Raw genomic sequence first — 121,896 nt, 5'->3', positions numbered from 1 at the left:
GGTGCCCCAAGGGTTTAGGGGTGCCCCAGAGGGACGGGGGTGCCCGGGGGGTGTCCTTGGGTGCAGGTGTTCCCCAAATGCAATAGGGGTGCTCGGGGGAGCAGGGGTGCCCCAAGGCTATGGGAGTGCTGCGGGTGTCCCTTGAGCCTGGGGGGACATGACTTGGCTCAGCATGGCACAGCCAGGGCAGGAGGGACATGGGGCTCTGCTCTAGGGGGGTCCCCTGCAGCACCCCCCAATGGGGAGCAAGCCAGCTCTGTAGTGCCCCTGTGTCCCCCAAAGCCCCGGTGCCAACCCCCACTCTATCAATGGGGAAACTGAGGCACGGAGCCCTGCCCTGCCTTTGCCCAGCGGGCTGCCTGCCAAACCCCCACCATGGCCCCGGGGGGCCTCCGCTCTCCCGGGGTGGGGGGTGGGCACAGCACTCGGGGGGGCCTCCAAGGGGAGCCCCACATCCACTGGGGGCCAGGGGACAAAGAGGGGACCCCTGGTTGGAGCCCCCCAGGGTGCATCATTGCAGAGGGGGTGATATCCCTTGGGTGTGCCCCAGTGTCACCTGCTGCTGGGTGGCCCTCCTGGGATGGGAGGGTGGCAGGGGGCTGCGGGCTCTCCCCAGCCCCGCTGAAGGCGTCCTTGTGGGGCTGGGGAAGGGTCCCTTCTAGCTGACACTTCCCCTTGACGCTGGGAGAAGGTTTTGCAACCTCGCTTCCTCCCTGGGCGGCATAAAGCGGGCGGCGGAGGCAACGGGCACGGGGAGACAGCAGGGCGGTGGGTGCAGGTGAGGGACCCTCCGGCTGGCCTGGCGGGACCCCCCCAGACTGGCACTGCCACACTCCCTCCCAGAGCCCTTTGAGGGTGACGCCTGGATTCATCCCCGTGCCCGGGAGCATCCCAGTGAGAACCGACTTGGGACAGAGAGAAGACCCCAGATTTGGGGGGACAGTGAGGGCAGCGAGCGGTGAGTCCCCAGGGTCCAGGGTGACCAGGGCTTCCCTTGGGCTTTGACAGCCCCCCCAGCACCTGGCTGAGCCCCCTCACATGTAGAGGGGCTGGGCTGGGGGCTGGGGTGGGCTGCTCCAGCTGCCCAAGGGGCTGCCGGGTGTGGGGGGAGCAGGAGGTGGTGGGTAGGGGCACCCACGGCTGTGCTCAGAGCCCGTCTGGGGTTCAAACCCCCCGCAGTGCCAGGGGACATCGGCTGTGGGTGCCCCGGGGGGAAGCGCTCACTCCCATTTCCTCACACAGTGATCACCAGGAGGGTGCTTCCCCATGCTGTGTCCCTCCTTCCTGCCCGCAGGGACCCCCAGGGCCACCCCAGTGTCCCCCAGCCCTTCCAGTGTCAGGAGGGGAAATGGGGTGCTGCTGGTTCCCCCAGCCAAGCTGGCTGCGGGGTACCCGTGGCTGGGGGATACCCGGTCCCAGAGGAACCACTGGGATTTTGGAGTGGGGAGGCAGAAAGAAGCAGCCAAAAATAGATGGAGGGGAAGCGCTGGTGCCTGGCTCTGCTCCATGCCTCTGGTGGCCCTGCTCGGGGTAACGTTTCACTGGCAGTGTCCCCAGCTGTGGTCCTCTGGGGTGCTGGGGCATCACCATCCCAGCACCACCATCCTAGGATCACCATGCCGGGGTCACCGCAGGAGGAGGGCTAGCAGAGCCAGGGAGGGGCACCAGCCCAGCTGCACCTGTGGGGATCCTCACTGGGCAGGAGGGGAAAGTTGGTCCCAGGGAGGGTTTGAGTTCAAATGAGCCAGTTCAGTCCCCCCCAGCACTGCAGGCACTCAGTGCTCATGACCAGCCCCGGCATCACCAAGCCCTGGAGGGGCTCAGAAATGAGGGTCTGGATCCATACTGGGAGAAGGCTGAAACCCAATGGTCTTTGGGGAGGCAGTGACAGAGCAGGGAAGTGGTGTCCTATGTGCGAGGAGACAGGAAGAGCAACTGTCACCTGTGATTTCCCCATCGTGGCTGAGCACAGGGGACACGGGGATGCCCGGCAGCACCCGTCTGACCAACAGGAAGACCAGAAACGTGAAATATTTCCAAAGCTGCCTGTAAAAGGGTGACACGTCTTTCTGTCTCGGGGGTGAAACCGCTCAGACAGGGACAGAACTGGGAGGGTAAAAAGGGCATGAAACCACCTTCAGACCTTCTCAAGTCCCTGCCTGCCCTGGGCACCGTGACTGCAGCCTTATCGTTGGCTGGGGTGGCAGACGTGGCAGCGCCAGCAGTGATGCTCAGTGGGATGGGGAAGCCAGAGGGATCCAGAGATGCTCAAAAGATTTTGCAGGTGCCCAAGGGATCCTGAGATGCCCAAAGAGCTCAGAGGCTTTTGAAGGGCACACACAAACTGGGGGGGGCAGGGATGCTGGAGGGGCCAGGTGTCCCCTGGAGGGAGGTGATGCTGCATTGATGGCTGAACCCCCCCAACCCAAGACAAGGTGGCTGGTCCGTGGGGGAACCCCTTCCTCCATGGGGGACAGGGAAGGGATGGGATTGGGATGAAGTGGAGCTGACTTGGGGGTGTTGTAAAAGAGGACATATGAGGGACAGTGTCTACCTGCAGCACTGCCCCTTACCTGGCACAGCATGAACCTGGGGCACGGTGGACTGATGGAGGGGGGATGTCCACTGGCTGGGAGTGGATCTGCAGGGCAATGGACATGCCAGGGGACCCAGAGATGCTGTCACCCCTGGCCCACACCACCATCCCACCCCACACTCATGCTGCTTTGTGCTCCACAGGCAAAATGGAGTCCTTCTCCTACAGTGGGGATTTCTCCGATCTCTTGTCCCTCTACAACTACACCTATGAATATAGCACGGCCATGCCCGACACCGCTATCTCCTCTGCCCCATGCCGGCCCGATGGCTCCGTCCTCAACAAGTACCTGGTGGTGGTGATCTACTGCCTCGTCTTCATCCTCAGCGTGGTGGGGAATGGGCTGGTGGTGCTGGTGGTGACCTCCAGCCACACCAACCGCTCTGTCACCGATGTCTACCTGCTCAACCTGGCGGTGGCAGACCTGCTCTTCGCCCTTAGCCTGCCACTCTGGGCTGCCTACCGAGCCCATGAGTGGGTCTTTGGCACCGTGATGTGCAAAGCTATCTCCATGCTGCAGGAGGCCAACTTCTACAGCGGCATCCTGCTGCTTGCGTGCATCAGTGTGGACCGCTACCTGGCCATCGTCTATGCCACTCGGGCTGCCACCGAGAAGAGGCACTGGGTGAAGTTTGTCTGCTTGGGCATCTGGGTCTTCTCCGTGCTGCTCTCCCTGCCCGTGCTGCTCTTCCGTGAGGCTTTCCCCTCGCCCAGCAATGGCACTGTGTGCTATGAGCACATTGGTGGTGAGGACACGGCCAAGTGGCGGGTGGTGCTGCGGATCCTGCCGCAGACCTTTGGCTTTGCCCTGCCCCTCCTGGTGATGCTCTTCTGCTATGGTGTCACCATCCACACCCTCCTGCAGACCAAGAACTCCCAGAAGCAGCGGGCCATGAAGGTCATCTTTGCCGTGGTGCTGGTCTTCCTCATCTGCTGGCTGCCTTACAACATCACATTGGTGAGCGACACCCTTATGAGGATACGAGCCATCACTGAGACCTGCGAGAGGAGGAACCGCATAGACACAGCCCTCTCCATCACACAGGTCCTGGGCTTTGCCCACAGCTGCATCAACCCCATTATCTACGCCTTCATCGGGCAGAAGTTTCGCAACAGCTTCCTCAAGATCCTGGCACAGCGTGGGCTCATCAGCAAGGATGCTGTGACCCGCTATGGCCACGCCTCCTACACCTCCACCTCTGGCAACACGTCCACCACCCTCTGAGCCCTGCTGGGACCCGACCCTCGCAGCTCCCAGCAGGTCCCAGCACCCCACATACCCAGCATCCTCACCCAGCCCCCTGGGATGCGGATGGTGATGCCACAGGGATGGGCAGGGCCACCACTGGGTGCTGGACCCCATCTAGAAGGGGGCTTGGGCAGTGAGGGGGTAGGACTCCATTGCCAGGGAAGTGATGCCAAGTGCTGCTCACCCTCCCTGCTCTTTGGGGTAGAGCCTGTGACTTTGGGGACCCCGTGACCCCGCTGTGGGGACAGTGTTGGTGGCTGACGGCCGTCCAGCAATAAAGGAATTGGTGGGTTGGTCACTGTCATGGTTTAACCCCCGCTGGCAACTAGGACCATGAAGCTGTTCACTCATTCTCCCTCCCCCCCAAGTAGGTTAGGGAGAAGAGGGAGAAAAAGGAAAAAAAAATCTCATGGGTTGAGATAAAGACAGTTTAATAGAACAGTAATGTTAGAGAGAAAAAAAATAATGGTAAAAGAATATACAAAATAAGTGATGCGATGCAATTTTCACCACCTAATGATCAATTGCCCAGTCCGTCCCGAGCAGTGATTGTGGATTCCTGCCGCCAGGTCAACCCCCGTTTATATACTGAGCATGATGTTTATGGTATGGAATATTCCTTTGGCCAGCTTCTCCTGCCTGTGCTCCCTCTCAGCTTCTGTGAGAAGCTGAAAAAGTCCTTGACTTAATATAAGCATTACTTAGCAGCAACTAAAACAGTATGTGTTATCTACATTATTCTCATACTAAATCCAAAACACAGCGGCTACTAGGAAGAAAACTAACTTTACCCCAGCTGAAACCAGGACAGTCACCCAGGTCTGTCTCCTCTTTGCCATGGGGAGGGGGATGGCGGAATGGGGCCAGGGCACGTCTCTGGGGACGGTGGGTTCTGGGGTCTCCACCTCGGTGCCAAAGCAGAGGTGCCAGCTGAGCCCGGCAGGGTGTGGGTAAGCCCGCTGCCAGGCCAGGGAAGGGCTGTTACCCAAGAGGCTGTTGCAGAGTGTTCAGCATCGTGTGCATCCCCAGAGAGGACACAAAGGGCTTGGTCCTCACAGCCACCCAACCAGGTCCTGGTACTTCTCCAGTGTGGGGGTCTCCATGTAGCATCTGTCCCACCAGTAGATGAAGTTACTCCCTTCCTGACCCCGATCTGAGCCACATTGGAGCAAACCACTGCAAGGTCCCTGGGAAGCCCCTTGCTGCAACCAAGCAGCCCTGTGACTGCTGCCCTGAAGGGTGCTGTCACCCGGGGCACCTCTTGCCCCCCCTGGTACTGTGGTGCCAGGACATCATTGTGCAAAGGGTTGGGGACCTGTCCCTTACACAACCAGGACATTTCCGCCCCAGCTTGGGCAACTGGGGCTGGCACCAGAGTGGGGCAGAGGTGCTGAAGAGGGGGCTGTGACGCTGCTGGGATCCCCGCTGTGTGCCTGGTACCGGGGTGCCTGTCCCACCATGCCTAAGCAACTCTCCACGGGGGGTGCCGTACCGTTCCTCCACCCCCCCTGCTCCAGGCTCCTCAGGATTCATAACCATGGGGGGCATCAGTGGGTGCCAGCTGTGGGCTGGCTCACGGGTGGCTACGGGGGTCCCTGGCACCCATGTAGGGAGCCCTGGGGACTTGGGGCTGGGCAGGGTCAGCGGGGGGGGCCGGGCAGGGACAGCCCATCACCTTTGCATCTGGGAAACCTCTTGCCCAAGCCGTTCCTCCCAGCCTGGCAGGAAGCCAGGGCTGTTGGCCAAGAACCGTCTCCCCTTCCTGTTGCTGCCTCCCCGCTGCAGGACGGAGCAGACGGCGGGTCAGCGTGGCTGCAGCTGGGACACCCCTTATGGGGATGGTTCCCCCCGGGAGGGCTGACACCCCCATACCAGCATCACCCCACACCCAGCGTGGGGATGAATCCGGCGATGACCGATAGACGACACGGGAGCCACAGGGGTAGCAGGAATAGGTTGTTTTCTTCTCCGTGGACCAGCCACAAGAAAGATACGTCTCAAACCCAAAATGTTGGGCAGCAGGACCTGCCTGAAGGCCCCCAACACCTACATCCCCGGTAAGTCGGAGAGGAGGCAGCCAGGGCAGGGGGTGTCCCAGGTACGGTGCAAGGGCTGTGGTCCCGGCTTATGTACCCTGTGGGTGCCTTTGCTGGTAGCAAAGGAGACAGCAGCGCCCCTGCTTGCCCATGTCCACGGAGCACGCGTGGCACACCTTGCCCTGGCACAGCCTGCCAAGAGAGCAGGCAGTGAGAGCTGTGCCATCCCGGTGCCACCCCCAGTGTCCCCCATAGCCCACCTGCAGTTGTACCGCCGGGAGAGGAGGCGGAAATCCTTGTGGCAGCGGGCGCAGAACCCTGTGTCGTGGGGCGCCGGGCTGGGCATCGGGGTGTCAATGCCCTCTGTCTTCTGCCACAAGGCGTCCTTCTCCCTGTGGGAGGGGACAGGTCAGCCCCAGCAGGAGTATGCCCAGCGGCGTGGGTCTGGAAGCATGCCCTGGCACCCCAGACCCAAGGTGGGCACCCAAGTCTCTCCCCAGGTCTCCCAAGGTGGTGAGCAAAATTCGCCTGGGCTCTGGTGCCCTCCTCTGGGCAAAGGGGTTTGGGTGTTCCCACCTGCACATGGCCCCACACCAGTGGGGTCCCCAGGGCTCTCACCGCAGCAGCTCCAGCAGCCGCCCCTTCATGTCACGGATGAGCTCCTGCTGCCGTGCCTGCTCGGCGCCGCGTGTGGCCTCCCGCTCCAGGGCCTCCCGCTGCGCCCGCTGCAGCGCCGATGCCCAGCGCTCCCCATCCTGCCGGGCCCTGGAGTGGGGCAGCAGGGAGATGGTTCCCTTGTCCCTCAGCTGCCTGTCTCCATCCATCCATCCATCCATCCATCCATCCATCCATCCATCCATCCCTCCCTCCCTCCCTCCCTCCCTCTATCTGCTGCCCATCCATCCCCAAGCTGGCTCCCCATCCTCACAGCCACCTTGCCATCTGCCGGGACAGCCACCCACCCACCTGTTTCCCAGCTGTTCATCTGTCCTTCCCTACACCTACCCCTCTGTCCTTCTGCCCACCCATCCATCTATCTACTCACCCCAAATTCATCCCTCTGTTCCTCCATCCACTTGTCCCAAATTCATCCTTCTATCCCTCTGTGTGCCCACCCATCAGCTTATTCACCCCAAATTCATCCCTCCATCCACCCACCCCTCCATTTATCTCAAATTCACCCCTCCATCCCCCCCTCCATCCCTCCACCCATCTGCTTTCCCCAAGTTCATTCTTCCACCCCTCTGCCCACCCACCCCTCCACCTACCTCTCAGTCCCCAAATTGGTGCCTCCCTCCAGCCCTCCCTCCCCAAACCCTTCCCTCCTTCCCCCTGCCCATCCCCAGGAGCTGCTCCCCTGGATCCAAGCAGGGCACCATGTGGGTCCCATGGGAAACCCTGCATCAGTGGGATGGGGGACAGTGGGAGCGGGGGGTCCCTGCCCAACCTGCTGAGCTGCTCCTGCAGCTGAGCCACCTCCTGCCGCTGGGCCAGGAGCTGCTGCCGGCTCTGCCGGGCTTCCTCCTGTGCTGTGGTGGCCAGGGCGGCCAGGCGCTGTGGGAGAGTGGGAGCTCAGCCCCGGTCCCCTGAACCCCCGGCCCCACCATGGGGTCCCCTTGGGCTTGCCCATACCATGGCCATGCTGGCGGCTGTGCCAGGGTCTCCCTCCACCTGGGGGTCCAGCGGGGGCTCCAGGGGGCCACGGGCAAGCTCCAGTGCCTGCCGCAGCACCTCCTCCACAGTGGCCACCTCCTCGGGGACACTGGCATCCTCCAGTCTGTCCATCGGTCCCACTGCCAGCGCCGCCTGGCATTCCCGCAGGCGTGAGGCCAGGGCTGCTGCCTCCGCCAGCGCCCCGGCCAGCTGGGCACCCCGCTCCTCCGCTGCCTGCCGCCAGCCCTGTGCCTCCTCCTGCGCCTGTGCCAGTGCTCCTGGGCCCCCCGCCGCCACTGCCGCCGCCAGTGCCTGCCCCAGGAAGGTGTTGGTCTCCCGCAGTGCCTCGGCCTCCTGTGCCTGCAGCTGGGCACACCGGGAGCTGGACTCCTCCTGCCGCCGGTGCCGCCGCTGCTCCCGCGCCAGCCGGGAAGCCAGCTCCCGCAACGCCGCCTCCCGCTGCCCCAGCTCGGCCCGCAGCCGGGACACCAGTGCCCACAGGGATGCCTCTGTCCCATCCGGCTGTCCGGGCACTGGCAGTGAGGAGCCCGGCAAGCACCCGGTGCTGGGTGGTGGGGACGTGCCAGGCTCCTCGTCACCATTGGGCTGGGGTGCTTTGCCAACACCATGTGCATCCTCCGTCTCCTTCACATCCACGTTCTCCATCTCCTTCCCATCTTCCTCCAACTCATCTTCACCCTCCTCTTCCATTTTCTTCTCCACCTCCACGTCTTCCTCCACATCTACGTCCACATCCTCCTCCTTCTTCTCCTCTTCCTCCTCCTCCTCCTCATCCTCTTCCTCCTCCTCCTCCATCTCCTCTTCATCCTCTTTTTCCACGTACTTCTTCACTTCCATATCCTCCTTCACCTTCACATCCTCCTCCTCCACCTCTACACTCCCTGTCCGTGGGGCAGTAAAGGTGGGTGGGCACGGGTGGGCTGGCACCCCACGGGGTGATGTGATGGGACGGGCGATTACATCAGGCCATCCATGCGCCTCGATGCTGGTGCCATCTGTCTGCAGGGCCATCTTTGCCGGGCTGCTCCCGGACACAGGGCTGGGCCGTACCAGTGTCCTAGATGGGACACCAGACTCAGGGCCACCAGGTCACCCCCAGGGTGAGCTAGGCACTGCCACCCTCCCCGCAGGGCTCCCTGGGCATGGTCGGCCTTTGAAGATGGAGAGGGCAGCAGGGATGGTGGCACCGGGTGGCACCTGGTGACAGGGGACCAGGGAGGCTAGTACCATCAGCCCAAACACCTGCAGAGCAGGTGGCACCCGGAGACCCCCATGGCGGTGGCAGGGGGGAACTGGGGGCTGCGTGTGTGCTTGTGGCAGTGCGTGCCCAGGAGCGTGCAAGCAGCAGGGCAGGCGTGAGTGCGCGGAGCGTCTGTGTCCACAAGTGCTCCCCGCAAGTGTGCCCAGGGGCAGGGGTGTGCATGCACACGCGCGTGTCCCTGTGTCTCAGATGTCACAGTGGCACGGTGCTGCAGCAGACCTGTGCCTGGGCACGTACTTGTCAGAGGATGGCAGTGTGTGTGTGTCCATGCACATGTGGCACCTTTGCGGGCGCAGGAGGGCCAGGGTGGCAGGGGGACACCCGTGTGATGCTCTGTGACGCTGAGCCCCAGGTGCCCCTGATGCCCCTTGTGTCCCTGGTACCCCTGGCACCCCTGATACCCCAATGCCCCTGATAACCTCCACATCCCCAGGCTCACTCGGAGAACATGGGCCAGGCGATGTCCAGGTCAGCTCTGCGCAGGGCCAGGTGGAAGGTGACACCATCCAGCTCGTAGAGGCTGCCCAGGATCTCTGCCCGGTGCTGGGGGCTCAGGAAGGGGCTGCGGGCGTAGTACCACTCACTGCAACCACAAAACCAGCTCACACACCACTCTGTGCCCCCGGGCAGGCACAAGCACCTGCAGTATCCTTGCCGACCGGGTGCTGCCGGGTGCTGCCCGCCCTGGCTGTGCCTCCCACCGTGGTGAGCATCCCCTCCCTGTGCCCCCCACTCTCACCGCAGGCTCTCGGGGTCGAGGAGGCAGAGCTGCAGGGACTCTGCCAGCTGGCGGTGCACCAGGCAGTACCGCAGGAAGGCTCGGCCCCTGCCCACGGGGGTCTTCAGCTGGGGGGGAGAGGGGGTTATCCAGGCCTGCCACGGAGCCTGCCCCCCCGCCCCCCCTCAGCCCGTGCAGGAGGGAAGGGGGTCCCCAGGGCCAGGGCTGGGAGGCAGTGGGGACCCCGGAGGGGAGAAAGGGCCAGTGGGTGAATCCTCAGTGCCCTGATGAGTGTGTGCCCGTGCCCAAGTGTGTGCGCACCCGCAGACAAGCACAAGCACATGCATGTGTGCCTGCATGAGACCCCAGGTGCCCCACCAGCCCTTGCCCACCTTGTCCAGGGAGGTGACGAAGCGAACACCCTCGTGCTCCTGCCGGCGCCGTGCCAGGCCCTGGCACAAGAAGTCCCAATAGTCCTTGCGCTGCCCAAAGAAGCTCCTCTTCTCCTTGAGGTCGAACTGGCAGAGACAAGGGCTTGGGCTTGCTCATTTGGGGGTGTCCTCTGTCGCCCCAGGCCGTCCCCTTGTGGGGCTGGGATCCAGCCAGCTCCCCCAGCAGGGTGGGTCCTGGTGTCCCCTCCTTGCTGGCTCCATGCCTCAGTTTCCCTTTTGCAGCATGTGCAATTACACATGCGGAAGTGGGTGAGCCTGGTCCCGGGTACTCACATGGCTGGGGATGCTCAGAACTGGGGTCATCCCACCCCCCAAAAGGGCCAGCACGGGGTCCCCTCTGCTCCCAGCTGTGCCCCAGGGGAAACTGAGGCAGGGAGTGGCAGGTATGGAGGAGCAGGGTACCTGGAGGAGGAACTCCAGCTGGGCACAGAGGCTGTGCAGCTCCCGACTCCCATCCGTCACCGGCAAGTTCTGCTCTCGGTAGCCGTGGTTCAGCTCGGCCACAGTCTCTGCGGGATGGCAGGGCTGAGCTGGCACGGGCAGCGGGCACCCTGCCTCATCCCATCCCCCTCCCCACCGCCTCCTGGCTCCCAGCCCTGGGGATTTCTGCTGTCGTGTGAAAGAGGAACCTGCCCCAGGATGGAATGGGGCAGCAGGGGCAGAGAGGGGCACAGGTACCCGCTGGGCACTGCTGGTCCCCTGGGGCTGGCTGGCAGCAAGGACAGGAGCAGGCAGCACTGGTAGGGTTGGCACTGGGATGCTCTGGTGCACCCCTGGCAGTGACACCCCCCTGCTGCCCACGGGCTGGGTGTGAGGAGGGGCCCGGCATGGCCAGGGTGAGATGCGACAGGCTGGCAGGGGACAGGCTGGCACACTTACTCTGCAGATCCTTGATGACGCGGTTGAGCTCCCCGTCCCCTGCCATGGCTGTTCCCAGGGGTCTGCAAAGGCAGGGGCAGCGATGAGAGGTGCCAGGCTGGCACTCACCTGGCATCCCCAAACTCTCTGCCCCGAGGAGATAGTCTGCCCCCCCCCCGCCCCCCAGCTCCAACCCCCAGCTGCCTGCTGTTAAGGTAAGAGGGGGTGGGCTCAGGCACCCCCTTTCCTTACCCACTACATGGAGTAGGAGGTATGGGGTGGGCAAAGGCGCCCCACCCCGTACCCCTTTAGCTGTCCATGTGTCCTATCCTGAAGTGCCCCCAGGCTTTGCCCCTATTCCTCGAGGGGTTCCTGGGCCTGAGCCCCTCCACCCTGGTGTGTCCCTGTCCTTGTCCCTGTCCCCGTCCCCCAGGATTCAGGATGTGGGTTTGGTGCAGGGGAAGCGCTGCCTTTGCTTCTGCTCTCGCTTCCTTTGCTCACAGCACGAACAGTGTGGGGGGCTGCGGGGGGGCGGGGAAAGGGGGCACACAGCCCCCAACACACAGTCCCCCAAACTGAGCTCCCCCCCAAGGCAGAGCCCCCTGGCGCAGCATGCTGCCTGCACGAGGTTTGGGGGTGTTGTGGGCGTGGGGTTGGGGGGCCGGGGGTACAGTGCAGAGGGGTGGTTTTGGGGGGGCAGCGGGTGGCACCCTGGGGACAGGGGGAGGGACAGCACTCATGGAGGTGGCAGGTCGGGGGCTTGTCACTGCAGGTAGTGGCTGGGCACAGGGCTGGGGGAGCACACACTTGGGTGCATGGGGGCACGCACGGCAGGGTGCGTGTGCGCTCACAGGACCGTGTGTGCCCAAGCGTGCCCAAGCGTGCGTGAGCATCCTGTGCCCCTGCCACAGCAGGCAGAGCAGGACACGGGATTGCAGATGACTGGATTTCCGTCACGGTGCCCTTGAGTGACCTTGGACGAGCCATCTTCCTGCCTGCCCATCCTGCCCGTGCCTCAGTTTCCCCCGGGAAGAGGAGCCCCTTACCTGTGGCTGGGAGCTGTGGGGTGCCCCGAGGTGCTCGCTGGGTGCCAGGGGGATGCCGGTGTGTCCCCGCGCCTAAGCTGCTCCCGACCGCTTCTCCTTTTGTACCTTGGCCAGGAGGAAGTGTGGGAGGTCGGGGGGGGCGGCTGCAGGAGCCACCCCCTGCCCGCCCTGCATCACATTGTGAATCATGGTTTGGCCCCTTGGCACCCAGCTCCCTGGTCTGGGGAGTGCCAGTTTTGGGGAGGGGGTCACCGAGGCTGGTCCCCTTGTGCAGCCCCTGGGCGGGGTAAAGACCTGGGGTGGACCCTGATGCCCTCCCATGGGAATGAGGCTTGGGAATGCTTTGAGTTTCCCCCGTCCAGTTTTTGGGGAGGGGGTCCGGGACCCACACACAGACAGCAGCAGCCAACAGCACCCCTGGGGCAGCAGCAGCCCCTGGCACAGAGCCCCCCTTCACATGCACAACAGCCCCCAGAGGCAACAGCCCCTGGGCACAGAGACACCCCGCCGGGAGCTGCAGCCCACCCCAGCAAGGCCCACAGCCCCCCTGGGCATCTGCCCCCACATGGGGTCTATGCCCAGAGCTGGGGGGCAAACTCTTCCCAGGACACCCTGGGCAAGGCTCCCCCCTTGCTCTCTGTGCCTGGGGGGGCTCTCAGCCCCGCAGTGCCCCTCACCCACTGTGCTTCTCCCTGTCCCCCTTTGCTGTGCCAGCCCTGCCCTGCGGGCTCCTTCTAGGGTGGGGACTAAACCCCTGTCGGGGGGCCAGGGGTGACGCCAGCTCAAACCCCCCGGTGCCAGGCATGGGTACCTACTGCCACCCTGCTCCCCGCCACCATCCAGCTTGCTGGATGTCCCCATGGATGCCCAGCTGTCCCCACATCCTTTCCCCCCCTCGCAGCACCCGCTGTCCCTACCTGTGCCACCCCGGGGGGCCTGGGGGGCACCCGCCTCCCCCAGGCCTGGCGTCGGCTCGCACCAAAGTGAAAGTAGGAAGTGATGCTGAGCAGGAGCCTGGGCCTCCCCGCACCCTCCTGGCTCCCGGAGGGGGAGTGTTGGCCCATACACAGGGTGTCCCCAAGCAGCTGGGGGGCATGGGGGAACCGGTGGCAGTGCTTGGGGTAACCCCCTTGCTCTGTGCCACCCTGCAGTGGGTGGCCCTGCGGGCATGGAGACAGCACCCCGCATCGGACGCGGGGGGTGGACAAGGTGTTGGGGGGTGCAGTAGAGCATCACTGCACTGTTTCGGGGGGGGAGGAATGCACATGTGTGTGCACACGTGTGTGTGATTGCATGCGTGTGCAGGCTGCGTGTAGCTGCCAGCCACATACGTGTGGCTGGTGTGGCCGTGGGGCTGAGAGGGCACTCGGGTGTGCGTGCACACACATGCGTGGGTCACACCCCCCCGCCAGCACCGCCTGCCCCCCACCAGGCACCCCACGGGCAGTACACTGACACCCGTGGGGGGGCTGTGCCCCTGCCCACCCCTCACCAGGATGGGTGCCACCCTGGTACCCTGGCTGTGGGGTCCCCTGTCCCTGGCCCAGCCAAGGGCCAGGGAGGGGTTGCTGGGGGCTGGAGGGGGGGTGAGAAGACGCCTGCCTGCCCTTGGCGCGGGTGCAATTCAATTAACGAGGCCTGGCCCTCGTTCAGCGCAGCCAATAAAGCTAATGGCCCTGCACAGGCCTGGCGCTGCCTGGTGGGGGGGGGGTCCGGGGGCCATCTGCTAATTAAATGGAGGTGGGGGACGATGGAGCCAGCGGTGATGTCACCTCCCTGGTGCTTGGGGTGGGGGGGCCATACCCTGGCACCCCCTGCCCGCCAAACCTCTGCCAGCCCAGCAGGGGTGTGGGGGGACAGCTGTGAAGTGTGTGGGACCCCCCCAAAACCCCTGCCCCCTGCACCCCTCCGTGGTGCTGCTGCTCATTAGGAGCCTTCCGGGGGCAAATGCAATTAGTGCCCAGGCCTGGCATGGCTGCTGCCCACGCTTGGCACTGGCAGCTGCCCCATGGGGATGGGTCCTTGCCCCGGCATCACCATGACATTGTGTTGGCATCGGGGGCTGCTGCCACCACCCGCCTTGACACTACCCCGATTGGTGCGGGGGGGTGCGGGGTACCTGGTGCAGCTGCAGGGGGTGCAGCCTGTCCCCCTGCCCTGTGCAAGCCCCATGGTGGGGTGGGGGTGCCCAGGGCCATCTCGGGGTGTCCTGTGGTGAGGGGTTCCCCTGGGTAACACTGTGCCCACAGCATGGGGCATCAGCTGGGCATGGTCTTGAAGAGGGGACCCTGCTGGGGGGGACTGGGGGCAGGGTCCCTGAGTGTGTGCTCAGACTCCTGGGGAGAGGCTCAGTGGGGTGCTGGCGAGGGGCAGAGAGGCAGGGAAGCCCCGCCATGTGCAGTCACTGTCATTTAGGGCTTGGGGTGGGCAGGGGGTGCCGGAGGAAAACTGAGACAGGGTCGGGGGGGGGGCGGGTCGCGGGTTGAGCTGTGATTGAACCCAGGCGTCCGGGTTCCTGCATCCCCAAACCGAAGGGGGCTGGAGGGGGTGGGGGTGGTGGGGCACTGTTAGGGTCCAGCATCCACCCCAGGGGATGCAGTGCCCGGGGGGCAGGCGGGTGAGGCCGGGGGGTGCCGAGCCCCGTGTGCGGGGAGGAGGAGGAGGAGGAGGAGGAGGAGGAGGAGAAGGAGGAGGAGAAGGAGGAGGGGGAGCGTGTCGGAGCTGGCTCCCACCCAAGCACTGCAGGACATGGGCGGGCACGGTGCTCCCTGCCTGGCTGCCAGCGCGCAGGCGACGCTGGGGGGACCGCGGGGGGAAGCGGGGTGGGGGGGACGGGGACAGGACCCGGTGGGACCGCAGCCCCCCGGCCCATCGCCGCACAGCCCCGTGCCCACCGCCGGGCACCTCCTGGGCACTGCCCGGGCACCGGAGCTTGTTGCAGCCGGGGGAGCACGGCTGGGTTTGGCCGCTCCCCCGAGCGTGCTCTGGGCAGGGGTCGGTCCCTGCAGCCCCCCTCCCCGGCCGGGTGACCCCCGGTCGGGGGCACCATGACCCGGTTGAGCTGGTGCTTTGCCACCTTGGTTCGCTGGGGGAAGTCCCTGGTGTCCTGCCTCCTGCCCCTCCGCGCCTGCCGCCACCGGGAGGTAAGCGGGCACCGCCGGGCACGGCGTTAGGGTCAGGGTCTGCGGGGGGTGGGGGGAAGGCACGCAGCTGGGGCGGGCTCCGGGGGTGCCAGGGGGATGGGGGTACGGGCTGGGGCTGGCCCTGCCTGCTGCGGGCAGCGGGGGGTTAAACCGTGCGTATGCATGCCAGGGTGCCGGGCATGTCCTTTGTCCCTCCTTGTGTCCCCCCCAGCGTGGCATTGTGACCCCCCCAGCCTATAACTCGCACCCCCGGGCCCCTGCAGTGCCTGGCTGGAGGGGATCTGCTGTACAGCGTTTCACAGGGAGGGATCTGCTGGGTTCCCTGTGTCCTTACAGAGTCAGTGTAGAGGTGGGGGGTGTCCCAGTGTCCTTACAGCACCCACAACGGGGCGACCCCTGTGTCGAGTGTGAGGGGACCCCTGTGTCCATAAAGCACATGGCAGGAGAGATCCCTGTGCCCATAAAGTGCCCAGCATGGGGGATCCCTGTACCAGTAAGCACCCGGTACTGGGGAGCTCTGTGCCCACAAAGTGCTCAGTCTGTGCGGGATCCCTGTGCCCAAAAAGGTGCCCAGTGTGGGGGACTCCCGTGCCTATAAGCACCCGGCATGGGGCATCCCTGTGCCCATCAGCACCTGGTGTGTGTGGGATCCCTGTGGCAAAGGATTGCCCCGCATGGGGGGGATCCCTGTGCCCATGCAGTGCCCAGTGTGGGGACCCATCCTGTTATGCCGCTCGTGCTGGGGAAACTGAGGCAGGGAGGGGGGAGGCTGGTGGAGGGCATGGGGCTCCACTCACCACCCTCACTTGGTTCCTTAACTTTTGGGAAGCTGCCCCATGCCCGGTGGGGTGGCACAGGCCACTCAGGCTGCACCGTGCCAGCAAAGTGGGTGCCAAAGCCACCACCAGGCAGCGCCTGGGGGAGTGTCACTGCAGGGTGGTGACAGGCCAGTATGTGCCAGGGCAGAGACCCAGTCTGGAGGAGGGAGAGGCCCCTAGCTGCTTGGGGAGCCCAGCGCGTGCCAGGGGCGCAGGACCGTGAGCCGCCGGGGGCACGGGTGGGTGCTCAGGGCTGTGGGTGTGTGGGTGGCACTGGTGAGGTGTGGGGCGGTGGTTGTGCAGTCCCATGTCCATCCCTGTGTCCATGTGACCCTGATGCGGGTGCGAGAACAGGGACTCGTGGGGGTGCGTAACACACGTGTGTGCTTGTGTGTGCGTGTGTTCATGAACGTGCAGATGGGGCTGGGGTGAGAGTGAGCTGCAGCTCGCAGGAGTGTAGGTGCACAGCCGGCCTCGGGGGAGCTGCCATGGGGTGTGTGTCGCTGCGTGGGTGCGTGTCGCTGCGTGGGTGCGTGTACATGCCCCCTAGCACATGCGTGTGCGGTGGGTGCCGTAGCCGTGGGGCTTTACACTGGTGTGAGATGTTAGAGGGGTGTCCCCCAGCCCTTCCTGTGCCCAGACAGGCACCCACACATGCGGGTGCCCACCACCCACGCGTGACGTGGGCTGTATGTGTGGTGTGTGTGAGTGTGCCCCGGCGTGTACGCAGGGGGGGGTGCGTGTGCGACATGTGCGTGTGCCCTGTGCACCCAAGGACAGTGCGGGGACAGCTCTGCTGGAAGCAGGCATGGGGGGCTTGGGGACACCGTGACCCTGGGAGGGGGATGCAGAGGACTCCTGCCAAGGCTGGCCCTGCACTGGGGGTACATGCCTGCACCAGTGGTACCTGGGGAAGGGGTGTCCCTGGGCTAAGTGCCCCCATCTGTGACCCCCTGCTGAGAAAATGAGCCCTAAATGATGCTCACGGGCAGTGTCCCTGCAGCCACCCTGTCCTCATTGCATGACCCTTGTCCCTGCCCTTATGAGGGGCCTGGGCTTGTCTCAGCAGTGAATGGGAGGGGGTGATTTATGGGGGGGTGGGGACACCCCTCTCCATTGGGGCTTTCATTTGTGGGCAGTAACGAGCCTGATTAATGAGGGCTGTAATGCCGGTGTGTGTGTGTGTGTGTGTGTGTGTACACACAGATGGGTGCTCCCCGCCTGTTTGGTGCTGTGAGCAGCATCAGGCCCCCCAGCCTCCCTCTGCCCCTGGCCCTAGCTGGCATGGGGGGTCGGGGGGTGCTGTCCCCATCCTCCCCTGTCCCAGCTGGCACATCCCCAGATATACCTAGAGGTATGTGGTGTACCTCTACCATGGGCCGCGCAGGCACAGCAGAGCAGCGGGGTGGTGGGACACGCATGTTTTGGAGAGAAGGTGCTGCACTTTGCGGGGGTCAGAAGCCACCTCAGCATCTGGGAAGGGCAGACCCCCCTCGATGTCCCACCCTGCCCTTCCTCTCCAGGCTGGTGGCTGCACACAGTGTACAGATGGGAAACTGAGGCACGGGGGGGTGGGGTGGCATTACAGTGCCCGCATCTCCGCCGTGCCCATGTCCCCACGTCCCAGTGCCAGCCGTGGCTCGTCCCGCCAGCGTGTCCTTCCCCCCGGCGCGTCCCCCACCCTGACTCACAGCCTCATGGTCACGGCCAGCTGAGCACAAGTTTCCAGGCCGGAGCCGGAGTCAGCGCTGGCAGGGGCGGGGGGGATGGTGGGAGGGAGCCGGGTGCTGCCCGGCCAGGCACCCCCGGAGGGGCTGGGGCACCCCCTGCCAAATTCATCCCCGCCAGGGCCGCGGGCTGCCAGCCGCTCTCCGTCCCGCCTGGAGGTTGTCCCCCCCTCGCTGAGGCCCCCCAGCTCGGCGCACGGATGTCCGCCGATCCCTCCCCGTCTCCCATCCCGGGACCACCCAGGGGACACGGCTGGGGATGGGGGGGGGACACCCCGCCGCAGGAGCCGCTGGAGGCCGGAGGAGGGATGGGGAAGAGGTGGGTGGCGGGTGCCCCCCGTGTCAGCGGAGGAAATGGATCCCAAATGTTGGGGGGGGGAGGGAGAAGGGGGGGGGTCGGGACGACCCACAGCCTCACTCCGGCCCCTCCAGTCCCGCAGCCCCTCTGCTGGGTGGGGGTCCTGGCCGCCCCCGGAGCCACCGCGGCCGGGTTGTCGGTGGGCGCTGCGGGGTCGGGCCGCCCCCCTTCTCCCCCCGGCTGGGGGGGGCGGTGTGGGCCCGGGGCGGGGCTGGCGGGCGGGCGGAGCGAGGGGGCCGGGGGGGGGGTCGGCCGGCCACGGGGCCGCGCCGCGGGCAGCATGACCGGGCTCTGCCTCTCCTGCCTGCTCTGGGTACGGCCCGCGCCGGGGGGGTACCGGGGGGGCACCGGGGGGAGCGGGACAGCAGCGCGGGGGGGCCCCGCAGCGGGGTCTCCGAGCGGGGCTGGTCCCGGGAGCGGGCGATGGATGGGAGCTGGTGGCGGGGGGGGACCGGACGGAGCGGGGGTTTTTGCATCGGGACAGGGGTACTGGGAGCCGGGGGAGCCGGCGGTGTGGGACCGGCACCGGCTCTAGGGGAACAGAGACACAGCGGAGACCGTCAGGGACGGCTGGACACTGGGGCGGGACTTGGGGGGACCGGACCGGACCGGGAGCGGGGCCGGGAGGAGCCCCGGGGATCGGGGGGCGTGGAGCGGGACCCAGCCCGGGAGAGCTGCGTCGCTGGGCAGCGGGATGGGGGGTGCAGGAAGGGGGGACTGGGATGGGATGCGGGACAGGGACTGAGGGGGGGGATGTGTGTGTACCTATGGAGGGGGTGTGGGGTTGAGGATAGGGAGGGTGGGGACGCCCCCACCATTCCCCACGTCAAGGCTCTGCTGCCCCACTGGAGGGGAGAGAAACTGGGTAGACTGGGGGGGATCTAGTTTATGGGGGGGTTGGGGGCACGGCCTTCCCTCCCGAGTCACCAAGGTGAGCGGTGGGGTGCAAGGCACTGGGTGGCCCTGAGCCCACAGTGCTGGACCCAACTGTCCTGGTCCTGTTGTCGTCGTCCCCCCCCCTCCCCAGCCTAAGCTTTGCAGCCTCAGGGGAACTGGGTGTCCCAGTTCCCCCACCCCCCCGCACCTCTCTGCAGTGCTGGGCAATGAACCCAGGCCTCCCAGCTCCTGATTAATCTGGCATCTCTCCCCGGTGCCTCTTCCAGCCCAGGACACCTGGGTCCCCTTCCAGCCTCCTTTGGTGTGTGTGTTTTGGGGCCCATGGCCAGGGATACCTGTGCCCCCCCCCCCCCGCACTGTGTGTGGGGAGGCCCCTGGAGGTGGGTACCCATGGGTGGGTACCTAGATGGCGTCCCCAAGAGGCCCCCCAGCCCTCCCATGCATCCCCCCAGCAGTTCCCAGCCCTGGGGGCAGGGAGGCTAACTGGGATCCTGCCAGTGTGGAGCTGGGACAGGGTCGTTTCGTGGGAGGGGCTGGTTCCCGGGCTGGCAGGGTGTCACTGTGTGGGCAGGGTGCCCCCCCCCCAGCTAACAGGGAGGTGGGGACATAAAGCCGGGTGCTGCGTTGGCAGCCCCCTGGCATGGGGATGATGTTGGCAACAGCACAAGCAGAGGGGACTCTGTGGGGTGGGAAACAGTGGGGGGGCAGCTCTTACCCTAGTGAGAATAATTGCCGTTAATGAAGCAGGCCCATGCTAACATGTGGGGCCAGGGCAGGGTGGGGGGGGGTGTGTGCGTGGGAGACGTGTCGGCATCCCTGAGCATCCCGGCTGGGTCCCTGGGAGCAGGGGGCAAAGCCTCTTCCCGGGGCACCCCGCAGCAAAGATGCTGCTTTGCATATGCAAACAAGCTCATGGCATCGCTAGGCCTTGCTGTCACCCAGCAACTGCGACGTGGGAGCCCCCAGCCCGGGGGAGCTTTTCCCACGGCTGCCGGATGGGTGACTATATGCCTGTGCACACGCGTGTGCATGTGTGTTTGTACAGCCCCGTCCCTCGAAGGGTGGCACAAACACCGGGGGACCAGCGAGTGGCCTTGTGGGAGCAGGTGCCCAGGGAAGAGGGGCTTGCACACGCGTGTACAGACACACGCGTGCACACAATTGCACATGGACCCGCACGTGGGAACACGGAAATGTGCCCACGCGTCTGCTGCTGCTGTGGCTGGTGGGGATGTGCACGCTCGCAGGCATGCGTGTGCAGGCAGCGACCTGACACACGCGCAGCCTCACGGCCCCGGGGGTGTTTGCACGCACGCAGTGCCCGTGTGCAGCCCTTCTGCCCGTCCATGTGTGCAGCAGGGAAACTGAGGCAGGGAGGGTTTTTTTCGCGGGGGGGGGGGGTACCCGGCACCCCAACACTTTGGCACCCCCCCAGCTCTGTCACAGTGCCGAGGCTGGAGGAGAGCAGGGCGCTCGGGCGAGGCGCAGAGGGGGGGGCCGCCGGGCCTCTGCTTAATCTCATTAGTCTTGGCATGAAAAGGTGGATTTACGGGGGCTCATGTCTTCATCTGGCGGCGGGTGGGTAGGCAGAGCTGGTGCGCTGCCAGGGGTTAGCTTCCCCCCCCACCCCTGCCGAAAACAACCGGGGGGGTGTCAGGAGGGGTGCTGGCTGCCTGCAGCTGTGCCAGGACCCCCCCTCTGCCCTCCACCCCTGTGTGTGAGCACACGCACACGCTTGCACGCTCACACCACGGTGCCTGCATGCGTTTGGATCTGTGGGCTACGCCAGGCAGGGTGGGCATGGCCCCTCATGCTCATGGGGGCACTGCACCCCCGATGCCCCCCACCCCTGCCCTGCCCGCACCCCAAAACACGGTGTGACACTGAGTGACACTCTTCTGGCAGTGCCTGCACGGACCTGGGTGTGTGCATGTGCGTTTGCACACGTATCTGCGTATTCCCACGTGTGCATGCACGCACACGTTCACATATGTGCATTCACGTGTGCTCACATGCACACATGTTTTCACACACATATGGACATACAAGCATGTTGCCCCCCCCCCATGCATGCAGACACACGTGCTTGTGCCTGCGGACACGTGTGCACAGAAACGCTTGTGCATGGGCACGCAGTGACGGGGACACGCGTGCGAATGCACCAGCGCGCCAGGAGGCACAACTGCACACATGTCTGTGCACACACATGCGTGTACATGCACACGTCTGCACACACACGTCTGTGCACGCTCATGCATGTGCATGCACACACATCTGTGCACACACACGTGTACATGCACACACGCATCTGTGCACAGACACGCACGTTGGCGTGCACACACACGCCTCTGTGCACACATACACATCTCTGCACATACACGTGCATGTACACACACACACATTCATCTGTGTGCACACACGTGCATGCGCGCACACGTTTGTGCACATACGCACACGTCTGTGTGCACGCCCCCACACGTCTGTGCACACACACACACACGCGCATGCACACACGCATCTGTGCACAGACACACGCATCTGTGCACACACGCGTCTACGCGCGCACACACACCCCTGTGCGCACATACACGCATATACGTACACACGCATCTGTGCACACACACACACATATACGTACACACGCCTCTGTGCACACACACACACGTACGTGTCCACATGCTCACACCCCTGTGGTCATGTGTGCGCGCACATCGTGTGTATACACACCCCTCCCACATGCCCCCCCGTGCGTCGCACACCGCCAGGGGGCGCCAGAGACTATTTAAAGGGTCCGCCGCGGCGGGGGGTGGGGAGGGGTGGGGGGTGTTGCACCGCCCCCTGCCCAGCCGGGCAGAAGTCGGGGGTCCGTCCCCCCCCACGCCATGCCCGCCTTCCCACGGCCCTGCCACAGAGAGCCACGGCCCCAGCTGATGGGGTGTGTGTGTGGGGGACGCGTGTATCCACGTGGGGAAACTGAGGCAGGGCAGGGCTGGGTGCCCCGCTCTCCCTGCCACCTCGCTCCCGCTGACAAAACCCTGTGTGTGTGTGTCCCCCCTCCCCAGCCCCAGGACCTGGAGGCCCCCCCAGCACACGCTTTCAAGATGACGAGCTTCAAGAAGGTGAAGGCATGCGGGATCTGCCGGCAGGCCATCACGCGCCAGGGCAGCACCTGCCGAGGTGAGCCGGGGGTGTGGGCACACGCGTGTGCCATGGGTTGGGGGGGGGCGGGAGGACGGTGCACGTGCTGGCACGGAGCTGCCCTCCTTGCACCGGTGCTTGTGCAGCAGGCCGCCAGTGAGCGTGCGTGGTCGTGAAGGCGCTTGTGTGTGTACGAGAGGCGTCAAAGCCCGTGAGTGCCCGCGCCTGTGTGTGTGTGTGTGTCAGCGTGTGCAGGCGTGTGTGTCCCTGCGTGCGCACGAGGATGGGGACACGTGCCTGTGCCAGCCTGTGGGTGTGCAGGGGCCTGCGGGGACACCTTTGCGGTGGGGAGGGTGGCTGGGAGGAGGGCGGCACGTGGAGGCAGGCGCCTGTGTGCATGTGGCCGCTTGTCAGCTGCACACGCGTGTGCCACGGTCGCCGCACGCGTGTGCGCAGGCACGCGGGTCTGTGCGCAGGGGCGGGTGCCCACGGTGGCCGGTGGGACACGGGCAATGCCGCGGCCACTCGCACGTGTGCGGCGCTACCCAGCCCCGTGCGAGGGGCGGCGGGCGGAAACGCGGGAACAATGTGGCTTCCTGCACCTCGGGAAACAGCCCCCGGGGCGGGGGGGGGGAAACAGGGCCTGGGGGTGGCCGTGGCCAGGGCCACGCCACATGGGGGACACCCATGTTCCCTGGGGAGGGGACCATGTGGCTTTGCAGGGCTGCCCGGGCAGCATGGCAGTGCCATGTATAAGTGCGTGTTCCCAGCAGCAGCAGACAGTCGGACACATGGATGCGTGTCCTCTGCTGGGGACCGGTGAGCGTGCACCAGGATCGTGTGGGCAGGCGGGGGCATGGGCGCTGGCAGCACCCCAGTGGCACGCTCATGCATGCCAGTGCACGTGCGGGGCCTCATGAGACGTGTCCGTGCGTGGCCTCCCTTCACGCCGAGCAGCCCCGGGCACTGGGGATTGCACGCCTGCACGCTCCCTGGCACGTTGGCACCATTGGGGAACGGCGCGTGTGCGTGGGGCATGTGCCCAAGCCCCGCAGGCGTGTGTACGTGGTGCCGTGCTGTGCCAGTGCCACTCGGTGCGTATGGATGCGCATGTGCCAGGCGTGGACATCCGTGTGCATGTCCCGGCAGCCGAGGTGCTCCATGCTCCGCAGCGCTGGGTGCCACCCTCCATCCTGCCCCCCATGCGGGGTGCTCACGGGCTGCCCCATGCCAATGTCCCCCGTCCTGCCCTCACTAACCCTGTGTCCCCTCTCCCTCCTGCAGGCTGCAAGCTCTCCTGCCACACCAAGTGCCAAGCCAAGGTAAGGCCGGCGCCCTGAGTCGTGCCCATCCCTATCCGGGGGTCACTGGGGACTTGGAGGGTGGATGCCACAGTCTGTGCCAACTGAGCCCACTGGATGGGCACCCAGATGGGCTGTGGGCTGGTCGTGGTGGCACTGCTATCACTGGTGGGTGAGGCTGGCAGTGCCACCCTGCTGCTGGGGTGCACGTGCCTGTCCGGGTACAGGGCTGAGTTTTGGGGGGCAGCCCTGCTCAGAGGGGGCTGGCGGGGGTCAGTGCCCCGCTGCCCAGAGTGGGGTGCCCTTTGCCAGGGTGGGTGCTGCTGCACGTGGGTGCCATGCGCCGCATCCAAGCGCTGCCGGTGGCACACGTGCCAGCTGGGCACCTCTCCCGATACCCAGCACCACCGGGGGCGGATCTGGCTGGCAGGAGGGAGTGGAGCTGAGGATGTCCAGTGGTGATATCCGTCTGTCCGGCTGCCGCGCCAGTGGAGGGGAACCCTACGGCAACCCAGGTTCTCCAGCGAGCTGGAGGTGGGCACGGCGCCCACTGTGGTGCTGCCGGGGCAGGGGAGGTTGCATGTTCCTGAATCCCCGAGGAAGCATGCGTGCCAGCCGGCTCTGGGGCTGGCATCTCCGGTGGGAAGAGGCTGGCACGCCCTAGGCGGGCAGCGTAGGCTGGGACGTGCCCATGCCTGTGCCCGTGCCCATGCCTGGCTGGGCAGGGAGGGAGAGGAAGGGCCTGAGGGGGCCTGTGCCGGGGGCCCGGCACGCGTCGGGCATCGCAGTGTGCCGCAGCGTGGGTGGCATCGTGGGGAAGGCATTGGGAGCAGCCGTGGCATCGGGCCCTGGCCGGAGGGTGGAAGGAGGTGGAGGCTGCAGGGACACCCTGGGGACGTGCCCGGCACCCTGGGCCCTGAGCGGGCAAGGCAGAGGTGGCCGGGGGGCTTGGTGGGGCTGTGCCACCCTGGGAACCCTGTGCCATCCTAGGACCCTGTGCCACCCTGGGAACCCCATGCCGTTGTGGGGACCCTTTGCCATCCCTGTGCCAGCCTCAGGACCCTGTGCCAGCCTCAGAACCCTCTTCCAAAGGCGCCTGGGGGCTGTGGCCAGAGGGGGCGGCTTTGCCTCAATGCCGGGGTGCTGCGGGGAGAGGTGAAGGGGACACGGGGTGAGGGGATGCCCGCAGTACGGCAGGCGGTGGCGGGGAGCATCTGCCAGTGGTTTCCAGGCAGGAGGGAGTGTCGGGAAGCGCGTGTGTTTGGGCGTGTGCCCAGTGGGGATTCTCTGATGTCTGATATGGGGTTGTGCACTAAGGGGGGGTGTGTGTCACACGAGGGTCCCAGCATCTGAGTAGGCTGCGCGCAGGAGCAGCCCGTGGCTCGCTCCCGCAGCCGGCTGCATTTCATTAGCCTCCGTCACCCTTCCCACGCTCGCTGGAAGCTGGAGCCGCCTCAGTGGGGCCGGCTAGCCGAGGGGTGTGCTGCTGGGGGGGTGCGTGCATGGGGCCAGGGCCAGGGGCCTTCTGCAGAGCTCCTTTGGGCCAGCGCCCAGGGAGGGGCTCCTCCGGCCGGGCAAGCGGCCAGCTGACTCACACGCCGGCTTGTTATTGTAGGGTCTACAGGGAGGGCGGCGTGTGGGGAGGGGGCTTGGCACAGAGCAAAAACAGCCTCTTGTTCTACCTGAAGCCCCTCGTGTTTAACCCCTGCACCCCCAGGATACTTTGGAGTGGGAAGATGGGCTCACCCCCAAAATGCTGGCAGCTGCACCCCCCAGCGCTTCCTCCTCCTGCCCTGGAGAGGCTGATGAGGTCCCAGTGTCCCCCCTCTGGTGGCTCCTGTCCCTGGAACCAGTCCCACAGGAGCTATATTGGCAGCATCTTCCCCTTGGTCCCCCTATTTACCCCCTTGGGACCTACTCTGACCCCTTGTTCTGCCCCCCAGGCTGCCTCCCAGCAGAGCCAATTCCTGGCCAGCTGCCTCCTGACCCAGTTGGGGGGGAAAACCCCAGTTAAAACCCCCAAATGGACTGGGTAGGGTGGGAGGGGGGAGAAATAGGGGTGTGGGTAGCGGGGCTGGCAGGGTGTGAAGGGTTGTGCTGAAGGTGATGGATGTGGGGTACCAGGAGATATCATGGATGTGATGGGGATATGGGGGGGGACAACACTGGGGTGTATGTGGGCCTGTCAGGGAGGTGTGGACGTGCTGGGGACTGCCGTGTCCCCAGAGAGGTGGCGAGGTGGTGAGCGGGCAGAGCTGTGCCCTGGCAGTGATCTGCACCCCTCGAGGTCCCCCCCTGCCCTGAGGCACATCGAGGTGCCCCGTGGTGGCAGCGATGCTGGCGGGGTGCCCAGCGCCCGTGGGCGGCTCTGGGGGGGCCGGGGCAGCCGCACACGCATCAGCTAGGAAGCACGACGCCGTTCCCATGCCCATGTAAGGCCCTTCTCGCGCCCGGCCCCTCCGCTCAGGGATTTTTCCTCGCTTAGCAAACCTCCCTCCCTCCCTCCAAGGGGGGATGGACAGATGGATGGACTCTGGTGTGTATCTGACCCCCCCAGCCTCCCCCCTCCCTCCCTCCCTCCTTCCCCACACCAAAACTGATTGCCCAAAGCATGAGGTTGTAGTTTCCTTTGATAAGTGGGGAAACTGAGTCATAGAGCCCTTCACCGGGGGCAGCTGGAGGTGGGGGACATGTCACGGGGTGCAGTGCTTTCTGTGGCAGTGGGGAGCCCGTGTGTTGGCACGTGCCGGTCGTGGCACAGACAGGATCTGGTGGTGACCCTGCCCTCCTCCCCAGGACGGAGGGATGAGCCCGAGGATGCTCTGGGCAGTGGGGCCATGCAGGTGTGTCCCAAATCACGGAGCAAGGGAGATGCTGGGAGCGTCCCCATCCCCGAGATGTGCTCGCTCTGGCTGGGGTTGGATTTTGCCATGATGCTGCTTGGAGAGGCTGAAAAAAGGTGGGAGATGATGCTTCTCCCCATGGCATGAGCCGGCCTGGTGATGGCTGGTTTGGCTGGGGGAAGGAGAGCTCTGCGGCGTTTGGCTGCCGAATCGGCTGGCGATGGCCAGCGGGTGGTTCTGGGAAGTGGCGGCAGCGCCAGCCCCTGGTCCTGGAGAGGCTCCAGCCTGCCCCACTCAACTTGTGCCACACTGGCGCCCACAGGTCCCGGGGGAGTGCGGGGTGCTGGCTTGTGCCAAGAGGGGAAACTGAGGCACGGCACATCACATGGGGCCAAGGTGTCTGGGGGCTGCCTCATTCCCCGCTGACACCCCCTGGGGAGCCGGCAGCGGGCGCTGAAGCCGCGCTGGGCTGTGGGACCCTGTGTGTGAGTACGTGTGTGTCCGTGCATGTGAACACTTGTGTGTGAGTGTGCACCCATGTGCCTGAACACGAGCGTGTTTGCGCGACCATGCGTGTGCCCACGTGTGCGTGATCACGCGTGCACACGGATGCATGCGTGTGCCCGTGAGCCTGCCGGGGAGCGTGCACGCGTGCGAGAACACCCATCCGTGTGCACAAGCGTGCTCGCACACGGGCGGGCGGTCACACGCGTGTGCTCCCAGCTCGGTGCCATCCGTCCCCGCTGGCCTCGCGCCAGGCCCGGCTTGTTTTTCGAGTGCCCCCCTGCGAAGGGACGCCGTGGGGCCGGGGTGGGGGGGGAGTTTGTCCATCATTAAACCAGGGGCTGGAGTGGGGCCAGGGCCGGGCAGCGAGGCGCATCCTGGCCAGAGCAATTGCTCCCAGCACCCGCGGGGCTGACGGGCCTTTGGTGGGGGGGACGCAGTGGGACCTGTGCTGGGGCACACGGTGCTGGTGGAGGGGACGTGCATCTCCTGACCTCAGCTGGTGCTGGGGACCACCCCTGCCGGCAAAGCAAGTCAGGAGGGGAAACTGAGGCAGGGAACCTTCTGGGCAGGCTTGACTCGTGGTGATGGGCACCCCGCAGCTGTACTGTCGCTGGGGGCTCTGAGCAGTGCTGGGGGGCATGGCCAGGCTGTGCATCACGGGCTGCCTGTGGCTGTGCCAGACGTGGTGGCTGCAGGGAGGGGACATCCGTGTCCCAGCTGCTGCAGGCTCATGCTAGGGGACGTGTGGCTCATGCTAGGGGACGTGTGGCTGTCCCGTCCCGGCTCACCGCTCCAGCCACTGCGACCTGCTGCCTCCTCCCTGCGCAGCGGAGGGGATGACGTGCCGGTCACACGGGGAGCTGCCCGTCCCATAACTGTCCCCGATGCCCCATTAAAAGCCACCCCCCACAGTGTTTCGGGACAGCTAATTAACAACACCCCTGTTCTCCACAACAGAGCGGGTGGCGGGGGCTGGGGGGGAAGGAATGCCGCAGGAATGTGTCCTTGGCCCTGGCACGGGCCCAGCCAGGGTGGCGGGACAGGGGGCTGCGGGGGTCAGCCCTGCTCCGGTGCGGTACCAGGTCGTGTTTGTGCAGCATGTTCTGGAGGGGGTTCTGGGTTGTTTTTTTTTCCTCCTCCTTTCCTTTTTCCCCTTCTTTACGTCACCGCCCAAATATTCGTCCTCTCTCAGCTCCTGGGGGGGGGGAGTCGGCTCGGCTGCTTGGAGGAGCTGGGGCCCTTCTCTGCACCCTCCGGGTGCTGCCGCACGCAGGGAGGGTGGGCAGGGCAGCGGGGATGCTGAGACCGCCCACGTTCGCTGCACTGGTGAGGGCTGGCCAGGGGCTGGCCTGGGAGGTGTCAGCCGAGGCAGGGGCGACCACCAGCTTCCCTCCTCGGGGGCTTCCAGGCCTGGATCCAGCCCCCCAGGTCTGCAGAGGGGCTCCTGCGGGGCATCGTTGCCTCATTTCCCATCGATTTTCTCCCTTCCCAGACCACTTTGCATCCCCCATGGCCACCCCTCCTGAGACCTGTCCCAGGAAGGGTGCTGGGTCCTCAGGGACCCCCAGCTCCCTCTGAGGGGTGGCACTGACCCCAAACCAGCTGAACGGTCTGGCTCAAGAGGGGCTCTACAGACCCTACACTGGGGCTTCATCTCCTCCCACATGCTTTGCCCTCTGGAGATGACCCGCCCCAGTGTTTGGTCCCCAGTTCCACTTCTTCCTGTGACATCTGGGGTGGTGATGCTCAAGGGAGCTTGTTTTGGGTCGTGGAGGAGCTGGTTTAGGTGGGGGGTAGTTTCTCAGGGGGGGCTGGGGGGACCCCGCTGTGTGCAGGGGCCACTTGGCCAACGGCTGGGCCCACTCCCACCCACACAGTGACCTGATGGCTCTAGGAGGTATTTGGTGGCTGGAGTTCAGGAGCATTGTCAGGACTTCTGTGTCAATGTCCTGTGAAGGGGACACGTCACCTTCCCAAGGGACAGCTCCCGTCACCTCCCCGGGGACAGGGATGTGGTGTCAGTGCCCTTCCCTCACCCACTCATCCATCCCGCTTGGCTGCTGACGCTTTCCCATCTGGCCCTGGCTCTTCTGCTGCTGGTGTTTCCCAGGATCTGGGAGCCGTCCCACAACCACTTCCTGAGGAGCTGGGGCTGGGGGGTTCGTGTGGGAATCTGTAATGGAGCTGAGCTGGGGTCTGTGCCCAGCTGCCCTGGCACATGGCGTTCATTGCCCCTCCATCCTGGTTTCAGTGCTCCCCTCTTTTTGGGACGCCTGCTTTTTGGGGGCTGTGGTGCTGGGGGTGGTCGTTTGGGGGGGCCAATGGATTCTGGTTGTGGTGGGGTTTGCCCTCTCAGCAGTGGCTGTCGGGGTCCAGCCCTGTGCCCTTGGGTGCCAGGGAGGGCAGTGAGGTTGGCGCTTGCTCATGAGGGGGGCAAGGAGGTGCCCCCAGGGATTTTGGGGCTCCAGTGCTTTGTCCTCGGCAGCGGGCAGGATCTGCCGGTGCCTCTTGATGCTTGGCTGCTGGGGAAACTGAGGCACGGAGGAGCTGGGCAGGATCTGTGGGATCTCAAGTGGGATTGAACTCACAGGGGTGATGCATTTTACAGGGGTCTTGGAGGAATGCAGAGAGAGAGACCCTTGCTGCCACCCCATCCCCGGTGACTTTTGTGGGGGGTGGTGAGGCAGGAGGGGTCCCCGGGGTCCTGCCCTGCGCCGGCAAGAGCCAGCCCCAGCCTTTTGGCTGAGCCCACGGCGTGAGGACGGAAATGCAAACAGGAACGGGGAGGCGTTGGGCGAGAAAATGTCAACAGCACTGGGCCGGGTGCCTGGCTTGCTGCCTCCCCGTCCGGCTTGCCGCTCTGTGGGCCACCACTGGGCAGGCTCCCCCCGTCCCACATTTCTGGGGGCTTCCCCTCTTCATTCCCAGGTCTCCTGGCACTGAGCACTTGCTCAAGCAGCAGGGCCAGGACTGGTCTGTCCCAGGGGTGGCCAGGGAGAGCGGGGCTTCATCCATTGCCACACAGAGCCCCTGAGGAGGAGGAAGGGAGATGGGAGGAAGGTGAGGGAGATGCTGGGCACACCCTGGGTTTGGGACAGGCGGGCGGGGAGGACAGCTGGGGCGTTTCCAGCATTTTGGCTTTGCTTTTTAATTGGGGGGTGGGCTGGTAAATCTTCGCACCCCCCCAACACTGAGGGTGTGGGGCACCCAAGGACCCTTAACGGGGCATCCCGTCCCATGTGTGGCAGGGGGACACCGAGCTGTGCCAGGGGGTGCTGAGGAGATAAAGGCCCCAAGAAGGGCCCCACACCTCGGTCCCTGCCACCCCCCCCCCCCGCCCCCGCCAAGGGCACGGGGACGCCGGTGGCGTCACGCGGGGCGATAAGGCCCCGACCCTGCTGCGCCCCGCCGCCCGCCGCGGCCCCTCGGCACGGGGTGCGAGGTGTTTGCAGGGGGAGGCAGCAGAGGTGGTGGTGGGGGGATTTTTTGGGCGGGGGGGGTGTGTGTCAGCCCACTTGCCAGCACCCCTCGCCCAGGGCCAGCTGCCCGAGCTGGGCTCCTGGTTGCCTTTAAGGGTGTTTTTGGGGGAGGTGAGGGGAGCGGAGCGGGGCTGGACTTGGAGCGCGCAGTGCAGCTGGGGAGAGAGGGAAGAGGAGAAGAAAGAGGGAGAAGGAGCGAGAGGAGGGAGGGGAGCGGTGGAAAAAGCCGCCTGGGACCCCCTTCCTCCCCAGGGCCGGGGCCGGCGCCCCCGGGCTCCCCAGCCCCCGGCCGCCGCGGGGGTGCGGAGGGGAGCGGGGGCCGGCGGGACCCCCCTGCGCCCCGCCATCGCCGGGGTCCCGCTTGCGGGGAGCGAAACCCTTCGGCTCTCCCCCTCCTTCCCTCCCCTCCCTCCTCCCTCCCTCCTTCCTTCCTTCCTTCTCCAGGCTTGGCCCGGGGAGGGAGGGGGGCTCTGCCTGCAGTCTGCCTTCACGCCTGCCCGCCCGGGCGACGCCGGGCTCCCGCCTGCCCCCCTCCCAGCCGCCCCCCAGCCGCTCCCCGGCCGCCCCCCGCGCCCCCCGGGCCAGGTGAGGCTGCGCTGCCGTCCCTTTCGGATGTAGGCAGGCGAGACCCCGGATGGATTTCGGGAGCGTCATGAACCAGGTACGGGCGGGCTGCGAGGGCACGGGGGTCCCCATTCCCCCCACCCACCCTCGAGGAGGGAGTGGGGGGGATGCTGTGGGGGGGTGGCATCTCGTCAGGGGGCCGGGGGCCACGCGTGACATCCGAGCGGTGATGGGGTGGTGCGTGATTGGGGGGGTGTTTCCCCCTGCCCCGTGTTGGGAGGTCCCCAGTCGTCGGTCCCCGTTGGGGGTCTCGGGGTGCAGGAGCGTTTGGAGGGGGCAATGTGGCGCTCACAGGGAGAAGAATTTGGGAAGGGGGTGAAGGCTGGTTTGCTGCCGGCTGGGAGTTGTGAGCAGCTCGAGGGGGGGGGGGCTGTGCCCCCGTGCCCACCTCCCCAAGGCGGTGACCCGCAGGGTGTCCCGGAGGGGGACACAGAGGCGCTGGGGTCTGCGTCCTCTCCGAAGTGCGTAGGGACATGTCCCTGGGGAGCAAGGGCTGCGCGGGAAAGCGGGGTCCTCCCCCGGCACCCCGCTCCCACCCCGCGGCCGGGGGAGGGGGAGATGCCGGGCGGGTGCCTGTCACCCCCGGGGTGGGGGACACGGGAGGGGCAGCCCCTGGGCCCGGGACACCCTGGCAGCCCACGGGTTAACCCCCCCTCCCCGGTCCCGCCGCGGGACCGTCAATGGTTAAACCCCGGGTTAATGAGTGGCGAGGAGCCCGGCAGCCCCGGCGGGTGCCACCCCCACCCCACCAACCCCCCCCTCCCGAGAAGGGACCCCCGGCCCCTCGGAGCCGCCGGGCCCGCAGAGGGTTAAATCCGGCAGGGCAGGTCCCGGCGCAGATGTTTTTGGGCTGTGCTCCTGGGAGAGGAAACGGCCGAGCGAGGCATCAGCCCTCTACGGTTTTAAGGGGAAAACAAGAAAAAAAGAGAACTGCTGCGTTCCCGGGGCACCCGCCGCCGATCGTGCTCGGCATCGGGGTCAGCCCCCGGTGCGGGACCTGTGACCCCGCCCTGGGTGCTGGGGGGTGGCTGGCAGGGACAGGGGGGTGACAGTGGCTGCGCCCCCCTCCAGTCCTTATGGAGGGTGCTGGGGTGGCATCTGCTACACGACGAGTTTGGGCGTGCTGGGGGATGCCCAAGCAGGCACCCCGTGTCCCTACAGCGTGGTGGCAGTGGGAGGGCTGCGTGCGTCCTGCCTGGAGCCTGAAGCCATCCTTCGGGGTGACACCCCCGGGGAGGGTGAGTCAGAAGAAAACGAGCCCCATGCCTGTGCGCTTTTTAACAAAGCTTCTCGATTAGTGATCCCACTGGCCCCTGTTTTGGGAAGGCCAGGGCTGGTGGTACCCAGCAGGGCTGCTGCCCCCTCCTCCCGGGGCAGAGTGCTATGCCTTGGCCCTCCCCACGCCCCCCTTTTGGGGTCCCGAGCAGAGGGGTCTGTTTGCACTCTGGCTTGTTTGTGGGGGGGCTGCCAGAGCAGAGCTGTGCCCTGCCCTGGGCCACCCTCCTGCTTGCTTTGCCACCGTTCTGTGCCTGGCCTCCTGCAGCCCATCCCCGGGGCATCCCGTCACGGTGCTGGCAGCCCCCCATCAGGATGCCGCAGCCCCCCATCAGCACCGGAGCCGCGCCACTGGGTGTTGGGGTGCAGGGAGAAGAGCAGCTCCATGGCACGGCCCTTGGTCATGGAGGAGTGTCTGTGTCCCTGCTCCCCCTCCTGTTCCCCACACCCCCTTGACCTCATAGTTGGGGGACACCAGTTTAGGGGGTGCTGCTTGGTGGTTCAGCTTCACTGCGGTGTCTTCAGCTTCGTCCCATGGGATGATCCTGGTCTCCATCTGCTTGGGGCTTTCCCCCATGAGGGGGTGGGTGCTGGGGGGCACAGACCCCCTGGGGCATCCAGGGTTTATTTTGGCACCTTTACCACCCCTTGAGGTGAGTTATGGCCCCCCTGGGGGCTGATGGTTGCCGCTGATGCCATGGGGCAGCCCAAAGCCGGCAGTGGGATCTCTGTGCTGTGCTGTGCTGGGATGGGGCTTGTTTGGTGGTCCACCAGCATGGGGCAGAGGGTATCTGTGGGGCAGGGTCCCACACAAGGCTTGCTATGGGGCCCAGGCAGCCAAACTGGCGTCTGATGGGCCCCCGTGCTGGCCAGTCCCACAGGAGTACCCATGCTCCAACCGATCCCATGTCACAATCCATTTGTTGACCGGTCCCATGTGAGAATCTGTGCGCTGACCAATCCTGTGCTGGAATCCCTGCTCTGGCCAATCCCATGTGAGAATCACTGCTCTGACCAATCCCATGTCAGAATCCATGTATTGACCAATCCCCTGTGAGAGTCTGTGCACTGACTAATCCCATCTAAGAATCCATGCACTGACCAATCCCAGGTGAGAATCCAGGCACTGACCAATCCCAGGTGGGAATCCAGTTTCTGACCAATCCATGTAAGAATCCATGCACTGACCAATCCCGTGGGAGAACCTGTGCATGGACCAATCCTGGCGAACCCCCCTGCAGCAGACTGTGTCCCAGCCAATCCCAATGTGACTACTCCTGGTGCGGGATCTACTCCCCAGCCAATCCCTGTGGCCGGTTTGGGGCCAGGGGGACCCCCATGCCCTCCCGTGGGGCAGGAGGGCAGTGACTCCATCCCTTTCCTTGGGGCAGGCTGGTTGTGGGGTCCCCGTGGGACTAGGGTATCCCCGCCATGGGGTGGCAGCAGGGCATGGCCGGGACTGTGGGGCTGGTGCCAGGCAGGCGATGGCCCGCAGGGCCGGATCCAGACCCGCTGCCTGCAGATGTTGCCTTTTTAGGCACTGGAGCACTGCATGTCCCTGCCCGTGGCCGGCCCCGTGCCGAGCCAGCGCCTGCTGGCAGAGCGGGGCCAGCCCCTGTCCTGGGCATGTGGAGGCCCTGTCCCCCTCCTGACTCCCAAACCTCCTCTTTTTCCCCCAAACAGGCCTGGAGACCCTACTTTCTCCCCCTTCCCCTAGTCGGCACTTGGTAACCCTGGGGTGATTGCTCAAACCGCCCTGGAGCTAGGACCTGCCCTTATTTGGGTTGAAACCAGGGCTATTTTGGTGCCGCTGCCTCCATCGCAACCCCTTGCAACTTCCCTGTGTGTTGCCTTCTCCATCCCATCCCGTCTCCCCTTGCTGGGGCTGCTGGCCTTGCCAGCCATGGGCTGCTGGGGGCTGTCACCCTCCCGGCCGTGTCGTGGGTCCTGGGGTGTGCTGGGGTGCTGGTGGTGGCCCCCGGGGCTACTGCGGGGTGGAGCGGCTGGTGTCCCCCACGTATCTCAGTCTCAATCTGCAGGGCTGGGCGCACCAGGTGACCTCTGTCCTGGCTCTGCTGCCGCCTTCCTGGCGGGGATGGGTCATAAGGTGGCTCCCTGGGGACAGACCGGTGAGGGAGACAGAGGGGATGGTGTCCATCCTAGCTGGGCGTCATGCCCAGGACAGTGGTAGCTCTTTGTCGTGTGGCACCCTCCCCGGGTACCACCAGCATCTCTTGGGCAATGCAGGGGCAGGATGGCACGCAGCCCGGTGGCCTCTGCCCTGGCACAGGCACTGCCAGGCGTCCCAGCATGGAGGGGACGGCGCAGTGCCGGTCCCCAGCCCAGCTGCAGGGCGGGATGGGGATGCTCAGAGGAAAGCCTGGGAGCGGCGAGACCTCCGTGCCCCGGTGTCAGCCCAGCCTGACTCACCCCGAGCTGCCGGCCAAACCGCTCCCTGGCCCTTCAGCACAGCCCGAGGGGAGAAACCCCAAAAGCAGGAGAGCCCCTGAGCGCTAGCAGGGGCAGAGAGGGGTTGTGTGGTGCCAGGGTGCTGCACCCTCCCAAGGACCCCTGTGCCGGGGCTCCGAGGGGCTGCCCCGTGCCGCTCACACCGGGGCTGTGCCGGGCAGGGTGGAGCTGGGGCGAGGGGGGAGCGGGCGCGGATGGAAACATGCCGTCCTCCTGCCGCGGACTTGTTGCATAAACAGGAGATTTGCCAGAGCTGCGAGAAATGTGAGGGCAGGAGCAGGCAGCACGTGGTGTGGGCAAGGGGGACCTCACCCCCGAGCGGGGCAGGGGGGTGGCCAGAGGAGCACTCTCTGACCTTGGACCCTATAGTCTCTTACAGCTGGCAGGGGGGACGATGCTGTGGCTGATCCCACTGGGAAGGGGGAAACAGGGGTGCTTGGAGAGGGGAAAACCTTCCCCGACATCCCCGGCTTGGTGGCCCCAACTTGTCCCCTTAAAATGCCTTCTGTTGTGGGGTGCCAGAGCAGGGTTTCCTCTCTGTCCCGCACTGTGGCTATGTGGAGGTTTGGCAGGGCTTGGTGGCTGCGGCAGGGCTGGAGGGGCTGGCGAGTAGGGGAAGGGCTCTGGGGCCAGCTGGGGGGTTGCTGTGGCGCGTGGCTGTCCCTGCCCCTCCCTGTGCCTGGGGCTCAGGGCCGTGGGGTGCGTGGGGACGTGATGTGCAGCCCAGCTGGGATGTGGGTGGCACAAAGCTCAGACAGAAGAGGTTCCCCAAGGGGTGACGTGGGACCCCGTGAGGTCCCCCGTGACGTGTGCTGAGCTGGCGTCTCTTCACGTGGCCTCTGTCAGTGCCACCCCAGCGTTGTCCTGTGGGACACCAATCTGGCCACTGAGTCATCATCCTCTTTGGCAACCGCGTTTCCAGCCCACAGGGTGGTTTGGGCAGGGGACCCCCTTCCTGGAGGCTGGAGGGAGTAGAGTTCCTCGCTCCCCTTTTTTTGGGTCTGCATCCTTTTCGGGTGGAAGGGGCTGCGCCTGCCTGATGCTAGTTTGCTGTGGGAGAGGTCCGAGATGCTGAGGGGTCCGTTTTGGCAGTACATCTCCATCTCTGACCACACCAGCCAGGCTGGCTTGCCGGCATCTCAGTGCCTGACTGTGGGAAGCAGCTCCGGCATGCCGGGGTCTGTGTGAGGGTCGGGGTGGCTGGTGCTCCAGCTACTCCCGGCATCGCAAGGGTCAGCACCGGCCCGGATATCAGCCAGCTCGGGAATGTTTATCGGAGCTCCTGGGGAAGGGAAAAACAAAAACCGCCACCCAAAGGAAGGGATATGCGTCAGAGATGGGCCTGCATCGCCCACCGGCAGCCAGGCAGGCTGTGCTGTGGGCTGTGGGCCAGCGCTTGCCTGGCTTCGGCAGCCTGGACAGGGGGGACCCTCCCGCTCCCCGAGCCCACCCTGTTCCCGGTGCTGCACCGACCCAGCCCGCTTCCGAATCACAGGGCCCCTTCATGGAGGTTTGTTTCCCGTCAGCCCTGCTGGGATCCCGTGGGCTCGGGCTACAATCTGTGGGGATGCTCCAGCTGGAGCAGGACCCGGTGATGTTCCTGGGCACCTCCATGGCTGCAGGGGTTATTTTGCTGAGGGAGGAGGAGGAGGGAGAGGAAGGATTTGGGAGGGAGGGAGGTGCAGGTGGTGGCTGCAGCAAAGAGAAGGCTCCAGGGTGTCTTGTCACTGGGTTCGTGGTGGGTGTCCGCATCCCTCCAGCCTCACTCAGTGCTTGTGAACTGGTGTCGAAGTCCTGGCGGGGATCTGGGGTGTGGAGGCCAGTCCCTGAGCTGCAGCCGGTGGGGTTTGGTGGAGGAGGGCTCCCGTGGGCTGTTCTGCCCTGGGGTGATGTGGCCAGGGGCTGCCAGGGGTTTGCCGGCCAGGTGTTTGCTTCTGGGCTTGGACATCTCGAGGGTATTGAGTTTCTCTAGGTATGGTGACAGCTGGTGATGAGCGGGCAAGCCCATCACTGCTGTCCAGAGGAAGGCTACAGGGTGTGCCCAACCCTTTACGAGACATCAGAGAGTCCATGCCGCTCATGGCCGTGGGGCCTCGTTTGCTCGGAAAGTGATTTTGCTGCTTGGCAAAACCTGGGTCTCGAGGCGGTGGCTCGCGGGATGTGGCTGCTGGGAGGGACAGGGCTGCGACCTGTGGGGCCGGGCGGGCAAGTGGGGGGCTGTGGGGGGCTGTCGGGGTGGGCAGCAGCCCCACTGCGCCTCGTTCCTCGCATTCCTGGGCAGGGCTGCCGGGTGGTGGGGTCGCGGCAGCAGGGGCCGGGCGGCAGGAATGCAAACACCGGTGGGGGGGGAGAAGAAAGGCTGCTGTGTCTGCCGTGGCGAGGCGAAGCCTGGACCGGGGGCGTGCAGGTCTCGCCGCCTTTCCCACCCCTCCCTGCACCGGGGGATATGGGGGTCCCTGGGGATGGAGGTGGCGGTGGTCCTAGGGATTGGTGTGGTCCTGTGTGGGGTGATGCTCTCACCGGTCCTGTGGGGCAGGAGGGATGCTCTCACACCCCTGGGCCAGGAGCTGGGCTTCCCTAGGAAGGGATTTGTTGCCCAGGGCAGGATCTTCCCTCTTCTCCTTGAACCTGGGGCATGTTTGAGCCAAACTTGAGAGGGGATGGAAGCTGAAAACAGCTTTACGTTCCTGCAGTCCTCATAAAACTGCCTTTCTGGGGTGAGAGAGTGCCATACAGCCTGGGTTAGTGTCTCCTGTGTATGGGAGGAGTGATGTTGGGTGGGCACAACCCCATATTGGACATCAGAGAATCCACTAGAGCAGGGAAATACAACCACAGGCACCCCAGTTTTCTCCCTTCTCCAGCCAAAGGAGCATTCGTAGCCTGCAAACCTCCTGGTGCCAACAGGAGAGGAAGGGTGGGCATGGACCCTACCTGTCCATGGGACCACTGTGTCCCATGGAGGGGGGGAGCTGCACATCTGCCCCCATCACCGGCCTCGGGAGCTGGGGCTGCGTGGGAGCTGGGGGACCTTGGTTGAGCATCCCTGGGGGAAGAACGTGGTGGTGTGCGGGGTATGGTGCGGGATACGGCGCGGCCCTCGCCGGCCCCGTCCACAGCGGCTTGCTGCCGGAGAACATTCCAGGGAGGCTGGCGCGGGGCCAGCGCCGCGGGGCAGGGAAAGGGGCCTTTTATGGAAGCGTTTCTGCATTAGAATAAAATCATAATAATAATGCGCAGGGGAAGGGAGCTGGGAGGAGGAGGAGGAGGAGGAACTCCTGAAGAAAACAGGGAGGCGGGATGGGAACAGGCCGGTGGCTGGGGAGGGGGAGGCACTGGGTATCACCCTGCAGGGACCGGGATGGGGTGGGATCTGGGTGCTCCGAGTGGGGTGCTTGGGGCAAATCCTGCTTTTTATGGCCGAGATCAAGGGAGGCTGAGTGGGGTGCGGGGGGTCCCCATGTCACCGCAGCGAGGGACCAGCCCCTGAGTGGCATCTGACATGTTGGCTCGATGGTGGGATGAGGCAGGGGCTGGCTGGCTGAGGGGTCACCGCTCCTGGGGACACACGAGGTGCCCCGAATCACACCCTCCCGCTACCATCGGCGTCTCCGGGCCAACGTGGGGCTGGAGCGGCTGTTCCCAATGCCCCCGGCACTGACAAACAAGGCGCTGCCTCTCCCACCCTGGCGTGCTGCTGCTTCCCGGCCGACTGGGGTGCACGCAAAACCCAAGGTTAATTGTCAGTAATTGCCGCTGGTAATTAAGGTAACAATAGCCGGGCTGTTCAGCTGGCGGCTGCAGGAGCGCTCACGAGGCTGGGCTGGGGTTTGTTCCAGGAGCTGCTCTTGGCATCGGGCGGCTGCCCTGTGCCATGCTGTGCCCCAGTGTGCCCCACCGTGCCCCACTGTGTCCCACCTGGGGCTGGAGTTGCCCGGGCTCCCTGGCTGAGGGTGCATGGCACCACTGCCATGTCCCCAAGCCCGCTCCTCTCACCTGGCAGCCCAGCCCTGACTTCGAGATGCTGGGCATGGGCCACCGGTGTCCTCGTCACTCCCTTGGGCAGGCACTGGGTTTGCTTAGAGCTGGGGGGGAGATGCTGCAGCCCAGCCCCTTCCCATGCCCCGTGCTGGGCTGGGGGCTGCGGGGACTAATCCTGGCCCTCTTTCTGCTTCCTTGCAGGCTGTGACCCCCTGCTCCCCCACTGTCAACTATGAGCCGGTAAGTCACCCCCCTGTCCCCCCAGGGTGAGCCATGGATGGCAGGCAGGGCTCTGGGGACGCTGGGTGGGAAGGGACACCCTGTTCTGCACTCGACGTGGGGCTTTCTCTGCCTGGGGGCTTCAGGATGTGAGTCCCGCACCTCCAAAACCACTAGGGTTCTGCGCTGGGGGTAACAGCACCCCCCCGTTTCAATGCTGTTGCTGGTTGAAGGGCATCCCACATCAGAGCAGCACGAGATGGGGCGGCCCAGCCACCACTGGACTCCTGGGGCTGGAGCTTTTGGGGACGAGGGGCTTGCGGGCTTGCTGGGGGGGACAGGCAGAGGGGACGTGACCAGCCTGGGCTCTGGGGTCCCTCGGCGCCGAGGACCTCCCCTCCCTGGCCGAAGCCGGGGCCGGTTTCTTGCATGCCCGGAGATGACTCTACCAGATGTGCCTTTGGCTCGGGGCGCCCAAGGCCGCGCGTTCACGTCCCTTGTTATTGTCACCCCCTTCTTTTGTCCCTCCTGGGGACCTTGAATGAGTGGCTGGGGCGATGCACAGCCCTTCCCACCCTGTCCTCTCTGCACGTCGGGAAAACAGCTGGGCGCCCCATCTCCGGACACCCCGTCCTGGGGGAGGACGGGGGTGGGAGCAGCCATGCTCCCTTGCCACACTGCTCTGGGCCACGGCGGGGCTCTGGGGATGGCAGGGCACCGGGCTGGCACTGGGCGCAGGACCATGCTGGGGGCAGAGGTTTGTGAAGCCATGGTAGTGCCCACCAGGGCAGTATCTTGCTGGCGGAGCAGCCCCCCTGCCCTGTCCCCAGCCTGGCCGTGCCCATGGCGGCGGGCAGAGCGGGCACGTGGCAGCAGGGAGGCTGGCATTGCCCGCGGCTGCCGTGCCCGCCTTTCCTTCTTGCTCCGGACGTGTGCCAAGGCTTGCTGGGGCAGGCGCCGGGGAGAGGAGGCCCTGGCGGGGTTTCAGCTCCAGGCTCGGCAACCTGGCAGTGCCGGGGTGGCCGTGCCCCGCGCGGGGCCCTGGGCTGGTCACCCTGCAGCTGGGCAGGGGGTTTCACCCCCAAAGTAGGGCTTAGGAAATGGCCCCCCCTGGGAGCTCATGAGGAGACGGGTGGGAGCAGAGCGTGCTGCCCGCCCCGGGGCCCCGTGGTGGTTATCTGCCCCGAGTTTAATCTCTGCCTGTACCCCCCGCCCCTGCCAGCCTCCTCGGGCACTTATCACCAGCAAAAACATGTTGGCTTTGAGCTGGGACCGTTACTGCGGCTTGTGGAGGAAATCGAAAGGGGTTTGTTTGCCCTGTCCCATGGCTGGAAATGGCAGCTCCAGGGACCAGAGCAGCCTGGCCTTGGGGGGTCCCCCTGGTCCCGAAACCCCCATGAGCTGCCCAGCTGTGTCCCGTTGCTGCGCCACCCCCAACCAGCTGTCCCCAGGCAGAGAGGGCTGTCCCCAGCTCCCTGTATTTGGGGTCTGGACACTCTTCCCCCACCCTGAGAAGCTAATTCCTGTCTCCAGCCCCATTTCAAAGCTCTCCAGTGTCGTGTCACTGAATTTGCCCCCTTTTTGAGCATCTCGGACCCCTGCTCTGCTCCTGCTGGGGTCCTTTGCTGGCTCCACAGGGCTGGGTTTATCTCGGGGAGCTGGGCTTGCTGGTGGCCAGGCTGGGTGTGGGGCTGCGTCAGGCTTGCCCCGTTGTTTACCTCCTGGCTGTGGGGTCTGAGCATGGAGGATCCAGATGGGATCACAGAGGTGTGGGGGGCACCGGGTGCCCAGCGTTCAGTCAAGTGCTCTCCATCCGTGACAGAGGAGTGCATCCAGTGCAGGAGGAGGCTGCTGGGAGGGGGGATGGCAGCATCCTCAGTACCCAAGCATCACCCCGGCTCCACGCTTGGGTTTCGAGGGATTCCCGACCTTTAGGAAGAGCGGACACATTGGCGGGCAGGGAAGGAAGTGGGACCGCGGCGCATTTCCTAGGAAGGGCCAGAAATAGCCAGGGGGGAACTTTTGACCCCGGCCCCCGCTCTGTGTGTGTGTTTCTTTTCTCTCAATCTCTCTCCTTCTCTCTCGCTTGCTTTTTTCTCACCCTCCCCTTCCTCCTGCCTGCCTGCCTGCAGCCATCCCCCGGGGAGAGCATCACGAAGCAGGTAGATGCCCTGGTAAGTGCTACCAACTGCAGAGGCTGGTCTCTGCCTTGAGACCTTCCAGGGGGTCGCTTGTGCTTGTCCCGTTGCCACAAGCCCCCCCCCAAGCCAAAATCCCTCAATCTGGGATGCCCCTGTGGTCCCCCAGCATCCCTGGGAGTCCCAGGGATCCCCCCCTGCCAGCCAAGGTGATGATGGCCATAACAAAGGCCAAGCGAGATGCCCAGGTTTGGTGGCAGAAGTAGTGGCAGAGCCCAGCAGAGGTGGGGGGGCCAGGGCTTTTGCCACAAAGCCGGCTTTCCTGTCCCGGAGCCGGGGATATTTTATTTAATCTGTGGACATGAAATTGCTAAGACAGTGTAGACAAACGCCCAGCCAAAATCAACGCGGACGGCTTCCCCCTGCCTGCAGCCAGCTCACTGGCCTCCCTGTGCGCCCGGGCTGGGACTCGAGGGATGGAGGCAGAGCAATTCCCACAAGGAAGAGGGTGAAAGCCTTCCTCACCTGGGAGCCAGCTTTGCCCCATCCCTTTGGTTGTCTGGGCTGTGTCTCTAATCCCTCTGCGAACTGGAGAAAGAGCATCCACAGCTGGAAAATTCCAGGAGGGCAGTCAGGAGTCCCCTTTGCCGGCTTTGCTGTGCTTTGTGGAAGTTTCCTGGGATTTCTGCATCCTTTCTTGTGCTTCAGATCACCCTTTCCAGGCAGAAGGGATCTGCGGGTTTTGGATACTGCCTGAGCCTGGGGACGTGCTGAGCCAGCCCGGGGCTGGGAGGCGGGTGCTCGATGGGGCTGGCCGGGGGGTCTTCAACCCAACGTGGCTGGGACCAGCCAGCCCTGTGCTGGGCTGGACTGGGACATACTGGCTTGGATGGGGTCTCTGCTCCAGAGGGGACCTTTGCAGGATCTCCTAGCCCGGCGGTGGGCAGGAGTGTTTAATAATGTGAATGCTTGCTCTTATCAGCTGATTGCGGGCTGACTCTTCCTCGTGTCGGGGCTGGCGGCAGAGACGGCAGTGCGGTTGCGGTTAGACTGGGGCGGGGAGTGGGGCAGAGCCGGGGGGGTCCTGCCAGGGCAGGGGACGCTGGAGGGCCCTGGCCACGGGCACCCGCTCCCCCGGTCCGGGAGGGTACCGGGAGCGGAACCACCATGCCCTGGAAGTGGATTAGCAAGGGTCTCGCTGCAGCCAAGGTATGGAGATGGAGAGGGGCTCTGGTGTCCCCACCTCACTCACCCTCCTGTGCCTCAGTTTCCCCAACTGGGAGCCGGGGGGGTGAGTCCCTGCTGACCCATGTCGGCTCCTCCATTGGGCCAGGCTGGGGTCTGGGAGGCTGTTGCGGTTGGGCAGGGTGGCAGGGGCTGCTGGGGCTCCTCTGACTGGTGGCTGTGGGTGGGGGACCCCACATGTCTCCTGCTATGAAGGCGTGGGGCAGAGCAGAGCCCGCGGTGGGGATCCCCTCCCTGTCACTGGTGGGTGACACAGGGACAAGCCCACGCTTTCAGGTTCAGGCTTGCTCCAGGCATCCTGACTCTGTCCAGGGAAGGTTTTACCTCCCTTTTTGCTACGTTTTAACTCCTCCTTTGCCCCCAGCAATGCTGGGGGGTTTCTGGGGTGAGCAGGAGATCTGGGGCAAGCTGGAGGGGGGGTGGGGGAATGTCACTGCTGCCCATGCACCCCTGGGTGCTCAGACAGGGCTGCTGTCTCCTGCAGTGCCTTTAGCTGGGAGGGAAGACTGTTATCCTCAGGCTGCGGAGCCCGGCTCCGCTCCGCCGGGCAGCCTGACCTTGAAAGGGGGACGCGAGGCCGATGGAGGGTGACACCGGCTGCCGACGAGAGCAGCCCTGGGGCTGCGCTGGGTGGGAGATGGTGGGTGAAGGGCGCAGGGAAAACCTCTTCCACCTCGTCCCTGTCGCCTCTGGTGTGCTGGCTGTGGGATGCCGCAGCCCCGAGGAGGGCGGCAGCAGGTCCCACAGCTCCGAGGACAGAAGGGGCATCCCAGGAGCTGGCTGCAGGGCGCATCTCTTGTTTCTGGATCCTTCCGGGGGCTTGGGATGTGCTGCCTGCGCGAGATGAGTCTTTAAATGACTCCTGCTTGTTAGCTGGAGATACTAAAACTAATGAGGTGTGAGTGTGTTTTTTCTTAGCGGTTTTTTTTGGAAACCCTGCTTTGTTTTTCGGCTGAGGTCACGAAGTCACCGAGCAAACCGGCTGCAGATGAAATTCTTGAGGCCGGAGAACATGCATAAATAGAAGTTTCCTGCTCCGAGAGCTCAAACATTTCCTCCCGGCGTTCGGCTTTGTGGAGCCAGGGCCAAAGCAAACTGTCGTGCCTGGCTGGCTCCTCGCCGCCGCTCGGGCAGTGAACCTGCCCCTGCCTCGGGCAGGGCCAAAGCCACCCTGTCCTGCCAGGTGTGTGCCCAGAGCCCGGCTGAGACCGGAGGGACTCGTGACATGCCTGAGACTGTCCCCCAACCCACAGCATCCTCCTCAAAGGTCCTCTGGGACCCTGTGCCAGGGCACCGGCCCTGCAGTGCATGCGGTGGCTGGTCTCAGCCGTGCTGGGGTTGCGAGAGCTGGGTTTTGCTTGCGGCTGTGGTCGGGGGACGATGGTGCCGTTGGGGCATTCTGTGCCACCAGGATGCTCAGCGGGTGGGATTTGGAGACAGCGATATTTTGGGGGTGTTATGGTGCACAGCGCAGCGTGGTGGGGGTAGGATGCTCTGGCAGCACCATCACACCTGGCTCTAGCAGGACCCTGTGCGGGCTGCGAGTCATGGCAGTAACTCACTTTTCCTCTCTGGTTCTTTAGGATGCCACAAAATCCCCCAGGAGCGGGCAGTCACGCCGCAAAACATCCAGGTAGATGCCTCAGTGTCCCCTTCTGGTGACCATCTCTGCCGTGCCTGTATCTTCCCCCGCCCCGCCAACACTTTGCTTCTCCGGATGTGGTACAGCTGGGAGCTGCTTCCCATGGAGAAGATACAGGCGTTATGACCCACCATCCCCAACTTGGGGTTCCCAAGACACCCCATTGGGGCTGCAGGCAGCCCTGCTGCTGTATCCCCATGTGTCCCAGCCTGCCTCGCTTAACCCCGGGGCCCGTGCAGGGTGGGGAAGGGTCACTGCATCCCCTCCCCACACCACGTCCTGATGGCGGTCCCCTCCCTCACCCAGGAGCATGAGCCTGACTGCAGCCATGGAGAGCAGCTGCGAGCTGGACCTGGTGTACATCACGGAGCGGATCATCGCTGTCTCCTACCCCAGCACGGCTGAGGAGCAGAGCTTCTGCAGCAATCTCCGCGAGGTGGCCCACATGCTGAAGTCCAAGCATGGGGACAACTACGCGGTGAGAGACACAACTGGGTCCCCTCCAGACTGGGGAAGAGGCTGGGGTGCTGCAGGGAATGGGTGCTGCATCCTTGCCTCCGGGTGGGCTCAACTCTGGTGAGGGGGATCTTTGCACCAAGATGGATGGATTTTTTCCTTCCTTGAAGCTTTCCAGTCAGTTTTGGCCTTCCTGGGAGTCTTTGGCCATTGCATTGCACCGTGGCAAGGCGTTACTCTGGTTAATGTGTTTGGGGAAGCCTCTCACGGGGGGATTTGGGGGAGGCTTTGAGGTGAGGAAGAGGTGGGGGGTGGCAGTGAGCGAGGATGGTGTCTCCTCACTCTGTCTTTCCTCTTCCCTGAAGCTTTTCAACCTTTCTGAGCGGAGACATGACATCAGCAAACTTCACCCCAAGGTGGGTTGCAGCTGTGGGTCGCAAAGGGGCTCGGGGCAGGGCTGTCTGTGGGACCAGCCCCCTGCTGCAAGCTGCCTGGGGGAGGAACAGCCACCCTTTCCATCCCACCCAGCTGGTGGAGGAGCAGAGGAGGGAAAGCACCGGGATTTCCCAATGAATTTGTGGGGTCTCAGCTTAACTGCCTTCCTGTTCCCACTGTCCCCAGCCCAAATCTGTTGAGGCCTCTTGGAGACATCCCTAAGGCATTGTCCCCATCCATGTGAACGTGGGGGAGCCCCGGGCACCTTAGCCAAGGGACCCAGAGGGGGCTGAGATCTGGGACTCTGATGGTCCCCCGGGGCAGGGGTGTGAGCAGTGGGGTGCAGGGTTGGGGGAGAGGCTAGGAGGGGCACGTCAGGGCAAGGTGGTGGTGTCCCCCCTGGATACGTGCCCTGGGCTTTGCACGCTGGGAGGCTGGGGACTGCAGAGGGGGCAGAGCCCGGTGTGGATGTGACCCCTGGCTGTCCTCTCCCCACCTCCAGGTGCTGGATTTTGGGTGGCCTGACCTGCACACCCCAGCACTGGAGAAGATCTGCAGCATTTGCAAAGCCATGGACACGTGGCTCAACGCGGCGGCGCACAACGTGGTGGTGCTGCACAACAAGGTTGGCCGGACCCCATCCCTGGGATGCACAGTGACGGGGGGACAGGGGGGGACAGGGGGCTTCAGGGACAGGGCTGGGTAGCCTCGGAGGCCGAGGGATGCAGGGAATGTGGTGGTTTGTGGCTTGGGCTGTGGGTAGCTGTCAGCATGTGTGTAGATTGGTGTGTGTCTATAAGGGCTGGGGTGTGCATGTGGGTCCGTGCAGACATATGGGCACAGGTGTGTGCCTGCCCATGTGCGTGGTGGCCATGCCTGGATGCTCACAGGCACCACTGTCCCCGTGACACCCCTTCTGCTGTGTGCCCGCAGGGGAACCGCGGCCGGCTGGGGGTGGTGGTGGCTGCCTACATGCACTACAGCAACATCTCGGCCAGGTGAGAGGGACACGCAGTCCTGGGGTGGCCCTGGACCCCATTGCCGACCTTCATCCTGGTGGTGCCGGGGTGCTGGTGCCGATGCTTTCCTTCAAACTTGTCTACCCTTTTGCTCCGCAGCGCCGACCAGGCTCTGGACAGGTTTGCCATGAAGCGCTTCTATGAGGACAAGGTAGTGCCAGTGGGGCAGCCATCTCAGAAAAGGTGGGTCCTGGCGTGCGTTTTGCCCCTGTGGTCAGGGTGGTTGGGTGCAGGGGGGCTAATGGGGGTGCTCCACTGTGGGTTCTGCCCCTGACCTGCCTGTCCCCCCTCTAGGTACATCCATTACTTCAGTGGGCTCCTGTCTGGCAGCATCAAGATGAACAACAAGCCCCTCTTCCTCCACCATGTCATCATGCACGGCATCCCCAACTTTGAGTCAAAAGGCGGTAGGTGCCCCCACGCCTCCCCTGAGTCTGCCCCCCCACCCCACCCCACCGCCCCACGCTGCCTGGCCGGGCTTGCTCTCCACAGGGGATATTTTCCACAATTTCCATGGCAAATTGAATTTCCCTTTCTCTCTCGGGGACTGTTTACTCCTATTAGCAGAGATGCCTTCGGGGGGTGTCCCCCCCTCCCCTGCCCATGAGCTGGCACTAGCCTGAGATTGGAGTTGTGGTTTGGGATGCAATACTGGCATGATGCTGGTACCCAGAAGCAGTCCCTCGCTCAGAGACCATCATCCCACCTCCATCTCCAACCCAGCGCTTTGCCCCAGGTCCTACAGGACCCACACTGGGCTATAGAGGCTTGCCCCCTTTCCCACCCCATCCGGAGCATCCCTTTCTGCCCGTCCCAGATGTTGCCCATGGCTGATGTGGGCCGTCTGGGGCGGGGAGCGGCTGTTTGCCTTGGCTCCCTCCCTGTTTGGATTTCTCCCCCGTGACTAATCCCTGCCCCGGCCCCTCCGCCCTGCCAGCTAACAGCAGCGTGCCTTCTCTCCCCGCCTTGATGTCTTCCAGGTTGCCGGCCCTTCCTGAAAATCTACCAGGCCATGCAGCCCGTCTACACCTCGGGAATCTAGTAACTATCTCCTCACCGCGGGGCTGGGGGCTTCCCTCCTCCCCAGCACAGGGGGCTTGGCAGGTGGGGGGGGATGGAGAGGGTCAAGGCCACGTCCCCAGCAGTGCCAGTGCCCTGTGCTTAGTCTATTTGTGGTCCAGGGAACCAAAAAAAGGGAATTCTTTTTCCTTGGAGGTGGTAACTGGCTATACTGGCCATACTGGGCCCTTCTGCTGGGAGGGCTGTAGTGACTCTGCGTATCAGCAGAGGGAGCCCGGGGCTGCACAGAGCCCGGGGCTGGGTGTCCCCAGAGGGAGCGGGGACAGGGATGGGGACACCTCGCCCTCCCTGGGGGATGGAGGCATTTATCCTCTCTCTGCCCAAAGAGCTGCTCCTCCTGCCCAGAGCCGTCCTAAAAGCCCTCTTTCTCCCCCCAGTAAAGAGTTTCCCCCCATTTTAACCTCCCCACCGTTTACCCTGACACCGTTTTCTGACGCTGCTCCCAGAGCAGGCACCGGCAAAGGCAAAGCAGGAGCTGATTTCTCCAGCTGCCCCGATGCTCTGCTGGGGTCACTGGCTCCTGGACCCCCTGGGGGGCGGGCAGAGCCCCCCACCTCGGAGGTATTCTCAGCTCACCCCCCTGAACTGGGATCTCCCTCCCCCGCAGCCGGGCGTCCCCGTTAGCTGAGATTTACTGCCATCCCAGCCTCGCCTTTCAGCTTTTAATAGACTGTTTATGGGACGCCGGTAATAAACTCCAGGTTTATCTTCCCTGTGAAATCCAACTCCCTTCTTCCCTCGTCTCCTGCTGCTGACGCCACCGCCCGGAGGCAGCCCCTCGGCATCCCAGGGAAGGGGAGGGCTTCCGGCAGGGAAACTGAGGCAGGGAGGAGAGCCTTCCCTGAGAGCTCTCCCTCTGTGTGCTGTGCTCTGCTCAACCCACAGGAGCAGGGCGGACAACGCGATAGCCCAGCCCCAACACTCAGGCCCTAGTCAAACCTTCCCACTCAAGAGTTTTTAGCATCCTAATTGAACTGTGCTTCAGTTTCCCCCTCCTGTCTGCCTCCCCCTGGGAATGGGTGCCCTTTAGAGTGGGGGACAGGACCCTCTTCTGTCACCTTAGGGTCAGCTCTGTGCTTTGCACCTTTTGTGGCTGGTTTTGGGTGGAAGGGGCTGGTGGGGGTGGCGCTGGGAGCTCTGGGGGGTACTCTGCACCACAGCTCGTGTCCTCCTGCTCTCTCTCTCTGCAGTAATGTGCAAGGAGACAGCCAGACGGGCATCTGCATCACCATCGAGCCTGGCTTACTCCTCAAGGGCGATATCTTGGTAAGGAGCCTTGGCTCAGCCCTCCGCGCAGGGAGCAGCTGGGGGACGGGTGGTCCTCGTGCCTTGGGACCCCCCAGCTCTCCCTTGCCCTGCCCTGGGGGCTCATCCTGATGGGCGGTTCCCACTCCCCTCCGCAGCTGAAGTGTTACCACAAGAAGTTTCGCAGCCCGACCCGCGACGTGATTTTCCGCGTGCAGTTCCACACGTGCGCTGTGCACGACCTCGACGTTGTCTTTGGCAAGGAGGACCTGGATGAGGCCTTCAGAGGTAACTGCCCCAGCACCTCCCCACCCAAACACCCTCCCTGCCCCTCTGATACTGCTTCCATCAGTGGGATGTCTGGGAACCCACCCCAAATCCAACCCTAGTGAAGCGGGGCACCCCTGATCCACCCATGGTTGGTTGGGAGCTGAGACGTCCTGCCCTGTGCTGGGATATCCCCTACCAGCTCCCATCCTTGTGCAGGCTGGGGCAGGTGCCCTGCACTCCAGGCGTGTTTGAGGTGGCCTCTGGGTGCTGTTGGAAGGATGGATGGAGATGATCCCTTTGCTCTGCTCTCTCCCTGACAGATGACCGCTTCCCCGAGTATGGGAAGGTGGAGTTCGTGTTCTCCTACGGCCCTGAGAAGATCCAAGGTACGGCTGGCTCACCACTGCGGGGGTTCGGAGCTGGGTGCTGGCGCCTTTCCTGCTTCTCAGCTCTCTCCCCTGCTGCTTCCCTCGCGACCTCTCCCTGCCCCATTTGCAGTCGCTTTGTCACCAGGGTGGGATGAAGGGTCCAGACAGTGATGCTTATATAGGAGCACCCATGGGTGCCCTGTCGCTCTCACTCTCTTCTCCAAGAGGTGGCTTTCTGCAGCATTTGCTGGCCTAGGAGGGAGGGAGAGGGTGCTTACGAACGGAAGACCCCCTGCCCAAAAAGCCCAGACCTAGGCATGCTCGCTGTCGGTGCATCTGCCTGTCCCTAGGCAATCCCAAAAGCCCCAGGCAGCCTTGTACACCTTGTTTGTGCATCTTGGTCTATCTCCCATGCTCACCCATGCCTCTCGGTGCCCCCATGTCTATGTGACTCTCCTGCCTTGTCCTATGGCTCCTGCCCTTTTTCCCTTGCCTGCACCTTCTCTCCATCTCCTCCCTCCATCCCACCCATGCTGGGCATCCCACCCATCGTCACCCCGACTGACTGTCCCACCTCTTCCCAGGCATGGAGCACCTGGAGAATGGCCCCAGTGTCTCCGTGGACTACAACACGTCCGACCCACTCATCCGCTGGGATTCCTACGAGAACTTCAACATCCAGCGGGAGGACAGCACGGAAGGCACCTGGGCCGAGCCACCCCTGCCTGGCAAGCACCTGGAGAAAGGTAAGGGCTCACAGGGCGGTCTGTGGCCAAAGTGCCCCTGTGGGAATTCCCATCCCCCTGGGGAGGAGGACACCATTGGGCAGCAAAGCTGTGGGCAGGCAGCCGCTTCTGGAGGAGTGTGGGCCATGGGATTGGAAAGGAAGATCTTGTTGACTTTCCCTCCTGCTGCTGTGCCAGGGAGCTCAGGCTCTTTTTTTTGGCACTTTTGCTTTCAAAGCCCTATTGGCATGGAGCAGGGTCCAGCCCTGGTTCATGCCCCAGAGCTTTGGGAGACCCAAACCCCAGGTCTTTCGGGAGCAGGATGTAATGGGGGAACCATTAGGTCTCCAAGCTCCTTGTTCGTGGTGCAAGTGTGGCCGGATGTAGCCGTGCCTCAGTTTCCCCTGGGGGTTTGGAACACCTCACTGTCTCTGGTGGGTCTTCACCATGGCTTGGAGCTGGGAAAAGCCCCTTGAACACCCGCTTGGATGCGGTGGGTCGGCTGCCCTTGCCCGCTTGGCAGGAACAGGCAGGACGTGTATGTCGAAGGGTGGTGGGCCCCAATCCCAGTGGCAAAGCCACCTGTGGTCGAGCAGATGCCTGAGCTTTCCTGGCCTGATCTGGACAGGCGTCCCTGGAGCGGGGACAGCTGCGGTTCCTGATGTCCCTGAAGGTCACTGGCTGCTCCGAGTGGGAGCTGTGGGCGTCCGGCCTCTCTGGGGAGGGTGGGGACTCTGGGTGCCTGGGGTAGGCCAGGGGTCCGTGCTCGCGGTGGGGACATGGGGCCAGACCCGGGGTGGCTGTGCGGAGCTGGCACAGGCACCTGCCTTGGCACGGGGCAGTAAACAGGCAACTCGTGACACGCGGGCTCAGCTATGTGGCGGGCAGCTGGGGTCTGTGGGTCCGGCCCTGGGGGGAGGGAATGCTTGTCCCCACCGTGAGCTCAGACCACGGCTCTGACCCTGCCCTGAGCTGGCAGGACTGGCTGGCAGCCCCCTCCTGCCTGCAGAGACCTGAGTGCCTCAGTGCACGTGTGTTTTCCCTCTGGCTCCCTCTGCAGAGCCACAGTGTTCCCACCCCCTCGCAGGACTGCAGAGGTACGCCAGGGCTCCTTTCCAATCCCTCCTGGGGGTCTCAGCATGCGTTGGGGCTGTGGAGGTCCCTCCGTCCTCTGTCTGGACTGTCCTCCCTGCAGGGAGGGTGGCAATGGGAAACGAGGGCACCGTGGATTTGCAAACACTGCCCAGGTTTGGGGATGAGCTGGGACGAAGCCGTAGGCAGAAGACTGCCATCCGACCTGTGCCAGCGCGGGCAGCTTCGAGACAGCCCGTCTATGGTGGGATCTCCCCGGCCAGCCCATGGGGCACCTTGAGCAGTGGCGGGGAGAGCCAGCATGGGCTCGGGGGTATCCTGTTTTCTTCCCTCTCTGGTGGCACTTTTCCTCTTCCCCAGCCCGTCCCGGGCTGGGATGGGGACCCCGGTGCCCGGCTGTGCGAGGGGGGTCCCTGTTTATGGTTGTTCTCGCCTTATTTGGTCAGGGAATTGCACGCCACATTTTTGGCACCACCAGGCGCGAGCAAGCGGCATCCGGGGGCGGAGGAGGGTGAGGCTGGCACGGGACCCGCGCCGGGGTGGGATCAGCCGCCGCTCCTCGTCCCTGCCACTGCCCGTCCCCGCTGCTTGGCGAAGGCTCCCCGCAGACTGGTGCCGCAGCCCAGGCCGACGGGATCGGGATCGCCTGCCAAACGGTGGGTCCCCCCCGCGCCGCGTCTCTGCTGGCCGCAGCTGCTCTTGGTTAAGGTAGATGCCCTTTCTCCAGCGGCTTGGGCTCAGTGTGGGGCACCCCTATGGGCTGGGGGGGTGTCTGTCAGGGTGGGGGTGACTGTGAGACCCCAAAGCTGGAGGGGGCAGGTTGATAGCTGGGGATGGTGCCTGTCCTGGTGTCACCCTCGCCTCCGCTGTGCTTATCCGCGGGGGCTTGGGGAAGGGGAAACTGAGTCGCAGCAGGGTCTAGAGCTGACCAACCTCGCCCAGGGCAGGGAGCATGAGAGGGGGATCTGAACCCCCACATCTTGCTCTCTGGCGGAGGGGACCTGGCTGGGACCTGCAGCTGGGGGCTGCTCTGCAAACCGCCCCCACGGCACAGGCTGTCCCCATGGGTGAGCTCACCCTCCTGCCTTACCCAGACAGCTTCCCTGCTGGCCGACGGGCTCAGGCTGCCCTGTGGTCCTTAGGGAGAGTGGGGTGCACTGGGAAACCCCTGTGGACCCATCCCACTGCCTGTCACCCATCCCTGCGCAGCATGGGGGAGGTGAGTGGTGTCCCCATGCGGCTCATGGCTTCTCCTGCCATCGTTCCTCCTCCTTGAAAGGGCTTTGGGATCAGTACCGGCTGTGTTTTGGGTTCCCACTGCGGTCCCCGTAGCCATCAGTTGGCTGAAGGGCGGGGATGGGGTGCTTCTTCCTTTGGTTGTTTTGGGGGTTCAGATGTCCCCTATCCTGGGTGGATGAAGGATGCTTTGCCAGCACCGTGGTGCCTCTCCTTGGGGGCCAGGCTGGCTCCAGGGAAGCAGGAGAAAACCTGAAGCTGGATTCGGCACTGCTGAGTTTGCAGCTGGTTGGAGGACTGCTGCAGAGAAATTTTTGGGGTATCGCAGAGGCAGGTGGGCAAAGCTGGATGGGAAACATCTATGGCCTGCTTTGGTTTTGCTGAGAAAATCAACGCTGATGGAGAACAGGGTGCTAGGGCTGGCACAGGGACGGTGGAGGGATTGTCTCCAGGGTCTGCGTGTGTGACCATGGTCGGTGGGACACAGGGCTCTGCCATCCTGCATGTGCCCCCCTGACCCAGCAGCTCCCTGTACCGGCCCTCCCTTGGACGCGCCCCGGCTGCTCCTGCTGCAGCCAGCCTCCGGTCCCCCTCCCTGCCTCCCACCTCTGTACCATCCCTGTCCCCACCTCAGGCCGGCCCTGCCCGCCCCCACTTTTTGCCGGGGCTGGAAGGGGGATGGCCGGGGCCTGGCCAAATCCAACATCTGCGGGAGACTTGCTAAATCCCCACCTGAGTCATGGTTCTGGCGCAGGGCTCCCCTGCAGCTCAGTCCCGCACGCAGGGCAGGGCTGGCCGAGGTGGGGAGTGGGATGAGCATCCCACCCTTCCAGGGATGGGAAGTTACGGCAGAACCTGAAGCCCCTGCGTGGCAAAAGTCGGAATGTCCCAGAGTCCCCCCAGATAGAGCTGGATGATGGTCCTGCACCTTTCCATGGGGCAGATGGGGTGGCTGTCAGCTGTTTGTCCCGCGGTATTCAGGGTCCCCCAAGAGGGTGGGCATCTCATGGGGGACATCTCCCCTAGTGGGGCTGAATCCTGCCCCACGTATCCAGGGCTGAGGCTGCCCAGCTGGGGCACGCAAAGGAGGGTGAGCCAGGCTGTGCGGAGGCGGAGAGCCAAATGGGCCAGGCCGGAGCTGTTAAAGCCATCGCTGGAGCTGCCGGCAGGCTCCTGCTCTCCCCCCACGGCTGGATCCGTCCCCTGGCCTGGCTCGGCAGGGAGGGGAGCCGCTGGCTCTCCTCTCGCCTCTGCCAGCTGACTAAAGCCCAAGGAATCCGCTTCCCCCTCCCCATCCCGCCCCTCTCCGACGCTCTCCGCTCCGGCCACTGCAAGGTAAGGGCTCGGCGGGATGAGCGTTTTGGGGGGCAGCGGGGACCTGTCTGGGCTGGGTGGGGATCCATGGGGAATGTCTCCCCCTTGCTCCTGGTTATTCCCCGTGGGAGAAATGTTGGAGCATCCACAGGCTTGGCTAGACATTGCGGCTGGAGTGTGGCTGCTCCCAGGGCGGGGTCTGTCCTCTGACCTGGTATTTGGGGTTGTCATATGAGGGGGGTGATGGGGTTTCGTCCCTCTGGGACTGGGAACCAGGCTGGGCTGGGATGCAGGGAGAGAGGGCTGGGCTGGTGGAAGCTCAGCCCCTTCTCTTTCCCCTTTAAACCATCCTTGAAGTCAAAACCTGCTGGACTGTGTGTTTGTGGAGCCGGGGCAGGGGCTGTCCCCAGGCAGCCAGGCTGGAGCGGGAAACCTTCAATCTGCCCCCCCCCCCGCCCTCCGTGGGCTGCCCGCACCTGCACAACTGGGGCAAAAAATACAAAGGCAGAGAAGGAAGCAAACCTCGGAGGTTTTGTGAGGATGCTGACTAGGCGTGTGCCGCTATCTGGAAGCAAACGGGGCTGTGAGTCAGGGGGCCGGCTGGAAACACTGCTCTCATCCCCTGCCGTCACCCGCGGGGGTGTGGGAAATGCACGATTTAGGGGATTAGAGTGGAGGGAGCCTTGCTGAATATGTTGGATCAGTCGAGGAGTGGAGGCTTGAGCACGGGTTCAAGCAGGGGCCTGGACACGCAGTGGGCTCACCTTCACCTGGACCAGTGAATTGTCATCCCCATCCCAGCACGGATTTTGCCTGGGATGGAGAAGCATGGTCGTGGGGGGCTTCAGGACGGACAGGATCCGTGCTGTGCCTCCTGCCACGGGACAGTGCGGCACGTGCCATCCCAAAACCAGTGCTGGTGTGTCTGTGCTGTGCTGCAGCGCTGGCGGGGCAGAGAAAGGGTGTTGTGAAAACGGGTCGGGTTTGGCAGAGAGTGTGGTCGGCGGGTTTGCACTCCTCTTCGGCTGCGTGTTTATTCGAGATGGAGAAACTCAAGTCTCCAGCAAGACGTTGGGGTTTGCAGTCCCGGCTGGGTTACAGCATCACGTGTGGCCTGAAAGGACATCCCCACCCCGAATGTGTCACTGCTTTTTTTTGGGGACAGGTGTGACGCGTGTGCACACAAGAGCCGGGCAGGGCTGGGAGTCTCAAACTGGGGGGGTGATGCTCAGCACCGAGTGCCGGGCGGGGGGATGTCAGGCTGTCCGGCTGTCTGTCCGTCGTGCCTAGGAAACAGTTAACGCGGCGAAGCCCTGCCTGTGGAGGAAGTAGTTAATATTCATAGCTAGGAGCTGCCTGTCCTGCTGTCCTCCCTCCCTGGCTCCCACCCTCCCTGCACCTCGCTGGGGTTAACCCGGGCTGGGGCTCAGCCTTGGGCGGCCCCCAGCTGCCTTCCCCGTCGCCTCTCCCCTTCCCCTCCCGCTCGTCCCTGTGTGGTCCGGGGCGGAGGGGAGCACAACCGCACCTCCTCGCCTCCAACCCATCTCCTGCCTCTGCCGCCTTCCTCTCCTCCATCCTCTCCTCCGGCACCCCGTGTCCTGGGGGTACCCCGTATCCATCCCAGCCCCTCCGGCACCCTGCTGCTGTCAGGGTGCCCCTCTCGCTGGCCCCCTGGGACACGGCGATGGGGAGGGAATAGCTCCTTCCGCGAGAGGGAAAGCAAAGCCAAAGGGACAAACGCCAACCAAAGCCAGCCTCGGGCTGTCGGCTCCTGTCCTGGACAGACACACGGAGCCGGCTGCGGACGCTGCTCGAGCTGCCACTGTGCCAGGTCCCCCTGGAAGGCTCTGGTGCTGGAAGGAGCGAAGGAAAGGGATTTTGCCACCCGCTCCTTCTCTTCGCCTGGGATCTTTTCTTCCCCGTCCCCTTTGGTAAGTCCTGACTTTGCTTTTCTTTGAGCTGGACGGGATGGGGGAAAGAGCTGGGAGTGGGTGGGAAATTCATAGCCATGGTGACCCACGGCTCAGGGGCTGGGGTTACTTCTTGCCGTCATATCTAGGATGAAACCAGAGCTGGGGGGGGGGGCTGAGCTCTTCCCCATGGGACGCAGCCTGTATCCTTCGTCCTACGAAGGGTCCTGGGACCCCAGGATCTTCCTTGCCGGCTGATGCTCCAGAGATGCCCCGAAGCCAGGGCTCTGGATGGTGGGGAGTGGAGGCAGCAAGTGGGCTGCTGCTGGGGGCAGGACCCGGGGAGACATGGTGGTGCCCCAGCCTTATCCTCTACACTGGCTAGGATCTGTGCCGGTGCACGATGCTGTATGGTGCACCCCACTGAGCATCAGGCGGGTGGCTGGGATTTGGGGATGTGACCTGACCCCCCCATCCTGTTGTCACACGTACCCTGGACCAATTTTTCTCCTGGTCTGAGCTGCAGGGTGCTGGGGAGGGAGAGGGCAGAGTGTTGCCCTGCTGGGGCAGCGAGCCTGGCAGCAGGGGTAGGACCAGGCTGGGCTCAGCGTTTCCCCCAGCTGCCTCGGTACAGCCGGAGCGGATAGAGCCGGAGCAGATCTGCGTCCTGGGCTGAGCCCTGGGCAAACCCAACCCACACTGGGATGGCACAGCCTGCCAGGCTGGAGCTGCTCTGACCTTCAGGGATGAAATCTGACCTTGCTGGGAGCTGCAAACACTTTGCAAATGGGGACCTGGGAGCCTGCAAATGGGGATGGCTGCTTCAGCTAAGGCAGCCTGTCCCGCCTTCCTTTGCTCTTTTTTTTCCGGGATTTTATTCAACTTTTCAGGTGACAAGCAATGGACAACCATATGAGTGATACCATGGTCCGGGAGGGGTCCTGGGAGTGGCAGGGAATAGCAGGATTTGGCCCTTGGCATCTGAGCCCAGGGAACATGTTGGGACAAGGAGAGGGTGGGCAGTCAGGTGTGGGGCAGAGCAGCTGTGGGACGAGGACCTAGCTGATGGTGGATGTGTCATGGCCCCTTCCTTGCTTGCTGCCCTGGTATTGCTCTTGGGGTGGGGGCCACCAAACCCCACCATGTCCCTGCCTGGACGGAGGGTCCTGGGAAGGTGGGATGGGGCACTCAGGGCTCTCTGGCTCTGCCATGAGCTGTGTTGTGCCCAATCCCGACCCCGCTTTCGAGATGTTTCTCCCTACTGTAGGGCAGTGCTCAGCCCACAGTCTAATTAAAGCCTTTCCCAGCTATTTTCTCCCTTGGCACCACGTGCTTTCATTTATATTTATTTATTCTCTTTTCCTTTCTATTCCCCTGCCCTATTTATCCCAGCCCCCACACTGGCTCTTGCCCTGTTTCCCGGGACCGGCCAGCACCCATCGCTGCCATCAGACAGGAGGGCTGGGCGACAGCCCGGCTCCAGGCGATGTCTCAGCCTCTCCAGCATTGACGCTGCCCCTGGACACGCTGCTTTTTCCTTTCTTCCTCCGCTGGAAGGGATTCCCTCCCTCTCTCCCCCTTTTCCCCCATATGGGAGGTGTTGCGGAGTCCAATGGTGCCGGTTCCTGGCTACACCATCTGGAAGAAGGAGCTCTGAGTCTCCGGGAGAAATCGTGGACCCCATCCTCATCCTTTCTTGCACCAAGTGCCTGGAGAGGACCTTGCTGCGCGGTCCTGGGGTATCTTCAAGCCGGGGGGGCGCTCTGGTTCTCGGCTACCTCCTTGGGATGCTGCTGGCAGGGATTCAGGAGTGGAAAATCAGCAGCGAGGAGGGGGCCCTGACTTGGTAGGACACATGCTGGGTGTTATTGCCCTCCCTCTGCTTTATGGCGAGGGTGATCAGTGGCACGGGAGCTGCCAGGGCACGGACAGTGTGGCATGGGACTGGTTAAGGCATCCCCGGCTTAGGGCTGGCTTTCGGAAGTGTTTTGCTCACAGATAGGACAGCTCTGATTTCACACTATCGCGTTAGGGCTGTCTTACGTCCCTGAGTCAGCCGCCTGGCCCCCAGCCAGAGAAGAGTCATTTTTTCCTCCAAAAGAAAGTGTTTAACACTGCTCGCAGGCCCTTCCAGGAAACCTCGGTGGGGAGCTGGAAAAACAGGAGTCTGCAGCCTGGCCAGTGCCGTGCATGCTCCGGCAGGGCGGACGGGGGGGGACATGGCTTGGGGGCTGTCCCCATTGCCATCTCGGTGGCTGGGGTCCCCCTGTGCCCCCAAAATCTGGCTGCCCTGTTTGGAAAGGTTTAAAGGGTGCAGCTGGTTGTGGTGTTGGGGGTGTTGGGAGCTGGAGGGGGGCTGGTAGCTGGGATGCAAGGTTGCTGGCGGTGATGCTGCTGTACCTCAGCTGCCCCCCCCAACCTTGCAGGGCCGTGGAGCGGAGCCGGCTGCTGGCACTGGCCTTGAATCGTGGGGTTGGGGTGCTCAGTGCCTCCCCAGGAAGGCGATGCTGCGTGTTCGATGTTGGGCAGAGGCGCTGCCCGTGCGGGAGCTTCGAGGCAGCGTCTGGCTGCGAGGGAAGGTCCGGGGCAGATCCACCCGGGCTGAGAGAGGGAAGGGGAAGGAGAGCAAGGGTGGGAGCCTGACTGTAGCCAGGGAAGAAAATGTCAAGGATGGGCGGTTGGCTGGATCCGTGCATCATCTGGGAGGAGAGCGGGCAGGGAGGGGGAAGGTGGGTCCGTGGTTCATCTGTCCTTCACCCGTGGGCTGAGTACATCCATCCAGCTGGAGACATGCAGAGCTACGAGGCCAGATCCTGACCGCCTCCACCCGTCCTCCTATGGCCTGTGGTGCATCTCCCCTACCCTCCCTGTTCGCCTTCCCGGTGCCATGTGGCCCTTTGGGTCTGGCTGAGCCCTACGGAGCAGTGGGGTGGCAGTGAAGCGACGGCCAGTTGCGTGGGCAGCCTTGTCCCTCACCAGCCATGAAGGGGAATTGCCAGGAACGATGCCTGGAGCCGGGGAGGGATTTTGGTGCACCCCAGCAGAGCAAGTGATGCTTGCAGGGCAGGGCAGGATGGCTTGTAGAGTGGGGGGCTGTGGGGGCATGGGCATGGGGGTGGTCTGGCTCCGGTGTCTCTGCATGGTGGCGCCTGTGGGATTGCGGAGGGTGCCGAGGAGACAGTAATGCTGGTCGTTAAGCATTCCGGCGGCACGGAAGAGATCGAAACCACCGGCTAATGGGACCCATTAGCTCCGTGCAGAGCGCCAGCAATTGATCTGGGGTCTCGTGTTCGTTTCTCCCCTTGCAGAGGTTGGGCACACGCAAGGGCCCCTGGACGGGAGCCTCTACGCTAAAGTGAAGAAGAAAGACTCCCTCCACGGCAGCACCGGTGCCGTCAACGCCGCCCGCCTCCCGCTCTCGGCAGCGCCCAACCACGTCGAGCACACGCTCTCAGTGAGCAGCGACTCGGGCAACTCCACCGCCTCCACCAAGACCGACCGGACCGATGAGCCGGGGGTGCCTGGGGCACCCAGCAGCCAGGCGGTGCTGAGCCCTGAGGAGAAGCGGGAGCTGGATCGTCTCCTGGTGGGCTTCGGCTTGGAGAGCGCGCCGCCGCCCATGCACAACCACACGCCCGGCCCCGTGCCGGCGCGCCTGCCTGCCATGCCAGGCCGCCATGTGGTGCCGGCTCAGGTGCACGTCAACGGGAATGCCGCGGCGCTGGTGGCCGAGCGGGAGACAGATATCTTGGACGACGAACTGCCCAACCAGGATGGGCACAGTGTGGGCAGCCTGGGCACGCTCTCCTCCTTGGATGGCACCACCACTGCCAGCGAGGCCGGCTACCAGGAGGCACCCCGGGTGGGCAGCCTCTCCTCCCTGCCCAATGGCCCCTCCAGCTGTAATGGGGCTGAGAAGCTGCTGAAGGATGGTCTGTACGACGGCGAGTCACTCTCCAACGGCGGGTACCCCTACAACAACCAGAACACCCTGATGGGCCACCACCTACGCGACCCGCTGCCTCCCTTGCGGCCCTCGGCATCTGCTCAGGACCACCTGGCTGGCTACCCACAGCGCCCACCTGGCTCCCATGCCCCGGGCTGGCTCCAGCCCCAGCCGCTGCCTGGCTCCCAGCCCTATCTGTATGGCTACGAACCCCCTGGTGCCTACCGCTCCCGGTCCTTCCCGGCGGTGGACACGGCCAAGTATGACACGACCCCGGTGCTGCCCCAGGCCCCTACTCGCAGCACCAGCAGCCGTGAAGCCGTGCAGAGAGGCTTGAATTCCTGGCAACAGCAAGGAGGGAGCCGGCCGCCTTCCCGGCTGCAGGATGGTGGTGCGGAGAGCCACAGCCCCAGCGTCTCCAGCTGCAGCCCCCAGCCCAGCCCGCTGCAGCCGGTGCCCCCGCACAGCCACAGCATGCCAGAATTCCCACGGGCGCCCTCCCGCCGGGAGATCGAGCAGTCCATCGAAGCGCTTGATGTCCTTATGCTGGACCTCGCGCCCGCTGTCCACAAGTCGCAGAGCGTGCCCACCACCTCCCGCCAGGACAAGCCGGCGGGACCCCTGCACTCCTCCCTCTCAGCTCAGCCCATCGCTGGTCTCTACGCCCGGCCGGCTCCGCAAGTGGCCCAGCCGAGGTCCTTTGGCACTTCCGTGAGCCCCGTGATGTCCGAGCCTGGGGGCAAAGCCTATTCTCCCGGGGAGCCGGACTATGGGGTGCATGAGTACCGGGAAACCTATTCGCCTTACAGCTACCAGCTGGCACCGGTGCCGGAGCCGAGGAGCTACAGCCATGCCCCGGCCGGAGCACCAATGAGCATCCTCCCGCTCAGCACCTCCTACAGCCCCGTGGGGTCTCAGCAGCTCCTTGTGTCCTCCCCGCCTTCCCCCACCGTCCCACCACAAACCCAGATGCCCCCTAAAGGACCGGAGAGCTATGAAGACCTGTCGAGGTCGGCAGAAGAGCCCTTGAATCTGGAGGGCCTGGTGGCCCACAGGGTGGCAGGTAGGACCCTTTGATTCCTTGGGGGGACGGGGAAGACTGCATGTCCCAAGAAGCCGGAGCCTGCGGGGGTGGCATGCATGGTGGAGCCGGGGATGGGAGATGCGGAGATTCCTCGTCCGTGCTGGATCTGGGCTTGGGACTGAGCCACCCGCTGTGGGGCACGCCAGGCAGAGGTGCAGCCTGTGCTCCTCTCCTTCACCGCAATCTCCTCCGAGATCTTGCAGCCCGTCGTCTGCAGCAGCATCTCCCAGAGGTGGGGAGAAAGGGTGGCCAAAGGGCTTGGGCCCCACCCCCATCCTGACCCCTTTGGGGTGTGGGGCTGGTCTGTCCCCTGTGGCAGGACCACTCGCTGCGTCCTGGGGGGATTTCTCCCTTTCAGGAAGAATATGTCTGAGTTTGGGAAGATGTTTTCAGCTCTGGCTGAGGGTGTCCTGCCTGGATCCCGCCTTGGACGTGATGCTCTCTCTGCCTGGAGCGTGCTCTGCTGTAAGGTCCCAGCAGAGCACATGCCTTGTGTTTAACGTAGCTGGGCTCCTCCTTGATTTCAGCCCCCGCTTTCCCCCGCAGCGTGCTGGGCTTGGTGCTCAGACCTCCTCCCCAGGCAGCCAGGGGGCTGCTGGAGCCGGGTAGGCCAGGGTGTGGGCTGGCAGCAGCCTTTCTGCCCAGGTGGCCCAGCCATCTTGGCCCTGGGTGGACTGAAGCTTGACCTGGCCTTGGGGCGATGGTGAGGGGCTGGGAAGGCATTTCCCAGCCCTGCCAGAGGGGTTTGGTGCAACGCTTGGCCGGGTGAGCGCCGAGCATTGATGCCATGGCTGGATGAAGGCGTTTGCTCCGTACCGCAGAGGGGAAACTGCGTCCTTCAACTCCCAGCTCGGGGGCTTTGGGGATGCAGAGGGTCCCAGCCCCCCGGGAAGGAGGTGCCGTGTCCCTGTGGCCATGTCCCTCCCTCCCCTGTTGCTTCGGCTGCCGTTGTTGAATTGCGGAGCGAGACTTGGGAAGGGTTCGGGGCTGCGGCCAGGCTGGGGGCCAGCTCGTGATGCTGGGGCTTGGCAGCTCCGTCCCTTCCAGCTCTGCGCTCAGTCCAGAAACTCGCCCGGCATTAGAGGGAGAGGGGAAAAGGCTTGGCTGGAAAAATCCAACAGCACCAGCCTCCCAGGCGCGGGGGCTGAGTCACTGGGGCACCGGGGCGGGGGGCAGGAGGGGTGCCAGCGGCACGGAGGGGGACAGGGCTGGGTGGCAGAGGTGTTTGGGGCAGTTTGCATCCATCCGAACCCGCCCTCAGTGATCCGGGCCAGATCTACAGAGGGACCCAGGGCTTGTGCAGAAGGTTTAAGCAAACCCAAGGACCTGCGGATGCCCAAACTGCGCTGTATGTCTGGTCTGATAAAAAGCAGATCTTCCCCAAAACTATGGAGGGAAAAAAAATGGGGTGGAAAAGAGGAGAGCCCTTGGGAGAGGAGGAACAGTATTTGCTGGGTGGGAAATGGACATTTGATGGTGTCTACCAAAAAATCAATCCCCTCTAACCCTGGGATCAGGTCCTCAACGCTGGGCTGGGGGTCGTTCCCATTCCCCTGCAGCTGCTGGTCTTCCCGGGGAGGAGGGCTGTCCCAGGGACGGTCCCCAGCCTGTGGCCACCTGTCCCTGCTGGAGCCTGGCCGTCTGTGCCGAGGCGGGGACAGTGCGGGCGGGCAGCTTGACCTCCGGCAGGAACGAGGTGTCCCAAAGCCAGCGCTGGGAGGGGATGGCTGATGGGGACGGTGGGGCATGGATGGGTTTGTTTACATTCCCCGCTGCTATAAATTGCCTGCGTGTTCCAGCACAGCAACGAAGAGCATCTCACACCTCCTCTGTGCCTGGCGGGGGAGTGCTCCCGTTCCCGCTTCCTGCTGGTGATGGTGGGAAAGAGATGGGATGGGTCAGCGCTGGCATACCCAGCTCCTCCTTGCAGAGAGGAGCCAGTCCTGCCATACTTCAAGTTCCCCTCATCTCCCAGCGAGGCATCTGGGGTCATCCCTTCTTGTCCCACCCCTGGGTATCCCATGATGGAGAAGACCTGCATGGTGCTACCCCCAAGGGAACGGTGATGGGGCTTTTGTGGTGTTGCACAAGGCCATGTGTGGCTGGGAGCCACCATTGATTTCCCATATGGGTTTCAGTGGTGCCTGGAGCCAGGCAGTTTAGGTGATGGGGAAAGCAGCTCCAAGCAGGGTCTGAGCTCACTCAGACCCCAAGCAACCCTGGGCTCATCTGTTGCAGCCCAACTAATATTTTCTCTTGTTTTCTCTCTCTGTCTCCCTATTGTATCTCGTGACATTTGTCCTGTGTCTGCCCCTTCCTCTCCCCATGGGGAACTGTGTCTGTCCCCTGTGACCTCCCACCCTCCTTGCACCCCCTGTCCTGGTACGCTGGCAGAGTACAACGCCAAGCTCAGGGAACTCAACAAGAGCACCAAAGTCCCCCGTCTTCCTCTGAACCAGCAACGGCCCTTCTCCGGTTTGTTCATTCCACCTCCCTCCTTCTTTGTCCTCCAACCTTCCCATCCTTCTCCTTCCCTCCTCTCCGTTCTTCCCTCTCATCCTTCCTTCCTTTTCCCTTTTTCTCTCTCCTCCATTCTCCCCCCCTAATCCCTCCTTCCTCCCCTATCCTTGCATGCTGAGTGCTCCGTGTGTTGCATGGATGTGGTATGGAGGGAGGCTCGATACCCTTTCTCAGCAAGTCGATGCTCAGGGCCCCCCTCGACCTCCTCTGGTGATGGGGGAGCACATGGCCCTGGGTACAGACTGCCCTGCCTGTGCTCGGTTTTGCATCTCATCCAAGCTTGACGCTGCTCCCTGGTGGGATTTCATCGCTGGGACAGATCTGGGCCCTTGCTCCAGCCCCTCTGAGCTTTGTCCTGGCCATGGCTCACCCCTCCAGGAGGCAAGGGCTGAAGTGCAGCTCCACAGACCCCATGTTCAGCCGGTTCCTGGCCCAGCAGGGTCTCACCTGCCTCAGTTTGGGGGTTTCTCCCATGGGTCTGTCTGCAGTTGGGGGTAGGTGAGGGAGGGCCCATGGCTGCGCTCGTTTTGGGGTGAAACGTGGATTTCCATATCAATGAAGTGCCCTGGAAGGAGAGGAGCAGCAGATGTATCTGTGCCTGGTGGGATGGGGCGAGCTGGGCTCTGGCAGAGAGCGGTACAGGATGACATCTACTGCTGTTCTTCGTGCGGGGAGGGACCAAGTTTGCATCTGTTTTCCCTGGGCATCGTGTGCCCTGTCTGGCTTTAATCGCTGGGTTCCGTATACTGAAGGCCATGGGATGCTGCTTTGCCCTCTCCTCTCCACTGTGGGGGCATCCCCCAGCTCTTGCCTGGCAGTAGCTCCAGCATCTCATGCCCAAAAAGCAGCTGCCTCCTGATTTGGCCCAGAAACCTGGCTCCCAAGCCACAAAACCACCTGGATTTAAATCCCCCTTGTTTCCTCCTCCCCTGGCTGTTGTGCTCCTGCCCTTCCCCAGCCCTAGAGCTGTGTTTAGTTCAAGGGCAGGACTTCGCTGGGAGAAGGTTGCTGCCAGGTTAGGGAGTTAAATGGGCAGCAGAAGGGGTGTCAGTGCCAGAGGTGATGGAGGGGCAGGGGTGGGCAGTGGGGTGCAGGCTGCTGTTCCCCCCTTTCAACTGTGAGAGGGAACCCCAACTCCTGCAGCCGGGCAGGGTGTCCTTGGGGAGTGGCTGCCGAGGCCATGGCTAAGGGAGGCTGTACCTCTGCCGAGGGGCACAGCGAGCGGGCGAAAGGAGAGTTTGTTTTTCAAGCGTAGTTTCCAGCCCATAAATCACCTGGGGGGTCGAGGGAGCCGTGCTCAGAGCCTGGGTTTCCTCCAGGTTTTGCTCCGGGCGGCCCGTGAAGTTTCCCACTCTCGGCTCCCGAACAATGAGTCCCTTTTTTCCCTTCTCCTCCCTCCCCTCCCCGCAGACCCGGCTGCTTTCCATGTCTGAGGAGTGGAGCAGCCAAAGCCTGGTGAGCTCCTGGGTGTCCCAATGGGCCAGATCCAGCACCCTGCCTCCAGGTGACATGCAGCCCCGGGATGGAGCAGGGGGTCCATCCCAGATGTGTGATGTGCAGATGTGTGATGTGCACTGACAGCCGGGCTCCGGCGAGCTGCTGTTTGTGCTTCCCAAATAGAAGACGCAAAGCGAGGCAGGCGTGCGCGACTCGAGGAGCCCAGTCCTTGCCTCTCTGCAGCGCTTGGTTGCTGCAGCTCGCTTTGGGATGGGCCAAGGGATGCTCCTGGTGATGCTCCTGCAGCGTGCAGGACACCCCCCAGTGCACAAAGTGGAAGAGCGAAAATAAAATATAAGGGTTTGCTTTAGTTTTCCTCCCCCATTTTGTTTCTCTCTCTGCTCACAACTCAGGGCTTTGTTCCCTTAAAGCAGGGAAAAAGATACAGGGTGACCCTATAAGAAGCTATCCGTGGCCACCGCGCCTGCAGGGCGGCTTCCCAGAGACCTTCTCTGTCCCCCTGTCCCCACCATGGGCCTTTTTAATGGCCGTCCCCCGCGCCGGCGAGCACCTGCAGAAGGGATCGGGGAGTTGTGTTTCAAAGCTGCTCTTAGTGGAATTTTCCAGGCCGCCTCCGCGGCTGGAGCCGGCCCCGTTGGCTCACGTCCCCCGCCTCGCAGCCCGGCCGCCTCTCCCCCCCCCCGAGCTGCGATTTTATTGTTGTTGCCATTCACTGGACTGATTATTTAGAAATGCACCCAGGCCACCTCCCTCCCTCCCGCACTCCCAGCCCTTTCCCTGCTCCTAGCCCTTTCTCCGGGGTCGGGAAAGCTCTGGTGTGGGTGCCGGAGCGGTGAAGAGGGGAGGTCAGCGGGCGTGAGGCGTGGGTCCCGCACGGAGCCCCGGGGAGCGAGGGGAAGCAGCTGATGGCTGGTTTTCCTCCGCCAGCCCGTGGGAAAGGAGTTGGTGTTTGAAAAGTGCATTTCCTGGAGCGTGATGCTGGCCTCTTGGGTTTTTTTTCTCTCTTTTCCTTTTTCTCTTTTTTCCCCTGCCCCGCAATGTGCTGGGCCAAGAGGAGCGTGAGCACTTCCCGGCTCTGCGGGAAATGTGGAGGGGACGCTTCTGTCACCTCTGCTAGCCTGACTGAGACCGGGGGTCACCCTGCTGCTGTGTGGGTCCCGGGGAGGAGTGGGAGTCCCTGGGGCTCTGAGCTGCACCCGTGATGCTCTGTGCAGTTCCCCTGCACCGAACCCAGCACCATCATCCCTGAGCCCTAATTAACCTCTTCGTCAGGCGAGATGGAGCAGAGGTTGTGTTTGGGCCCTGCTGGGTGCTGGGAGAGGTCGCACCCCTCATCCCAGCCATCCAAGTCCCCCTGCCCTGCGCTGGCTTTGTCCCCATTCCTAGGCTTTCTCCCAGCTCACTGACAGGCTCTTACCCAGACGCCGACAGCCCAAGACACCCGTTCTCCCGCGGTGACTTGCTCGCTCCCTTCTTCTTCCCAGGGTCTTGGAGCCCCTTGGTGCTGCCCCAGGCTTTGGGCACTTGTGGTGTCCACTGCTGGTGTCTTGTGGTGCTGGGATGTGGGAGGGGGATCTGGGTGGAGACAGTGCAGAGATGCCAATCTTCCCTGTTAGGAAAGTGTCATGCTGGGGGTAGGAGATCAGCAGTAGTTTTGGGGGTTCCCTGCACCACTCCTCTGGCTGGGGTCCTTCCTCCTGCCCTGGTGCTCCTTCTGCCTTTAGACTCATAAAAAGAGGCCTTTACCTCTGCTGTGGTTGGAGCCGTATCCAGCTGTGGGAACAGGGATACAGCCGAATGCTGCTGCCCCGGTGCTGGGGGATTCGTCCCTTTCCCACCATGGTGCTGTTGAGAGGTCCCAGCCCTTCCCAGCTCTGTAGAGCGGAGGCTGGCTGGGGGGCTTACAGGATCCTTATGCCCCTCAACACCCACTGCCAGGGGATGCTGTGCCTAAGTGCAGGACTCGAGGTGCTTGGGAGGGCTAATGCAGCGACCCAGCCACTAGCTGCAGCCCTGCCTTGCTTTGTCGCTTGGCCCAGGGCCAGTGCTGTAGGGTTTATCTGCTCCAGCTCACAACTGCCTGTGCTGGTCGGGGGGTTAGATGCAGGTGAGTGCTGAAGCTGCCATCTCTGCCAGGCAGAGCCCCCTCTGCAGCACATGGCCCCGGCGAGACCTCTCAGATCAGCCCCAGAGCATCTCCTGCTGGTCCCCATCTCAGCCAGCACCTCCTCACCCATCTCCCCACCCTGTGCTTGCCCCACAGGGGTACAGTCCCGAGAGAAGCCCACAGAGGAGATCGCCGTCCCTGCCCGCAAGCGGACCCCCAGCGACAGCCACTATGAGAAGAGCTCACCGGAGCCCAGCTCACCCCGTAGCCCCACTGTCCTCTCGCCCGAGGTGGTCAGCACCATCGCGGCCAACCCTGGAGGGAGGCCCAAAGAGGTGTGCTGGGGCTTGGTGGAGTGCCGGGGGAGGGCTGGTGGGGTGCAACAACCTCTGGGGAGAGAGAAGGTTCGGAGGGCTCCCTTAACCCTCAAATTCAACTCTCCAGGATGCTGTGGATGCTAAAAGTCCCATCCTGGAGGGTTGAGGGTTAATGTTGCCTTTTGTGGTGATGGTGTCCTGGAGGTTTGCACTGTAGGGACTAACCCTTTCTCCTGCTCTCCCCCAGCCTCACCTCCACAGCTACAAGGAAGCCTTTGAAGAGATGGAGGGTGCCTCCCCCAGCAGCCCACCCTCCAGCGGCGGTGAGATTTCTCCCCCCACCCCAGCTTTCCCCGTCTCGCCACAAACCCCTTACTCCAACTCCTGTAAGTGCTGCGGCTCCGGGAGGCGGAGGGGCTCGGTGGGTGGCTCTCGGCAAGCCAGAAATTCGCCAAGGGTCAGACAGCTCCGGGCTCCAGACACCCACCGCCACGTTAATCACTTCTCCTCTCCTTTCTCCTCGCTCCTCTGCATCCCACCACTCCATGCTGCCATCAGCATCCTGCTGCCATCAGCATCTCGGCTCTCAGCACCTCCCTGTCGGCTTTTGCCTACCTTTCACTTGCTGTGGTGTTTCTCTGATGGGATCCCGAGGCGGGATAAGGAGAGAGGCAGGGTCTAAAAGACAGCATCCTTGCAGCCCGTCCTGGTCCTGCACCTCTCCATCTTTCCTACTGGCATGGCAAGAAAGGCAGTGAGGCTGCAGTAGCAGGCGTGCAGGGGGGAGGCAGGAGGCACTGAAGACTGGGAGGGGGGCTCAGGGCAGACCCTTGCACTCTGTACCACTTCTCGCTTGCTGTTTCCAGGGCAGGAGGTGGAAAAGGCTGGGAGCTGCCAGCCCTTTGCATGCAGCCTGTCTCTGCTCCTCTAGCACAGCATGCCTCCCTTCTGACTAACCCCGACCGCGCAGTCGCGGTGGTTTTGTGTGGACTGGGTTTGTGTGATCAGCTTGAGCGATGAACCCCAATGAACAGCCTCACGTTGTCACAGCATGACTCGGGCTGGACCAGTGCAACAGAGCAGCCGGTCAACTGGGAAACCCATCAGAAAGACGGCAGCCCCGCCTTTACCCCCTCAAAACACTTTTGTAGGCTGGATGCTGAGGGGTGCTCTAGGGCTGGGGATGCTCGTGCTGGGTGCAGCCCCCTCTGATGCCACGTCCTGGTCGTAATGGGGTCACCTGCCCCCACTGTAGCTCAACCCATAGGGCTTGAGGCTGTTTCCTCCTGCGCTGTTGCTGTTCCTTCCCTGCAACCCGCTGGCCTTTGAGCCCTGTCTCATGGGATGCAGTGACTGGAGTGTGGGAGCGTCCCTGGGGCGTTTGGCAGCTTGGAAATGGCCCCGTTGTTCAGGGGACCAGAGAGCTTGTCCCCAGGGCAGCAGCTCCTTGGCAGTGGGACAGTGGCTTGTTTTGGGGGATGAGTCACTCGCAGAGGTGACAGGAACAGCCTGGCTGGGGACGTGGCCGAGAGGCAGTGTTTCCTAGCCAGCGCCAACTGGGGAGGCCTGGGAAGCGTGAAGCTGCAGCTTGCAGGCTTTGCCAAAGTGCCCCCCAGGGGGACATAGGAGCGATTCCCCTCCATGGGGAGACGACGGTCCCAGGGGAATTCCCGGCCCCGGGAGGACCCCGCCGTTCGTCAGCCAACGGAAGCACAAGCTGACATCATGGCTTGTGGCCGACCAGATTTGGGGAAATCAGACACCCGCTGGGGAAGGCGCCGCCATCTCGGTTTCCCAGGGACTCGGCTGCTCGGCTGCTCCAGCCCCAGGCTGCTGGGGGGACCTGGCCTCGGGGCGAGGGTCTGGCTTTCCTCCGGAGCTCCCACCACCCACCGCCTCCCGGCCTCGCCGTGGAACCTGCGCCCGTGCTGCCAGCTGGGGACATTCAAACGCTGATGGAGGGATGTGCCCCTCTGGCCCCTCTGGCTGGACATGAGACTTGGAGGTCTCCCCACAGGAGATGCAGCATCAGGGAGATGGGTCAAACCTGGGGGGGCAGGAGGGAAGAGGAGGTGCAGTCGCCTCGGGGTGGTCCAACCTGCTCCATGAAACCCTGCCACCCCGCACAGCTGGTCCATCCATATCATAGCTGTACATACATACGCAGCTCCTCCTGGTATGTATGTATGGGCCCAGGGGTACAGACCTCACGTGTCCATTGCCACCCCTTGGGGAACATGCTCTGTGTGAACATCCTCACCTGCCCGTTGAGCTGATCTGGGGGTGGGGGTGTTTTGGTAGTCCTGCTGTCCTTTTTGTGGGAGGGTTGAGCTGCTCCGGGACAGCCCGGTCCCAGCTCAGCCAGACGTGGGGATCGGCAGAGGGGAATTAAGGTTTGGAATCTCTGGACTGGGGGGCAGCTGCTTGCACAGGGGCAATAAAAGGCTTCATGTCTATGGTGGGACCATTCCCTTGTGAGGACGCTGCTGTGAGATGGGGTCTGGGCCTGCCCTGGTGGGAATTGCCCCCTTTCTCCATCCTGACAGCCCCACAGTGGGGCAGACTGCTTGTTCCCGGGCACCTCCCGTCCCATGCGCATCCCCAAATGGAGAGGGGGATCGGTGCCCTTCCCTGGGGGTGCTGCTGCACACAAGGGCATCTCCTCTTCCTGGCAGTGCCCAGTTGCAGCCGGTGGGTGGGATGTGTCATGGGGACTCTGAACCCCTGGGCACTGACAGCTCCAGCCTTTCTGAAGCTTCACCTCCCACCCTTCCACTAACGCTCTTGTTTCCCCCATGCCAACAGTGCGTTCTCCCCCCGGCCTGGCCAAGACCCCGCTCTCAGCATTGGGGCTGAAACCCCACAACCCAGCTGAGATCCTGCTGCATCCAGTGGGAGGTGAGTGCAGGCATGGGGGCTGTGGGTGGTTTTGGGGGGTGGCATATGCGAGGATACCCCTGGAAGGGTCCCCTGGCTGAAGAAGGCACTTCTGCCTATCTTTTGGGGCCGGGTGGTCCTGGGGTCCTTGTCACCTCCCATCGGGACTCTGGGACTGTGTGAGGGTGGGGGATGTTGGTGCTGCCCTGGGCCCTGCAGGGTCTTCAGTGGTGGAGGCTGGAAAACCCCGGGGTCCTGCCTCCTGCCCAGCCCCACATTCTTTCCTCCCCCACCCTGCTCCATCCCTTCTCCTTCCACGCACAGCTGGAGAGGGTTCGCTCTCCGAGAGCCGAGCCTGTCAGCCTGAACAGTATCCAGAGCTCTCTCCATCCTGGAGAGAGGTCTCCGGGTGCAAAGGCCGTGCTGTTCCAGGGACGTGTCCCAGAGCTGCCTGCCAGTCCAGACCTCGCTGTTCCCCAGCACCCGGGGCCCCTTCCTGGGCCATTTCAGGGCTGAGTGTCACCTCCCCAAAACCCGGCTAAGGCCGGGGGAAACAGCTTGGCTGAGCCCACCCAGCAGGACTCTTCTTGCTCTGCCCCCAAGAGTGAGCTGATGCTTTTTTGGTGCTTGCTGGGCTTCTCGGAGCAGCCCTTCGTGGTGGCTCCCTGCTGGGCTGTTCCCTCTTCCCTACCAGCTTCCTGGGTTTTGGACATCATCTCTGGGATGACCAGGTGGACCCTGGGGGTGTCTGAGGCTGGGGTCCTGGTTTGGAGTGCAGTGTCGGGCAGGTGTGGGGCTCTCCTTTGCGCTCTGTGTGCCTCTGTCTAAGCAAGGCAATGCTGCTTAACTCGGATTTCTCTTTCTTTCTGTCTCGCACGTCTCTTCTTCCTCCTCTTCCTGCTCCCATCACTCCCCTGCCCCTCCATCTCTCAGAGCTAGAAGGGGAGGCAGGCGGTGACTCTGAAGAAGGTAAGAAAGGCTTTTCTTTCTCTGTCTCTCTCTTCCCCGCTCATCCCCACTGTCAGGACTGTTGCTCAGAGAAGGCTCCGGCTGCCTGAGCCAGCAGCCTTCCCTCCCACTGGCCCCCAGGGACGTAGGAGCCTGAGTCTTGCCCATCCCGCTCACTTTCGAGGAGGGGAACATCGTGCCTTATGTCATGGTTGCATTCCCCGATGGAGCTGGAGGTCTGTCACATCGGGTGGCGATCGTCCATGGGGGCTGAGAGCTCTTTGTCAGTGCGTGGCATCCTTGTCGGTGGCACGTGGGGGATGCTGGCACATCACGGCCAACTTCAGGCGAGCCTGGTGGGGGGCTGGGAGCAGCAGCCCCGGTTTTGGGCTCCTGCCCTCCCCTTCTGGCTTTTCCGCTGCTGTTCAGAGCGAAAATAAACCAAAGTGCAGCACAAAAGGTCACCAGGCGCAGAGGCCACCAGCGTGTGCTGGCTCAGCTGGCTGGGCAGCAGCACAGCGCCGGCAGCCGGTGTGCATCCTCTGCCGGCCGGGAGGCTTCCCAAAGTCCCCCCACCTCTCCCATCCTGGGGCTGCGCCTCTTCTGGGATGCCAAGTACTGGGGCGGCAACTGGGGGGGTGGCTCTGCCGATGGTGGGGGCTCTGGGGTGGCATGTCTTCCAGGGGGATGGAGGCTTCGGGAGCAGCTCTGATTCCCTGGAGTGCTGCCTGCTATCTAACGGTTGTTGGGTGGTTTTGCTTTCTTCTTTAATGAAACTTTGGGCCCTCGGGGCCTGGATGGGGAACTATGTGTTCAAGATGGGTTTTGGGGAGAGGATGTCTCTTCTCAGCGAGTTTGCAATGCTTCCCCCGGCCCTGGGAGCCATCAGCATTTCTCCCTGGGAGTTCCTCAAAATGCACGTAGCCCAAATCTGAATGTTGTGTAATAGTGGAGAAAGTGTTTGCTTGAAGAAAATGTTCTGCTTCCAGAGCTGATTTTTCAGCGATGGCTTCTTGGGTACATTAAAGGAAGAAAAGCTGGGATAAGATCAGGCTTTTCCTTCCTAAGTCTCCCGCAGCTTTACCATTTCTGTCCAGCTTTAAGTCTCCAAAGACCCAAACATTCCCTCTCCTTCCCACCAGATGCCAAGGAGCTCAAGCTCTGCTGCCTCTCTGTTCCTGTGGTAGTTCAGCAGCTTGCATGATGGTTGGCCCAGAGCAAGGATGTCCAGTGACGCCATGCTGTCTGGGCTGAGTGGCAACCACTGGCCTCTTGCCCTGCTTTTGTCCTTCTTCATCCTCTCAGATAACGTGATCATAGAATCATAGAATAGTTTGGGTTGGAAGGGATCCTTAAAGGTCATCTAGTCCAACCTCCCCTGCAAAGAGCAGGGACATCTTCAACTAGACCAGGTTGCTCAGAGCCCCGTCCAACCTGACCGTGAATGTTTCCAGGAATGGGGCATCTACCACCTCTCTGGGAAACCTGTGCCAGTGTTTCACCACCCTCAGCATAAAAAAATTCTTCCTTATATCTAGTCTAAATCTTCCATCTTTTAGTTTAAAGCCATTGCCCCTTGTCTTGTTGCAACAGACCCTGCTAAAAAGTTTGTCCCCATCTTTCCTGTAGGCCCCCTTTAAGTACTGAAAGGCTGCAATAAGGTCTCCCTGGAACCTTCTCTTCTCCAGGCTGAACAACCCCAACCCTCTCAGCCTGTCCTCATAGCAGAGGTGCTCCAGCCCTCTCATCATTTTTCTGGCCCTCCTCTGGACCCACTCCGACAGGTCCATGTCTTTCCTGTACTGAGGGCTCCAGAGCTGGACTAGTACTGCAGGTGGGGTCTCAGGAGAGTGGAGTGATGGGTTTGACGGGATTGAATCTGCAATCCTGAGAAGGGACTGTTTTTTTGGCTTAAGAAAGCTTTGGCTTAGCACCCTCTGCACCCAGCTGCGCACCCCACAAGGGTCCCTGCCCCACTGGGCTCTGCTCAGCTGCACCTGGGGCAGGAAGATGCTCTGGCAGCGCAGGAGCTCAGGGCCTGGCTGCCACCTCCGAGGAAGCTTTAAAACAGCCTGGTGCAGTCGCAGCACTGGGTGTTCCTGGCCAGAGCGCAGCCCTGCCTGGATTCAGGATTCAGGATTCCCGATTACTGCCCCCCGGCCTCCACAATGACTCAAGGCCTTTCTATTCTCCCACTGTCTTCCCATCTCCGGAGCCTCTTCCAAGAAAACACTAGGAGGCAAGAAACTTCCCAGGTTTTTTTTCTTTCTTTTTTTCCCCGTATTGAACCAAACGACTCAAACTCGTGCCCGCAGTCACACACCTCGCTGTGGTACATGTATGCTGTTCCCAGTCCCCGAGCCCCTGGCTTGCTTCAGCCCCCACCTTTGCAGGGGGGGCTGGCATTTTCGCAGACGTTTGGTCTTAACCTCTTGCAGGCTGACTCATATGTACTGTCTGGCTAATTTTAGTCTGGGGTGGGGAGCTGGGGCAGAAAAGTGAGTAGCTGTGAAATTAATTTAATTACCTAAGCGGCAGTGAGTTTCTTGCAGCTGCCCTGGGCGTCCCCCTGGGCAGCGCCTCGTCCCTGTCGCTCAGAGCCACGTGTCCTGCCTCGGATGCTGGTACCCAGCCCGTGTTGAAGTCCTCGGTCTGGTTTTGATTCAGATCTTTCCTGAGGTGATTGAGTAGGGCTGGGCAGGGAGATCAGCCCAAGGGATGGACAAATCCTCCCCTGTCTACAGGTGGATGGAGCATGGAGACACTGGGGAGGAAGGAGGGGGACCCATGACAGTCTTTTTCCTTGCAACCCCTTGGTCCGGCACTGAACATGGAGCTGTGCATCGGCATCGCTGGCTGTGAGCAGGCTGGATTGCCAGCAGGCTTAGCTCTAGCCCGGCTGTTATGACTAATAACAATAATAATGTTTGTCATGCTAATTGCTACTGTGGAGCTGCCTCGGGCATGGCCAGCCTGGAGCCAGGGATCTGCAAGGATGCCCGGCCCACAGCGTTTGACGCCAGCCGGGTCTCGCTTAGGGTGTTGTGCCCCAGCACGGAGGTGGTCGGTGGCACGTGCCAGCCGAGGTATGACATAGCTGCGGGGAGGTGGGGGATGGGGTCCTTCATCCAGTGTGGCTTTTGGGGGGATACTAGGGGGTTTTGTAGGGATGGGGACCAACCTGGATGGAGCAGGAGGCAGGAGGGAGGGCTGGGTCTGGCGGCTGCCTTGGCTGGTGATGGCCAGCACAGCCCTCTGCTCCTGGCACGGGACAGCTCGGCGACTCCAAAGGAAAATTGCTTTTCTTGGTCTTGCACATGAGCTCTGGTTTCAAGCTGGGCTGGGAGTGAGAGTGTTGGATCCTGCAGTGGAAATAGCTGGAGCTGCTCTCTGGTCTGCTGCTGGAGGTGGCTGGCAGAGGTGGGCCGTGCGGGGCAGGGACCTCTGGGCATCGTCGTCAGTCCCGCGTGAGTCAGCGCAGGCTGGGCAGAGTCACCGGCTCTATTTTTAGGGGCAGGGGATGAGCAGGGAGCACGACGTGAGCTGTGTGGCATCCCGGGTGGGGAGGGACGCTGACTCAGAGCAGGGCGGAGGGGCTGTGGAGCGGGAAGGGACTGTGGTCCCACATGCTCCGGTTCCTTCGAGAAAAGGGGTGGGCATGACCCCCCTTCCTGTGCCCTGGCTGGGGTCTTCAGCATCCCTTGGAGTAACCTAAAGGTCCAGATGAGCCAGATGTGGTTTTGCACAATCCCTTGCATGGGGGAAGAGAGACAGGGAAAACGTGCAGCTGGAGGAGCTCAGATCAAGCGCCTTCACTGGCTGAAACAGGGATACCAGGAAGGGCATGGACCCCTTCCCATGGGAGCTGTGGGCTCATCCATTTCCCTTCCTCTTTTGCTGCAGAGCCCAGGAGCTACGTTGAATCGGTGGCCCGCACGGCCACGACGGGCAGAGGAGGGAGCCTGCCCACCACCCAGCCCGGGGGCCTGGAGGTGCCCGCCAGGAACGGCACCTTCACCAACTCCTTCAACGCCCCCAGCCCCGTCTCCACCAGCAGCCCCATTCACAGCGTGGACGGGTAAGGCAGTGGGTGCAGGTCCTGGGGGCTGGTGGGGCCAGGGCTGAACCCTGCCTGGTGCACAGACTTGCTCCCACTTTGAAATTGCCTTTGCAAGGAACCCCGTCTCCCCACACAGGGCTTAAGGGTCCTGGATAACCATGCGGCTTGCTGCCTTGAGGACACAAAGCTGGGTCACTGGTGGTCACTGGTGGCCACTGGTCCTCAGCAGCATCTCGCTGATAACCTGTCCCTCTGGGCAGGAGGAGGGATGGGGTCTGTACCAACGCCTAGCCCTGGGTTGGGCTGAGCATTGGTGCCCTGTGGTGTGATGGAGACGTCATCCTTGTCTCCTCTCCACCCTGCCCATGGGGTGTCCTGTACCAGCTCGCTTGGCGAGGCTGGCAGGGAGGAGCGAACCGGGAGCTTTACTGGGAGAGGAACTGGAAAAAGGCTCTGTCTCCCAGAAAACCATATTTTGAGAGGGAATTGGGATGCATGGGGGAACCAAAGCTGCCTCCAGTTGCTTTCATGCAGCTGGCAGGACCCAGCCTACCGTTGCCTCTGAGCACCCAAGCAGCTTGCTGGCGCCATGCCTCAGTTTCCCTGTGCACCACTCACAGGAGGGTGCCAGACAGCAGCAGGAATAAGGGATGGAGCTGAATCCTCCTTCTTCTCATCTCTCCTCAGGGCCTCCCTCCGCAGCTACCCATCGGAGGGCAGCCCCCACGGCACGGTTACACCTCCCCACGCCTCGGCTGAGCCTGTTTACCGGTCGCCCGTCAGCTCACAGATGCCCTCTGCTCACAGCAGCTACCAAAACTCGTCTCCATCTTCTTTTGCAATGGTCCAAGGTGGGGTCCCAGGCTCGGCATACTCCAGCCCTGACTACCCCGATGGCCGAGCCACCCTCCAGGCAGATCCCCAAGCTCGGCCGCAGACGCAGGTCAATGTGGTGGGGGTCCATGTCCTGCCGGGGAGCCCCCGCACCCTGCACCGGACAGTGGCTACCAACACACCGCCCAGCCCCGGCTTTGGGCGAAGAGCCGTCAACCCCGGTGTGAGCGGTGCTCCAGGTAGCCCCGGGCTGGGCAGGCACACCACGGCAGCCCACGGCAACCTGGTGGCGCCACCGGGGAGTCCCAGCCTGGCCAGGCATCAAGCCATGACAGCCGTCCCCCCTGGCAGCCCCCTGTATGGCTACCCCAGCCTGGAGGAAAGGCACCCGACACTGTCTCGGCAGAGCAGCTCCTCTGGCTACCAGCCTCCCTCCACGCCGTCCTTCCCTGTCTCGCCGGCATACTACCCCGGCACGAGCACGCCGCACTCCTCCTCCCCGGACTCAGCTGCTTATCGCCAGGGCAGCCCCACGCTGCAGCCCGCGCTGCCTGAGAAGCGGCGGATGTCGGCTGGGGACCGCTCCAACAGCCTGCCCAACTATGCCACCATCAACGGCAAGGTGTCCTCGCCCCTCTCCAGTGGCATGTCCAGCCCCAGCGGTGGGAGCGCCGTCGCCTTCTCCCACACCCTACCGGACTTCTCCAAGTTCTCCATGCCAGGTAAGGGATGCTGTGGGAGGTCCCCGTGTCCCCCTGCCTTGTCCAGGGCTCTCCCTTCCTCCTCCTCGCTGGCCGGTGGGAAAGGCGTTGCAGCCGCGTCCTGATTTACCCCTCCTGCTCATCCGCAAACCGGCGGCACTGCTGGGGCTCGGGCCATTTCCGGCGCTTTCTGCCAAATCCAAACAGGAAAAGCACCGACCCGCCATCACTGGCATAAACAGCGCCCGGAGTTGTGTATGGAGAGATCAAAGCGCCCGGAGGCAGCTTTTCTCTTCCGTGGGGATGTGCTGACCTCCTGGCCCCCTTCCCAGTGGGCTTTACCCTGCCGAGACCCCGCTGCGGTGCTGCCTCCTCATTTCAAATGGTGTGCCGTGCCCCGGGTGCTGCCGCGCCTGGAACGCCTTCGCTGGCTCCCATTACGGGACACCTCGGTGACGCCAAGATCAGGCTGATAGGACAAGGGGAATAAAGCCATGGGGCAGCGGTGGCTCCGGCTGCTGGGCCGGTTTCGCTGCCGAGCGGGCAGCCCTTTGTGGGCATGCTGGCGCCCACCCCGGCCCTGTGACTCGTTGTGGCTGGAGACATTTCCCAGCGGGGAAGCGTGAGCAATTAAAACCCGTAACAATTAGCAAGCGGGCTGGGGAGGAGAGAGAGCCCCCCGCCTCTCCAAAGGAGACCAGATTGCAGAGGGCTGATAACACGTCTCCAGCAGAGATGCTATCTGGCCTGCCGGGTTGTTTGCTCAGTTGTCTTTGGAAAGCAGGTGGTTGGAAACACTGCACGGGCAAAGTGGTGGCTTCATGGCCAGAGGACTGGGTCCCACTGGGACCATGTCACTGATGGACACCGAGTGAGGCAGGGTCGGGCTGGGACTGGGGGCTGCATTTCCAAGGGTAGGTTGACCTGTCCAGTTCCTCTGCATGGAGCAAAGATAAGGGAAGGAATTTATTTTTACGATGGATGAACCAAATCTTGAACATTAGAGAGCAATAAAGGCCCTCTGAATTTAGGGGATCTCTCCACCACCCTCTGGACATATCTCTTTCCTCCGACAGCTTTAATTTCACCTGGCCAGCTCCCTTTTAAATGATGAATTCCTATTTTGTCTCTGGCTCTGTGGCCAGGAGGCTCATCCCACACACAGCCCTTCAAGGGCCCTTGTGCCTGGGTTTAGCTTTAGATGGCCATAATCTCCAGGTGATGATTACCCTGCCTGGGTGTGGAGGATTGCGTTGAAGTTAAATCAATGGGCTGGGAGGACGTGAAGGTATTAAGGCTTTAGCGGGATTTGCTAAAAACTCATGCGGAGTTTTAGCTACAACATCTTTTAACTTTTTTCTTGTCTTCTCCTCTTCCCTTCCTTGCAGACATCAGCCCCGAGACTCGTGCCAACGTCAAGTTTGTGCAGGACACTTCCAAGTACTGGTACAAACCGGACATCTCCAGGGAGCAAGGTGGGCAGATGGCACAGGGTGAAGGATACAGTCAAGTGAGCCATGGTTGGGAGTTGGCATGTATCTGGGATCACATGGATTAGCGAGGATTTCTCTTACGGGCTGGGTTAGCAGTGAATGTAGATTATGGATGCACAGACCATGGCAGAGGGGGGTTGAAGCCCAGCTCAGCTGCAGGCTTGCATGTTGTGGGCTCCCCAAACTGTCCCCTTGGTGGAGGAACACTGGTCCCCACAGCGTGCAGTGGATCTATGTAGTTTGGGGTGCAGAGCACCCAGAGAGAGCTTAGAAGGATCTCGGAGACATGGCTAAAATAGGGGAGGGGAGAAAAGGAGAGGGCAAGGTGCCTTCAGGGCCAAGGTCCCAGCATTTGGCCGCTGGTCCCTGCCTGTCCTCCAGTGCTTGATTGCTCAGAGCTGGGCTGGGTGGGAATGGGTGCTCTGAGATGTTGATGCAAGGGCAGTGGAGGCCAGGGGAAGATGAGCCGCTGCCTGGCCGCAGACCCACTCGAGACCCCCATCCAGCCGTGCAGGGGGGACAGTGACGCTGTGGTGCCCGGCTGTGACGCCACAGAGCCAGGGGATCCCATCCCAACCCACACTTGCTGGTTTTGGAGGGCTCATCAGCTCTCACTGTGCCAGCTCTGAGGTCTGTTGTTCTCTCCTGCAGCCATTGCACTGCTGAAGGACAGGGAGCCGGGGGCTTTCATCATCCGAGACAGCCACTCCTTCCGGGGAGCCTACGGCCTCGCCATGAAAGTAGCTTCTCCGCCTCCCACGGTCATGCAGCAGAACAAGAAAGGTATTGTGTGCCCTTCTCCATCCCACGCCGAGATACTTTCCATCGTTTGTCTGGGGCAAGCAGGCAGCTGGGTCTGCTGAGCCAGTCATGCCCTTGGGTATGTGCTGATGTGGCAGGATCCCTCCCTCCCAGCCCTCCCCTCCCAGGGCACAAGGAAGCACCAGACGTCCTCTGCCCTGAGCTGCGGAGGGCTCAGGGGCATCTGCATCTTGTGCTTTGGCGTGGCAAAAGGGGGACAGCCTCCCCGGCCCACCAACACCATGGGAGAGCCTGGCTTGGGGTTGACCCTGTGCAAAGGAGGAGGGTGGGCAGAGTGGCAGGGACCCCTCCCTTGGGCTGGCCACTGGTTTCCCCGTGGGACTGCAGAGTGGGAGGAGGAGAGGGGTGGCTCTGTTGTAAGAACATTCCCATCTCTTCCCAGGAGACATCACCAACGAGCTGGTGAGGCACTTCCTCATCGAGACCAGCCCGCGGGGTGTGAAACTAAAAGGATGCCCCAACGAGCCAAATTTTGGTGAGTGCCCCCAGTGTGCTTCTCCCATGCGGGGTTGGGTTGGGAGAGCCTTGCCTTTGCTGGACTATCAAAGCAGACTATCTGGGAGAGCCCCCACCTCTCGTACTGCCTCTTGTCCCTGCACATGTGTAGGACACATGATGCTGCTGGGCAGGGTGGAGGGCAGGGGCTCCCCTTGTTCCAGATATCCCATGGCTAATGTGCTCTGAGGTGCTGCATGAGGACCTCTGCCTGATGTGTTGTTCCGAAGGTGGTCTTGGCTTCTCTGCCCCCTCCCTGAGCCCTCCATGGGCACGGTGGTTTCATCAAGAGGAAATGCTACACGGGGCATTAAAACAACAGTGAAGAACCACACCAAAAATCCTGTTCCCATCCACGCAGATCAGGAATGACCTAACACCGGGGAAAACCCATGTCCCCAGCCCTGTGCTGACCATTTTCCCTCCCTCTCCAGGCTGTCTCTCGGCGCTGGTGTACCAGCACTCCATCATGCCTCTGGCCCTGCCCTGCAAGCTGGTCATTCCTGACCGAGGTAAGTCAGGGCCAGAAAGGAGCAGTGGGACATCTTGCCCTCTGCTGCTTGGGATGGGGTATGGGTTCCCAGCCTCAAGGCTGTATACGCCGAACAGAGCCAGCCCTGGGGATATACCTCTCTCATCTCCATCCTGGATGCTGTACCTCCTTGCTAGTCCCTTCATCCCTGTTCTCAGACAACTCGGAGCCAGACTGGGCTTTACCCTTCATCCTCAGTGCCACATCTACACTGGGATCTGATGCTCGGCAGTTGGAAAGGGGATAGTGCATCCGCCCCCACAGCCTGCAGGGACGGGGTGGGTTTCCAAGCAGGGAGCAGCAATAACACCCTCTCTCTTCTAGATCCCATGGAGGAAAAGAAAGACACTGCGTCGGCCAGCAACTCGGCCACCGACCTCCTCAAACAGGGTGCGGGTGAGTAGAGAGGGCTGCCGCAGGGTGAACGTGGCCCAGGGCAGTGGCTGACCCCATGTCTGCTGTCTCCCCTTCCAGCCTGCAACGTCCTCTTCATCAATTCGGTGGAGATGGAGTCATTGACGGGCCCTCAGGCCATTGCGAAGGCCGTTGCTGAGACACTGGTGGCTGACCCCACACCCACCGCTACCATCGTCCACTTCAAAGTCTCCGCACAAGGCATCACCTTAACGGACAACCAGAGGAAGTAAGACCTTCCGTGGCCATGTCCCCGTGTCCCCAAAGCCAACAGGGCTGTGATCCAGGGAGCATGTTGATGAAGGATGTCCCTGGAGTGGCATGAGCCTTGTCATGGGCAGGACTGGGCTTTGTCCTTGGGTCCTGGAGCATCCTAGGGGAGACCTATGGGTCAGAGACAGTGGGACTGGGCTGTGGTGGGGGCTCCCTGGCCCTGACGCTCCCTGCCTTGTGTTTCAGGTTGTTCTTCCGACGACACTACCCGCTCAACACCGTCACCTTCTGCGACCTGGACCCCCAGGAAAGAAAGTGAGTGCCCTAACCTTGGGGGAGCACATGTCCCCTGCCCCTTGCCCTCCCCCAGGCTCCTGGACTGCTTGGAGCAGGGTCTTTATTTGCTCTGTCCTCCTTGCTCCTGCAGAGAGCAGGGATGGAATGCACCCTTGAATACCGTGGGGCAACACCAGCTTCTCCTGGTGCCTTCTTGGTGTCTCCAAGCATCTTCATGCTGGGGAAGAGGCGCATCAGTCTTTTTTCCATAGAGCCAAGCCTGTGCAAAGCCAGGCTGGCCCTCTAGCATTGCTGTGGTCGCCCCCATCACAGCGTTGTCTCTCTGTGGGGTGCAAGAGGCACCATCCCTCACACCTCCTCTTCTCCTTGCAGGTGGACTAAAACTGACGGCAGCGGCCCAGCCAAGTAAGTAGTTTCTGTCCTTGATTCCTCCCAGCCGCTGTTGGGGTGGCTCCTGCTTGTGTTTGAGCATTGGCTGGGAGATGCCCCATGCGGAGCAGCCTGAGATAGGCTCAGGTCCTTGCTGCAGGGACATTTCACCCAAGCATGAGACCATGGGTCTGGGGATTCGGGAAACATCTTTCAATCTCGGATTCCTGGTCAGAGCAGGCATGGCCCTTGCTGAACTGGCCATACTGGAAACTGTCCTAGTGGAATCAGCGAGAGCCAGCTCATGAAGCAGACCTGGGGGTTATGTTTGTGGCCTATGAGCTCTTCTCTTTCCTCCTGTCCTCCCTAGCGCAGAGCTGCCGGCTGAGCCCATTTCCAGGGGCCAATTCCCACTAATTTTAGCCATTGTGTTAGCAAAGGGGTTTTTATTAGGACGTCCAGCTGCTGGGATATTTCCCCTCTCCAATTAGAAATGCCATGGCCTGGGCCTGTCTCACATTCTGTTCCCCCGTATTTATAACTTGAGTTTGCACGTTCTAATTAAAAAAAAAAGAGGGGGGACATTTTATTTATCAGAGAAGAGACAGACAGAAATAACCCCATCGTCTCACCCAGCTCCCCGTGTCCCCAGTCGGCCTTCACAATGTTATGGGATCTTTCATATGGAGTCTACCCCAATGACCAGCCCATCACGCCTCCGTGGTTTTAAGGGCCATCACCCAAACTGAGGCAGTGCTGTGATCATCTGGAAGGTCCCTTCCTGGGGATGGTCTAGGGGAGGGTGGAAGGGATGGTCAGAGCGAGGGGGGTTTGGCCAAGAGATGATGGAAACACAGTGCTGACCTTGAAAGAAATTGCAGCAAAGGGAAATATTAGACTGGTCTTCATGCAGGTTGTGATGTCTCATGTGATGTCCTCCTCTGTGTCATGCAAGGTGGATGTTAAAGAGGGGGAGGTGGACAAGACCATGCTGGAAGAGGGTGGTGGTGTTCCATGGGTGAGCAATGATGGCAGACCTCTCTGAGCCTCTCGCCTTCTCCCCACCCAGGCTCTTCGGCTTTGTGGCCAGGAAGCAAGGGAGCACCACAGACAACGTCTGCCATCTCTTTGCCGAGCTGGACCCAGACCAGCCAGCTGCAGCCATCGTCAACTTTGTCTCCAGGGTCATGCTTGGCTCCGGCCAGAAAAGATGAGCCGGCGCTTGCGGGTGATTCTTGAATTTTGGAGAAGGACTTGGAGCTGATCCGAGAAGGAGTGTGAGGAAGTGCATTGTGGGAGAGGGAAGTGAATTGGGGGGGAAAAAGGGTTGGAATTTTGGAGGAAAACAGCAAACAACAAAAAAACCCCAACGAAACCCCTAAAAACTCAACACAAGCCAAACACACACATAGAGGAACCAAAACCACGCACCTACGTAAGAGAGCCACAAAGTCACGCCAGACAGGATGCATGTCCCATCGCAGGAAAGGTGACCAAAGCGAAGGCGGCAGTGAGAGGTGTGTTCCCAGCTTTCGGCATCACAGTCCTGAGCAGTTACGTCCACTCGGGACCAAACGTGGGACCATGAATGATGTTCTCCATCTGGAAAAAAGGACACAACCGGCAAAACCCATGGAAGAAGCTCCATCCCAGCAGCTCCATCATGAACGTCTGCTGTGTGTTTGAAACGACCCGTAGGAGATAACACCTTGGGCTGGGTCTGTGGGACACGGGAGGAGATGCCCTCGGAAACCTTCCCTTGCCCAGCTGTAGTGGAGGGTCCTTACTGGTCCCTACGCTTCTCCCGAAACCTGCCAGCTGCCTGGCGACTTGCTGGGGGCACGGGGGGGCTTGGTCCTGAGCCCTCCCATCCGCAGGGAGCTTGGCTGTGGGCTGACATCCATTGCTGACCCAGAGCCCAGCGCCGGTCACAGGTGAGCCGCCGTGAGTCCATCTGGAGATGGGGGGTGAAAGCATTTCCCCACCTCCCCTGGGGGTGCTTGTGCCCCCCAGCACATGGGGAGGTGTGGGGGGGCTCCTGCCATCCCACGCCTGGGGAAGGCAGAGGCCCCCCGGGAAGCCCCTGGGAGGATGCAGAAAATCGCCTCCTCTCCCGTCTTCCCCTTTTCCCTCCCATCACTAGTCCTCTTTGGCAGTTTTCTACTGCAGCCTGTCACACGTTCTCTTAACACACACACACACAAAAACAAAAAAGAAAGGAAAGAAAAACATTTTAATAATAATAATAATAATTATAATAATAGCGGATGCTGGCACAGGTGGCTTCCCTGTGCGAAGCAGCGGACCCGTGGCTACCCCTATCTTGCTCTTCGGAGACGCGCAAGCGGTTTTTTACATTGCATGGATGTTCAAGTTGCACGAAAGGCGAATGACTACAAGTAACTCAGGCGCTTTTTTCTCCTTTTATTTTGGAGGCCACGTTAAAAAAAAAAAAGAAAAAGAAGGAAGAAAATATTAAAAAAAAAATTATATATATTAAAGGAAAGGACCTGCAGTCGCTGGGCAGCTTTGGCTCGGTGGGGAGGTAACAGGTCCTCCGAGAGCCGCCCTGCTCAGCACGCATGTACCCCCAGAACCGGCTGGCTGGAGGCTCATGCCCCCCCGAATGCACCGTAGTTTCGCCGCGGCTTCAGTGCTGTTGGCTCTTCCCTTTGCTTCGGGAGGTGAGGAGGGCCAGCCGGGGGGGGCGAGAAGGGCAAAGGGCCCCCGTGCCACTGCGGCCGGGGGTCGGGGGGCGAGACATGGTTGGGGGGCAGCAGGCAGAGGTCCCAGCCCCACGGCGCTGTGGTGGGGCAGAGGATGTTTTGGTCACACGTGCAGGTTCGGGACTGGGGGGCACGGTCCTTGCCGAGCCCTCTGCTGCAAATTTCCCCCTGAGAACCTTCTGGGTGAAGTTTTCAGTGCAAAGTGGCCCAGATCGATTGTTGGGGGCAAAAATTAGAAACGTAGCACTGCAGCCCCCCCATCCCCAAAAGCTCGCCTCCCTTGGACCGCCTTTGCCTTGATAGCTATAATATATATACGAGCTATACTGACGAAATACTGTAAGCTAACGAAATTTTAAGGAGGAAAAACAGGTTAAATTTACACTCCGAAAATATTTATTTTTGCCATATTGCTTTCCGCGCATCATATCTCCCCCATCATATCCGTCCTGTTCCCTTCAACCCCCTTCCCCTGCCCCGGGGAAACACCTGCACGTTAGAAGAAAATCCAGAGCAAGGGAAAAATAGGGATGGGGGAAGAGGCGCGGGGGTTGTGTCCCCCCACCCCGTGTCGGGACGGTGTGCGTGTGACCGGCGTGCGTGTGCGTGCGTGTGTGTGTGTGTGCGTGGGGGGGAGCGAGCGGCGTGGGCGCCCGGAGGCTGTACCGAGGTACCGAAGCGAGCGTTGAAAGGATGCGTAGCGGGGAGTTGGTTGCGAGATGGCGGCGGCGGGACGACGGGGGGGTTTCTGGGGAGGATGGGGGGCTTTCCCCTCTCCCCGGCTCCCCGGCCGCATGGATGCGGAGACCTTTTCATTTTTGATGTTTCCAAAAAAAAAAAGCGATTCCCTCCTTCTGCGAAATTCAAGCGAGATGAGAGACGATCTCACCCGTAATCTCCTCACCCTGCCGTTCACCGATTAGAGGAAACACTGTGTTTATAGATATATAAAGATATATTTTTGAAAGCCTCTATTTTTCAGACTTGGTTTTTCTCACTGCTAAGAAAAAAGATGATAATAATGTAATTTTATTTTAATCTGCTGCCTCGGAAACCGGTGCTTGAAACCCCCATTCCTCTTTTTCTCCCCATGCAAACGAAGCAGACCTAAGCACCCCGGAGATGTCGCGTAGAAGCTGACCCCAGCAGATACCTGCCCATAGCATCACGCCTGCTTCGGGCCCTGAGCCGCCCACGGCTTCCCCACTAACCCACTAGCTGAAGAGTTAGACCGTATCCAAATCTCGAACACTAACAAAATTGTCCGATGATTATATTATTTTTTTAACACAGAGCTAATCACCTTCCAATGATGTAGCCGGGTGTTTGTCAGCTCCCTTTAAAGGCACTTTTTTTTTTTTTTCCTTTTATCTCCTTTTTAAAGTTACAGTTTTAGGTGTAACTACCCTTTCTGTTCCCCGGGAGAGACTGTCAGCCGGCGTTGCGGATCACCCAGCTCCTGGGGCTGGCGGGGACCTAGTGTTGATATTTTTTTCCTTACGAAAGGAACAGAAAAGACTCTTTGGGATTTTTTTTTTTGGGTTTTTTTTGTTTTTTTTTTCTTTGGTTTTTAAATGCAGTCATGGTATTTGAGATTCGAGCTTGCGCGAGTTAAGCCCAGCATATGTTTCGTTGTAATCACACTGCCGTTCTCAGCAGCCGGATGGTATCTCTCTCTCTCTCACACACACACACACAAACACATCCCTCCTTCCTGCACAAAGAACTGCATATATTCTTGCCAAAGATATCCTTAAAAACGCACTTTTCCCCACATATATATATATATATTTTTTTTTTTTTTTTTTTTGCGTGTGTAAATTTATTGTGCGTGCCCTTTTTTTGTGTCGGTTTGTTCTTCGGAGAAGCCCCTTCCCGCCCGTCCTCCCTTTGCTGTCGATGTTGCTGTCTGTTGGGAAACACTCCCCGGGGCGGGGGGGTGTGTGTGTGTTCGTTTGCTGCCTGTCCCGAACGGTAGTGCCTACAGGGTGCAAAATGTGGGGTTCCCATTCAATGGGGCTACCTCCCTCTGGAGCTGTTCTGGGGGATGATCCCTGTCATCATCTCCCGATGGGATGCGCCCATCTCGTGGCCTTTGCCAGCCCCCCCCGCCATCGCCAGTGGAGATGGGGGGGGGGGGTCTCATGGGGTTAAGCAGATAAATTGAGCGAAGTTTGGGGTTCCTCTGGCTTGCAGCATTTGCTGGCTGCCCCTTGGTCAAACCACACATGGTAAACAAACCAGGTAGGGGGAAAAAAAAATAAACCCAACCCAGCCTCTGGGCATCGATTTTTCTAGCGAGCGAGTTCAACCGCCTGAACCCAAGCGCAAAGTAAATGCCCACCCAGCAGGTCGGGCAGGTAAAGAAACCAGTCGCCCCAAAAACCCCAGACAGCAGCATCAACAAAAGGCAACCCTTCCCGTTGGAGCAGGCAGGAGGATCAGACAGCAAAGGAGCCCGCAGGGGCTTGTTTCATTTCGTTCGTTTGTTTTGCAAATTGCGAGGTTGGTTTGGGGTTACTCTTTTTTTTTCTTTTTTTTTTTTTTTCTTTTCCTTAAAAAGGGAAGGGAAAAAAAAAAAGAAAAAAAGGAAGTAACCCAACGTTTCCGTTGGCGGATCCCGTGCCGCCGTGTTATGCGTGGGGTTTTTATTTTGTTGTTATTGTTGTTGTCTTTGTTACTTTGGGAACGTTACAGATTTATTTGCTAATCAGTGTTAATGAACAGTTTAAAACTTTTAGACTCGCCCCTTTCTGTGTATTTATATAGATGGAAAAAAAAAATACGTTATATTTTGTATCTTCGTGCCCACAACGTTGTCGCGCGTGTAAGGATGACTTCGGTCGCACCATGTCCGTGTGTGAATGTGACTCCGCTGTTGTCTTCCCGTTGTACAGATGTCGGATACTTTGCAGTTCATTGTATGGCTTTATAAAGTGGTAAAAACAACAAAAAAAAATAATCAGTTATATAAAATATACTGTTGCTTGGAATGCCAGCTTGGTGTCTGGATCGCTGGAAACGTACCTTGAAATTTAAGGGAGCGCAGGAATAAATGCTCTGTTCTTTTTGCACAGGGGAAAAAAAAAAAATCAAAAACCAACCTAAACCCCAGCAGGTGCTGTGTTTTCTCCGGGCTGTCGTCCCCCCCCACAAAACGATCCTCGAGGGCAGACTGGGGCCCCCAGACAGACGCGGGGCGGTGGGCGTGGGAAGAAGGGGGGGTTGCGCGGCTGCCTGTCAGCCTCCAGCCGCAGCTTGTGTTCGCCAGATGCCGGCTAACCAGACAGCCCCAAAAACTTCCGACATGGCTCCGGCTTGGGCTTTTGTTTACCAGGAGGGATCTCTCCGGCTTGCCCTGCAGACGCTGGGTGCCCTTCAAATCCCACTGCTTTCTCCCAGGTTGCCTTTAGGTGCCTTTTGCCCAGCTCTGGGCATCCCCTTTGAGTCCCTCTCCCGTAGGGGAGCGGGACGGGATGATGCTGATACGGGGTCTTTTGCCTTTGCGAAGGTCTGCCCCCATTAAATCCCACTCCCTGCCCCATTTGGAGCCATCTTGCTCCCCTGTGCCTTGCAAAACTCCCCCTCCCAGAGTCTCAGGCCTGGCTTTTTCAGCATTCACGGAGCAATTCCCAGCATCCGTCAGAGCCCTCAGCCCCCGGCTCTCTGGCTCCGCTCCTTCCCCTCCTTGCTGAGTTGGTGGCCAAGACCCGGCCCCCGGGATGGATTGAGTTTAATTATACGAGAAATATCAGCCAGAGCAGCGGCAGTTTCTCTGGCGCCAGCGCTGCTGCGGCTCAGAGGCTCAGAGCTTCTCCCGGGAGCCGGCAGCACTAAAAATACCTCCTGCCTTTCTTTAAAATAGCTGCAGGCCGAGGGGCGGATTGAGGGGGCTGCTTGCGCGGGGGGGACCCCATGCTGTGGGGCTTGTGCTGGGAGGCGAAGGCAAGAGGGGTAAAAAAAAAGAAAGGGGAGGAGATGGGCTGGTTTCTGTCACCCCCTCCAGAAATAGCTGTGGGCTCGTGGGTGGGCACCCAAGCGAGGTGCCCTCCGAGCCAGGCTGCACCACGGGACTTCGGGACGTACCTGGTGTCTGCCAGCCTTGGCCTCGGCTGTCCCCCGTCTACCCACCGGCAAGACGGGACCTGCAGCCTCCTCTCCCTGTCCCACACAGCGGGGATGGTATTTTCTTGCCAACTGCTCTTGGTTTTGTTTCTTCCCCAGTTCCTGCTGGAATCGCCACCCCCTGGCCCAGGAGCTGGCACCAGCAGTCTGTCCGTTCCCAGTGATCCTGCCTGGCTGGGCTGGACATGGCTGGGCGTCCCCCAGGCAGGAGGGAGAGGCGGCGAGTGCCTGGCGAGGTGGCACGGACAGACTATTCATTGCGAGCCATAAACTGCTGAGCATTCCCCCCTCCTCTTCCCCATCCCTTTTCTGCAGATAATTCCCCATTTCCTTTCCAAAATTCCTTGGGAGCTTCTGGTTTGTGTTTTTCCTCGACATGTTCTTATCTGCCACCCGCTTCCCCTCGCTGGCTGTCACAGCGCAGGCTTTTCATGGTCTCCCTCTTTGCAGCCTGCTGCTGTCTCCAAGCCAGGCTGGTGGCTCTGCTGTGACCATCAGGCAAGGCAGGTCCCACCAGCTCCACGCCAGGAAACTTTGCCCCCATCGCATCTCCCCGTGCCTATCAGGTCCCCCCACCTTCAGATTCCCAAAACAGCCATTTTTTTGATACTTTCAGCCCCTGCTCTGGAGACTCTGGGCCACCCGCGCAATTTTTCTGGTGGGACTGTGAAAAGTGGTGAAGTTGCCTAGTCCTCTCTGCCTCCTGCTCCTGGAGAAAAGGGTGGGCATGCTGTTGGACAGTCAGGAAACCGTGGGTTGGGGCATCAAGCCTTCACCGAGGGCAAGTATCCCTATAGCCAGCTCCCGTGCAAATGTAGTCAGACTCCCAGCAACCTTTATTTAACAGATTTTAAAGCCCAGGCCCCGGGATCCAGAGGCTTATTGGGTTGTGGGGGGCTGTTGGCAGATAAAAGCTATCTGGAAAGCCATGGCCTGAGTCCAGGGGGGAGCACCTTGAGGGATGCTCCTGGGAGAAACCCGGGAGGTGGGTCTGTCCCCCCACCACCATCATTTTCCATTGGCTAAGCTAGAAACAATCCTCAGATCTGGAGCGAAACTGGGGTCACAGTGGTAGGGATGGGGCAGTTTCATCTTCCTTTACTTTTACTCTTTCCCAGGCTTCTCAGCAGTGCTGATCTCCCCCCAGAAATGCCCCCAAGGGACAGAAAGCGTGACACAACCTGGCTTTTCCCGGGTACGGTGTCTGGGCACAGGCCAGGAGCCAGCCAGCCTCCCCCAGGTGCGAAGGGTGGAGCAGACCTGATGTGGGCAGAAGTCACCCTGGGGCTGGAGTGACCTGTGCTCACGTCTGCACCTTATTCAGCAAAGAGTGTCCCCGTCCCCTGTCCTACTGCAACAACCGATGTCAAACCACCCCAGCCATGTCCTCCCTGCCAGTCTGAACCTGCCTTCGCCCCATCACCACACAGGGGAGGGACTCGTCCACGTGGAGCTGGGTCTGACCGATGCTGCATCGCTGCCTGCCGAGCACCCACATCCCATTTCCCAGCCCAGTTCACACTCTGCGGTGTTATGGGCAGGATGGACTGGGACCTGACGTGAAAAACAGCCTCTGGGTGTTGGAGTCACTCAAGCGTGCTAGAAGGTTTGATAGATGCTCCTCTCATGCCTGCACGCACGCACGCATCCCTGTGCAACACCACGCACAGATGAAGGTGGGCACACACATGATCCTGCCTGGGGGGGCTGCACACGTGGGAATGGCAGTGGCTCCCTGCAGGCTGCAAATCCCTCTGTGGTGTCTGGGATGCTGCTGCTGAGTTAGCGCATCCCTGAGCTGCTCGGCCACTGCGTGTGACAGTGACATCCCAAGCTATTGGCGGAGGCTTGGGCTCCTGTTGACACACAGCCTGTGGCTGGGCAGCACCAAACCAGGAGCTTTAGAGGTAAAAGAGAGGGGTCAACCAGCTTCCCTCACCCCAGCAGACCCCTTGGAGCTCCCTCTGTTCCCTGGGCCAGACCCTCAGCCCTTCCCTGGGAGGGGACCAAGCCAGTTGTAGGGGACACAATGTGTGAGTGCCTCCATCCAACCCAGCAGGGTCTGGGGAAGTCCGTCTGGATGGTGGTGAGAAAAGCCATCCCAAAAATGGCTATAGAGGCTTCATCATCATCCCAGTGGGATGTTACTGCTTGGAGTGCGGCATAAACATACAGCCTGTGGTGCAGAAGTTACCCACTCTCCATGGCCATGGTGGACAAGGAAAAGCAACAGAAGGGGATTTGGGTTAACTATTGAATAAAGAGGGACAATGTGACACTCTGGAATGGTTTACCTGGAGAAGGAGTGGAATTGAAACCCTGGAGGTGTTTGAGGACAGGGAGGAGAGGGGCTGGGCTAGTCCTTCTTCAGAGCAGAGCCATCTGTAGGAGGTCTGGGCTGTCCCTTGGAGAAGGGCGATGGGTAGGACTGGGCTGTCCTTCTGCCTTGTGAGGTTCTGGCTCCATCTACAGGGATGTGCCTCCAAGTGATGGAGGCTTTCGACAGACGCACGCCCAAAGCAGGCTGGGCAGGAGGTGATGCAGCCAGCTTCTCCTGTGGCTCTTCTGCACAGCCTCTGCCAGGCCCTGCCAGCCTTTCACATGAGCACAGCCCAAAGGTGACCCTGTGCAGCCCTTTGGTGCCGGAGACTCTTTCCACCTCCCCAGCAGTACCGTGCAGCCTTGCCTCCCAAGGGACCATGTAGTCCAAGCTAAATCAGGCAGCAGCCTAAATTCAAAAGCTCAGGTGAGTAAAAGCAACATTAGCCAGGTCTCTTCTCCCTGAGTTGATGCTCACCATGTCACTGTCCTTCCTTGGATGTCCCTTATGCCAGCAATTTTAGGCAGGTATGAAGTAGTGACAAGAAAGAATCCAGACCATTCCAGCATGCAGAACAGGTCTGCGTGCGGCCAGGCTAAAGAAAGCAATGGAGGTTAGAGAAGGAATCGTTAGGGTTCTCTAACCCTTGAAGCACCTTGTTCATAACCTCTCTGCCCCAGACCAGGACAAGGATGTTCTTCTAACGCACTCGATGGTCCTTCATTTCTTACCTTCATTTCTCACCTCTTTCATGCTCTGCCTTTTGTCTACTTCAAACTACAACACCCGATGGCCTCCAGCTGGCTCTACCCACGTATCCTTGTGGTGGGATAACCTGAGTGGAACTGGCCTCTGCCTCCTCGTGTCTTGATGATCTCAGGGTGACTCACGCCTGCCTACCTCTTGGCTGCCACCCCATATTTGCACTGTCCCATTGCTTGTCCCTCTCATCCCTACCTGGGGCTCAGGCAGTGCCCAGCAGAAATAGGCATGCAATTCATCTCCAGTCAAAACCAAGCCTTTCCAACATGGAAGCATCCCTGGGACATCAATATGTCGTGGTGGCATCTAGTCCCAGCAGAAAATTCCTAGTTAATGTCAGGGAAGAGAGCGTTTGGCCCCAAAATGGGAGTCATCCTTTTGGACTCCAAGCTCCCTCCTCTCCACGTCTCTGCCTGCCAGCCTGAAGGCACGGAGGGATGTCTCTCTGTTCTGGTGACACTGGAACAGTGGTGTGGCCTTGGCATGTGGCATCTTTCTGGTGGTGGTGATAAAGGTCCTGCTCTGAGCTTTCCTGTCTGTGTCAGGGCGACCTACACGTGCAGTTGGTAATGGTGCCAGACAGCCGGGACCATCCTCTGGGAGGGCAGGTGTGAGGCGCACACACACACGTACGTGCATGCTCACACTGTGGGTGTATTCACAACAGGACAGAAATACAACAGAAATACAACAGAAATACCTTTCTGATCTTTTTTTTCTCATCATTCCTAACTCAAGCTCGAGTGCTATCTGCTATGGATCTCCCCCTCTCGCCTCAAAAAAAAAAACAAAAACAAGCCAGAAAGAAAGAAAGAAGGAAAGAAAGACAAAGCGCAGGGAGGAATGCAATATTTGCAATCTCATTGTTTTAGGCCTCCAACGACTGGATGAAACAAGCCACCAGCGAACAGCTTCTCGTGACTGTGCACAGCGCCCTTGCCAGAAGAGCCGGCCTCTAATGAGAACAGCATGTGGGAGGGGAGGCTGCGTTGAATCAAAGCAGAGAGCAGCAGCGACCTCAGCCCTGGTGTAGGGGAGCTCTGCTGGGATGCACTGCAGCCGCTCGAGAGGGCCGGGGAGGAGAGGGGAAGAGAGGTTTATTGCTGAAGCACCTCGTTGCCTTGGCTGTCTGTGGGGCTGCTTGTGTGAGAGCAATCTATCCTGACAGAAGATGCTTCGCAAACACCTTTGGCTTTACTGAGCTCTCAGTTTTTCCCAGCCCTTCTGGGTATCTTTTCTGAGCCACCCTTGCCTGTTTCTCCATCTGGGAGAACAGGGGGAAACCCCTCACCCACCAGCCTGAGGGTAATCTTGAAAGGCTTGTGCCCATGTGGGCTCCCTCTCCAGGCTGGGATTTTGCAAGCACACTAGGCTGAGAAGGGCAAAACCAAGGAGGAAAGCCTGTGTGGTGTGGGAGAAAATGGTTATGGTGACTTGCGTTATAGTCTTCTCCCTTTGAGACAGCTTGGATTGAGCCAGTATCTCAGGACAGCGTGAGGGGACTCTGTCTGGTTCCTGTACGGTCTCGACCGGAGGTGGCTCCATGGTTTACGTGCATGGAGCAGTTTCCAAAATGCCACAGCTTTGCCAGCCCCTGGCTCCTCATGACCTTTCAGAGACCTGGGACCCCTATGGCCATGATCTCCTTAGCTGAAATCTCTTCTTCCTCTTATACCAGAAAGTTCACTCCCATCAGCTTTGCCTCATGCCCCTTGGTTCTCCATGGATCCCTTGTGCTCAAGCAGAGGAGAGGGAAAAAGAGTGTCTCTGCACGCAGTTTGCCCAACACTGTCTTCAGGGACCTTTTCCTGCGTGTCCTCAGCCTTTGTTTCTGTCACTTCAGGAAGACTCTTGCTCCTCAGCTGGGGATATGGTGCTCAGGGGCCACCGGGACCCTCCACAGCTGAGAGGAGAGAGGAGAGGCTGTTTGTGGAGGCAGTGATCTCCCTGGGAGGACCGGAAAGGTTTGTAGGACATGCCTGGGATGCCTGGGACATGTGGAGCAGCCAAGCTGACATTTTGGCTGAGTGCCACTCAGTAAGACGTGAGGAGAAGCAGGAACCTGTGCCAAGGTTCTATTTTAAAGCAGCCCCCCTTGAACCTTTTGATATGGATAGCACTGGGGATAGGGTTTCGCACGTCTTTATAGCTCACACTTCCACGTGAGAGAAATCTCAGCCTTGTTCAGGCAGGCTGCTATCCTCCTCGGCTTGCTGGGTTGCAAGCGATGGCTGTCCTTCATTCCCAAGGGCCCCCAGCTCCAGCCTCATCCCGATGCAGAGGGAGATCCTTGATACCCTCCACTGAGGAGAAAGTGCTTGGCTGTGAGCTTTCTCGTGGCCTGGTGCTCATTCCTGGCTTTCCTCCCCTTCACTGGGAAACAGGGAGACACTGCATCTGTAGATACTTCAGGAACTGCTGCATGAGGGAAGGAAAAATGGCCGTGCAGAGCATGGAGGATGAACCCAGGGACCCTCACCACCCTGCTATCAGCACCCTGGTATCCCATCTCTGACTCTCCCTCTACCTCCTTTTGACCAAGTGTCCTCTCAGAGCCACCAGCTCAGGTGGAGATGCTGAAGGGATTGGTAGCGCAAGTCCCGAGGCAATGCTGGGCATCTGAGCTCCTGTGGCTTTTTCCCTCTGGCCCCTCAGATGCCCTCCCATCCTTTTTCTCCCTTTCTGGTTTCTCCAGTCATGTGGGACCTTTTGTTATCCAGGACAGGCACCCATGCACAGGTAAGATGCTCTGCTCGGTGTAGGCTTCCTCCCGGCCCGGGGAGAGTCTGGTTACTCACACTGTGGGCTCACACCACTAGAGGTCGGCCGGTCCCTACTGATGGCACCGCTGAAAGCGGGAGAAGGCAGCAGCAGGCCAAAGACGACTTCAAATAGCTTGGCTGGTGGAGCCCTGTGTGTGTCTGTGACAAACACTTCCTCTCGTATTGACATTTCTCCCGGCCCCGGGCCAGCTTTCCAGGCTTGGTGCTGCTCCTCTTATAGATCGGTGTCTTTGACATGCAAGAAAAAGAAATCATGTCTTTAAGGGCAGCGGAGCGCTGGAATAGCTGGAGTGCTAGCTTTTCCTGGAAAAGAATAAGATTCAAGCAGGCAGCCGGTGCACACAGAGCTCTGGCAGCCTCAGAGGCAGCCCCGGCCACCGGAAAGGTGAAGAGAGTCACCCTCAGCCTCATGGAGAGGGGTCTTGGCGCTGGTTGCACTCCCCTATTGCTCAGTGACCTGCAGGAACTCAGGACCTGGTCGTGCCCTCGGCACCTTTCATTGAGAGTGAAACCCTTATAACCACCAGGTCTGGGTCCCACCCCCTGTCACTGCAATTAGGATTAGGGATTCACAGCAGGGGAAAAACCAGGGGCTTTGATGAATATCCAGCTCCTGGTTTGCTCAGTTCTGTCCATCTATAGAGCAAGGGAAGAGGCTGTCCTGGAGTACCTGGAGAGAGAAGGCCGGTTGCAATTAAACTGCATTGCTCTGTGAGAGCCAGAGATTAAAGTATCCCGAGGCAGAAAACACCAGCAATATTGCAAGTGGCTTCTTGCGTCAGGAACCAGTCACCTTCCAAGGTGCTGGAGGTGGGCTACTGACCATGCCATAGGTAGCCCAGACCCACACTGCTTTGCTTATGTGGGCACCACCACAATCTTTCTCACCAGTTTTTAAAATCCAAGGGGCCTCTTCCCTTTCTGAAACATGACCACCAAACGTCTGCAACAGAAGCTTTCCTGTACTGTCTGCCCACAGCTAGATTGAGCTTAGAGAAGTCTGGTTATACTTTTATTTCTTCACAGGTTGCTTGTTTGCTCACATGTCTGAGGTTGTATCTATTACAGTCATCGGTTTCTCAGTTGTCTTGCAGGATGCTGTACACCCGCAGTGTCGATGAACCACAGTTCCATGAAGAGCCCACTGGAGGAAGTTTCACCAGATTTTCAGGTCTCAGGGAGTTGTTGAAAGGGGATGTAATTCCCTCATTTACCTGTCCAAGTTTTAGGTCACTGCAGGAGTGAACCACTCAGAGGATGTGCCTCAGTCCCCTGCGTAGCAGCCAGACCTGATTCCATCCAGATGCTCTCCAAATGGCTTTCAGATGTCTCTCCTTTAGGAGAACAGCTTGGTACCTAACATCCAGTTTGATGCGTGGCTCAGACAGGCTGCTCCCTGTCCAGTGCTTCCAAGAACTCAGTGATCCAGCGGCTTCCTCAAGTCGCCAGGTGCTCAGTCCTGCCAAGCCTTCTCCGAGGAGACGGTGATGACAGAGTTTTCTTTACGGAAGGGGAGAAGCAAGTGTACCTCCAAGGGTCGTCCCTGCCAGCTGTAGAGAAGTGGGTGAAAGAAACTGCGAAATACTGGAAAATCAGACCTCTGAACTGGTCATGACAATCCCAGCAGCAGAGGGAACCTCGCTGGATGGAAGTCAGCCTTCTGCTGCTGGACTCGGCTCTTAACTTCAAAAGGGGCTGAGCCTTAGCTGGTTTGAACTCAGTATCTCAGTTCTTCCATTTGTTACCTAAAGCAGGCCAATTTTTGTAATTTTTGGAAACTCATTTCATGTAATCATAACCCTACGGTACAAGAAAAAAATACTTTAAATAAATACCGGCGTGTTTTGTGACACAAAAACCAGATACAGTGTATGGAAAATATAACCTCCTTCCATCTGGAAATGGCTTGGGATTATCTACTTTTTCTTGTAACTCATTTTCTGCATGTCTCTGCTTCAAGGGTGATTTACTGCAAACATCTCTGTGTTCCCTTTGCTGTATTGATTCATAAGAAATCCTTTCACAATGAAATCATATTTTCCATGCACCAAAAAAAAAAGTCAGATAGAAGATGAAGAATATTATTGTAACAGGAAAATGGTTAGGACAAAGAAAGCTTATAATTTTGTAAACAGAGGTTGGGAGGAGGCTTTTGGGATTGAGTTTCTGGGCAGCGAGTCAGAGGGTTTTTCTTTTCTTATTTTGAAGACTCTACTGGCAATGTCTACAACCCAGAAAGAAATAAATATAACCAATTCTCCCCTGCAACACAACTTTGATAGCTCAATTAGCAAAACTGAGAATTTGATGAAGGATGCGCCAAGGAACCTTTGCTGTCTTGGAGAAGTCTTATAAATGTAGAGGTCTTGTCCCATCACTGACAGTTTGCCAGAGAGGACTTAGCTAGATGCTGTCTTCTACTGCTGAATGTTTAAGTGACCAAAGCCAAAGCATTTCATGCCACAGATGCAATGGTGTCACCCATCCTGGGGGGCAAAGAGGAGGCGAGGAGAGCACTTTCCAACTAAAATGAAAGTTTTCTGAGTTAAAATCCATTGGAAAAAAAGGCGACAACCTCTTTTCCCTCCCATTAGTCACAGTGAGTAACTGGGAGAAGGGGGTGATGGTTGTGGAAAGGAATTACGTTTGGCTAAGAGCAACAGTTTATGGTATTTGCAAACACTTAGCAAAGCAGGTGATTACTGTTGTTTTGCTTGCTAAAACCATTCTTCTCTTTTGCATAACCCAACATTTTCGTGTGGAACAATCAGAAAAAAATGTGCAGGAAATTGTGAAATTTTTTTCTGCTATTTTTGTCCATTTCTACAATTGCCAGCGATGACCAATTTGGTTTCTAAACATTGCCACTCTGCTGGGACAGCTTATTGGGAAGGCATGTGTGGAACGGCTCCTCCGAAGGGAACCGTTCTGCATTGCCTGTGAATCCACAGCTTCAATGTGTTTTGGCAACAAGGAACAGGGAGAGAGAGAGAGAGACTACCAAGCAGCTTCTGGGCAGCTCCAACCAGCTCACCTGGAACTGATTTTCAAGGGACCCATCTTCATCTGATGTAAATCAGCATGGTCTTTGCTTGCTTGGGTATTTTCCAAAAGTCTTGTGTCTGGGAAGGCAAAAAGTTTGCATGTCATGGATGGTCTTTCTGTCTCACTGTTCTGTCCGTACCCCCAGAGGCTACGTCCTTCAGTAGGGTTGGAGATGCTTATGAGTTCTAAGCTTCTATTTCACATCTCTACACCAGTGTGGGAGACAGGTACTTGGCTGGGAGATTTTATTTCTGTGCAGAAAAATTCCGTTTGGGCAGAACCAGGGAAATTCCTTTCTGGGGCACACGGCCCTTCTAGGTTCAGTGCCAGTGACACATTTGGAGCTCCTGATCTGGGGATCTGGGGCCTTGTAGGCTCCGGCTCTGGTTTCACAGCTTTTGTGAGCTGCCTTAGAAAAGCCTCCAACCCTCTCATCCAGGTTCACCACCTCCTTTCCCAGCTGTAAAAATAACCCAGGGTGGGAAGGAGAGCTACACCCTCTCCCCTTCCCGTGGACCTCAGCAGATGTCGTGATGGATGGTGAAAGCCAACTCTGTGGAGGTGTCAATGGAATTTGGCTGCAGAAGGAACTTGGTTTATTCTGTCATTCATCAGGGCTGTGATTGCTGCCTGACAACTGGCAAAATCAGCTCATTTCATTCAACCAACAGTGAAACTCTAGATCTTTCCCTGAGCTCTGCTTGGAGGTCTTTCCAACTGTCTGAATGCCCCTGTCCTCTGTCTGGCTCCAGCCACCCAGGGGTGGCCAGCAAGTGAGATTTCAAACTGGTGATGAGGTTTAGCTCTGGCTCAGGCAGACACAGGGACAGTTAGTCTTAGATCAGTTAGGCAAAGTTGACAAATCAAATTATTCCTTCTCCTTTGCCTCCTTCCCTCAGATGATATTTGTTGCTGTCAACTGTGATTCAGAAGGATGTGGATGTTCCAGGACTGATTGGAGAAAGATTTGGAGCAATGGAAGTAAAATTCTCACATCCATACTTTCTTGGACCGTGGGTCTTGGCTGTTACCTGCAGAGCAGCAATGGGGAAGAAAGTGTTCACCCCAGGCATCGAGATGTCCGTGATCTCTTGAAATCACTGGTCATCTGAAAACATGGGACAGAGTTCCCTACACATTTGGATTGAGCCTGAAAAAAAATGGGATTTATCTGCCACTTTTTCTCATTTCTTCTGTTATTTTTCTGACCTTCCCAGATGTGTAAGCAGGAACGTGGAAGAGCATCTTGAGAGTGGGATACGGGGGGACTGGTTCCATGTGACGCTGTCATTTTATCTTCTGTGGAAGAGTCTCTGAATTAACCCGGAATATCTCTCTTTCATTTCCAGTGCAGGATCCATGCTCAGGAAGAGGACTGGAAGTCACATAATCACAGAATGATAGGGGTTGGAAGGGACCTCTGGAGATCATCTAGTCCAACGCCCCTGTCAAAGCGGGGTCATCTAGAGCAGGTTGCACAGGAACGCATCTAGGTGGGTTTTGAATGTCTCCAGAGAAGGAGACTCCACCACCTCTCTGGGCAGCCTGTTCCAGTGCTCTGCCACCCTCAAAGTAAAAAAGAGTCCTGAACTGCGGTAGGAGCAGCATGTTTCTTCTAGCATGGATGTCATTGTTAACTGCGGGAGGAAACAGTGCTTCCCATGGTCACTTGTCAGGACTCTTCGAGACAGCTTTCAGATTCTTCTGCCCTCTTCATCCATCTCAAATCACAGCTGATACACCGGACTTTGGCCTGATGAGACAGTTACAGCTGCAGTGGGCAATCCAACAGAGAGCTTGGGGCAGCTGCCTAAGTCCTGTGCATTGACAAAGTCTTCATGGGTTTTGTCCTTCAGCTCCTTTTCCAGTTGTAGGCCCTGTTCCTGACATGTCCAAGTTTCTGCATCCCACCTTAGTCCCAATGAGATTGCATGGGTCACTAAGCTAAGATGTTACAGAACAGTGAAGCAAAATACAGTGTTGTAAGGGTTTTCAATTCCTTAGCTCGTCCTAGTGTCTTATTTCATCTTTCACTTGGTACGTCCTTGAAAATGGTGATATTTTGCTCTGTGAGGCCAGAATGCCTAGCCTACTTCCCACAGCTCGTAGTCTCAAGCTCCAAGTTGATGGTTATCCATGCCCACTCTCCTGTCATCACTTGTAATCAACACCCAGGGCTTCTGAGAGAGAGATAAAAATACCATAATGCATATAATTGAGCAGCACCATAATATAGGTATAGGGAAATCCCATGATGCTGCATCTTGAGCCCAGGCTAGTGGTTTGGAAAAGGTTCGTCAGCTTTGGATGGCTTTCAGGGTCTGTTCTGCTAACAAGATCCCTGTACATGTCAGAAGATGTGTCTCTTAGTGGAAGTGACAGGCAGCGTGGGCTCGTGGTCAGAGCACTTCCTCGTAATTGCCTTGACTCTACCCATGACCCCATCCAGGCCTGAGCCGCTCACTGAACTCCGTATTTCCTGAAGCATCTCCTCGACTCAGCTGCCTCCAGCTCTGAGAAATGGGTCTGCGCGAGTGATGTGGTTTCTTCGTCTGCATGGCAAGGGCTGAAATGACCTGGCATTTGGCAATGTGGGAGAAGTTTCGGTTGTCCTGTCCGTTATGAACGTGATGGCTGGGATGGCAGAAGAAGAGCACTCCTGTGCTAGCTGGGTAGTTCTGCCAGACCTGCTTGTGCACCTTACTTGTGAAGACTTGCTGAACTTTGCTTGTTCATCTGAAACGGTTCCCTTCAATCTTTTCCCAGTCACTCCAGTCCTGCTCTCCCCCCATTTCCCATCCCAACATGTGCCTGTCAGTCTCACTGTCTGCACAGGTGTTCCTGGGCATCTGAGTGAGCAGCATGTTCCTGCCTGCACAACGCAGACCCACAGCTGTATTGCAAAGAGCTGGCTGGGGGGTAGTGCCTGACTGGGGGATTTCTCTCTGTGTTGAACGACATTTCAAACACAGACCCCTCTCCTGACCTGGGGTAGGACTGAGTGGGGAAAGAAGGGTCAGATATGGGGGATTTGCACAGGTGATGGGTGGGAACCTCCAGGCCCAGGACACAAGCATGCGGGGCTGAAAACACTATGGCACCAGACTGATGCTCTTGAGCTTCACCCAGGATAGGGTTGGGGTGAGCAAACTTGAGAGGTTTTGCCAGGGTTTCAGTGGGACCAGGATTTCACTGAGATTGAAAGTCCTCATTCTGTCACCACTACTTTCTGTTTCCTCCCCCAGATACTTCTGTGCCCCTTTCTCTTGAGAATAGTTCCTTCCCTTCAGCAGCGACTTTCCATTAAGTATTAGCAAACTTGTTGAGATATGTCAAATATACTTTTGGAGATCTCCATTAATTCAGAACTGACTTTGACTCTAGACACAAACTCCTGGTCACCTGCAGAAAGCCCTAAAAACATCACATGGAAGGAGGAGTCCCTCACAGGAGGACCTCCTGAACACTGAGATGTGTCCTCAACCCCCACCAAAGTCTTTGAGCATTGTAATTGTATAGTGGCAAAGCTAAGAGTTGGATGAATCTCTCAAGGGGTGAGGATTCAAGCTATTAATGCCAAAGGTATTGGAATTTCTTGGACTCTTCATCTGATTGCATGGCCAAGCCCAAGTGTGAGCCCTTCAAAGGACAGGTGCTAAGCACAGCCCATTCATCCTGAGTGCAGCAGGCTCCAGGCAGGTCCTCTTGGGAGTCAAGTAGTATAAAGTGCTTGCAAGGTGAAGAAACTTATAGTGTTCAAATAGCTGAAGAAAATCATGTCTCCATCACCCTCTTAGGCATTGCTGGAAGCTGCACTATAAATTAAGGAAGGACCACTAGAGGTACATGGATGGGTGAAGATACAGAGGTCACGGGTGAAAGAAACCTTTTCAGGGCACAGCACAGTGTAAAGGACAACTGGCAGTCAAGAAATGATAGAAAGATCAGTGACGGAGGAGGGACAGAAGGATGGGTGCAAAGCTGTGGATAGGAAAAGAGAGAGTGAGAGGTGGGGAACAGCTTTAGGGAAGGGCAAGGATGGCTAGTGAAAGCAGGGGGATAGAGGAATGTGAGAGTAGCAATTGTGTTCAGAGTAAAGGAGGAGTACATGGAATCCTCACCCTTGCAGCCAATACGAGAAAACAGCAGCCACTGGGTTTGGGAGACCTTCAATCTCCTCCAGGGATGCTTGAGATAGTAGAGGTGGCACATTATGTGGACCTCTTTGCTTTCAGGCCCCATCCCATTCCCCACATGGGACAAAGTGGAACCTGCTGATTCCCAGCTGCAGAGATGGGCACCCTAGCCAAGAAGCACCTGGGAAGCTGGCAATGTCACGGCTGGGAAATGTCTCCCAGGAGCAGATGTCTTTAAAAAAAAAAAAAAACAACCAAAATCCTACGGGTTGGAGGAGGAAAGCAGAGAAGTCCCTTCAGCTGTTGAAATTGCCTTGTCAGCATCCGTGAGCGGTTGGCTGGCTTGCTGGCTCTGACAAAAATTGATGGGGACCATGTGGCAGTCAACACGGGAGAGGGTGGGAAGGTGCCAAATTTTCCTACGTATGTGTGTGTGTGTATATATGTGAGTGTGTATTTATTATCCCATCTCTTCTGCAGTTGCCTGTGTGACTTGTGCCAGCAAGCTGTGGAGATGTGGCCTTTCCCTGGAATGAGGAATGCGTCAAGGAAAGTGCGGTTGCATATACTTATGAACATATGGAGGCCTTGGAGTCACGCCACACAGTTTGCCGCTAATTGAAATAGGCTGGCTAACCTCTTATTGTGGCCACCAGGAGCAACCGTGGGGGAGGGATGGCAGAGGGGGAGGGGAATGCTGTGCATGGGCACAGTACATCTTCCAAAGCATGACTAGGAGATGAAAACACCTCCCCTTTCTCCTCCACCTCTTCCAGGATGGAGAGAGGAAGCTGCAGGGATACAGTGGAACCAGAAGCAGAAAGGAAAAGCTGTGCCCAAAGTGTCAAACATGGATTGGGGGCTGCCCCAAAGTAAGGTCCTTTTGCAGTTGGATTATATCCGTGTTCCACTGACCCCATGTCTGGCCACCTCCCTCAAAGGTGAAGTGCTGAGTGGGCAGTAAGAGATGGAAAGAGGTTCCCAGTGGAAGGTAAAGGAACAGAAAGAGGGCAAATAGGAGGCAATTTTCAGAAGCAACTTGTGTAGTTTGTGAAAAGGAGTGTCATGGGAGAAGAGGAGGACCAGCAACACCTGGGCTGTTCTATGGGCATGGCAAAAAAACAGTCACAGAGACAGATAACTTCTGGCTGCTTTTGTACTGCTGAATTTCTGGTGTATGTTCATGTATGGACAAATGTTGACTGTCCTCCTTGGGCCCACACAATCTATGAAGTGAGCTTGGAAGATTAAGGCCTACTTCTAGTATGGGCTCAAAGACATCTTGATGCATCATGGACAGGTTACACAATCTGGGTCTGGGCTGAGGGACTTCTACACTTGAGTAGTGTAGAAGTACCTCTTCCTCGAGGTACCCTCCCTTCAGATTCCAGTGCACCTGAGCATCTCTTCTTCTCTTCACTGCTTTTCTATCAGTCTCTCTTCTGCCTGCTCTTTCGCAAAGGTGCCCACAGACTCCTGAGTCCTCAGACACATCCAGGTTGAGGTGCTCCAGTGGCTGTTAAAAGGTCAACTGCTTTGTTTCTTGCATATTTTGCAAGAGGCGGCATTTGAATTGGTGGAGGTTTTGCTTGACCTGTCCTTGGGCTATATTGGTGATGTGGAATCTTGGAGTGAAGACTGCCAGAGAGAAATACGTCTGTGTATTTTTACCTAGAGACTTCTGGATTGCCCTGGACCCTGCATCACCCTGTTCAGTTTTCTCCCAACTATGGGAGTGGAGTACACCCTTGGACAGCTATTACCATCTCCTGACTGTGGACTTCCCCTGAAGCTGTCTTGCACCTCAGCCCTCAGAGGTTCGGTCTACATCTCTTGGCCATGTGGAGATTTGAGTATGCCAGAAGGCTGGCTGCCTTGGGGAAAAGTCTTCCAACTGGTGGTATGTCGATCACAGTGAAATACAGCTCATGTCACACCTACTTCATAACTGTGTTGAGGGGTGAATTCCCACCAGCTTGTCTGCTATGTTTCTTTTCCCATCTCTTGCGTTCATTTCAGAAGAATTTAGTCTGTCCTTCAGGAACAACTGTGGGAAAATGTGGAGAGGAGAACTATCTTGTCTTTTTGTGTGATTTTGTCATATCCTTTGTTTCAGAATGGGAGAGCTCTGATGAATACCTCAGGCCAGCTAAGCCTGTCCAGGTTCAAGGCATCTCCAAAACCAAGTCTATGATTTTTTTTTCTTTAGAAATGAAATAGAGATAATAAGCTAAAATTGAGACAAGTTCTGAATTACCTGTGCAGTGAGGACATAATGTGCAAGGAAGCAAAGAAAGATGGCATGTTTTTCTAGAAACAAAATTCATAGAATCATAGAATCATAGAATGGTTTGGGTTGGAAGGGACCTTAAAGATCGTCTAGTTCCAGCCCCCCTGACATGGACAGAGACACCTCCCACTAGACCAGGTTGCTCAAAACCCCATCCAGCCTGGGATATATTCCCTATATATATATTCACAGGAATATAGGGAACTTACATAGGGAATTTCCAGCAATAAAATGGGATGCCACTGTTATTAAGGGAAACTAGACTTTTAAAAATAAATTTTCAGGAAAAAAATGTTCACAAGATGACCTCAAGAATATACTGCTCTTGTATCATCAATTTCTCTAATGGAGAAATCCATGAAAACTCCCCCATGTCGTTACTTGGGTGTAAAGGGAAACAACATGCAGTATGCTTTTCTATCATATTTATAGTTCTTGTAACAAGCTGAATGAATATTTTCCTTGAATTGCTCTAGGAATTTACTTACTGAAAAAGAATAACGTCTGATTTTGATGTATAACATTGTTAGAATATTTTAATGAAGGTTCAAAGGGTTTTCTAAAACATATGCAGTCTGATCCATTCATCATCAGACACTCAAGATGTGCCCAAAATAACTCAGGGTATGTCATTGCTGATGGTGTGAATCTGTACTTTACAGTTCCTTAACTCCGTATTTCTTGGGCTGTGGAAGCTTGGGTAGATCTCTAACTTTCTGTTTATGTATATCAGCATATGAAGTCAAGTCTGACAGTGCCTTTGAATGGAAACGAGCATGTAAATATCATTACAAATATGTATGTTATGAGGCAGCTGAAGACTCCTACATGGCTGTAACCATCCTAATTGAATCTTCATGTCCCAGAGATCCAAAAGAGGAGAGACAGCAGCTGGACGATGGGATAAATAGGAAGGAGGAGGTGACAGAGGATGGGTGACCAATAAATACGATAGGAGATGTGCAATTCCCAGCTGGCTGAAGACAGTAACCACAACTCACTGTCTGTTCATGGCTAACCCTACACTACACTTCATTGTCAGAGTTTTTTTCATCATTGAAATCTTTAGATGATACAAAAAAAAGGAAAGGAAAAATAATAATAATAAAAAAGTATCTCCATCCCTCCCTTTGCTTCCACACATTTACACCAGGTCCAGAAGGAGATCAGGAAAGGAAAAGGCTTTTTGCACTTAACATAGCAGGGCAAAGAAGCCCAGGATAAAGTAGCAGAGGTGGCATACCAGACGTTAATACGTGAGGAGTATCGGGTGTGTGATGAGAAGCAGCAGGTGGGGCGAGGAGATCAAGTCCTCTGCTGTATATGGCCACATGCTATCTCTGGTGTGTCTCCTCTTGCATCAGCCTCTGGAGGAAAACTGGGGAAACCTGTCCTCCAAACCAAGGATGTGATCAGTGGAAAGAGCGGTGCTAAGAAGGGGAGAAAGAGGATTGTGTCTGTTTTAAAAACAAGAAGAGAGTTGTTTGGCATCGGTGGGTTCGTCCCCAGGCGCGTAGTGCCAGATGCTGCCATGAGAGTTGTGCTTTAGTGTCCCGGCGTTAGCACCAGCTACAGTAATTAGCACCACGATGACCCCTTGGGCGCTGGGGTCTGCAGCGTTTGCTCACCTTTCCGTGTTTCCTTCCTCACCCCCCAGAGCACCATTTACACCAACGAGCGTGTGCCGGTGTGCATGCCTGCGCGCGTGTGCTCGTGGCAGGGTGGCACGGTGGTTCTGCAAATGGTGGTCTGCAGCACCCATTTTGGGAGCCCTTTTCAACCTTATTTAGATTGCTTCTTTTTTAACCACTGCTTTTTGTTCCAAAGGAAATTGCACTGAATGTGTAAGTACATGTTTTTTAGGCAAATAGATTCCTTTACATTAGAGCTTGTGGGACGAAAAGAAAACAAAGTTCAAACACAAAAATGAGATGAGTGTGCCCAAATCTACATCATTCTTTTGGGGTTTAAGAATTATATGGATTTTTCCCTTGCTGCTTTCTGAACACAAGTCCCACAAGCCTTACCTGCTTATGACCTTATATGTCCTGCATTGCAACATCTTTTGAGCAGGCCTGATCCACCTCTGTCCTGAGCTGAACAGACAGATGCATTGCATGATAAAAGGGACAAGGGCACCCATTTATTCAGCACCTGAAGCATAAAGATGTCCTAAATCACCGTGTGAACAGCAAAACCAAGGAAGCTTTGTTTCTCATGCGACTTGAAGGTGAGCACCTCTGTGGATTCTCTGAAAACTTGTAAAGGGTTGAGCTCATGCAGCAGTGGGTGTTTTTATTAGACCTGTACTTTTTTTTTCTTCCACTTGGCCAATAATTTTCACAAAACTCATAGAAAGTTCCTATTTTGGAGACTTATACTCTTCTGTTATATTTTCTTAAAACTGACCTGTGAGTTAAAAAGCTATTAGGAAGGACCCAGACAAATGTATTGGCAGACTAAAAGACACTGTGATCTCACATGCCTGGTTTCCTAAGTAAACCTGTCTAAAAGCCCCAAGGATCATTAGTACATCATCTGTTACTTCCATCAGCATTTTTTGAATGTAGGACTGTGATTTCTCCCAGAGCAGATGGGACCTGGCATCTCGTTAGAAAGATTTCTTTGTAGTGACCTGTGCAATATTCGTTTATCCCAAGGGAAACAGGGAACAGGAAAGGCAGCTCTATTTTCCACATGTCCAGCTACTTTAAACCCAATGATATAGTCAGCTAAGGTGGCTTGCAGAGCCAGCCTACATGAAAACTGCTGCCTACTGCTGCAGCTCACTGCCGCTCCTATGGCTTCACGGTAGCCCAGCAGCCACAGGACACATTTCTTTGACTGTCATGACACCAGTAAGCCAGCCCTCTGGCACTCTCTTGTGTCTGGAGATTTTCCCCATCAGGCATATTTTGGAGCTCTGTGGATTCCTTTGCAGGAAAAGTCCCTGTAGAAACAGTTCAACAAGTGGCAAAGGTAAGGCTGGCTGACAGGTGCCCCTGTAGGGAATTCTGCCTTGGATGCAACTCCAAGAAAAACCATCTCTAACAGCTGTGAGACATGTTAGGCTGCATTAAAATTGCTCAGTCTCTCTCCGAGCAGGGGGCTCACATGGCTCCAGCCTAAAGTAGGCAACTTTCCGCTGATCTCAATAGGAACCAGTGTAGCCCCTGTCACATAAAACACACAGGAGGCCCAATGGTGGCAAAAGAATTGAAAAGGAAATATTTCCAATGGCTTTTGCTGAGGTTTGAGTTGTGTTGTGGGCAAAGCTTGTTTCTGATTTTCGGATTGTTTTTGTCCCTGCCTGATGACCACATTACAGAGCAAAGCCAAATCCTCAGCCCTCTGGCCTGACACTTCTCCTCTTCACCTCTTGTTTCTTCATACGCAGATCGCCGCAGTTCCCAGCCAAACACACCCTGGTCCAAGCTTGCTCAGGAGGTACTTTCTGCCAGAAACTTCCCCTGGGAGATTTAAGAAACAAACAAACAAACCAAGCATCCCTCACAACATCCCGATGACAAACAAACAAACAAACAAACAAACAAGCACGCACACCCCATGTTCCTGAAATGGCATCTGACCCTGCTCTCCAGAGCCCGGGGGCAGGAGGCGTACCTTGGCGATAAACACAGACCACTTGTGTCAGGGTGAATACTTGGAGCAAACTGCAAATCACTGACTTTTTCCCTGGTGAAGTAAGAGGAAAACTCCAGCAAAACCTGTTTCCTGGGTCCAGCCCCTCTAAAACGGAATGGGGTCAGGATGTTGTTCCTGCAGTTGTCATTTCCTACCAAATCAGAGCCTGTTTTCTTCACCTCCTTTTACTTCCTTCTCTGTGAGCAAGCCGAAAGCCATTTCTCCAACAGTGTTTTCTGCCTTTTGGAAACTTGTCTCTACACCACTTCAGGTGGGATTGACATGTGGTGTGTCCCAGGGCTCACAAGCTCACACGCCATGACTGTGGGCTACTTGTGTGTTCCTCCCGGTCAGAATTGCCCGTGCTTTATATTGAAAGTGCTGAGAGTCTGCCAAATGGTTCCTCTGAACCTTGCCTCTTGGAAAAAGCCCCATCCTTGGGCATGGAAATATGGTTTGGACATTCAGAGTGGTCCTGTCTCTGCTTCTTGAGCCCAAGGTCCATGAGTGGAGGAGTCCCCATTGGTTTGGTCCTGTGTATGCTGGATAGATAAATGTACTACACCAGAAAAGTGTGGTCCCACATATTCTGGATGGAGGAATATGCTAGCTGGATGCTGTGGGGAGGGTCAGACAAGGCAGGCTCTAGTGACACGTCAAGCAAGAGGTTGTCTATGTCAGGGAGTTGCGCAGAACAGAAATGCCAGGCTGGCTGAGTCTGCAGAAAGAACAAGGTTTCTGTGCTCGAGACTGCTCTGCAGCCTGCAGCCCATTTCTTCCCAGAAGGGCAGTCACTGTCCCTACCTTCCACCTCCCAGGACAACAAGAGCAACAGAGCCATTTCTCTATGGTTTGCCCCAACTTCCGCAATCTGTCTCTGCATGTCTCCACACCTCCTCTTTCAGCAGAAGCAGCCAAGTCCTTGGAGTAGTGACAAGCAGCCATGCCCGTGCTCCTGAAATGTTTGGAGCCAACTGTGAGTTCAGAGAAACCAGGTGGAAGGACACAGTTGTTCTCACTGTTGTGTTTGAAGGCTAGGAAGACACTATGGGCAGGAAATCATTCTGCATCAAGTAAACTGACTGTCTAGATGAGGCAGGTTGATGGAGAAGGGAGTGGAGAAAGTGAAAAGTAAACCTCACGAGGTCACCAGTGCTATTAAAGTACAGTTTCCTGCAGTGGAAGACGCTAGTCCTGTTTGGTTTGGTTTTGGTTTTTTTTTTTTTTTGTGGTGTTGATCCCTTTTATTTTCTATGCAGAAAGTCTTTTTTGGGGGGGCATATTTGGAGGATTTCCTGTGTTGGAATGGGATTTCCTGTAATATTTTTGATGCCTCTGCACATAGGTTTGGTATCGACAACGCGGTTATTATTCCCCTGGGGCTGCCCTGGGGCAAGGAATCCCTAGTGGATTCTGTGCTTGGTAGCTAGACACCATGTATGAGTCCAGCACCTCCAGGAAATGTTAGACTTATCAGGCCAGTGTTTACTGGGGATGGGTTCTTGTCTTTTGTCTTCCTTCTGTGGTGCTGATACCCTCCGTGCTTTTGCAGTGCAGGCAGTCTGGGGGTGCAGCATAGGGCACTGGTCTTGGGATCTCCCCGTTGTGGCTTGGGGTGAAAGAGCCTGGAGTCCCTGGTCCAACAGGGGTTGCTAGCTGTGTGTGCTGTAGGTGTGCTCTGGGCACTGGGCAAGGCTGAAAGTAAGGATGAGGTAGAAAGATGCGTGGTTTATGTTGGGAGACAGACAAAGAAAGTGAGTGCTGCAACAGAAATACCATGCAGGGGCGGATAGAAGGCATGGGGATAAACAAAAGAACAAGGGGGTGCATGGGCAGATGGGTGATGTGGGAAGAGCTGATCACTATCACCTAGAAATCCTACACCAGCATACACCCCCTACGCCTCCCCCAGACCATGCCCCTTCCAGACTTTGAGTCCCAGCCGATGTTGCCCTTTTAGGGGCAGGCAGGAGATAAACAGATGTGGAGCACACAGTGGATTTTATAATAACACGGTGGTTATAGACAATTGCCTAATGAAGACCAGATGGTCAGTTTTATTTTAAGTTGCCCTTTAACAACATTCCCATCTAAGCTGTGTTTTTTAAGTAATAGGCTTTTAATGAGATGCCCATAAGATCTTACAACACATCGGGTTTTAATCACGCCGACCTATTTAAATGGCAGTGTATGTCTTTAGCACTCCTTCTACGTTTTTATGGTGTTTAATTCCTTCCCACCACCGTTCCTCACTCCAAACCTCAAATGGGCTGTGTCAAAGGGACCATTCCTCCCAGCCCTGGATGCTGCCCCTGCTGAACTTATCTGTGCCATTCCAGACTGAGACTGAGGACAAACCTCCTTCCAGGAGAAAGGAGGCATCTTCTCCTTCCCCTCTCAGAGGTCAGGGTGCAGCTCTGTTTGACAAAATAAAAGCTCTGATTATAAATGCTGCTTTTGGATGGGGAAGGCAGGGAGCGGTGTGATTTGTCTTGCAAAGATACTATTATGAAGCCAAGCAAGCATTTGCTTTGGAATGATGCCTCTAAATCCCCTGGGCAGCACCATGTGGCCAAGCTGCAGAAGATGTCTGAGACCCCAGACAGTGGACATTTTGATCGTGATAAGCCATGAGGAATCACTGAGAAAATATGCAAAATGCTCACTGTATTTTCACTTCAGGCGTGAGATGTAACTGCACAGGATGTCAGCAGATCATCCACACTTCTTGGGAGGGGACACTGAGGTGAGCTGCCTGCCTACTGTGTATGAACAGAGCAGAACCCCAGGTTTCTTGCTTCTCTACCCCTTATCTACCAAGTTAGGTCCTGGATAGCACAGGCAGCTCACCTCATCTCTGGGACCTGTCTTACAGTAGCCCCATGTCCCTTTACCCCTTGGATGGACTGTCCTGGCTCAGTCTCATCTGGACAGGGAGAGAACAGATGTAGAAAGAATTGGGAAACATGGCTTGATGGCAATCCTAGGTGAGCAGAGCTGGACCAGACTGCAGCTCCCCACTTCTCATCTCAGTGTGAGGCACACGGGTTCCTGTTGTTCACCTTTATGATCTGGGTCAGCCCTCCAGACAGCCAAGCATTCCATGGCCTTCCCAGTAGAGGCCAACATGACTTGTGCTTCCCTTTGCTGGTGCTCAGCCCAATATTGAAAAAATATCCTGCTCTAAGAAACCAGTTTGCAGCCAGGCAGAGCAAAAAGCTTGCTGTCAGGACTTAAAATATTCTTTTTTTTTTTTCAACAAGGTATTCCTCATATAATATCAGTGGGGTCCTTTCCTGCCTGTCCCACTCTTACAGACATCAGCAAACACTGGACGAAGCAATGCATGACTTTCACCTCTCGCCCCTCTGGGGATTTCATTTTTCCTGTTGATGTCAGAGGGTCTGTGAAATTGCAGATGAGATCAAGCTCTGCTTTCCTTCCTGGGGTTGGTTGCCCTTTGGTGGAGCTTACACTGAGACTGAGACTGTGTTGGTTAAATGACATCAGCATGTTTCAAAACGTTATTTGTTTTTTGTTTGGGTTTTTTTCAGGGTATTTTGCGTGTTTACCCAGTCACCTTCCAGCAGATCCAAACTCAGACACTTTCCACTCATCGATGGGTGGGGAGGGCACGCTGGTCAATGACACTAAGGTTTGCGGGGCATTCTCAGCCTTTCCTCTGTTTGAAGCAGTTCACTCAAAGTCAGCTCCAGCAAAATATATCTTCCTCTTGCACCAGACTCAGCCCTGTTTCCCCAGCAGTTCTGTTTTTAAGAACTCTTGTGGGTAGACACTGGGAGGCACCAAGGAGCCCATGTTGTATAAGGCATAAAACAAAAGGAGCAGAGAAGAGGCTGAGGTTTGTTTAGGGAGGAGTTTAAGCCCAAATGTGACCTTGGTCACACTAACAAGTGTGGTTCAGGTGGACACTGTGAAGAAGACTTCGCTTCTCAAGTCTCAGCTTAGAACCAATGTTATTAGGTGTTTTCCTGGAGAAACCTGGAGGAACCCAGGCTTTGCTGATTCGGCTCTGGTGTAGCGTGAACAGGAGTGGAAGATACAACAATCCAGGCAGGAAGAGCTGGGGTGTGAATCCAACTAGTAAAGGTCTGCTTAACGCCAGCCTTGACTACCCTGGGCTGGGCTCGACAGCAGTACATACATAAAAGGTTTCAGTGGTTTTGGGGGGAAATACTGGCTTTTGCATTTTATCTATTTTGAAGGAGGCCATGAGCACACTAAAAACATAGATCTCTTGAGAGCTCTCCTAGCATCTCTCCTCGTGCCAAACTTATGGGCAAGACATTTCACCTCGTTCCTCACAGCAGGAAGGAAGGGAGTCTGGAGTCACCAATGTGGCTCTGTTTTAGCCGACGAATAGGATAAGCACCCCAGATCTTCCCAGATAACCTCTGGAAGAATAGACTAGACAGTGTTTCTGGCAAATTAGTCCCTGACGACTAATGGTCTTTGTCTTTCTAAGGCTCCCAGCTGAAGCCTCTGCCCTCAGCCTGAATTCCAGTGACATTTGTTTAAGGAAACAGCAGAGAAGAAAATCTCCAAGCTCTGAATCTTCTCCCAGCTCTTTGGTGAAGGAGGAGCTCCATCCTAGAGAAGCCGACAGATGCCTGCAGTCCCAGGAAAGGGCTGATGGGCTTCAAGCAGGTTGCAGAGTTGTCCCAGGGAAAGAGAAGGAAAAAGAAACATTGGCAGTGATTGAAAATTGCTCTGCAGCTAGTGCAGGGAGGTAAACCGGCTGCAGACGGAGGTTTGTTCTTGAATCACACCATCAGTGAGATGGTGAGAGGTGTCCACCGTGGAGGCACCTTGACGTGCAGCCCTGCTCCTTGCTGAAAGGTGAGCTCAGCCCCGAGGGGCTGCTTGCCATGGAGCAAAGAGCAGTCCCTCCCGCTTCCTTTGTGGCCTCCCCTTTGGAGGTTTGCTGACTCCTGCAGCCTGGTCTTGGGTTAGCTAAGCAGCATCTGTGTGAAGTGGAAAGTGTGTGTGCGAGCGCAGGGGCTGGGGCACAGAGCCACGGCTGGGCTTAGGCCCCTGAAGCCGTGTTGTCTAAGCTGGTAGTTGCTCTGTGGGTTCAGGGAGCTTTCCTTGGAGCCGTAGCAGCCTTGCAGGGAAAGCAACGGCAGCTGGAGGGAGCGCGGCGCGTGCGTGTTTGGCACAGAGCTAACACCCCCTTCTCCTCTTCCCGCCCACCCCCCAATGATGGGGCATGCTTCCTGCAGACACACGGAGACAGTAATTTGTGGTGAGCTCCACCGCCTTGACAGCGGATGGAGGAGCCTCAGCACAGCTGGGAACGGGGCAGAGGCAGGAGAAAGAGGCAGCTGGGGAGATGGAGTGGGGCTGGCAGAGAGGCAGCAGTGGGAAAACCTTGGGATGCCATCCCGCTGCGGGGTACCCCTTGCCAAGAAGTTGGCTTCTCTGAATCATGGAGAGCTGCTTCAGGCCCACAGCACCCACTCCTGGGGTGGCGCCAAGAAAAGGAACGGGTGGCTCAGGTTTGCGCTCCCATGGTGGTTTGAGACAGGGCCGATGGGCTCAGCCCCTTCCCTGAAGCCAAGGCCTCCTCATCTGGCTTCTTGCTGCTGCAAGAGGGGGTGACAGCTTGAGAAACTTGGTCTCGGCTGGTGATTCTGTTTGGGCACATCAGTAATGTCCCCAAGGCAAACAAGAGTGCCTGAAACAGTCTTGCAAAATGAGGGAGGCTGTAACAAATCTAGTGGTGTCAATCCCAGTGTTGCCAGGACCTGAGCGTTGCAGCTGCAGGAGCAAGAGGATTCAGAGGGCTCCGCTGGCAAAATGAGCCATGGAGGGTCTGGCAAGTAATCGTTGCTAACAGTACAGGACCTCTGGCCGAGTGGCTCCGAGTCCAGCCATGCCATAGATCCATGTGGCAGCTTGCTGTTTTCCCCTTCTGTGATGATGGAAACATTTCACCATCGTATCCTCCTTGTGGGAAGAGAGGGGAACCGGCTTCCCATCAGAGGGACTGAGACCACCAGACACAGCCCCAAGGTACAAGCTCATTAAACCAGTGTGGGAGGGAGATTGAAGTGAACTATTTCCTAGGGGCCAGGTCAGAAATCTCAGCGGATAGTCTTTATTCCCCTTGTCCAGGGACTTGCACTAGAAACAAATCCCAGAGCAGAGTACCCATTTTCAGCCTGAGCTTTGTAATCCCTTTGATTCTGCTCTGCTGGAGATGACCTCCCCTCAAAAAGTGAGGCCACCCAAATGCAGTCACCAGCTTCTGCCAGGCTTGTTGTAAGGAGGCATAGCTGGCTCTTCCCATCCTCTGTGGGAAGGGACAACCCTAGCAGGGTAGCTGGGACGCTCAAGGTGAAGTCTTGCAGCCTGTGACTGCTTTGGCACTGAGTTCAAGTCCTGCCTGTGGCTGCTGGCAAGGTTCTGCTAGCTGTTTTCCTCCAGCGAAGCCTTCTTGTGTTCCCATGGATGGCCCAGAGGCATCTCCAAACCCAACAGTGCCTGGGCTCAGAGGAGTGTAGCACCTTGGATGCTGTGGGGAGCATGGTTTGGTTTTATCTTGTTGCATGCTAGATCCTACTACTCTTTGATCAAGGCTGTGACCACTGGGAAGCCTGGCCTTGGAGCCTAAATGTAATAAGTGATGGTGCACCTGTATGTGGATCGTTACGGCTGAGTTCATCTCTCACCCTACCATGCATCGGGATCCCTAATACAGGCTGTATCCTCTTTCTGGATGCTTCTTTTCACAAATCTGGCAGTAGTTTCCTACCTTTGAGATCTCTTCCCTTTAAGCAAACTCAATGGAAAGAGTGCACAGGTTCCAGAGCTGCTAAGGAGGGGGGACAGATGGAGAGACTGAGACTGTGACATGCGGACAGTGAGATCTCATAAGCCCGTTGATTTAGGGAACCATGTTAAAAATAAAAAATACTTTGTAAAATAGGAGGGACTGGAAGGTGGGGTTTGTAGGCAGCCTGGCAGCCATCTGGGTCCTTGATTGCTTGGGTTCAGAAATACAAAGCAAAGCTATCAGCAAAAAATAGACTACGAGCCCTTGCCACCCATCCCTCTGTGTATCCTGAGAACAGGAATGTGGAAACTTTCCCTTTCTGTTATTGTTTCAATGGAAACACTTCACACCCTTCAACCTTCATCAGAGAGGATGCATCATACATGTAAATCAGGCTCCACACAATAGCTTTTTCCTTTCCTAACCAAAGATTTTCCACTGCAGTTTGACTGGAAAGACCCTGTCTGCCCTGCCCCTATGTAGCCTGTGTGCTGAGCCAGGCCCAGTGGCTTCCCATGCAGGGTTCTCCCTGTTGTTGTTGCTTGGGTATGCTCTGGTGCTGCTACTGCTTCCCATGCTCTGCCTCATCCCGCTTCCTTCTGAGAGGTTGTTTTGCTCTGTGTCGGAAGAGGACAGGGCAGGATGATGGGTACTTGGCCACCCGCAGAGCTCTGGCTCACAGCTGGGCTCGCTTTGGTTTCTCAGAAAGCGCAGGTTCCTGCTGAAACTTGTCCCATGACTGAGGTTCTTCAAAGGACATGTGGTGTGTGTCTCATGTAGATGGTCTGATGGCTGATTAGGGTTGAACTCCCCTCAGCCACATTTCCCTTATAAGAGCAGGATTCAGTTCAAGATGAACTCTCCCAAATGTCAGTGTCTAGATATGACTCTGAGCTCCCACTATGGAAGCTGGCTGAAGGTAACCTACTGGGTTAAAAATTTTCTGTGGCAGAGCAAACATGCATGACACCTTATGCACCTATGACAGCTTAGGAAATCAACATAGCAGAAGGTAGTAGACAACAAAAACAGGCAAGTCCTGGCTATGGCCTGTGGCTGCATGGCACAAGGTGAGCATCATTCCCCGAGATGCCTGTGTAGCCCTCCTGTGGGCCTGGAGGTGACATGCTCTGTGGTCAAGCAGAGCAAAACCACGGAGACCTTTGTTTACTCCACGTCCACAGGGACACATGGGATGCTCTGGTTCCCACCTCAATGATTAAACAAGTGGTTTGGCTGGTGCATCCAGTCATGACAGCTGGGGCTATGTTTGCGTTGTATGCAGGACAGAGAGCAGACACCAGAAACTTTCAGGAACGCAGTGGCTTGCAACACGGTGAAATGCAGATGTGCGTGTTCGTCACATCACCTGAGGGAACTTGCAAATACACTGCAGCATGTCCATATTCGTAACCTTGAGTCTATCTGTGAGCTGATTCGTAAGACAGGATCAGCTGATGCCTGTGTTATGTGACCACTGGGATGGAGCATGCTTGGGAGATGCAGCTAACAAATATTCAGTACATAAGGAGGGCTGGATTTTGTACTGACAACCTTGGCAGGTTCTTGAGACAGGTTTTGACTATACATGTATAAACAGGAAGACGTAAAATCTTTTGGCTCCAGAACTGAACTAGGGAAGCTCTGGAGAGCTGGGTTGTGTTCTTGGTCTGGCAGTTTCTTCTGTCTCATTGGAAACACCTCTATTTAAAACATGCCTTGCCTCAGTTTCCCCCGCCTACTCTCACAGCCAAATTGCAACCATATTGAGAGCCTCCCCCCCTGGCTGTGATGATGAAGATAGATAGCTGGTGGTGTGCTGGCAGGCATCTCTGTGGCACTCAAACCAGATGGCCTCTGTCTGTGTCCGTAGCTTAGCATACATTTTAGATGGCAATGGGCAACACATTATTCTCAGAGGGACTTCTGGACCCTTTCCAGGTATAGCTGAAAGCCATTCTCCAAGCCCTTGCAACCATCGCACATGCCGAGGGCTAGCTGGCTGGCTCTCATTGCTCCTCAGGTGATCTGACTCTGTTCCTGGGCCTCGTCTGATCACATGTGCTTCCTCTGCTTTCGCTGGGATCCTATCCAGGACTAGATGACTTCAAGATCACAAGGACATTGGTAGGAAACCTTGCCATAACTCTGCAGAGTGCAAACCTTAGTTTTGAGTGGGGCTTACGTCTCTAGATGGAGGGAGGCACAGCTGTGTCAGAATCTGACAGAGGCTGCCATGCTTGGAGCAAAGGTGAACGTTCATTTTATTCAATCCAACACTCCTGCTGCAGGTTCAGCAGCGTGGCAGGATAAACACTGGGTCAGAAACATTTGGAGCCCTGCAAGGAAAGAGGAAAGTAATGAGATCTCAGGCATCAGCGGAGGGATCATCCTGGGAGCCAGGAAGGAATTACCCCCCTTCCTTCACTCCTTTCAGCCACACAAAATTGGCCAGGTGCATTGTGGCAGTTTATTGCTTTCCTCTGAGGCATTAAGTTTTGGCTGCCATCAGAGAAAGGATATCAGCACACTGGTTTGGGATGGAGATCTTCATTCCTGTGAGTGGAAGCGCCAATATTTCATTGAATAAGAATGTATTGGGGCCAGAAAAGCTTTTGCCTCAATGAATTTGCTTTTCCCAGGAAAAGTCTGTCTGAGGGGAACATCTGTTTCCACCCTATCACTTTCTACCTGCCTTGCTGCTGGATGAGTGGTTGTAGAGCAGAGGGACAAGCGATCCCAAACCTCAGTCCCCATCCGATCCTAGTCAGTCACCTTAGCTATGAAACTGATCCCCTTTGGCTCCTGGTGGGGGCCGTATAGACAGAGTTAAGCTCAGTTGTCAAAGTTCCCAATGCTTTGAAATACCTCTATTGTAATGAAAAATGTCTGTGCTTATGTTGTGGGTTCAGGCCTATAATAAGTTCAGGACATAAGGGAAAGCGCTGACTGGGTTTCCCATTCCACTCTTCTCACTTTCGTTGGCTGTTTGACCTTCTTGGAGTTGGAGTTTGTTTGTTTGTTTGTTTTCTTCTGTTCTGTGAATCAGATTCAGACTTGGTGTGACTGTGTAGGAGCTGATGGAGTTACTCTCAGGCTGAATGTTTATTTCTTTAGTGTTATGTGAAGAAAGCAGTTCACGTGCCCCCAAATCGAGGCTGTGTATCTCTTTCTCATGTGTCTTTAGTTCAGCCCTTCAAAAAAAAAAAAAAAAGCTTTGCTGGGAAAATGCAAGATGAGTCAGACGAGTGCTCAGATGATTGCTTTTCACTGCAAAATTCATGGCTCTTGACTTTTCCTCCCAATTGCCTGTTCACCCTGTGAAGCTGAGTCAGTTTGCTCACTGAATAGTCATATTGCCTCAGTTAAGAAATAAGAACAAACACTAGAAGTCAGACTGTGCAGGTGGCTCATGTTCAGCCCTGAACCTCTGCAGCCAGCTGAACCACTGAAGTGGGACAACACTAGAAAAAACTCAAGTCCTACCTCTGCAAAGCAAAGGGGCTGTTTCCTATCGCTTGATCTTTTAATTAAAGAATTAAATTAGATATGATGTGCATGAATTCTTCCTATGAGGACACAGACCCGTATTTGATCTCATGAGCTCTTATCACCCTAGTCTCAAATGATCTTCTCAAATGATGAGCATTCCTAGCGTCACACTATCTAGATATTCACAGAAACTAAAAAGTAAACCACCACGAAGTATCACCTCAACAATTATTTCATTTCCTTTGATTTCAATTAAAGAACAAGACCCAAACCTCTGTTTCAGTGTGACTGGAAATAAAAATGGCCCTTGAAAGTGATGGAAATGTCATTCTGCACAGCTTTGGACCATCTCTCAGGAGGGGACAGCCTCCCAATTGCTAAATCCAAGTCCCAGCCCCTCTGCACTCTTGTCTGTCCACATCCATGTCCTGGAAGGAATACAGTCCAGACTGCGGCGTGCTAAGGTACCACGAAGATATAACTAGGGAAGTACTTGGGATACAGAGATCGGCTGCAGCTTGAGGCTCCTGCCTAGAGCTGGCTCATGGCTCATTGGGTCTTTGGGACAGAAAGCTTCTCGTGTTATAAGAAGGCATCATGCCCTACTGAAGCAAGGATCTAATGAATTACGCACCGCTAATAACTGGAAATAAACAAGTTAAAAGTCAAAATGCCAGCGCAGCCTGGCGCTGCAACATGCCTCCCCCTGAGTTCACAAGCTGGTGGAGTGCAATATGTATAGACTGTGTCAGAGCATAGCGTCATGTCATACAATCTTACAGCAAAAGAAGGTAAAAAGAAAAAAAAAGGTGGGGAATGGTGAAGAAGAGAGGCCTGAAAGGGAGAATAGAGCAAGTAGGCATGAAAGAGAGCGATAGCTGGGCTTGGAGGAAGAGAGTTGGCTTGTCAGGTAAGGCTTTTTTTTTCCCTCCAAGCGCTCCCCAGCTCTAATTTATGCAATATAAATAATTAATAGCTGTGCAGACCCAGTGCTAATCCTTGTGGTATTCCACAAGCAACTTCCTTCCCGCTTAGAAAGGATCCCATTGAGAATTATCCGACGGTTCTTGCTCTGCAGCCAATTTTCCGCTCCAGTCCACGAGTCAGCGAGTGGCGTCTGAGCTCTCCTTTTCCTTGGTTCAGCCTTTCCCAAAACGCATGGCAGAAAAATCCCATTATGTGAGGTCTACTTCCTCTCATCCTGGAGCAATCTGTGCTAAAATCTCACAGCAGACCTAGAGGGAAGGGGAGGAGGTCTTGCGGAAAAGCTGTGATTTCTGAAGCCAGCTTCAGCCACACCACATCCATTTGGTCACGTAAATCAGTTCTTCATCAGTCCTGCCATACCACTGCAGCTGAAGTTCGACAATCTAAATTGATGTGGTATTGTGGTATCCTCCCAGAAGCACAGGGCACTAATGGAGGACAGTTTAACCTGTTCAAATGCATTCTGTGGGAGCAGCAGTAATAGGATGGGGACCTTAGACTAGAGAAGAGGTTATTCTTTCTTCTTTTCCCTAAAGGAACTGGATCCGCCTTTCTGTCACCAGGGGTATGTGCTTAGAAGGAATTATGGAGATATGGTAAGACTTGGTGGCATGTATCCTGTGCATAAGATGGAAGATTTCTCTGGTGCTTCGGGCAAGACTGAATACTTTTGGCCTGAAAAAAATCGGGACGTAACTCTGAAAAGGCTGCGTAGCTGCAATCCCTGCTCCTCAGCATTGCGGGACAGATCAGTCCTAGACAATTTTGCCCTGAGAGGGAGCCAAGCCTCAAAGGCTATCAGCCACGTGTTGCTGGAAAGGCACAGAACTAGTATTGATGCTAACATTTTGCAATGGGAGGAGGAGGAACTAAAAGCATATTTAGAGAGATGGGTTGTAAAAGCTGAAGGAGGCTTTTTCAAGCAAGAAATTACCTGACTGTGAGCAAAGGTGGAAGACTATCACACATTCAGAAATTCAGGATCATTGCAGAACTGCTGTGCTCAGGCTTCCTAAGAGAAAGGGAATAAATTCCTAGTTACTGAGTTAGAGATTAGGACTCAATAATTGGACATGAACTGGCTCAATCACAATAAGTATTTTTCAACTGCAAATCACTTCAACAGCCAGTTCTACAGGACTGTGCCGACCAGAGTTGTGCTGCTTGTACTACCCTCTGCCCTTACTGATTTCATTACATTTGCAAAGCAGAATAGCCCAGGAGCTTGGTTTTCCATCTAGGCCAGCAGGCTGCTGTGTCCCAGCAGGTACCAACAATGAAACACATACTACCTATGGACCCTGGATAAGACAGTGGTAGTCTCTGGGCTCATCTGACCTCAGGTCAGGCCACCACATCATCCATGCAGATGTGATAGGTATTTGGGAGAGGGGTGTGAATATTTTAATTTCTTGCCCAATGTGAAGGATACGTGTGATTTAAAGGAGAACTATGGGTGCATGTTGTGCAAAGAGAGACATCCGAGACTCTGCTGTTTGATGTCACCAACAACAGACCATGATCTGGTGGTCCGGCTTTGCCTTTGGCATTCCCTGCCCTTTAGATGCTCGTCAAAGCAAATATAAAGGGGAGGCAAGATCTTACAAGTGAGGATTCAGTAAGGACAGCAGTGAGGCAGCTGTGAATTGAAACACACCAGTGTTTCTGCAGCGAGGACAATACAACTGCTCCCATGAAAGCCCAGGAGGTGTGCTGTTGCTGCATGCTCTGGCCAGCCGCCGCTAATGAATCATCCAGCCCCTGGATCACTCCCATGAAAGGGACAGAAAATGGATCCAATCCAGAGAGATCTTGGGAGTTCATTGCAATGTGATAACCCTGTTTACTACTTTAAGAGCTCCAGAAATTCATGAGGTGCTGGCAGAACATCTGCTTATTGCAGGACCTTGCCAGCCGCTCTTTGGAGATACTAGCTCTGTGCTTTGTTTGTCTATTTGAGATTCCTCAGAAACAGTACACTGTTATATCCTAAGGAAGACTAAATGTGTCTAGGAAGAAGCAGCTCTGCTTCACTTCCCAATGGAAACAGAAAACTCTGCTAAACTTCCAACAATTTTTAGCTCAAGTAACTATCCCAGGGCAGACCAGCTGGGAATCGGGGGTCATACTGCCATTATGGTTCCCATTATTTTTTTTTTCTTGCTGATCCACCCACAGAAACTCTGAAATTACTTGAGAAAACTCATGTTGAAGGTTTCTGATCAGACCTGAAAAACCTTCCCAAGCATGTCAACAAGCTGCTGGTGCACATTTTCTGCAGGAAACAGATATGGAGAGCAGGTGAATGAGGGTGAAAATAATCCTGAGGTTAACCAGAAGAAGATAAAATAGATGCCCTGGGAATAAATGAAAACCTTGGTTGCACAGTTATTGTTTCACAGCTACCCCAGGGCAGGTGACCACCCCACCATGCTGGGCAGCTTCCTGCACAGATGTTTCTGCACACTGGGCTGGGGAAAATGCCTTTCAGGGGCCTTGGGTCTACCTTCAGGTTTCTGCTTTGCTGCAGACATCCTGCAGGTCGTCCAGCTCCTCTTCTGTGCCTGTATGGATACTAAAATTGGCTGGGGAATGGACTTGAGCCCTGCAGCCAAATGGTACAGTATGTGTTTGTGCAGCCAAGCTCTTTTCCCCCCAGAGAAGAAGGGGCTATAATCCAGTATTCCTCCTGCGAATACTCCTGGTCTGCAGCTGACATTGTCTGGGTGGGTGTCAGTGCTGGGAGCTGTGCCGTATGGGGTTACCTGTGCAGTCTCTGACCTGCTCCAGCTGGGTCCAGCGACCACAGGCAACACCACCTACGAGCCTTGCTCAGGCCTCGCGCGGGGCTGGCCAGCTGCCTGCACATTGCTGTTGTGTTGGAAACCTCTTTCTAAGTTCCCAGCCTTTCATTTGCGGATAAGAGTTGAGAGGTACAGGCTGGACACTGACTGGGGCCCATCCTGAGGATAGTCTCATGAGCTATGTTGCCTCCTGCAGCCACACAGTGACCAGAGAGAGACCTCAGCCTGCTCCCAAGGAGAAACTGATGGAGAAGCAGAACTTGTACCAGAAAAGGACCTGCCTGGTTGCCCTCACACTGCTCTTGACCATTGCTCGTTTCCCCAGGGATCATGGGGACAGGCTGTCCCACAAAATGAGGAGAACTGCAGAAGAGAGGATGCCACACTCCAACAATGATGCCTGTCCCCTTGCCCTACTGACAAAGTCCAAGGTTGTCCATGGTCCCAAGCCACTGAGGATCTGGACTCCTGTCAGCTGCAGCTGCAAAGCCAACCCGATGCCCGTGGGCAGTTTTTCTCTCTTGGGGAGCTGCTGGCTGGAGGCATGGTCTCCGCAGGCAAGTTTCACAAAACCCAGGGTGACACAGCCCGACGTGTGCTCCTCCCTGCCCCACCGCCCAGGAACGGGGTGCTGGAAGATGTGGGGCTCTGTGGCCATTTCAGGGAGCTAACGTATCATTTAAGGTCAGTCCCAGTGCCATTTGGAGAGGAGCTCGTATTTCCTTAACTGAAACAGCAAGTTCTGAATGTAATTACAGGATTAAAGGCATGTTCTGGGGCTGAACACATGATTTATAAGCAAAGGTTACACTTTCAGTCTGTTTACAAGGCGCTCTTGGCCCTGCTTAACTCTTTGTTTGCTGAAGACAAATGGTGATGATGTTACTCCTGTTATGGTGCTCATGCATGATGAAGAGATGGAGTAGAAGGGTGGTCCCCAATGGGGACAGATCAGGGAGCTGTTGGGTAGGTTCATCCCACAGAAGGGGGAAGTGACTATTCTGATTTTTTTCCCTTTACCTGTCATAACTTCTTAGGTAACTAAAAAGCCCTAGCAGAAAGTCCCCAAACAGACTAAGTGTTAGCTGATGGTCATTTCTCTAGTTGAAAATCTCTACGGTATTCCTCAGTTCTTCCTGAAGGCTTTCTGTGTGGTGGTCCCTGAACAGTAAGGTTGGAAAAGACAATTATGAAGATGAAGCCTGACATGTGACAGATAAGCCAAACCCTGGAGAATTTTCTGTGACAACACTTCTGTTGAATCCACCAGTTTGAGGTAAAGCCAAAGCCTATCATGTTGAAAGGCAGCCACAACTAAATGCAGGCCAACAATTCTAGGAAGCTAACCTCATTGTCATGAGTATCTCTCTTCACATAGGGATCCAAGGATCTCATAGTTCTGTAAAGAAAACAACGAGAATTTCTTGCTTTTTCTTTGAGTGCAAAACATGTGCAATGATTAAATGAGGCATCAAGAGTAGGTCATCTGAATATGGGCCCAGTCTTGCTCTGTAGACTTCAAAGGATGGAAAATCTGCTGCAGTCCCAATGAAGTTATTCCAAAAGTGAGGGTACACTATTCAAAATTTACATTTTATATCCAGAAAGGTGTCAAATTTAATTTCCTGCTATTGGCTCTAGGGATGACTGT

At 58.5% G+C, this 121,896-nt stretch overlaps 3 protein-coding genes across 18 annotated transcripts; 2 read left to right on the top strand and 1 right to left on the bottom strand.

Annotated features, from left to right (window-relative positions):
• The first annotated feature begins 739 nt into the window (after window positions 1-739).
• Window positions 740-3,859, top strand: LOC134518993 (C-X-C chemokine receptor type 1-like). Its single transcript, XM_063342463.1, has 2 exons — window positions 740-958; window positions 2,740-3,859. Exon 2 carries the CDS (start codon window positions 2,745-2,747, stop codon window positions 3,819-3,821), a length of 1,077 nt encoding a protein of 358 aa, XP_063198533.1. The 5' UTR covers window positions 740-958; window positions 2,740-2,744; the 3' UTR covers window positions 3,822-3,859.
• An 825-nt stretch (window positions 3,860-4,684) lies between these two features.
• Window positions 4,685-11,975, bottom strand: RUFY4 (RUN and FYVE domain containing 4). Of its 2 annotated transcripts, XM_063342461.1 has the most exons (11): window positions 11,891-11,975; window positions 10,866-10,927; window positions 10,389-10,495; window positions 9,927-10,052; window positions 9,556-9,662; window positions 9,256-9,399; window positions 7,514-8,612; window positions 7,329-7,435; window positions 6,500-6,646; window positions 6,142-6,273; window positions 4,687-6,073 (listed from the first exon to the last, which is right to left on the bottom strand). In XM_063342461.1, the coding sequence occupies exons 2-11, from the start codon at window positions 10,909-10,911 to the stop codon at window positions 5,971-5,973; spliced, it is 2,118 nt and encodes a 705-aa protein (XP_063198531.1). In that variant the 5' UTR covers window positions 10,912-10,927; window positions 11,891-11,975; the 3' UTR covers window positions 4,687-5,970. The 2 variants fall into 2 exon arrangements, with proteins under 2 accessions (XP_063198532.1, XP_063198531.1); XM_063342462.1 differs by lacking the exon at window positions 9,556-9,662 and having other exon boundaries at window positions 4,685-6,273; window positions 11,891-11,958.
• Window positions 11,976-18,184: 6,209 nt separating this feature from the next.
• Window positions 18,185-86,055, top strand: TNS1 (tensin 1). 15 transcript variants are annotated; one of them, XM_063341727.1, is made up of 34 exons: window positions 18,185-18,249; window positions 21,896-22,010; window positions 23,256-23,293; window positions 38,652-38,690; window positions 40,802-40,843; window positions 43,636-43,685; window positions 44,001-44,172; window positions 44,516-44,566; window positions 45,088-45,210; window positions 45,519-45,583; window positions 45,704-45,787; window positions 45,899-46,011; window positions 46,585-46,645; window positions 47,875-47,950; window positions 48,088-48,217; window positions 48,520-48,585; window positions 49,152-49,313; window positions 58,153-59,853; window positions 62,269-62,349; window positions 66,116-66,294; window positions 66,524-66,662; window positions 69,082-69,174; window positions 70,087-70,122; window positions 74,005-74,179; window positions 74,849-75,717; window positions 77,085-77,171; window positions 77,841-77,972; window positions 78,394-78,486; window positions 78,941-79,018; window positions 79,363-79,434; window positions 79,513-79,681; window positions 79,912-79,980; window positions 80,335-80,367; window positions 81,401-86,055. In XM_063341727.1, exons 1-34 carry the CDS (start codon window positions 18,217-18,219, stop codon window positions 81,543-81,545), a joined length of 5,571 nt encoding a protein of 1,856 aa, XP_063197797.1. In that variant the 5' UTR covers window positions 18,185-18,216; the 3' UTR covers window positions 81,546-86,055. The 15 variants fall into 15 exon arrangements, with proteins under 15 accessions (XP_063197797.1, XP_063197809.1, XP_063197793.1 ...); XM_063341723.1 differs by lacking the exon at window positions 18,185-18,249 and having other exon boundaries at window positions 21,913-22,010; window positions 79,363-79,428; XM_063341728.1 differs by lacking the exon at window positions 18,185-18,249 and having other exon boundaries at window positions 21,915-22,010; window positions 66,524-66,599.
• Window positions 86,056-121,896: the final 35,841 nt, after the last annotated feature.

This window comes from Chroicocephalus ridibundus, chromosome 7 (genome assembly GCF_963924245.1).
Source record: "Chroicocephalus ridibundus chromosome 7, bChrRid1.1, whole genome shotgun sequence".
In the NCBI taxonomy this organism is placed as follows: domain Eukaryota; kingdom Metazoa; phylum Chordata; class Aves; order Charadriiformes; family Laridae; genus Chroicocephalus; species Chroicocephalus ridibundus.
Note: the sequence above shows the minus strand (reverse complement) of the source record. Positions and strands in the feature narration are given on the sequence as shown.

What these genes read in the sequence shown, in the direction of transcription:
- TNS1 (XM_063341727.1), top strand. Translation starts at nt 18,217, where the DNA reads ATGACCGGGCTCTGCCTCTCCTGCCTGCTCTGG. An exon ending in CCTGGATGAGGCCTTCAGAG is followed by an intron (nt 48,218 to 48,519) that starts GTAACTGCCCCA and finishes TCTCCCTGACAG; the next exon opens with ATGACCGCTTCCCCGAGTAT. An exon ending in CCCCAACGAGCCAAATTTTG is followed by an intron (nt 78,487 to 78,940) that starts GTGAGTGCCCCC and finishes CTCCCTCTCCAG; the next exon opens with GCTGTCTCTCGGCGCTGGTG.
- RUFY4 (XM_063342461.1), bottom strand. Translation starts at nt 10,911, where the DNA reads ATGGCAGGGGACGGGGAGCTCAACCGCGTCATCAAGGATCTGCAGA. An exon ending in CGTCATCAAGGATCTGCAGA is followed by an intron (nt 10,496 to 10,865) that starts GTAAGTGTGCCA and finishes GCCATCCCGCAG; the next exon opens with AGACTGTGGCCGAGCTGAAC. An exon ending in GCCTGGCCCATGTTCTCCGA is followed by an intron (nt 8,613 to 9,255) that starts GTGAGCCTGGGG and finishes TGTCCCATCTAG; the next exon opens with GACACTGGTACGGCCCAGCC.
- LOC134518993 (XM_063342463.1), top strand. Translation starts at nt 2,745, where the DNA reads ATGGAGTCCTTCTCCTACAGTGGGGATTTCTCCGATCTCTTGTCCCTC.